We start from the raw sequence: 144,179 nt of genomic DNA on the forward strand, positions 1-144,179 counted from the left end.
GTTGGGTTATTGCCAATATAAAAACATGATTTGCCAATATAAAAACGATGATTTGTTGTAATTACCACTAGATTGATACACTGAATAGTATATATGGACATATGTCCAGGGAATATAACACTTTTTAACAATTTTTTAACATTTTTAATGAATTTGTATCTTTTGTATCCAATGTATGTTACATTGTAATTGATGTCCCCGCCCATCACTCCCCTGACCTTCCCCGCCCCCACTGATCACTATTTAACACAGAGTAACGAGTGTAACCACATGCTTGATAAAGAGTCCTGTGTGACTCGAAACGTCGCATTATTTTGTCTACTGCAAATGAGCCAATAAATCACAAAGAAAATTTACTGAAACAGCGTGTCAGTGTGCTGCGGTCTGTTGGAAATTCCTATGACAATGTCATATTTTTGAAGGTCTGATACACTGTTAGTCACAGAGTGACACCTACAGGAAAGTTGATTGAGAACATGTCTATATCATGGCTATGGCACAATAGAAGATTAATTTCCCATGATAAAGCTGCACTGCTGCGGGCAGATAATCTAAAATAATGTAAATCCTTGGTGAGAAAACATACCCGGAAGTTGCCTTGTAAGGGCAATGGCACCCCGCTTCTCTGGGCAACTAATCTCCTGCAATCTCAAGTAAAAGCTTTCCCATAGACAATATTGTGAATCGCTGGTGGTAAAACCCATGTGTCATTTCAGTCTCCCAAAATCACTTGAAGTTGTTACCAGAGGAAACTTCAAGCGATTTTGGGAGACTAAGTGACACATGGGTTTTACCACCACCGATTCACATTATTGCTTATGGGAAAGCTTTTACTGGAGATTACAGGAGATTAATCGCCTGCAGAAGCAGAGATTTATCACTAGCAATTAATCTCCTGGTGTGTCATTGCCCTAAAGAAACTTTGCAAAGGTGATGCAACACGTATGTTTTCAAATCAGTGATTTACATAATTGCCAGTGGGAAAGCATTTGCTTGTGGTAGTGCATATTCATCATGGGCAACTAATCTCCTAGTGTGCCATCAGCCTTATAGGTTTCAACAGAAAGTATGAATTGATATTGTTATTTTTGTTGTTGGGTAATAGTATAGCAATCATATTGCAGCAAGGCAACTTCGGGCTATTTCGGAAATAAACTAAGCACTGCATATGTTTTCCCACTGGCAATTTATATTTATTGGTGGTAGGACAGCATTTGCAGAAGCTCAGTTGCCCTGATAGCGCATATTTATAGTGGGTGATTAATCTTCTGGTGTGCCATTGTTCTTATTCATGATACATGATTGAATAAAATAAATAGGTATAAGGCTTCAGGAACATGGAGTGTTTTGAATGTCATAGATATCTCAGGGAGAACTGTAGCAGTCAATACGCACAACTTTATGCTTCCTTTTACTTTAATGGGAAACATGCTGCCGTGATAGTTAATATCAAAGACAGGCAAGTATTGTTCAAGAGCAGTGGTCTTTCTCCCTCATTGCATTGAACCTGTATAAAATATTATCTGAGCATTATTGCTTTAGTTCATTATTTTTAAAGGAATTGTTCACTGTAAAAATAAAAAATAGATAAACAGATACCTAGTGCAAAATAAAAAAATGTTTCTAATATAGTTAGTTAGCCAAAAATGTAATGTATAAAGGCTGGAGTGACTGGATGTCTACTATAATAGCCAGAACACTTCTTCCTGCTTTTCAGCGCTCTTGGTTTCCACTGATTGGTTACCAGGCAGTTACCAATCAGTGACTTGAGGGGTCGCCATATGGGTCATAACTGTTTCCTTTTGTATCTGAGCTGAATGCTAATTGCAAACTCACTGAACAGTTTTGTCCCATATGCCCCCCCCATTCAAGTCGCTGACTAACTCAGAGTTATAGAGCTGAAAAGCAGGACGTTGTGTTCTGTTATGTTATGTTACACACCCAGGGCCGCCATCAGGGGGGGACAGGGGGGACAAGCGTACCGGGCCCGGGCATGAAGGGGGGCCCGGCAGCGCTGCATTTTTTTGAAGATCCGGGCCCCCCTTACGAGCGCCCGAGCCGTACGTCTTGCCTCTTCAGTGCCGAATGCGGAAGTGCCGAAAAGCCGAAGCCGATGCGACGAAAAGACCCGAAGTCACGGAAAAAGCCGAAGTCCCGAAGTCACGAAGCGCCGAAAAGACCCGAAGTCACGAAAACAGCCGAAGCCGAAGTCCTGAAGCAGCGCAAAGACCCGAAGTCACGAAAACAGCCGAAGCCGAAGTCCTGAAGCGGTGAAAAGACCCGAAGTCACGAAAGGAGGCGAAGTTGAAGTACTGAAGCCATGAGTTCAATTCTACTGAACACCAGTTTGTGTTTTTTTTTTTTTTTAATCCCCTGGCCACCAATGTATTATTTTAATATTCTATAGGCCCCTGCCACCAATCTTTTTTTTAAAACTTTTGTTTTTGGGGCCCCAATTTTTTTTTTAACTCGTAAGGGGCCCCTTGCCACCATTGGTTTTTTTGGGGTTTTTTTTAAAAAAAAATTAATTTTCTTTTTGGTGGCCCCAAATTTTTTTAACTTGTAAGGGGGCCCCTGCCACCAGTTTTTTTTTTTTTTCAAAAAAAAATTATTTTTTTTTTAAATTTTTTTTGGGGCCCCAATTTGTTTTTAACTTGTAAGGGGGCCCCTGCCACCATTTTTTTTTTTTCAAAAAATTTTTTTTTTCTCCAAATTTTTTTTTTGGGGCCCCAATTTGTTTTTAACTTATAAGGGGGCCCCTGCCGCCAATGTTTTTTTTTTTTTTTCAAAAAAAAATTAATTTTTTTTCAAATTTTTTTTTGGGGCCCCAATTTGTTTTTAACTTAGAAGGGGGCCCCTGCCACCAATGTTTGTTTATTTTTTAGTTTTTTTTACATTTTTTTTTGTTGGGGCCCCAAGTTTTTTTTAACAGGGGGCCCCTGCCACCAATGTTTTTAAAAAAAAAAATTTTAATTTTTTTTTTTGGGGCCCCAATTTTTTTTATAAGGGGGCCCTGACCATCAATAGCTTTTTACAACTTGTGTGGGGGGGGGGTTACTTTTTTAGCGCTGATGTCTGTGTGGTCTTTTAACTGCGATGTGGGCGGGATATGGGGCGGAGCTTGGTCGTCAGTGTGGGCGGGGCCCAGGGGGCCCCAAAAATTTTGTTGTACGGGGCCCCGTGATTTCTAATGGCGGCCCTGTACACACCCACTCACTCCAGCCTTTATACATTACATTTTTTCCTAACTAACTATATTTGAAACACTTTTTATTTTGCACAGCCTATCTATTTACCTAGTTTTTATTTTTAAACTGAACTGTTCCTTGAAAGGGACTACCTGTTTCAGTCTCAATAATTAGTTAGTGAACTGGTCTGTTGAAGGTCACCATATAGTACACAAACTAACCCCTGTAGTATGGCCTGTTGTCCGTAATAAGCTTTGAAGCTGTGGCTACAATTATTAAGCATTTTTCACTGTTTCTAGAAGTTGACATACATGAAATACATGCATATTTATTTTTGGAATTTCCAATGTTGTTTATGCACATTTTTTACATAAGACCAACTGAATGAGTGTTTGTCAAAGAATAGGGGTATAAAAATGTATAATCATGGGGGGTTTGTGCCAAAATATTAAGATCCCCTTAATACTGATTATAATTGATTACCTGATACCCCAGGCTGGTGCTCCTGGTTGCTACAAACTGCACTGACCAGGGGTATTACTGTAGAAGCTCATTGTCGCCATCTTCTTTGGCTTCTTCTGTCTTTGCATTATTCCTGTCCTGGAAGGTACATTCTTAATAGACTAAAAGCCAAACTTAGATAAAAAAGGCAGCTTTTTTTCTGTCTGCCTGCTGCATATACATCTGCCTGGATATACAGTTTTATATTAACAGGAGCACCTCCCAGTGATTTTAACTCTAGTTCTTCTTTAAGGAAAGTAGTGTGAAAGATATCACTGCTATGTATAAAAATAGAATAGAGAGAGAATGCTTTATACAGATACGGAATGCAATATGTGTTCTATCATTGTATTTCCAAATGCAGCTAACTCCGTTATGTGTTTTTTATAGTTGCTTCTACCTCGCTTCAGCTATTTGACACTGGTGACTGACAAAGTCAAAAAGCATTTTCAGAAAGTCATGAGGACAGAAGACATAAATGAAATTTGGTTTGAATTTGAAGGGATTCCTCTGAAATGGTAAGTGGGAAAAGTTGGAATATTTCCATACTGCTTCAACTGTGGAACTCAAGGTGGCATTGTGAAACGCCATGAAAAATCCCTAAATGCAAGCCTTTTTTGCTTGGAACACTTTTCTGTTATTTGGATTGCTGTTCTATTGATTAGAACTCCAAATGTAAATAAAGGGGAAACAAAAAGACAAAAAAAATCATGGCTTTTGTCACATTGATAGTTAAAAGAATGGCCAGATTGATAAGGCTTGAAAATTGCGCTTAAGGGCTAGTCCACACGGGGAGATAGCGACGCGTTTGCGGCGACAAAGCGCCGCGACAGTCGCCGCGACCGGCGCAGGCGACAGTTTTGTATGGGCGCCTATGTAAAAACGCCTGTGCTAACCACACGAGGCGATGCGCTTTTCAACAGTCGCCTGAAAAAGCCTGGCGAGGCATTTTCAGGCGACTGTTGAAAAGCGCATCGCCTCGTGTGGTTAGCACAGGCGTTTTTACATAGGCGCCCATACAAAACTGTCGCCTGCGCCGGTCGCGGCGACTGTCGCGGCGCTTTGTCGCCGCGACCGCAAACGCGTCGCTATCTCCCCGTGTGGACTAGCCCTCAGTTTTCTGTAAATGTCTGGCTGTTTTCATACCCATGCAAAATCAGATGATTCTCCAACCTCTATTTATTTACTGTCCATAGTCTGTAAATATGTGTAGTGTATTCCTGTCCACAGTTTTATGCTTCTGCATTTTCACCGTATGTGCACAGTGACATGCTGATATCATTCATGCAAATCCTTTCTTACATGAGATGGTTTAGTGTTTTTCAGCTGGCTGTTTTTAGCCTGTGTAAAAAATGGTGCCTGTGACATATGCTAATCTGCCTGAAACACAAACTCTTTCCACTAAACTCTCCAAACAGTGGCTTATGCCAAGCCATTTCTCAACCACTGCACCACAATGATGTAAGCTGAACAATATTTGTTTTTGAATTATTTACCAGTAGTGATGGGCGAATTTGAAACGGCGCCCGTTTTTTCGACGCCAGCGCCCGTTTTTGACGCCGGCGCCCGTTTTTGGCGCCGGCATCCGTTTTTTCGAAAAAAATGTTTTTGACGCCGGCAAATTTTTGCCGCGAATTTTCGCGGGCGTTTCGCGAATTTATTCGATGGCGGCGAAACGCACAAATTCGCCGCGAATTCGCGCCTGGCGAATAAATTCGCCCATCACTATTTACCAGGAATGAAAACCACATTGCCTTTTACGATGGTACAGTAATAAGTAATTTGCTCAATCGATTACTCTCTCAGATTAACCCTTTGCCTGCCAAGCACGTACGCTGTACGTTCTGGCAGGCAAGGGCTTTAACTGCCAAGCACGTACATTGTACGTTCTTGCAGTTTAACATGCTGTACTCTGCATCAGCGGCTTTAGCCGCCTCTGCAGAGACTTAGCAGTGCTGACAGCCCCCTGGGCAACAAGGCTGGGGGGCTGTCATGTCGGTCCTGCAACAGGATTGTTGCAGGATCGACCTAAAATCGCAAAAAGAAGCAACTTACCAGCTCCTCCGTCTTCCTTCTGCTCTCTGCTGCTCTGGCGACGCCCACGCACTTCCTGACTGCAGTGACTCAGCACACACGCTGCTGAAAGAGGATTAGACTCTCTCCCCTGCTCCAGCAATGGTAAGTGGCCTTTATTTGCTAAATTACACACTACACAAACACTACATACACACTACACTACATTGTATAGATCTGTACACAGTTACACAGTCATTTTAGTAAAGATTTTTTTTTTTTTTTTTTTAAATTTTTTTGGAAAGTTATGTACACTTATTTGCACTTATTTCACACTTATATACACACTGTCACACCACTTTTAGAAGTGTATACACATGTATACACAAAAAACTCACAAAGAGGGATTTTTTTTTTTTACTTTTTCATTTTACTAATTTGTGTTTTTTTACCCCTAAAAACCATTTGTTTTGGCAGCATGACTATTGGGTAATCGATTTTGGCCACTAATTATGCTGTTGGATCAGTAATTTTGTTATTTCATTGATTTACACAATTTTTGTGGTTTTATTGCAATTTTATCCCTGCATTATTTTTCCTTATGTATCTTTAGTATAGTTTTGCTGTTTGGTGCTTTGGTATAGAATGATAGATTTTACTTTGTTTGATCCGTCAGAATATGTACTTTCCAAAAATGTATGCTGTTCTGGGGGCTTTTTACAGTTTGGGGGTCTTACAACACATAACGCAAAGTTGGAGTACTGTTTTCAGCAGCTTAGTTGGCTAGTGTGAAAATTCATATGCATGTTTTTCATTTGGGGTCCGTACACACCACATACTTGGGTAAATCTATGCATATTGGGCATCAAGCTATTCATCAGACCTCTGACGTCCATATTTAGGGTGATTTTTCTTTGTACGTAAAACATTGTGTGCGAAAAATGCGGCAAACTGCAGCATTTTTAGGCAATTTTCAGAAATGTTGTAAAAACCTCTAAGTTTAGAAAAGCTTTGCAGTTTGGTAGTTTGGTGTAGAAAGACGTCTTTATCTTTGTTGGATTCGTCAGAATGTGTACTTTCCAAAAACATATGGTTTTGGGGGGTCTTTGCTGTAAGGAGGGTCTTGAGGCACATAATATGAAGTCAATGGTCTATGTTCACAGAAGGCGAATCGGCAGCGGAGAAAACTCATATGCACTATTTTTATTTGGGGTCTGCACATGCCAGCTGCCTTGGTGTATCTATGCATATTGGGCATCAAACTGTTCAGTCGTCCCTTGGCATAAATATTTATGTTATTTTACAATTGTATGCAAGAAATTGGGTGAGATAAATGTGGCCAATTGCAATATTTTTAGGCGATTTTCAAAAATGTAAATTATCGCCAAATTTAGGAAAGACTTGCGACTTGGTACTTTGGAGTACAAGGACATGTATACCCAATTTAGATTCCTGGGAATGTGTACTTTCCGAAAATATATGGTTTTCTGGGGTGAACTTACTTTTATCTACATTTGCCCCCTTCAAAACAATATAAATGTGTTGATTTTGCAGTATCTGAAATGACAGACCATATGGGGGTCTTCTTTTGGGGCCCCTATATGCCACATGCTTAGGTACACCTATACATATTGGGCATCAAACTGTTCAGAGGACCCTAAGCTTTCATATTTGGGGTGATTTCTCTTGATACCTAAAAGCATGTGGGTAATACGATGCTGCAGGGTAGAAATTTTGAGGTGATTTTTGGAAATGTCACCGAAATCACCACATTTAGGAATGATTTGCAGCTTGGTACTTTGTAGTACAAAGACATGCATACCCAATTTAGATTCGTGGGAATGTGTACTTTCCGAAAATATATGGTTTTCTGGGGTGAATTTACCCTTTTCTACTTTTGCCCCCCCCCAAAACGATGTAAATGTCTTGATTTTGCAGTATCTGAAATGACAGACCAAATGGGGGTCTTCCTTTTGGGGCCCCTATATGCCACGTGCTTGGGTACACCTATACATATTGGGCATCAAACTGTTCAGAGGACCCTAGGCTTTCATATTTGGGGTGATTTCTCTTGATACCTAAAAGTATGTGGGTAATACGATGCTGCAGGGTAGAAATTTTGAGGTGATTTTTGGAAATGTCACCAAAATCACCACATTTAGGAATGATTTGCAGCTTGGTACTTTGTAGAACAAAGACATGCATACCCAATTTAGATTCGTGGGAATGTGTACTTTCCGAAAATATATGGTTTTCTGGGGTGAATTTACCCTTTTCTACTTTTGCCCCCCCCCAAAACGATGTAAATGTCTTGATTTTGCAGTATCTGAAATGGCAGACAATATGGGGGTCTTCTTTTGGGGCCCCTATATGCCACGTGCTTGGGTACACCTATACATATTGGGCATGAAACTGTTCAGAGGACCCTAAGCTTTCATATTTGGGGTGATTTCTCTTGATACCTAAAAGTATGTGGGTAATACGATGCTGCAGGGTAGAAATTTTGAGGTGATTTTTGGAAATGTCACCGAAATCACCACATTTAGGAATGATTTGCAGCTTGGTACGTTGGAGTACAAAGACATGCATACCCAATTTAGATTCGTGGGAATGTGTACTTTCCGAAAATATATGGTTTTCTGGGGTGAACTTACCCTTTTCTACTTTTGCCCCCCCCAAAACGATGTAAATGTCTTGATTTTGCAGTATCTGAAATGACAGACCATATGGGGGTCTTCCTTTTGGGGCCCCTATATGCCACGTGCGTGGGTACACCTATACATATTGGGCATCAAACTGTTCAAAGGACCCTAGGCTTTCATATTTGGGGTGATTTCTCTTGATACCTAAAAGTATGCGGGCAATACGATGCTGCAGGGTAGATATTTTGAGGTGGTTTTTGGAAATGTCGCCAAAATCACCAAATTTAGGAATGGTTTGCGGCTTGGTACTTTGGAGTACAAAGACATGCATACCCAATTTAGATTCGTGGGAATGTGTACTTTCCGAAAATATATGGTTTTCTGGGGTGAACTTACCCTTTTCTACTTTTGCCCCCCCCAAAACAATGTAAATGTCTTGATTTTGCAGTATCTGAAATGACAGACCATATGGGGGTCTTCTTTTTGGGGCCCCTATATGCCACGTGCGTGGGTACACCTATACATATTGGGCATGAAACTGTTCAGAGGACCCTAGGCTTTCATATTTGGGGTGATTTCTCTTGATACCTAAAAGTATGTGGGCAATACGATGCTGCAGGGTAGATATTTTGAGGTGGTTTTTGGAAATGTCGCCAAAATCACCAAATTTAGGAATGGTTTGCGGCTTGGTACTTCAGAGTACAAAGACGTGCATACCCAATTTAGATTCGTGGGAATGTGTACTTTCCGAAAATATATGGTTTTCTGGGGTGAACTTACCCTTTTCTACTTTTGCCCCCCCAAAACAATGTAAATGTCTTGATTTTGCAGTACCTGAAATGACAAACCATATGGGGGGGGGTCTTAATTTTAGGGCCCTTATATGCCACATGCTTTGGTACACCTATACATATTTGGCATCAAACTGTTCAGGGGACCCTAGGCTTTTATATTTGGGGTGATTTCTCTTGATACCTAAAAGTATGTGGGTAATACGATGCTGCAGGGTAGAAATTTTGAGGTGGTTTTTGGAAATGTCGGCATAATACCAAATTTAGGAATGGTTTGCGGCTTGGTACTTTGGAGTACAAAGACATGCATACCCAATTTAGATTCCTGGGAATGTGTACTTTCCGAAAATATATGGTTTTCTGGGGTGAACTTACTTTTTTCTACTTTTGCCCCCCCCCAAAACAATGTAAATGTGTTAATTTTGCAGTACCTGAAATGACAGACCATATGGGGGTCTTCCTTTTGGGGCCCCTGTATGCCACGTGCTTGGGTACACCTATACATATTGGACATCAAACTGTTCAGAGGACCCTAGGCTTTCATATTTGGGGTGATTTCTCTTGATACCTAAAAGTATGTGGGTAATGCGATGCTGCAGGGTAGATATTTTGAGGTGATTTTTGGAAATGTTGCCAAAATCACCAAATTTAGGAATGGTTTGCGGCTTGGTACTTTGGAGTACAAAGACATGCATACCCAATTTAGATTCGTGGGAATGTGTACTTTCCGAAAATATATGGTTTTCTGGGGTGAACTTACCCTTTTCTACTTTTGCCCCCCCCAAAACGATGTAAATGTCTTGATTTTGCAGTATCTGAAATGACAGACCATATGGGGTCTTCCTCTTGGGGCCCCTATATGCCACGTGCGTGGGTACACCTATACATATTGGGCATCAAACTGTTCAGAGGACCCTAGGCTTTCATATTTGGGGTGATTTCTTGTGATACCTAAAAGTATGTGGGCAATACGATGCTGCAGGGTAGATATTTTGAGGTGGTTTTTGGAAATGTCGCCAAAATCACCAAATTTAGGAATGGTTTTCGGCTTGGTACTTTGGAGTACAAAGACATGCATACCCAATTTAGATTCGTGGGAATGTGTACTTTCCGAAAATATATGGTTTTCTGGGGTGAACTTACCCTTTTCTACTTTTGCCCCCCCCCCAAAACGATGTAAATGTCTTGATTTTGCAGTATCTGAAATGACAGACCATATGGGGGTCTTCCTTTTGGGGCCCCTATATGCCACGTGCGTGGGTACACCTATACATATTGGGCATCAAACTGTTCAAAGGACCCTAGGCTTTCATATTTGGGGTGATTTCTCTTGATACCTAAAAGTATGCGGGCAATACGATGCTGCAGGGTAGATATTTTGAGGTGGTTTTTGGAAATGTCGCCAAAATCACCAAATTTAGGAATGGTTTGCGGCTTGGTACTTTGGAGTACAAAGACATGCATACCCAATTTAGATTCGTGGGAATGTGTACTTTCGGAAAATATATGGTTTTCTGGGGTGAACTTACCCTTTTCTACTTTTGCCCCCCCAAAACGATGTAAATGTCTTGATTTTGCAGTATCTGAAATGACAGACCATATGGGGGTCTTCCTTTTGGGGCCCCTATATGCCACGTGCGTGGGTACACCTATACATATTGGGCATCAAACTGTTCAGGGGACCCTAGGCTTTCATATTTGGGGTGATTTCTCTTGATACCTAAAAGTATGCGGGCAATACGATGCTGCAGGGTAGATATTTTGAGGTGGTTTTTGGAAATGTCGCCAAAATCACCAAATTTAGGAATGGTTTGCGGCTTGGTACTTCGGAGTACAAAGACATGCATACCCAATTTAGATTCGTGGGAATGTGTACTTTCGGAAAATATATGGTTTTCTGGGGTGAACTTACCCTTTTCTACTTTTGCCCCCCCCAAAACGATGTAAATGTCTTGATTTTGCAGTATCTGAAATGACAGACCATATGGGGGTCTTCCTTTTGGGGCCCCTATATGCCACGTGCGTGGGTACACCTATACATATTGGGCATCAAACTGTTCAGGGGACCCTAGGCTTTCATATTTGGGGTGATTTCTCTTGATACCTAAAAGTATGCGGGCAATACGATGCTGCAGGGTAGATATTTTGAGGTGGTTTTTGGAAATGTCGCCAAAATCACCAAATTTAGGAATGGTTTGCGGCTTGGTACTTTGGAGTACAAAGACATGCATACCCAATTTAGATTCGTTGGAATGTGTACTTTCGGAAAATATATGGTTTTCTGGGGTGAACTTATTTTTTTCTACTTTTGACCCCCCCAAAACGATGTAAATGTCTTGATTTTGCAGTATCTGAAATGACAGACCATATGGGTGTCTTCCTTTCGGGGCCCCTATATGCCACGTGCTTGGGTACACCTATACATATTGGGCATCAAACTGTTCAGAGGAACCTAGGCTTTCATATTTGGGGCGATTTATCTTGATACCTAAAAGTATGTGGGTAATACGATGCTGCAGGGTAGAAATTTTGAGGTGATTTTTGGAAATGTCGCCAAAATCACCAAATTTAGGAATGGTTTGCGGCTTGGTACTTTGGAGTACAAAGACATTCATACCCAATTTAGATTCGTGGGAATGTGTACTTTCCGAAAATATATGGTTTTCTGGGGTGAACTTACCCGTTTCTACTTTTACCCCCCCAAAACGATGTAAATGTCTTGATTTTGCAGTGTCTGAAATGACAGACCATATGGGGGTCTTCCTTTTGGGGCCCCTATATGCAACGTGCGTGGGTACACCTATACATATTGGGCATCAAACTGTTCAGAGGACCCTAGGCTTTCATATTTGGGGTGATTTCTCTTGATACCTAAAAGTATGTGGGCAATACGATGCTGCAGGGTAGAAATTTTGAGGTGATTTTTGGAAATGTCGCCAAAATCACCATATTTAGGAATGGTTTGCTGCTTGTTATTGTGGAGTACAAAGACATGCATACCCAATTTAGATTCGTGGGAATGTTTACTTTCCGAAAATATATGGATTTCTGGGGTGAACTTACTTTTTTCTACTTTTGACCCCCCCCAAAACGATGTAAATGTGTTGATTTTGCTGTACCTGAAATGACAGACCATATGGGGGTCTTCCTTTTGGGGCCCCTGTATGCCACGTGCTTGAGTACACCTATACATATTGGGCATCAAAGTGTTCGGAGGAGCCTAGGCTTTCATATTTGGGGTGATTTCTCTTGATACCTAAAAGTATGTGGGTAATACGATGCTGCAGGGTAGAAATTTTGAGGTGATTTTTGGAAATGTCACCGAAATCACCACATTTAGGAATGATTTGCAGCTTGGTACTTTGTAGTACAAAGACATGCATACCCAATTTAGATTCGTGGGAATGTGTACTTTCCGAAAATATACGGTTTTCTGGGGTGAACTTACTTTTTTCTACTTTTACCCCCCCCAAAACGATGCAAATGTGTTGATTTTGCAGTATCTGGAATTACAGAACTGATAGCTCAAATGAGGTGTCTATATTTTAGGGCCCCTATATGCCACATGTTTGGGTACACCTATATATATTGGGCATCAAATTGTTCAGCGGACCCCAGGCTTTCATATTTGGGGTGTTTTACATTGATACCTAATGATTTGTGGGAGATATGATTCTGTAGATTGGAAGCTTTGAGGTAATTTTTCAAAAAATTCACCAATTTCTATAAAACATTATAACTTTAGGAAACAATTGCAACTTGGTAGTTTGGAGTACAACGATATATTTACCCATTTTTGATTCACCAGAATCTGTTCTTTCTAATAATGGGTAGTTTTCTAGGGTAAACCTACTGTTAGTGGAATGTTTGGCCTTGAAAGCAGAAGTATGCCGTTTGGGGAGCGGAGCTTTGGAAATTTGGTTGTGTACTGCTTTTAGATTTTGATCTATACAAGTGAGAAATCTCCATAAAACTATATATATTTGGTATTGCCGCGTTCAGGAGACATAGACCTTTCCAAATAGGCTGTGTTCTCATACATAAAGTAAATGATGTTTCTGATATATGTGATTGTTCTTTGTGAAACATGATTTTTTTCATTTTATTGGACACTTAGAAGCCAATATTTTTTTACAGAAGTAGAATTACACCAAAATTCCTGCATATTTTGAAAGTTCAGGTTGTCCTGAAAAAAACAATATATTGTTTTGCTGGGTAAACTAAAAGACCGCCCCAGGAAAGGCCCTTAAAGTGAAAGAGTGCAAAATATCTAAAAACTGCTTGGCAGTAGATGTTCGCATCTAGGACAAAATGGCTGGCAGGTAAAGGGTTAAAGAGATCATAAAAATAATTGAATTCTTAGTTTTTACAGTGCAATATATATATAAATGTACTTTCATTTTGTAAAAGTGTTTCACCTTTCCACCCCTCTAGAATGCAGCCTTCTGTTTACAAGGTTTACACATGCAGCTTTTGGGATCACAAGAATTTGTTATAATTTAGAATTTGCAAGTAGCAGACTATAGGTTATTTGAGACAGTTGGCACAGGTACAGTCACATGTCTCTAATAATTTGGAAACATGGGGGGTGCTCCACACCCAATAATTGAATATAGCTGAAAAATAGAGCACTGGTGTATTATTGGGCACATTAATACCAACACAATATCATTATTAAACAGGTTTGAAGTCCATTTATAGTGTGCCTTTATTTGGCATTACCCAAGCATTCTAAGTAACAGCATATTGAGGGTGCCAATGTGGATGGTGGTGATTTGAGTTGATGTGAGGAACACGTAAGTGCAAGTATCTGAATTTATTCTGTATAAAGTTACAAGTGCAGCATTATCCCTATGGAGAAATTAGTCCAACAGTTGGGGAGAAAGGTGTGTGAGATTGTTATATAATTGTGCACCCAATTCACTAAACATTGTAGATAAGCATGTCACAGAGGATATTTAACCTGGTTGCTATTTAGACACTCAGTGGAGACTCCTCTCTGCCATTCACGTGAACACATTGAGAGGTACTTTGGTCTCTCACCAAATATCACATCATATTATAAACAATGTGCTTGAGTGGATGATAATAAGAACTTAATCACACTGTGAGGTGTACAGTTTAAGAATAATTGTTGGGGGATATTTATCAAATTGTACTGGCATCATAGTGACATAGTAAGTTAGGTTGAAAAAAGTCACACGTCCATCAAGTTCAACCTTTTAACTTTTTTTAACCTGCCTAACTGCCAGTTGATCCAAAAACCATCTGAAGCCTCTCCAATTTGCCTCAGGGGAGAAAAAATTCCTTCCTGACTCGGACTAGTCCCTGGATGAACTTGTACTATGAGCTATATTCCGTAATCCTGCAGACAGGGTTATGGCCCATGGACCCCAAGGCAGCTACAGGCACGTAAAAATCCATGTGTCTTCTGGATCCCCTAGTGTCGCTTATCTCCTGCAGGATCACACAAATCTCTCCAGCCCTTCCTGAACAATCTGCAGCCTCTGCCCCAGGTTAGTGTTACATTTATACACACACACAAACACACACTTATTACACTAATACACACTTACATGCGCACACATTGCATTTACAGGTCTGCAAGGGGGTTGTTTGCTTGTTTCTGTCCATAAAACCTATTTGGCCATGCTAAAATATTCAAATGGTGATTCTGACTGCTGATTACACTAGGCTAAAAAAAAGCATTGGTTTCTGTGGTTTTATTGGATTTTAGTGATTTTATTGCATTTCACATTGCTTGTTCTTTGTTACTTCGTTTTTCCCATGGAAATTTTGTCTGCTATATATACATTTGGGGTATCTGTGTGCCATATAGTTTGGTATATCTATGCATATTGGGCATCAAACTGTCCAGTAGACCCCTGGCATTCATATTTAGAATGTTTTATGTTGAAACGTTATGAAATGTGGGGCATATAATAGGGTAAAATGCAAACTTTGTGACGAGTTTCTAAAATTTGTTAAAAACCACTATATTTAGCTTGGCCTTGCAGTTCGGTAGTTTGCCATCGAAATATGTATTTACCCATTCTTAATTTGTCAGAATGTGTACTTTTCGAAAAAACAGTTAGGCCCATTAATCTTTGGACAGAGACAACCTTTTTCTAATTTTGGTTCTGTACATTACCATAATCAATTTTAAATGAAACAACTCAGATGCAGTTGAACTGCAAACTTTCAGGCTTAATTCAGTGGGTTGAACAAAAAGATTGCATAAAAATGTGATAAACTAAAAGTAGTGGTAATCCGGATCATTCAAACTGCTTTAGAGGATGTGGAGACAGGGGATTTTTCTTGCACACCTGGTGGACTTGTACAATAGCTCAAACATTCTGGAAAATGGTAGCAACTCTGCTCTCTGAGGTTTTACATTGCTCTATACAAGCAACACCACAAACATTCCTATTAGGAATGAAGATTAGAGACATACACTCTTCACAATCTCACAAATTAGCCACTCACATTCTTACAGCAGCAAGGTCTTTATTAGCAGCAAATTGGAAAAAAACAAATATCCCAGGGCGACAAGCATTGATATTGAAGATAAACTGGATCAGAGCAATGGGAGAAGACAGAAGCTACGAGGGGGAGCTAGAGTGGTATCCGTGGGTCCAGCACCTGGATGATTTGCAGGCTAGAGGTACCATTTGTTAAGCATGAGATGTTACAATCTTTTTAGAACCTGATAACTATACCTCTTTCTTTCCCTTTCCTTTTTCTCTTTTCTTAACCTGATTCTTTCTTTTCTCTTTTATTTAAACCCCCCTCCCATAATGACTAATGCCACAAAATATGCTGAATCAAGAATATTGGGACAAATGGAGTTTCACTCCACCATAGATAGATAGCAAAGTATGTATGAATAATATATTTTGATACTGATTGATGTTAAAAACAGAATATTGTTTTGTATATTATACCTAGCAAGTTCGTCCATTGCTCCATATGTTGACAATATACTTTTCTCTGTCTATTTAAAAAAAATTTAATTACAAAAAAAAAAAAGTGAGGAACTAAAGCCTTTTTTTAACACAATCACTTTATTTCAGGGGCTCAAAAGTAATTGGACTATTGACTCAAAAGCTATTTCATGGGCAGGTGTGAGCAATTCCTTCATTATGTCATTATTAATGAAGCAGATAAAAGCCCTGGAGTTGATTTGAGGGGGGTGAAACAAGTCATCCGCAAAAACAGAAAAAAATCCATCCAAAAAATTGCTACAATATGAGGAGTAGCAAAATCTATAGTTTAGGTGTATTAATATCCAAGTCTACCATAAAGAGAAGACTGCATGAAAGTAATTACAGATGTTGCACTGCAAGGTGCAAGACACTCGTAAGCCTCAAGAATAGAAAGGCTTCAGTGGACCCCTGGCATTCATGTTTAGGGTGTTTTTTCCTGGTACCTAATGTTATGTGGGAGATAGGATGCTAGAAATTGGAAGCTTTGAGGCAGTTTTCAGATATTTCATCAAAACTGACAATTTTGGTAAACGTAGACACGTTTACCCATTTTAGATTCGGCTGAATGTGTATTTTCCAAAAATATATGGTTTTTGGTGGTCAGCATATTTCTGTGTTTCTACCCTGCAAAAAATGCAGTAAATGTGTTGATCATTCATTAGCTGATGTGGCTTCCAGGACAATTTTTTATGCCCTGACTTAATTTTGGGGTCTCTAAACACCAGAAACATTGGTAATCCTATGTCCAATGGGCATCAAACTGTTCAGTGTACCCCATGCATTCATATTTAGGATGTTTTGTACATTTTTTACAATGCTATTTCGAGTATTGTGGACTTCAAACCTTTTTAGAATTGAAATTGTGTTGGTATTAGTGTTCCCAGCATTACACTACTTTTCTAATTTCAACTAAGTTGCAGACTATACTATGAGCTTATAATATTAACTTTTATAACATCTTTTTTGTTGTCTTAAAATCACATTTATGCATTTCACTTGTATCATGCTTTGCAAGCATACTGCTTGAGAAGACAGTCACTATATTGTATTGTTTTTAATTCTCTTATGCATTTTATGGATGTATTGATAAAATAATAATGCCTAAAAATGAAAGTAATCTTAATAGAAATTCCACACGGTTCACAGAGTCTGTGGTTTCTCTGATTCAACACCATTTCTAGGGTCAGTCATGAATTTGGGGAGGCAGATCATTAGACAAATCTGATTTACTCCAGATGATGGACCAGCAATTGGATCTCTAGGGGTTTATGCATTTAGGTGTCATGTATGGGCTAATAAACTTCTGACTTTTGTAAAAGTGGTTGTAATTGTTGCAAAACCAGCAGAAATCTCACTTGACTTCTGTGTGTATCAAGGGAAGCTTTGTCTAAACAATGGATTAAACTAATTATTTAGCTGATGCTAAACTCACTGCACTAAAACCAGAATTTTTGCTTAACATAAAACAAAAAAATATTTTACAGCAGGGGAATGGTAGTTGTGGCACAGACATGTGACCATGTGAAATGCTACTTTGTACACAGAGAATGTAAGAATCTTACATTCACCTCGTTAAGGGCAATGGCAGACAGGGTATTTTGTCACCTGTGCAAAATTATCTCCCGGACTGGTGACAAAAGGCATGAAAATAAATTTCCATTTAAGAGCATTAGATTCACTGTATCCATGATGGGCACACATTTATAAAATGTGCACTGCTATATATTCTCATGGTATTTAAATACTGTTGCTGTGAATACTACAATTAGTTTCCTGTGGCACTCGCTCATGCCTAGGTGACTGGTCTTATGCTACACTTATGAGCATTTGCCTGGAAAACAACCAGTACTCTTTTTTTTTTTTCACCAAAGATAAAGCTAGTTACATACATTGGAAACTAGAAATTCATATTCTAAAGGTAAGCCATAATCTGATTCTTCTGTGTTAATTATGCAAACTCATTTATGTAGAAAAGCTAGAATGATGCAATCTATTGAACTGTGTCCTCTTTATTTATTTAACAGTTTCCATTTAAGGGAAACATTTAGCTGTTTTCTTGAAAATGTTTTCATTCTGGTAATGACTATTTTTATTTTTTTTCAGCTTTGGTAAAAATTTCACTTTTAGAAAGTGTAGAACAGCAACTGTTAATGTACAGCGTTTCAGGTTTCATTTGTTATTTAGAATGAACTGATCAGTGGTCTCTGGATGAGTGATTCTGAAAATATTCATGTATTTAGGGTATCTTAGCATCTGAGTATTTTACTTAGAAAAAGTGGCACCCCTGCATAATCCTGCATATTGAGTGGATCTGCACATTATAGTACTAAGCACTATGCAGATTGTTTTGAATTCTAGCAACATAAGTAGAAAAGATAGAGCATTTAATTTCTAATACCCACATCCATTTTTATAATGTCCATTTGGGAAAGCATGATTTCATATCAAAAGCTGTTTGTAAACAGAGCTGGTATAAACATACAGATAGTAATTTATTTAAGACCTCTCTGTCCTCTCCCATTTTGATGTTATTTTTTATCATTATAGGAAAATTCCACTATTTGTGTACTGCATTGGAAAGTATACTGTACCTGTAATGATGCTTTAGCACTTAAGTTAACTTTATGACCATTAAAAACTTGTAATTAATGTATTTTGTCTAATATTTTATATTGGGTAGATGTTCACTTTACTATTAATGTATTAATTCTTATGTAAAAAATTAGTGTATATGTAATGTATTTTGTCTAATATTTTATATTGGGTAGATGTTCACTTTTCTATTAATGAATGAATTCTAATGTAAAAAATTAGTGTATATGGACCTTTAGCTAACATGAACTCTACATGCTGCCTGTTGTGTTTACTTTACTTTACTTACTTTTCCCCTGGAAAAAAATGTTTTATCGTTAAGGGGTAGTTTATCCCTGTTAAATTCAATGAATAGGGTTTGGGAGGAACATGCTTTGCCTTTTGTTTTCATCGCAAAAAAATAAATGTGTTTTTGTTTCTTTGTGAATTAAATAGGACAAACAGGGAATTTGAAGCTACTCCATATTTGGTCCAGCTAGCAGTGTGAATACATATTGGCAAGCCAGGCAAGAGTTCGAATACAACTTTTGGCTTACATTTCCAATACATCTGCCTCTGTCATGATTGCACAACAATGTGCTCAGTCAGGCAGGGGTGGCAGCAAGTATATTAAAAGTGGTTATGAAGAACTGAACTGCAATTGAGGTAGAGAATAAATGAAGCAGTATAGGGCAAAACATGGATAGGAGCAAAAAATGGCACCTGGGGTAAATTGAAGGTAAAACGGATTTGAAGAAGGAAACAGTTTAAGATGAAATAAAAGGGGGAATTGGGCCAGTCTGAATATTCAGCACTCAGGTCAAACAATCTTCCATATAAGGAAACAAGTGCACTATTTGCTGTTGACTAGAGCCAATGTTGTCCTTGTTTTTTTTTTACTTGATATTTGATGTATTGGGAAGACCATCATTTTGGTATAGATAGACCAAGCTTGGTACAGTTGTCTGTCTGTATGTGGGCACCTTCTCAGTATGTGGGCACCTTCAGCCTCCTGAGCTGCCTCATTGCCCACTCTATTGGAGCCTGCAGCTGCCATTTTGGCCCATGCCACTTTTCGGTTCGCCTTGAGCAGTGACCCAAGTGTTACACTACAAATGGGCATATCTCACTGCATTCATGTATTTCCCAAGGGATCCCTTGCAGCTGGTCTGGAATGTGTGCATGCTCAGTAGACTAAAATAATTATTTAAAATAAATAATAATGCAGAACTTTTGCTCTACAGTGTGTATGCTCAGTACCAGAAAGGAAATCCAGAGACAGAAAAGAGCTTGCTTGTCTGGCCTGGTATACCAGGCCTGTGCCAGAAGGGGCAGTGGGAATCAAGGCAAGATCTGGAAGACCATGAGAGCTTGAAAAAAACTGTTTGAATACTGGCTAGAACAGCAAAGACAACACTTAAATGACTTCAAAGGACCTGCAGGAGATTTGGGCTGACGCACATTTGCTGTTGCACCAATCCAAAATGCAGAGTTGCTTGTGTAAGTGTAGGGCCCTATAGGGATACAGGCCCTATAGAGTTAATCTTTTCACCATTTCCTTGGGTTATTGGGTAGAATCCCTGTTACAGAATAACCTTTACAGTGATAGGCTGAGAGATTTGATGACACTGCTCTGATACACTCCTATTTAGTGTGTGCAGGAAGTGGCCACTTCCTCTTTTGCCTCTGGATGTGATTCCAGCTGGATGTGCTCAGGGGGACTGAGTGCAATAGGCCCAGAAGAAGGCATGTGTCCAAGTCAGGGACCAGGTAACCCCGTGAATGAGGAACAGATATACTAGGGCAGACTTGTCATAGTCTCTCTAGGAGAGAAAGGCAGATAGGATAGAGAGAAAGAGCAGCTGAAGCTCCAGCAAGGATTTGCAGAAAGGGAGTAGCTTCCCAGAGGCTCTGTGTGTTGCCTCCAGTCAGGGACCTCAGTGAAGAGGGACTGTAGGGTAGAAGCTGCTTGCCTGACAATTTCCAGGAGGGAAAGGTTGTACTGCATTTGCCTGTGTACTCTCTGTGTGAGCCTGCCTTTGCTCTGTGTGAACTCTCAATATGCTGTTTTCCTCAACTCCTGCGTGAGTACTGAAACCTGTGGTCATTTGCCCTTTTTGGCATAATAAACCGTTCCTGATTGTTAAGAACCTCCTGGCACCCAAGTTGTTTTTGTGTGCACAGTAGCCTGGAGGGATGTAGTTGTACTACACCATAGAGGGAACACTTCCACTTAGCGAAGGCCCTGCCCTGGGTGTAAGTCGTGTGTAACCCATGCTCTAGAGTTCTAGCTGGTGAATTTACCCCGAGTGGCCCAAATAGGTGTTACATAAGTATCAGAAGGAAAGCTTACCTCCAACTTTATCACTCACACATGTCAACATTTGAGGAATGCAAAACAACATCTAGACAAACTAGGGGCCTTTTGCAAACAAGTCCTTGGCCTGATGAAATAAAAATCACTATCACTAAAGATTTATTTTGAGAATAAAAGGAGCATTTCATGAAAAAAAAATATTGCCAACAGTTAAACATGGGGGTGAATGCTTTGTGTGGCAGCCAGTGGCATGGCAAACCAAAGAATGGATTCCACAGCAAATTCTGGATGCCAATATGAAATAGACAAGAAGCTAAAGCTGAAAAGGTGATAGCTCTTACAACAAGGCAATGATCCTAAATATTGTTTTTGTTTGTGTATGTGAGCAATTAAAGAGGAAGCATATTTTTTTCTGTCAACAACATATGCCCAGTAGATGGCAATATTTGATTAAACAAGCAAGAACGAGTATACTGCTTTTCTCTTGAAAAGGACAATGTGCTCATTTACATACTGATTGGTCAAAAAATAATTTCAATCATTATTACTCTACCACACTTTTCTGTGGCACATTACTCAGAGCCATGGTTTTAATAAATGATTATTATATTTGTTCAGTTTTTGAATCACAATCACAAATTCTATTCATACCTGTCAATATATCTATATCTTACAGAACCATTTTTGTGTAAAACAAGGAAACTTTTATTACATTATTCAGTACAAATTAAACCTGATTATGTTTGTGTATTTTAAAGCATGAGAGGGAGCAGACCTGGATGACATGACCAAGTACACACTTATAGAAGAAAGCCACTTCCTAGAATGTACTTTTTTATGCAAACGTCATAAAGGTTTTGTATTGTGGGTTAAAAATGTGGCAATTTTAATCCAGTTTGCACTGTGGCTGAGGTTGTAAATGGGCTGTTATGTCTTTAAATGTCTTTATTTTTCATTTTGAAGAAAACTGCCATCCTTTATTATGCTGCTTTTAGTTCGAATTAAGGCCAAACAGATTTATACAGTATCCCCTCTTGTGAAATATAAGGATATTAGAATTCACTGAGGAGTTCCATTACCATATAAACAGGTCATGGAACTCAGAGGTAACTTCTAATATCTTTATATTTTACAACCACAGGTATATTATTTATTGTAATAAACCGTTTATAAGGATAGAATTTACTGTTTTAAAGTTCATGGCTCTATATATATATATATATATATATATATATATATATATATATATATATATATATATATATATATATATATATATTATAGACAAATACATTATCAATATATTTAAGACATAGACATTTTGTGCATACTGCTACTGAAAAATGCCTTACCCTTTAAACAAAACAGGGATTGTTTGTCCATATATTGCAATATATTGAAGCTAGCCAACTATGTCAAAGTCATCCCATATCTGGCCAGTCCTACGCTCAATTTTCATCTGATTAATTAAGAATTCTATTGCTTCATTGTACATTTTACAAAGGGACTAAGTTTTACCTGAAACTTACTAGCTGCTTTCAAAGTAAACTCCCAAACTTGGCTGCCCTTTTGCTAGACACCAGGGGGATCAACTGACTATAGCTGGGAAGGGTGAGAACTACAACATGGAGCTGGTCACTGCTCCTGTATAACTACAAAATACATATAGACATATACAATTGCATCATTATACATTTTACAAAGGGACTAAGTTTTACCTGCAACTTACTTTCAAGGTTAAAACTCCCAAACTTGGTTGCCCTTTTATTAGCCACCAGTGGCAGAGCCGGGCCAGACCCGCCAGGCACCCTAGGCAACCTGGCTGGTCACAGCGGCGGCTGGGAGTGCACATGCGCAAATCAACGGCAGTGCGCATGCGCAAAGTGACGCTCGCGTGCACCAACATGCGCATGCATGAATTGACGCTCACACGCTTCAACGAGCGCATAGAAGCGCAAACTGGCAAGGAGAGAGGGGACTGGACTAGGGGTAGACGGCAGGTAATGTACGTGCCTGGCGCCCCCTAGCTTTGCACCCATGGCACGCGCCTTCTCTGCCTACCCCTAGTTCCGGCCCTGACCAGTGGGTTCACCTGACTATAGCTGGGAAGGGTGGGAGCTCAGCTACAACATGGAGCTGGCCACTGCTCCTGTATAAACTAAGAAACTATACTGTAAGTATTTGTCTATATGTATTTTGTGGTCACAGCCTCATTGCACATTGCAACTTTCCCTTGTTTTTTATATATCTATCTATCTATATATATATATATATATATATATATATATATTTTCTCATACTTTGACCAAAGGAGTCTCGATATGAGCTTATTTATTTTGTCCATAGCTGTATTTTTTTTGTCTACAATGGTACTCCTATCTTTTTGAAGCCAATTGCTGCTAATGTTTCTTTATGCCTTTAAGGTTGTTTTAAGGTAAGGGAAGCACTGAACAAATATTCACAAAGGGGAACCTGAACCCACAATTCTTGAAAACATCTGGTTGAAAGGTCAAATAATACTGAACCACTTTTTATTCAGTAAGTGTTTAAAATATAAATATAAGTATAAAATATAATATAAATAATAGACCAGTATACACAAACATATTATTTTTGTTGTAAATTACCATGACCCTACTGTCTAATCAAATGAAGGATCTAAATTCTTTCTGTAGATCTTGCCTTTACCAGTGGTATAAAATACCCCAGGGCAGAAGGTTATTAGATTTTACTCATGGGAAGTGCCTAAGAAATTGGAAAAAAAATAATTTTAACTTTTCATGTCGTTTAGGTCATTAGACCACTTTAGGTCCATGATATCAGGATTCCTTGTCACCCATGGAAATCTCCCTCCCTCCTGTAGGCAATAAAGTGAAAATATGCCTGAAAATACCTGCCCCTCTGCAATAATTGGAATGAATGCATGTAAAACATAAGACATGACAATTGTCTCCCATGGGGAATCTGCACTACCAGTGGATAAAAAATCTCCTGAAAACACATCTCTCTTTACTCATGTGAACCACTTTACACTTTTCCCGCGATTTTGAAATTGTTTGTGTGAACCCAAATAATTCAAGTAACTCAATGCTATCTCTACCCCAGTTAACTTTTCAGGACATGTTCTAAAACAGCAAACTTTGTTTGATTATAAGTCTCATCTTACCTGAGGCACAAGTTATGTGACAAATGTACCTAATTATCCTCATGGGCATGTGGGGCTTACACTGTCCCTTGCAAGCTTATTTAGAAAAGGTACATAAATGCTTTCTAAACTGCCAAAAATAAATATATATTTATTTCACAAACACATATTACTCCTTATATTGATAGAAAATAATGAAAATTTGCTTCTCATCTGGCTATCAGTCATTCAAACCCTGTCCCACCTTTTCCACATTGCAACATGAAGCTTAAAGTCCCTCTTAGAGAGAAACTGTGCTGTTCCTGATGTTTGCTCCAGCTAACAGTCTTCTCTGCAAAATTAGGACTATACCTCCTTCTCAACTTGACTTGACCCATGGAGTGTAATGCAGGAATAACCCAACCAATGTCCTCTGTCCTTAACATGCTTAGAACACTTAATAGCAGACCTTTATACACCTTAATCTGATAGTGTGTCTTTATTTTTAAAAATAAATAAATTATTTTTAATTACATTTTTAAATGCTACTGAAACATAGTTATGAGCCTCAGCATTATGCAAACCCTCTAGTAAAACATATGCAGCAAATGCATCTCAATAACCCCTTTTAAACTGAGCTTCAGTGGGCTTCAAAGTAGACAGGAATCTGAAATAATTGTAAAACCTGCCCTCAGATACTGAAGATCGCTAAGTGGCCCAGGGAGAACCCCTTATTTACATAGTGTTTTGGGCATGTGATCCTTCTATGCTTGTTACATTTTGTTCAAAATGTATTTCTGCAATCAATTGTGGGAGCATTTTTTGCTAGATAAAAACCTCGCACATATACCACCGAAAGAGCATGCAAAATAGCATGTAGCTACTTGAAAGGGTACTTTGCATCCTGACTACATAAAGATATTGTTTATAACATTTTCTTTAGAACTAAACTGGTCACATATCTTTGTCTGCAATAAAATTTTTAAGAATAAGGATAGTCACTTGTAGTTTAAAATGATATCCTCAGTCTGTTCAGTCATTGATTATATTTAAAATTCTGATCAATCCCTTGTGAAGAGCATACAGTCCTGTTTTTGTAACACTGTTACAAGTTCATGATTATGATGCTATTGGACACTGAATATTACTTACAGATCTACTAGAAATTAAGTAGAGATACCACCTCCAGGTCACTTTTTAAATCTCTGGTCCCCTCGAAAAAGTCCTCCTATTGAGGTTAATTTAGTTACAGATTTCCACATACTTCCTATTTTTCATAATTTGCGCAAGGTGTATAAGAAACTATGTTTTAAAAACCTAAATGGATCACATGAAATAAAGAGACTTTGTTTTTTTTTATATACCAGTATTTATATGGGTTGGTGGGAAGAGATTGTTCCAGAAACCCCTTTCATGATCAAATCATCCATTATGGTTGGTGTATTATTAATTGATTAGGGACCATGTTAATATGAATATTCTCTGTTTTTATTGTGACTGTGTAGTGCTGTCTATAATTATATCACTTTAAAGAGGAGTGGCTGATGGGGCATTGACAGAGTGATTTATCATAAATGTACAGTTATGGACATACGTTTTTGTCAGTTTCTGTGAATTCAGGAAGGGGCAGATTTATTAAGGGTCGAAGTGAATTATCCAAACTCGATTTGAGTTTTAATTTGAATTTCGAGATTTATCATTCTGGCCCTTTAAGAATTGTAATTCGACTATACGCCACCTAAAAAGTCTAATTCATGTATAAGTCAATGGGAGACGCCCAGGGATCAATTTGGTGATGCTTGTAGCCTTCGAGTTTTTAAAATTGAGTTTTCTGGTCATTTCAATTAGTTTGAGTTTAACAAATTAAATTGTATCAATAAATTTTGACTAGTCGAATTTTGAATGTATGGGACTTTAGGGGAGTTGAATTGCCTCCCTGTGTTGGCCTGATTCCCTATTGATTACATGCAATAGGCATTTTGTTTATAGATATCCTGTGAATTGGTTCCCAGAAATATTAAATTGAGAAAAGACCGGAGAGGCCAGGACTTAAGAAAAAAAGGAGATTTATCTTTCTACAGAGAGTAGTAGAGGGTTCTTAATAAATATTTGCCTAATTTATATAAGGATGCCAAGCCAAAAGATATTTTGGAGTGGAAGTTACAGAGAGACCCTACTTTTGGTCATATATTGTCCCCTGGTGCGTCTTTTACATTTCAGAAACAAAATAAAATGAAATATATGGAATACTTGGCTCAGTATAACTGGTACTTCTTTGGTGTTCGACAATGAGCTTACATATAGAGGATTATTGTGATTTTTTTGTAAATAGACAGACTCGCATTCATTCTGTGCCTTTCTCTTCATGGAAACTTGTCATCCAAACTGGACTAGACAAGTAGTGGGGCAAACTAGAAAAGTCGTTAATTCACAAAAGAAATTACTTCTGCATCTTAAATATTGATTTATGTTATTCTCCAACCAGTGGGCTTTGAGCAACATGTTGCATAAAGGGGAAGTATTGGAAAAATGAAAATGTAATATCAGCTTCAGCATACTGAAATAAGAAACTTTCTTAATACAATCAATTAGAAATTCTGTACTGTTTCTGAAATAATCAAGGTCATCTTCACTATTCCTCTCTCAGCATCTGTTTCTCCTCATTCTGTCTTCATTCAGGAGTTGGGTGTCAGATATTCATTGACCGTTAGATCCAATATATCTTATAGGAGGGGTCCTTTTGCCTAGAAGATGTATTAGAGCTCACTCTAATAAAATCACCAGAAATCCTGTCTCTCTACATGCAGAATTTGTGCAAAAGGCAGTTATTTTGTTAGATTTTGTTTGTACAGGATTCGGTTATTTGAGTGAGCTCTAATACATCTAAGAAAGGGAGCCCCCCCTATAAGATATATTGGATCATTCATCTGACACCCAACTGCTGCATAAAGACAGAATGAAAAGACACAGATGCTGAGAGAGGAATAGTGAATATAAACTCGATTATTTCAGAAACAATGCATTATATATAATTGATTGTATTTAGAAAGTGTCTTATTTCAGTATGAGGAAGTTAATATTATATTTTCATTTTGGCGATAGTTCCCCTCCCGATGTAGTCCACAAAAGCAGTTGATATTTTTTGGTGTACAGTCCAGGAGAGGCTGCAACAGACTGGCAGTCCATATTGGATTGACAGATGCTGAATATAGGCTTTGTTCGGCAGCTTCTGGAAGTTTTTATCATGCTTGTTTGGCTCCCCAACATGTTTTACATTTGAATGTGGTTCACAGTGCAAAAGTTTTAGGATGTCTGCTTTGTTCTCTAATCAGTGCTATTTTCTTTCAGGCATTGTCCCATTGATTTGCTGTTTGATTTACACGCATCAAATACATCTCTGCCTTGGAGCATCACTGTCCATTTTAAGGTAATTAATGAAAATGTTTCCTCTGCATAATAAGAATTTGCAAATAGCAGACTTATGTCAGAATCAGACTTGCAGACCCAGGGGAATTCTTAAGACTTTGAGGAGATTGCAAAATGGTACATTAACATTTCTACTTATAATAAGATTTTGCACAATCAGACTTATTTGCTGTTGTAGGATGCATCTCCTAACTGCTCAGCTCTATTATATAGAAACCTAGTACAAACTATTTTTTATTTGCCCTTTATTCGTCTTGAATTATTAGAAATCATGTTTCGAATATTTCCAGTTTGCAATGGTTCGTGTTCTGCTTGTTTGGATCAAAGAACCACCAACCAAAAACACAAGGACTGTGAGTGTTCAATTTAACTGATTTTTTTTATTGCTAATCATGTTTTCAGGCACTTTGTGTTCATCCTCTGTTATGACTTCCAAACTGCTCTCTGGTTTCTAGGGTGATTATGTGTTAGAGATATTATAACGCTAGTCTTGGATGCCGCTCCAGAACACAGCATACAAACACAGTGACATTCACTATATGCCAGAAAGCCTTCTGCATAGGGAAATTAAAGAGGAATTACACCACCCCATCAATGTTTATGTTTTACCCCCCGTGAACATTATCCCCTGTGCCAAGCCCATCTGAATCACCAAGTTAAAGGTGCCCTGCTGCCAAATTGTCACATGGTGGTCTGCATGATTGCTGTTCACCATGTTTGGAATATTCTGTTTAATGGTTCATCGTAGTGCAGGAACATGTGCACAGGGCCAAGACCATGGGTGAGTTTCAATTATTAAGTAAAACTCATCCATTTAATTATTGAGTCTGGGAACAATTTTTTTTTATCTGTTGCAATCTGTTTTCAGAGTTAGTTTTCATCTTAATAAAACTCAACTGAAGCAGTGACAGCAATAAGGATGGGCTGCAAATAGGTTACCTTTGATTAAAGGGCAAGTCTATCCCAAAATAGAAATGTACCTAATAAAAGAAAACGTAATTCTAAGCAACTTTCCAATATACATTTATTGGAAATTTTAAGAACTTTTGAAGTTATTTGTAAAAACTCATCCATTTAATTATTTAGTCTGGGAACATTTTTTTTTTACCTGTTGCAATCTGTTTTCAGAGTTAGTTTTCATCTCAATAAAACTCAACTGAAGCAGTGACAGCAATAAGGATGGGCTGCAAATAGGTTACCTTTGATTAAAGGGCAAGTCTATCCCAAAATAAAAATGTACCTAATAAAAGAAAACGTAATTCTAAGCAACTTTCCAATATACATTTATTGGAAATTTTAAAAACTTTTGAGGTTATTTGTAAAAACAATTTGTCAGGCTTGGCCACAGGTAAGTGCCTGGTAGTTAGGAGCCTTGGTTCTGTATAACACGAGTACAGCGGGTATTAGAGGTTTTGATAGGCCGGAAACATGTTATGCAGAAGAGTATTTTAATAATAAAAAGTATAGCAATATAACTGATGAACAAAAGATAAATAATATACAGGTAAGTTCTTACACCAGGTTGGTGGTCGAGGGCAGGCAACAATAAAGCAAGTCCGAGAAACAGGCTGAGGTCGGGGGCAGGCTGATGGCAGAGGGTAGTCCAGTAAACAAGCCGAGGTCAATTACCAGGAGATCCAACAGAGAGCAGGTAAGGGGAACTGTAGCAGAGAACAAAGGCACAGGGAACAAGGCAGGAATCTCAGGAACAAAAGCAGGAACAAGGAGTCACAGGAACAAGGAGTATGCAGGATCTAGCTTGGGAGCTTCAATGATCAAGCACCGGGGTATCATTAGTAACAGGCTTATAAAGGCCCTTAATTATCAAATTACCAACACCTGGTAGAGCAAGAAGTAGGAGGAGGAGGTGAGCAAACATAAAAGGTAGAAAGTCTTTAATCATACCAGTAGAATCAGAATCCAAAGGTCTCCATTGGCTCAATGAAATAATGCAGGAGCTTGTAAGTGTAAAGTTCAGAGTTCAATCCCAGGTAGCTCCTGACACAATTGCTGTATAAAGTTTGCATCTCCTGGTTGTTGCAAAAGTTTTACCGGTAGTTCCCTAACAGAGACAGATCTGTTAATCAGCTAGCTTGTCTTTCATTGTATCCCACCAGGGCAGAGAATAGAAAGGGACAGACAAACATTCATTTTAATATCATAACATATACAAATAACTTAAAATATAGAAAAATTGTAATGCATTTACTGTATATTGCAAAGTTGCTTACAATTATTTTTGGTTTTGACATTCCCATTAATGCCTTTTGCCTGTATCCATTATTTTTTCCTATAAATTTATGACTTGAGTGGATATTCCATTTGATTGACATGATTTTTTTATGATTTTAGTTTAGCAGTCAAATTAACACAAACAGATACTTAAAAATTAGCCATTTGGGATATTATATGACCCATTTTATCCTTAATTTTGTTCTAACAGAGTTTTAAACTGCTGACTAAGAACCACTGTGTCAAGCTATGGAAGAATAATAATAAAAACACACCAAGTGCTTTATTTGTAGTTATTGAAATCTCAAAATATGTCATCCAGGGCATGACTTAACATGTTTTTTTGGTTTCTGAAATTACTGAGCGAACTGCGATAACATCCATAACCGTTTATCAAAACCACCGCACATCTAATGCATGCAGAAACATAGCTTCTTTTTCTATACATTAAACTCTTTCTCTAGATCTGAGTCACAAGTTCCATCTTGCTGCACGCACAGAATTTCTTGTATCCTCTCTTCACCAAGCCTAGAAATAATTAGCTTTTTGTTAATGTCTATGAATTATTTTCTTTTGCTTGGCAGCTGATCGTGTGATGCCGTGTGAATTTCAGAAAGTTGGAAAAGCAGGATATGAGTATAAGGTTGTACATTTTCATCCTGTTCACAACTTTGTTTGAAATTTTCATGCTGTTCACAATCTTGTTTGAAAGAGGTGGAAAACTGGAGATTAACATTTTTATCAAATGGGTGATGCAATATTTTCTGTCACTGCCAATGCACTTTCCATAGGCCTCCTTAGTAGAGCACCATTAGTCGTTCTAGTTAAATGATGTATTGAGAAATATGAAAATGGATGTGCCTTGGCATATAGTTATATTTATATTAGCATATATACATATAATTGATACCATGGTCATGTACTGTTGTGCTATAACTCTCTGGTTTAGTCATAAAGAGGTTGTTGAATCCCCAAAATTAATTTATTTTTTCTAGTTCTACATATATTCAAAAACAAATTTTCTACTCAAAAGGATGTGTTATGTTGGTCCAGGTTGATGCAGCTCAAAGTTGGCTTTGCTCTACACCATTTAATGCCCAAAAGTACTGCTGCTATGTTGACATTGCATTAAGGTTTGTTGCCTACCACATGCTGATGTCCATAACACAAACGTGCAGATCAGCTGTAGATAAATGTTATGTAGACGCATGGAATACTATTTACAAAAGACAGTTATATTAGCATAACATGCCCCTAGTATTTTTCTATTTTAAGAGACACAGCTAAAACACTGCTAATATCAAATGCCGGTTATATTAGGGATTATTTATGCACAGCCCATCTTTTACAGTGTAACAGTGAAACAACAAAGTATATAAGAAAAACATTTGCCAAAACACTATGTTCCTTCCCATAGATGCTGTTTTGCATAAACTGTTTGTGAAACTGTGTCTAGAGTTTGTGGTCTCCTTATAATACAAAGGCCACACTAGGTTTGCACAGCAGTTCTGAAGGAAGTATGGTTGGTGCATCTTTGGAATCATATATTTATCAAAGATTGAATTTCTATGGGATTTTTAAAAGAGTAATTATCAATGGGTGAAAGTGAAAGATCATCCTTTGATAAATACGCCTTTCAAAATCCCATAGAGTGGCAGAATTTCACTCTAGAGGAGTATGGCGACCTCTAACTTCACTCTTTGATAAATATACCCCATTGTATGGTACCAGTAGGATCAAGGTTTATGTGGAATAATACTATTCAGGTTCCCTTGCCCCTAAAATCATTCAGACACTTAAAGGGAATGTTAAAAAAATCATTCATACAATGCATTTTGACTAGCCTACAAGATGGTTACTATACTGTATAGGATAGCTTACCCGGATACAGTGACATTTTTACAAGACAATAGTAATTAAAACAGTGTATATAAACCAGTTTTTGGCTTGCAAACTTAATTCACTCACTTAATATGGATCCCCTTTAAAACACCGATTTAGAGGTATACAGATTTTTCTAGAGAAGAACAGGTTAAAGTAGAAGGAAAGGCTGAGTTTACTTGGGGGTGCCAAAAGTTATGGAAGCCCCAAGTGATTGTATTTATTACCTGAAACTCCAGGCCAGTGCTCCTATCAGCAGAAAATTGTACTGTTCCGGGGGTTCTTCCATCGAGCACCACAGAACTATCTCTTCCTTATTCTTCTTCTGGTGTGCATGCACAGTTGGGTGAAAAGCCGAACTTCAACGAAGAAGTCGGCTAATTCATCCTACTGTGCATGCGCCTGCCCTGGAAAATTTGAAGAAGGAAGCCAATAACTCCGCGATGCTCGCTGGAAGAACCCCCAGACCAGTTCAGTTTTCTGTTGATAGGAGCACTGGCCCAGGGTTTCAGTTCAATATATACAAACATTTTGGGGTGTCTAACTTTTTGGCACCCCCAATTCCCCGTTCCCCCCGTTCCTTCTCCTTTAAAGGGATCTATTATGTGGAAATCCTGATAGCTCTGAAATACAGCATTTCCAAACAGAGTCCTATTTTAATACAAAATGTATTTATGTAATTTTTTTTTTAATAAAAAAACAAGTATTGTTGTATTGGTGTTAAGCCAGCACGAATCAATGTTTATGCCTATATAATCAAATTATAAAATATTATTATAAAATAATTTTTTCTTAAAGGGGAACTCCACAAAAACATAACTTTAGGGAGAAATCAACCTGTGGGGAAAAAAAACCCCTGCGCCGAGGGGTAAGTATGGAGTACTTCCCGGGGGGGGGTAGTTAGCCTGGGGGGAGGAGGGAGGGAAGCCTACCTGGGGTGGGGGTACTGTTTTTTCCCCCACAGGTTGATTTCTCCTTTAAGCTTTTTTAAAAGTAAGAAATATGCTGACTTTTCCTCAACCTGCATCCTCCAAACCCCACAGCTCCCTGCAGATGTGATTTCAATAAGGAACGAAACGTCAGTGCAATGTATTGTGGGTTATGTAGTTCCTGCTTGCTATCTGTAAGCTGTGGAGACGGTGTTACAATTTGTAACATCAGTGTTTTAGTCCCTCCTTCCCTGCCTGGATTTCAGCATAGAAAATGGCATTTATTCATACTTTTTGAAGAAACGGGTAACTGTGATGGGTATATTAGGGGTTTCTGTGTTATATGGGCCTCTTTATCAAATTTTGGTTTGAAGCCATAGTTCCCCTTTAATGTTTTTAGAATAATTCACGGTGCTCCACATTACAGAAAGACCACTTATACAGAAAACCGTTAGGTTATAAGCATTGCAGATAATATATTGGATACCTGTCCAAGATAACTGATACTCAATTTGTTGTCCAGAAGTTATGTGCTTGAGAGCACCCATTTCCTTTTCTAAGATCAAGCCCCAAACATTTACCATAACCATCCTTTGGTAGTTTCATACTGAATTCAAACATGCTGGTTTTGTTGGACATGGGTTCATATACAGGAATGTGATCTGTTATCCAGAAACCCTTTATCCAGAAAGCTCTGAATTACGGAAAGGCCATCTCCAATAGACTCAATTTTATACAAATAATCAACATTTTTAAAAATTATTTCCTTTTTCTCTTTTATAATAAAATTGTACATTGTACTTCATCCAAATTAAGATATAGTTAATCCTTAATGGAAAAAAACAGCCTATTGGGTTTATTTAATGTAATTACATGATTTACTAGTAGACTTAAGGTATGAAGATCCAAATTATAGAAAGATCTGTTATCTGAAGTACACCAGGTCCCGAGCATTCTGGATAACAGGTCTTATACCTGTACTGGAAAGTTAGCTGAATATTGTTACATAGTTTCCGATTTTTTTTAATATATTTATGGTGTAACATTTTTTTTTGCAGTGTTGTTTTTAGTGGGGATTTAATTGACTTCCTTGCTTATTACAGAACTTTCCAGCTAAAGACTACATTGCCAGTCTAAAGATGTCATAGAAGCACATTTCATGTCATCTGTTAAGGAAGCTGATGCTTTGAAGCACAAAAGTCAAGTTATTAATGAAATGCAGAAGAAAGACCATAAGCAGTTGTGGATGGGTTTGCAGAGTGGTAAGAAGTTAATTGATCTCTCTCCTTCATACTTAGAGCTACACGTTGAACTCCTTACTAAAAATAAAGCCCTTCACTAGAACACAGCTCTTGAATTATATCAAAACATTGCTGTGTTTATTTTTGCTTACACTGAATCATTGGGGCATAGAAAGTTAGTTACCATTACACTACACTTTTCATAAAAGGTCAATAAATTACACGGGATCTAACACTAAATAATCTGCTCCCATGGATTTGGCTCGAACGGGTGTTAGCATGTAGCCACTTTCATACTCCTAGAAATAACATTTAGGGGCCCATTTACTTAGCTCGAGTGAAGGAATAGAATAAAAAAAACGTCAAATTTCGAATGTTTTTTTTGGCTACTTCGACCATCTAATGGGCTACTTCGACCTTCAACTACGACTTCGAATCGAACGATTCGAACTAAAAATCATTCGACCATTCGATAGTCGACGTACTGTCTCTTTAAAAAAAAACTTTGACCCCCTAGTTCACTACCTAAAACATACCGAAGTCAATGTTAGCCTATGGGGAAGGTCCCCATAGGCTTTGCAATCTTTTTTGGGTCGAAGAAAAATCGTTGGAATCGACCAATTCGAAAAGATTCGAACAAATTGCGGTAAATCCGATATTCGAAGTCGAAGGATTTCAATTTGGCAGTCGATTATCGAGGGTTAATTAATCCTCGATATTCGACCATAAGTAAATTTGCCCCTTAATTTAGTTATTTTTAGTTTAGTTATTTTAATAATTCATTGTTGTAGCACATAAAAACTGGAGCAATAGAGCTTTTATACTATCTACATTTTAGCTAATAATTGTTTGTAAAGCATGTGCATCTTTATTTTATTAAGCAGTGAATTAAGCAGTATCAATGTTGTAATATTTTTTAAAATAATTACATTTGTGCCCTTCAAAACTAATAAACCAATGTGTAGTAGCATTAACTGAAAATTACCCCACTTCCTTCCCTGACCTTTTTGGTCATAAAAATTAATTTAGTGTTTTTTATTTTCCTGCATTGTGCTACCAAGCTTAGGGGCATATTTATCAAGGGTCGAATTTTTAATTGGAAAAACTTCGAAATTCGAATTAGAAAAGACCAACCAAAATTAAGTCAAAGTTTTTTTTTGGCCGAATAGGTCCGTATTCAGCCGAATTAGAATCGTACAAATCAAAGTAATAGCGCATTCCATCGAATTTGAATCTAAGTTTTTCCCAAAAAAACCTTAGCTTATTCAAAGTCCACCAATGGACTCCAAATAGGATCTAGGACAGGGGTTTCCAAGATTTAGATCGGGATCTACCAGTAGACCTTTATCTGGTGATCAGTAGATCTCAAGACACTGTCAACAAACAGTTTGTCTAAATCACCCTCCTATTTCATGCTTTTCATTCATGTATTGATTAGGTTACATAAGAAATAGTTATTTGTTAAATACAGCAAAATACATTTTCTCTAAATTAATATTTATGTAATATTTTCAATTGAACATAATGCTAACAATGCTTTTATGGCTGTAGATCACAATTTGACAACATTACCAAAAGGATGGGCATTCCTGATCTAGGAGGTCCCCCATAGGCTAAAATAGCAATTCTGCAGGTTTTAGAGGGCGAATGGTAGAAGTCGATATTCAAATTTTAGATTTTTTAAAAAAATTCTAATCAAATGTGAATTATTCCCTAGTCGAATTACACAAAAAATAGTTCAAAATTCAAATTTTTTAATTTGAAAATTCACCTCGACCTTTGATAAATCTGCCCCTAAGTGTTATGCGCATAGTATTGCTTTACAACAGTAACATTTGTTACTGCAGAGAATGTAAACATTTGAAGCAATGTGATGTTTACAGGGGTAGTATACATTACCTTAAACCCCCCCCCTGACCTTTAGTCACATCCTCGCTGATTTACTGAAAGTTGAAATAGATGCCTTTGAGTGGGCTAGCCACTTAGTTCCGAGAAGCACCATTCTGCTTTATTGGTGAAAGCACGTGGGTTCAGGATGTTATCTGGCTACTGTACTTCCATCTGCTGATGTATTATGACTCAGATGAATAGTGACCTCCATCTCTCTGTTGCAGTATGACAGAAATTGGCCCAGGTGCAATAAAAAAAGCTTAGTCATATAAATGGTTTTAACCCCTTGAGTGCTCGCAGTGGGTGTACATGTTGCATTTGCATGATATTGCAGTGAAAATGATAAAGATCGAGTATCCAAATAAATAAGATGTATATATTTCAAATTATAGTTGCACATTCTAATTTCGCTCCCCTATTTTTACATTTTAAAACATTTTTGAAAGAAATCATGGAGGAAGACAAGGTACATGTGTATAGTGACTTTCTTTATAAATACAAACTAAAAGGAACACTGCTGTAAAATGTATTTTGTAATTAAGACTTTAGAGCTCATTTACAATGCCCCACACAGTTTGCAAAGTGAAAAAAAGGCCACAATCAAAGCCCAGGGAATCCCAGTCAGCTACACAATGGGTCTGTGTGGGAGTTCCCCATGCCAGATCTTTCTGAGGCCATTACTCATCAGACAAAGGGAAGAAACAGAGAGTTCCAGTCAGAGATAAGTTTTATGGAAGCAGAGAAGGCCAAATAGGTATTTAATACACTTGTTTATGTTCCCCTATTGTTTAACAGTGTGAGTAGGTCTGTATATTGAACCTGTATATGTGCTTACTTATAGTTCCACCAATTACAGACCTATCCGAGTGCCAATTAAAGACCAAATACAGATGCAATTACAAATCCAAGTGCAAATACAAAGATGAATTGCTTACTGCTGCTATAAAGCAAATGCACAGTGCCATACCAAAGTGCTATACCTGAGAGTCAAATACATCCACCATCTTATGTTATCTGACAAGACTGAACTGTTGAACTGCCTTTTATGGTTTTATTCACCACGTGTTTTTACATGGAACATCCGCTGCACAAGCAGCAGTGTTAAATGAAGAAAGTTGAAGTTATTAAAGAAGTTATTTAAAAGGTATTGGTGTGTTCTTTAAACCTACTGCTTCCATAGAACGGCGCTAGAGGAATTACAGAGTAAAAAAGAAAGTCTGATTAGACTAAAGGGACAGAGATTTCATAATTCTTCTAATGCCACAGCGCACAAGGCACTACGTAGTGCTGCGCCTGCCACACACTGGACTTTTCATCAAGCCCCTTAGTTCTCTTGCACTTATACCCCACCACCCCCTGGGGTCAATTGGAAATTATCCCTTTAATGGGGATAACTGGAAACCTATGGAGCCCATCTTAAATATTTTATCTTTTTTGATTTTATTAAAGGGGTGGGTTATCTTTAAGTTAATTTTTGGTATGATTTAGAATGGGCAATTTTGAGCAGCTCTTCAACTGGCCTTCATTTTGTTTGTTATTTTATATATTGAATTAATTGCTTTCTTCTTCTGACTCCATCTTTTAAATGTGGGTGTTACCCCATCTAAAACAAATGCTACATATTTACTGTTATTCCTTCTTTTTATTACTCACCTTACTATTTAGGCCCTCTCCTATTCATAATCCAGTGGTTTATTCAATCATTGCATGGTTCCTAGGGTAATCTGGACCTTGGCAACCAGATGCTGAAATTGCAAACAGGAGAGGTGTTTAATAAAACGATAAATAACTCATAACCACACAGTAAAACATTAAAACCAGTTGCAATCATAATATTACACTGTACTAAAAATTTAAAGAGGACCTGTCACCTTGAGACATGAGTAATATATATATATTTCCCTCCTTAGTTTAACCCTTTAGTGAGCTGTTTTTATCTATACTGTATCTGAAACGGATTAGAAAATATCCTACATGTAAAAAGTTTCATAGGTGCTGTCATCTTGAAACAGGACCCCTTTGTTTTCTGTGTGTGGGCTGTGCCAAACTGTCAATCTCGTTCATGCTTAGTCATAGAGTATGCTCTAAACCACTCATGTCACACCAGGACTTAATATTCTATTTGTATTGTTTGAAACACCTTCTATATTAGCACATTGTGTTGGCTACTACTAAAAATCTCATAAACTATGAAAATACAAAAATGCTAAAAACTACTAAGAATGTGCAGTACTTGGAGCTCAATTATAAAGACTGGGCAAATCTGCACCTGTGCAGTAACCAATGCAATGTTTGCTTTCATCATTCAACCTGCAGCTGCCTATAAAAAGTCAGTCACTGATTGGTTGCTAAGGGTTACTGCCCCCTCTAGCTTAAAGTCAACCCCAAAAAAATAAAAATGTGCCTAATGAAAGAAAACATCATTGCTTTTAAAGTTTTTTGTAAAAGACATTGTTATTTTAGTAGTATTTGCCTGGTGTTGTTTCAACAGTCTGAGCCATCAGGGCAGAGAATAGAAGACGGCAGATAAAAAAAAAAAGGGCAGACAGTATATATACAAATAACATAAAAACCATAGAAAAATTGTAATGAATGTATATTGCAAAGTTGCTTAGAATTATGTTTTCTTTTATTAGGCAAAATATATTTTTTGAATTGACATTCCCTTGTTCATCTTTAACCCACTTGCTGCCAGCAGATTTGGCTGATTTGATACTTTTATTGCCAATTTAAAAAATGGAAAAAAATCATGTTTCACATAGTACAATCACATATATCAGAAAAATAATTTATTTTATGTACAGTCCAAGAAAACAGCCTATTTGGAAAGTTCTATGTCTCCTGAACGTGCCAATGCCAAATATATATAGTTTTGGGGTGATTGCTCCCCAAAATCTCTAAGCAGTACGCTACCAAATTTACAAAGCAACGCTCCGCAAAACGGCATACTTCTGATTTCAAAGCCAAATACTAACAGTAGGTTTACCCTAGAAAACGACCCATTATTAGAAAGAGCAGATTCTCGAGAAAATGGGTAAATATAGCTATGTACTCCAAACTACCAATTATTTCCTAAAGTTATAATTGTTTTATTGAAATTGGTGAATTTTAAGAAAAAACACACATCATTAGGTACCCATGTAAAACGCCATAAATATGATTGCTAATATAAGTCCACTGAACAGTTTCAAACCCAATATGTATAGGTTTGCCTAAGCATGTGGCATATAGGGGCCCCAAAATGTAGATATTTCTTTCAAGCTATCAGTTCTGTAATTCCAGATACTGAAAAATCAGCACATTTACATCATTTTGGGGTGGGCAAAGGTAGAAAAAAGTATGTTCACCCCAGAAAACCATATATTTTCCCCAAATCCAAATTGGGTATGCATGTCTTTCTACTCCAAAGCAAGCCGCAAACCTTTCCTAAATTTGGCGATTTTGGTGACCTTTCCAAAAATCACCTCAAAACTTCCACACTGCAGCATCTTATTTCCCACATACTATTAGGTATCAAGATAAATCAACCCAAATATGAAAGCCTGGGTCCCGCTGAACAGTTTTATGTCCACTATGTATAGGTTGACCTAAGTACGTGGCATCTATGGGCTCCAAAATGAAGACCCCCCCCATATTGTCTGTCATTTCAGGTACTGCAAAATAATTTACATAGTTTTGGTGTGGGCAAAGGTAGAAAAAAGTATGTTCACATCAGAAAACCATATATTTTCGGAAAGTACACATTTCCCCGAATCCAATTGGGTATCCATGTCTTTCTACTTCAAAGCACCAAGCTGCAAACCTTTCCTAAATTTGGCGATTTTGGGCACATTTCCAAAAACCTCTTCACGTTTGTAGAAATAGCCTCTTCAAGATTATTCACCCAAATCTTTATTGCCTTAGAGTTTGAAGTTAGTGCGACAGCCGGCCTATAAGATGCCCCTGCAGAGACAAAGGATTTCTTTAGGTCAAATTCATTGTGTCTTTAAATGGTACTGTATCATAAACTGGTAAAGTAGCCTTCCGAGCCAACGGTACTACTGTTGCATTCACTTTAGGTGGGTTATCCCACAGCTTTGCATTAGCCTCATCCATAGGATACTTTTTCCGTAAATTTCAACTCTCTTTTCCGTTTTCTTCCACTCTGAGTTAAGTAACTCTTTAATCGAGCCATGAACTGGAAAAGTAGATGAACACTTTCTTACAGACGGAAATAACTTATCAGCCAAAGAACTATTTGGCAACTCTTCAGTCAAGCTCAGTATTTTCCTTACTGCTTTAACCAAGCCATCTATAGCTGAAGAATCAAAGGTAAACTCCTGCTCAGAGAAAATTTCTCCTTCCTCTGACATATCAGACTGACCATCTGAAGGGTCATAGAATTCTTCCTCAGAAATTTCTGAGAGTGACTCATAGATCATTTCCCTAGATCTCTTAGGCCTCTTAACTGAGGATAACGCTTCCTTCACCCCTTGGTGCTTTATCAGTGACACTAAATCATCTAGTTGAGGTGATGGGGGAACTTGAGACTCGGCAGCAGAAGATTGTTCAGTCACTGATTGTTTTCTTGATCCCTGACCTTCCCCTTTCTGTGCTTCCACAGAGGCAGAGAGGCTATAATGGAAAAAACACTTATAAGCCTTCCACTCTCTCTCCCATATTAAAACATACACCATGTCTTCAGCTTACCTAGAAACTTTAGGCTGCACTCCTTTCCCAGAGCCACACTGGTCCATCTTGTCTGCAAACTATTCCCAAAATAGGCAATTAAGAAGTATATGAAGAAAACTCATCATCCTCCTTCTATCCGCTCACCAGCAAAATCTACAGCTCCTCGTTTCAACCTAAGACGCGCGCTTGTGACATCAGCACGTCTTTCAAACGACCGATGTAAATAAGGTGAAATCGGAAGAAGCATCACATCCGCGTCCATTGCCTGGCTCAACGTCCGCGTCCATTGCCTGGCTCAGGGAGGATGACTTCCTACGACGCACTTCTGGGTATTGAATCGCATCTGCGCCATTACCCCCCATACTGCAAGTGCGTCCAGAAACTATTGCTAATTGAGGAGCCCCATAATACCACCAAGCAATGGGCAGCTTAGCTATGGGCCAAATAGATGGAATAATCGACCCAGCCACTGGTCCTTCTCCACATCTATCCCCTCCGGGGAGCATTTGGGAGACAGCAGGGAATAGAGGGATAGACTACTACCACTGGAAAAATCGGTAAACCATCCTGCAGTGACCTGGACATGAAAAAGACGAGGGAGCAGTGGAGGGCTGATATTATAGGGTGTTGGTTAACACTTTCCTCTCCAGTGACCTGAGGGGTGGGGAATACTCATGTTGCATCTTATTTCCCACATATTATTAGGTATGAAGATAAATCACAACAAATATGAAAGCCTGTGGTCCTCTGAACAGTTTTATGCCCAATATGCATAGGTTTACCTAAGCAGGTGGCATATAGGGCCCCAAAATGAAGACCACCCATTTGGTCTGTCATTTCAGGTACTGCAAAATCAACCCATTTACATCATTTTGGGTTGGGCAAAGGTAGAAAAAAGTACGATCACCCCAGAAAACCATATATTTTTGGAAAGTTCCCCTTTCCCCAAATCCAAATTGGGTACAAATGTCTTTCTACTCCAAAGCACCAAGCTGCAAACCTTTCCTACATTTGATGATTTTGGTGACATTTCCAAAAATCACCTCAAAACTTCCACCCTGCAGCATCTTATTTCCCACATACTATTAGGTATCAAGATAAGTCACCCCAAATATGAAAGCCTGGGGTCCACAGTTGACCCAATGTACATTTGTTGAAGTACAGGTAAAGACCCCAGAATCTACCTTGGGCATACTAGTTTCATGGCTTACATTTGCACTAATTTATAAACACTGCCAGTTTGATGTAGGATAAAAGGTACTCAAAATTATTGTGACCCCTGAAAACCATATAGCTTTGGAAAGTACATATTCTGAGGAATCCAAATGGTCAATTATGTCTTTCTACTCCAAACTACTCAACTGCAAAGCTACGCTAAAGGTGGCGTTTTTTATGACACTTCTGAAAACCGCCTAAAATTAGTGAACAAAATATGATCAAAGCTCTCTGACTATTATGTGCCACAAGACCGTCCTAACAGTACAAAGACCCCCCCCCCAAAATCATATATTTTAGTAAAGTACACATTCTGTCGAATCCAAAATAGGTAATTATGTCTTTCGACTCCAAACTACGATACTGCAAAGCTATGCTAAAGGCAGCTGTTTTTATGACATTTCTGAAAATCACTTAGAAATATTGCAATTGGCTGCATTTATCACGCCCAATTATCTTACATACAATTGTAAAACACCCTAAATATTGATGCAAATGGTCTACTGAACAGTTTGATGCCCAATATGCATAGATATACCAAAGCAGCTGGCATGTGCGGACCCCAAAAAATAGTGCATATGCATATAATAGTGCATGGCCTTCTGTGAACAAAGCTCCCTGACTGTATTATGTGCCACAAGACCATCCTAACAGCACTAAGACCCCCAAAACCATATATTTTTACAAAGTACACATTCTGATGAATACAAACTTAAAAAAAATGTATTTCTACTCCAAACTATCATACTGCAAAGCTAAGCTAAATAAAACATGACGAACAACAATGCAAGCATAAAACTGCAATAAAATCACAAAAATAGAATCAAAAAAATCAATGAAATAACAAAATAACTGATCCGACATGTGGTTAGTGGTCAGAATGCTTGATCCAATAGTCGCGCTGTGAAATCTACAGTTTTTAGGGGAAAAACAAGAGGCAAAATGATAAAATGAAAATCTAAAAAAAAAAAATTGTGTATTTTGTATGTGTACATGCATGTGTGTGTTTAAATGTGTGTATAAGTGTCAAAAAAGGCCACTTACAGTTATGAAGTCCAAGAGCCATGGGGCGGAGTCCTAAAGCAGAGTTCACGTAGCAGGAAGTCGCAGGGTGGCTGCATAATTGTAGGCCTCCCCCTCAGCTCCCCCTGCTTGTTGCCTAAGGGGTTGGGAGAGCACTGGAGCCCTCTGCAGAAGCGCCTAATGCAGAGAGGAACCTTTTCAAGCCAATAACGTAGGTACTACGTTCTTTGCAGTTGGGGCTTTTCCCTGCAAGAACGTAGTACCTACGTTCTTGGCAGGTAAAGGGTTAAAAAATTTTTTTAGTATGAAGTAGATATTGATATTGATATATTTGATATTGATATATTTTCATTATTATTTGTTTTAGAGTTATTTAGCTGTTTATTCAACAGCCTTTAAACTAAAGACTGGAGCATGGCTAGGAGAGGATCTGAATAGAAAAATGAGTAATAAAATGTAGCAATAACAATACATTTTTAGCCATACAGAGCATTTGATTTTTAGATGCCTTGCGACTCTTTGGAGCAGAAAGGCATGGGTACCCATTTTTTTAAAATGTGGGTGATATGATGCCGGTTTATCCGCGGGTTTCAGGCCGGCCTGCATATCACTAATTGGCAGGCAGAAATGTAAGCATTAAAGTTAGGGCACATTCCACTGACCCCCCAAAAAATAAAAAAGAATAAGAATAATGCAAAAAGTAAATCCTTTTCATATTATAAGGATATTTACTAGAGTTGGACCTACATGTGAGGGTGGCAAAGGTACACCTTCTCTCCCGATCAGCCCTAAGTAATGCTCCACCCTACCCCCCAACACATCACCTAATATCAGACCCATATATTACATATCCCCCCACAAAGAGACAAAATCGCAACGGTAAGCCGGGAGAATTGGTGCACCAGACTTAGAGAAGGTTAATGTAGGTACCCTAAGCACATATTTGTACTGCCTTTCCAGCTCTGATACTATAAACATGTTATGCACTTAAATACAACTGATTTGGAAAGTCTCATGACTCCCAAATGCACCATTAGTACATATGTATAGTTTTATGTAGATTTCTAACTCCCAGCAGTACCTTACTAAATTTTCAAAGTACATCTTGAGAAATGGGCAATAATCAGCTCAGAGCAGGTCCTCTTCTCTCAGCCTTCAAAAATAAACAGTCACATACAGAACAGAGTGGTTTGTTCCTACATAAACGCAGGCTGAGAGATGTGCATCCCCAACCCTGTGTGCTATAAGTCTTAGCAGCTCTAGGTCTGTGGACCTCGTGGAGAAGAGTGGCCTATGAATGAATCCGTGTGAGATTTTCTTGACATTGTAATGTCATAACACAAACAGATAAAGACACTGCTGGGATTTAGGGTTAAATACAAAAATACAAGAGGGAGTGTGTGAAGGGTAAAGTTACCCAATACTTTCCCTTGTCAAGAGTAGAGCAATTGTTTACATAAAGAGCAGAAAGCAGCAGCTCCATGGTTAAACTTTAGCTGCTACTCCTGCTCTGTAATGTCGGCAAATAAACCGAGCTCCTTATCCGAAATCTGCCACCCCCCCTTCCTCTCCTCCATGCTGATAAACCTACAATGTCTGTGCTTCTCTGTTCTGTGCTTTTGTTCTTCCTATAGCTAACTCCTACACTACGATAAAGTTCACATGCCTGCCTGCCCCTCCCCTTGGTTGGCGCAGGTCTATAAATGGAAGGTGTATAGACCGATGTAATTTGCATACATAACATGACTGAGAGTTTGTGGAATGCCCTTACATCTGGCACACTGCAAAATTCCAATGTTTAGGTCAAGAATTGGGCATCCTGGAGATAGTAAAACCTTTTGTGCCTCTAATTTGCATAGATGGGAGGTACTTCATATTTCCTGAGGTAAAATACAATGCAGTCCTTATCCTCCAATAAAAAAAAGTTCACTTTGGGACAGTGGTGTAACTTGGAAGTTCTGCCTTGGGGGAAGGGGTATCCAGTGCACACAGTGCCTTGTAAGGGGCGACATCCCTCCCTGTCAAGCTCAAAATTTAAGGTAAGGGAGGACCAAGTAGTCTGCTGTATTGCAGTTGTGTCACTGCTCCAGAGCATAATTAGATTTCATCTGACTGCAACTGTTTTTGCAAGTCCTCCTCACAGCAAATACCACTGAACAGGATTTGTGTTTCAGTTAAAACAGCAGCTATACTGTTACAACAACTTTGCCTTAGCACCAGTTGTTCCTTTCCTGCTTAAAGGAAACTATACCCCCAAAATGAATACTTAAGCAACAAATAGTTTATATCAAATTAAGTGGAATATAAAAGAATCTTTCCAAACTGTATATATATTTTAATAAATATTGCCCTTTTGCATCTCTTGCCTTGAACCACCATTTCATGATGGACTCTGTGCTGCCTCAGAGATTACCTGACCAGAAATACTACAACTCTAGCTGTAACAGCTTGTGTGACCTAACATATATGCTTTGTTTGTGTGCACCGTAAATTCTAGGATCCCAGGGGGCGGCAATTTTCTGTTTATCAGCCTGACAATGACTGATCATCACAGTGACTGAGTATTATTTTTGCAACTCATCTTTCAAAAATGCAATGGAGAGATTTCCTTCAGCCAAGGAACAGTACCTGAGATGTATTACTTAAATATATTAGGATAGGACCAGCATTCCATTAAAGGAAAACAACTGTTGTTCATTAAAGGTTAAAGGATAAAAGACAGGTGGTGATTATAATGTTGAGGTGTCCCAAGTAGAGGTGGATTGTGAGGCCTCTGCATTTTTGTTTTGCAGCAGTGAACACAAACTAGATCTAATGGTTGCTAAATTTATTGCCTGCAATTTTTTTTATTTAAGTTTGCCTGTTTGATGGTAGTGATGGGAGTTCACCAATAAGATCTTAGCCCTCACCCCACCAGCAGCCCCGTTAGCTAGGAGCACTGGCTATATATATTCTTATATGGCGAGCAAGACTACATTTTACCTTAGAAACACTGTGCACAGAATGTTCTTGAAACCTGCATAAAAGCTTATGAAATATCTTTCGAAAGCTTTCAAAAGCTAATTTAGTTTTAGAAATATTAGTGAAACCAAGAATCACATTATAAAGACACAGAGTACTTTTCAATGCTTTTTTTACTCTTTTTTAATGTAGATTTTCGTTTAGATTTAACGTTTTTTTAACGTCCTAGTGAAACACTATTGACAACCACAAAAAAAGAAAAGAAAGTACCATTTGCGATAGTTGTCTCATGGTATGCATTTGCATCTGCACATTTGTTTCTCTATGAAACCTCAAGGCAGTTTAAGGCAGAGCTGAAACAGAGAAATGCATCACTGTGAAAGCAGTTCTGTTTACAGGTTACAAAACAAATAGAAGCCATTTTAAAGAATTTTATTTTCAAAAGTGTACTTTATATTCAAAAGTTTAGATTTTATTTTTAATGTAAAAACCTGTTATCCATTCACAAAGTGACAAGTGTCCCCAAGTCACTCCAGGCCTAGTAGGGTCCATAATTAGCATAGGGTACTCTTTGTAGGCATTATCATTTATTTACATACTTCATACTGTACTTTTCAAAGCAAAAACAAAAAGAGAGGTCCTTAACATACTCCAATAATACAGTTCCCTTATTTGTATAGGTGTCAGTTATTTCCCGAAGATTCTAAGCCAATAGTAATTTAAGCCTTCATTTCTGTCCATACAACAAATTAAGCAATTACTCCAAATAACTTTAACATTTTTGAATGGATTCTTTTTACCACATTAAGAATGTGTATTTAACCACAAAAATGCTGGCATTAGCTTATCAAGAATATATAATATTCTGCAGATCGCTCTTATTTATTCGCAAATGGGAAGTAGCTACAGTGTATGGTTATGTACCTCACATGCTGTGAACAAAGAAGTATTTTTACATATTTTAGTGGCGTCAGCTCTCTTATTATCTTGTCCAGTCAAATGTTAAGCTAATACTACTACTTCTAAAATCTTGGAGAACATCATTTTCTACTGCTCCCATTCTTGACCTGCTTCTTTGAGGCACTCATACATTTTTACTACGAATTTATAAACCTGACAAACGCTAACTCATTAGGGGATACAATGATTGGCTGTTTGTTCCTTTAACATATTATTTTTGATGTAGGACTAGCCAGAACCACTTTTCCAAGAGGAAGGCCGCTGGTTCCTGAGGTATGGTGACAGTAGCTTAATGTCTAATGATTAACCCACCATCACACCCTTGTCTTTCAAGGAAAATTGGTCCGCAGCTCAGTAAGAGGGGTCAGCACCCTCAAAAGTACAGTACTTGTCTGACGAAGGGGCGTGCCCCCGAAACGTTACCTTGCAATAAACACGCAGGGCTTTCCCGCTTGCATGGACTCCTGAGTGCCGGTATTTTTCTTCCTGACAGTAGTTAATGCCATGGTTAAGGTTTTTTACAATACTACTCTTGTTTGCCCAAGGATGGTGATATTGTGTATGGGATCGGGAAACCTTTTATACAGAAAGCTCAGAATTTCTAAAAAGGCCACATCACATAGCCTCCATTATAATCAAATAAACTTTTTTTTTTTTGTCAATAATGTACCCTGTATTTGATTCCAATTAAAGGTGGCCAAGACGCACCAATATTATCATGCAAAACATCTCTTGTACCATAATCAGTGCAAGCGTGTTGGCAGACAAAACAACATTGTTAAAAAGCCTTGGATTTCTGTCATCTCGTCGATCCTGCAGGATTGAAAATTTTGATTGGTCACATTTGACCTTTCTGAATCATCAGATAGAGAGAGAATTATTTTGTTTTTTTTCCTGCATATCTGATGATTCATATCTGATGATTAGTAGAGTGGATAAAAGATCTTTCGTATGACCAATGGTCATAGGAAAGATCATAATTGTAGCATGTATGGCCATCTATAAATACAATTCATCCTTACTGGAGTCAAAACAATCCTATTGAGTTTTTCTAATATTAGACTTAAGGTATGGAGATCCAAATTCTGGAAAAATCCTATATCCCCAAAACCCCAAGGACCTAAGCATTGTGGATAACAGGTCATATACCTGTACTGAAAAGTATTCACTTTTAAAACCAAAACAACTAAATTTGTTTTTGTACTTGACTTTATCTTAGGTAAAGTTGTATGCTTCCGCTTTAATAAGTATCCCTTTTATTTTAAAGAAACAAAAAAGCATAATGTAGAAATATGTTTTTAGACCGTTTTAGTTCTTGAAATGTGGGTACCGTGAGAACCTTATAGTCTCTGTTTCTGGCATCATCACATTCAACTTTATTTGCATATGTTTTCAGTTTTACAGGATAATATTAATTAATCTGAGAGTCACGGCATTTTGTTAAACAGGTAGTTCTAAGTATTAGTGTTTAGGCTTCTGAAGAGGCATGTTTAAACAGATAACCATGCCCTGGGAAGATCTTTGAATTGTATCTTTGCTGCATAGATATGTGAGATCAGTGTTTCTCTTGGCATTTTGTCATCTGTAAAAACAGCATTGTGAATGTATAACTTTTAGTTTGCTTTTTGTAGTTATGAAGGGGAAAGCATTGTTTATCCTTCATGTATGTTCTCATACTTTTTATGTTTATTTTATTATTTATTTATTTTATGCTTATAGGACACCTGTCACCTGAATTTATGTCCCCCACCAGAGGTGCCGGCTAATAGAGTATGGACTCTGGTTGGGGGAAACAATAGGTTTAATGCACATAATAAGCAAATCTCCCTATTTACTCATTATGTACATGCATCTGACATACAGTAGGTACAGTGGATGCATCTTACAAGCTTACTTAACATGCACACACATAATGAATGAGTTGATGTGTTTGCATATGTCCTCCCACCATGGCCACCCACATCAGGAGCTCCCTATACTAGCTCCCTAATGGGAGCTTTCAAAAAAAAAAAATCTCTATTAGACTGCACCTCTGGTGTGGAAAAAATGTAAACTGACAAGATGGTGTAAGCAAGAAAGTAATATCTGTGCCTGTGCAGGAACTGAGCAGAGTATGCATGGTCGTTTAACCCAAAGTGGGTAATACAGGGGTAAGCAACCCGCAGCTCTGGAGCCTCATGTGGCTCTTCATCCTGCTTGCTGCGGCTCGGTCTTGCTGCTTTGCCTGTAAGTTTTTGCCTGTCACGTTCTTGAGTGTGCGACCGCGGTAAGCTAACGGTTAGCTTACTGCTGTCACATACTCAGGAAGCCACCAGCAGATGCGAGGGCTGTATAGATGTCGCAGAACTGAAAGCAAGACCGAGCCGCTGTAAGATGATTCATCATGGTCCTTACCGCGGTCACACACTCAAGACAAGAGAAGGAAGATCAGCATGGACCTTCAGAAACAAAAGTTACATTAAACAGATGAGAACACTAGCATTTTATAGGGCTATTTAGTGTTTAATTCACATTACTTAAAAGTAGGCCTACACATACACACTGCACTTCTATTTGTTGTGTTCTGTTGTTGTAACAGTTAAAATGAAAAAAAAGGTTACAACTTTTAATAGTTTATAACATTGTGTTATGTTTTGCGGCTCCAGACTATTTTTCTTTAGTGGAAGAGGGGGGCAAAATGGCTCTTTTGATAGTAAAGATTGCTGACCCCTGGGGTAGTACATAAAATGATTCATAGCAAGAGCAACTCCTTAGGTCTTCTATTCTGTACAGAGAGATACCATAAAACATAGAATCAAATTTTATGTAAACTCTCCTCCTCTGAGCACTTTATACTTTACATCATTTTTTAATTTTCATTCAATATCTAACTTCTGTTTTGAGATTGTAATAACGTAGAAACTGTTCTACTAAGACAGTGAATTTTCGAAATTAGTAGAAACTGTTCTACTAAGACGGTGAATTTTCGAAATTAAATGTTTAAGAAAAAATGTGTAGACCCTTAGCAGGTTGTAAGAGAGAATTGATAGAGGTGAGTTGTTAAAAACAAATATATTAAGCCATTTTAAAGGATTTCAGCAGGTAAGCATTTTAAAAAGCAAAAGATAAAGTATAAAATGAAAAATAAAATCTAATAAATCAGTAGAAATGGTGATACATACATGAAATAGCTGTTATGCAGATTTGGAAGGGATTATTTCATTAGAGAAATGCATACTCATACTTGATATCTATCAAATTTTTTGACAATAGGAAATTAAAGGAATACCTTTAAAAATAGGTTTTGTATGTGCATAAAAATAATAATTTCTAAGATTACTCCTTTCTTTTATATAGTATCATTGGTGTCATGCTATAGGCTGAAAATCTTGCTGTTTTTAGGATGATGTATTCACGTTATAGAGTCTGGAGAGTGGCCAGTACAGACCTTGTAATTTGCAGAACCTCTTTGTCTACAGTTTACCATGTTAAGAGAGGTACTTAAAAAATCTCATAATTTAAAATTGCATTTACTAATGCAGCTGTTCATTTACTGGCAAAGTTGGTTAAGATCCATCCAAAACACTGGCTATTAATTGTGCTTCATGTGGTTTGCAAAGGGTGGGGAACCGTAACTTAAATTGGGTTTTTGTTTTCATATACACCTTATACATGTTTGTAGTTGTGAGCCAGATATTGGGTTGGTTACCTGAAGTTGCTTAATGTCATTTAAGGCATGTGTATTATTGTAACCTAGAAGCAATATAGCAAATATCAATTAATTATTTTCATTCACCCAAGGATCTTCATGTATTGTTTGCTATTTATGCAGGATATTTTGACAAGTCCGAAAATCTGAATTTAAGTTGTTCATACAGTGTGCTTGAACATTTGTGAACCCTTTTGAATTTTATATATTTCTGCATAAACATGCAGGGATTAAGGAGGGTGTGGAATCCCTCTTGTTAGAGATTTCCACTGGGCAAAAGGTTACAAAAAAGAATTATCATTGGTATATGCTACAAACCACCTCGTATAAGTGACAAGAATGAAGCCCAGCTACGTTTACAAATAGAACTAGGTCAAGTTATTATTTTGGATGTCTTCACTTATCTAGACATTGACTGGGGTAATGGGGTTGCCAAGTCAGAATAAACTAGCAGGTTTGTAAATATGCTGAATGACAACTTTTTATTTCAGCTTGTTCAAGAACCTACTAGGAATGATTCTCTTTTGAATCTTGTAATTAATAATACCAAACTCATCTCTAGCTTTTGTGTGGGTGAGCATTTAGGGAATAGTGATCATAACATGGTCTCCTTATGAGATTATGTTGCAGAGGCAACTCTATAAGGGAATAACTAAAACACAAAATTTTACACGTGCAAACTTTGACAGTATAAGGACATCTCTGCAACATATTAAGTGGGAAATGCTTTTCATAGGGTTAAACAAAGAACAAAATGGTATGTCTTTCAAATGCTGCTTAATAAATATACATGTCAGCATATTCCCCTTGAAAGCAAGGAACATTGTTGCAATACAAAACCTTTGTGGTTCAATAGAAGTGTTGGAGTTGAGGTAGATAAGAAAATGCATGCTTTTAAGGCTTTCACGTTAGCTGGGACAGCCAAAATGTATATCAGGTACAAGGAGGCTAATAAAGCATGCAAAAAAGCCATCAGACAAGCTAACATTGAGATGGAAAAGGATATTGCATCAAGCAGTAAAAAGAATCTAAAATTATTTTTTAAAAATGTAAACAGTAAAAAAATAAAGCAGGATGCGGTTGGCTCCCTTAACATCAGTGGGAGGTCAGCCGATTGATGAGAACAGAGAACAAGCAGATATTCTGAACTATTTTTTGTCACTCTACACAAATGGGAGACTAGTTAATAAAGGTGTCCAGGCCATGGTATTGTATATCTGTAGAAATAAGTCAAATCAACTGGACTTGCTATGTTTTTTTCACCAGTCATTCAACTGGCTTTCTCAATTCAGAATAATTTGTAAATAGGATCTTTTTTTGGGGAATATATCCTCTGGAATGTTGCTCCAATCAGCATAAACTGTTTATTATAATCTGCAAGGATGTCATGAAGTTAGGTGTTGATTGTATTAGGATGATTGGAGCTTTCAGTTGTTAAACCTGAGCAGAGTTCTTGATTCTGGGATGGCAGTGGATATAATCTACTTAGACTTTGCTAAAGCATATAATACAGTGCCATAACGAAGTTACTGGTTAAATTTAGGAATGTTGGCCTGGAACATAGTATTTGTACCTGGATAGAGAACTGGCTAAAAGATAGACTACAAAGAGTGGTGGTAAATGGAACATTTTCTAATTGGCCAGTGTTGTTAGTGGAGTACCGCAGGGCTCTGTACTTGGTCCTTTGCTTTCCAATTTGTTTATTAATGACCTGGAGGTGGGTATTGAAAAAGTACTGTTTATAGTTTTGCTGATGATACAAAATTGGGCAAAGCTATAGGTTCCTTGCAGGATGCTGCCACATTGCAGAGTGAATAATAATAATAAAAATAATATAAATGCAAGTTATACACTAAATGGCAGTGTCTTGGGAGTTTCCTTAATTGAGAATGATCTATGGGTTTTTGTAAAGTTGTCTATTTCCGGGCAGTGTCATTCTGTGGCGACTAAAGCAAATAAAGTACTGTCTTGCATAAAAAAGGGCATAAACTCAAGGGATGAGAATTTTGCCTCTTTATAGGTCCCTGGTAAGGCCTCACCTGGAGTATACAGTGCAGTTGTGGGCTCCAGTCCTTAAGAGGGATATAAATGAGTTGGAGAAAGTGCAGAGATGTGCAACTAAACTGGTTAGTAGACTTTGCTGGTACAGAATTAATTGTTTGATCCATGATGGCAAGCCATCCTTGTTCAGAGGTAGCAATGCAGGCCCAAACACTAGTGGTAAAAAGCAGAATCGCTGCTCTTTAACTTAAGCAAAGCTTTTGCAGTGTGTTAGTTTGGATTAGAAAGCTATATCTTATTTGATAGAATATGTACTTTCCAAAAATATGTTTTTTGGGGTCATCTTACAGTTGCAGCATTTATGGCCATGTAATCTGAAGTATTCTTTGAAATTGCGGTACTGTTGTGGGGATTTGTGGGGTCTGGAATGGAAGACTTCCATATAAGTTGTATTTGTCCATTTAATAAAATGTGTTTTTGTACATATATTAAAGGAATTGTTCAGTATAAAAATAAAAACTGGGTAAATAGATAGGCTGTGCAATATAAAAAATGTTTCTAATATAGTTAGTTAACCAAAAATGTAATGTATAAAGGCTGGAGTGATTTGATGTATAACATGTCAGTCAGAACACTACGTCCTGCTTTTCAGCTCTCTTTGTTTACACTGACTGATTACCCTGGCTACCAGGCAGTAACCAATCAGAGACTTGAGGGGGGGGCAAATGGATATCTGCTTTTGAATTTGAGCTGAATGCTGAGGATCAATTGCAAACTCACTGAACAGAAATGTCCCATGTGGCCCCCCTTCAAGTCGTTATAGAGCTGAAAAGCAGTTGGATTCTGGCTGTTTTATTAGACATCTGTTGGATATTGGATCTGCTACTGTGGCACTGCTATAGGGAATAGTGAATCCCATTTACGCTGCAATTTTTGCCTTACTGAATATTATTTAAATTCTATGATTTTCTGCCTTTAATCTTGACAAAACATTGTGATCATGCAACTACATCTTGAACTCTCTCTAAAGCTGGTCATAGATGTAAAGATCTTTTAGTTATCTTGAGACCACGATTATATCGAAACGATCGTTTGTATGATTTGTCCATCAACTAACAAGACCATTCAGGCGATATTGCAAGGAAAAAAAAGAGGGTAGCTGCCTGCTTGGTCCTGCAAACAGAGATAGATTGCACTGGGACGATAACATTTTTTTAACCTGGCTGATCAATTTTCTGACAGATGTCGGACGAAAAATCGTAAGATATACGATCGCTCGATTCCCACTAACATCACAATAATTTGACATATTGGTCGGATTCCACTAAAATTGGTCGTTCACCAACGAAAGATCTTTCCGTCTATGGGGACCTTAACGTTTTAGCAATTTTTTCCCCACTTAAAAACATATATCACACTTCGAAAACTTACCAAAAGCTTAGGTTTAAGCTATTTGTGATCTTTATGCCTGTTCTAGTCTGTTTTTGTAACGTTCACAGCGAGGAACCGCCGTAACGGAGGATAGCCACTCCAAGGGGAGTGGATATGGTGGGAGCCCAGGGGTGTAGCCATAGGTGATTGTGGGTAAAGACATGATGATAATGAAAGTAATGGTAGGTTTATTGGCAGTCAGAACACAGAAATCAAAAGGCAGGAACAGGCAAAAGGCTAATCAAGGGATCCAGATGGTGAGGGAAAAATGGGGAACACAGGAACAAAGGTACTCACTCAGGAAACAAGGTAACAAGGTTTTCAGGAACAAGGCATACAAGGTTTACAAGGTTTTCAAGGTTCAGATTCAGATTCGCAGGTCAGGAACAAACAGAATACATTCAATGACTCAGCCCTGAGCAAAGCTCAGGGCGGGGTTTATAAAGGGAAGGTGATTAGGAAATCGGAGACACATGAGGGTAAACGAGGTGGGTGGAAAACACTGTGAACAGGCATATAACAGAACATTAACCACAAGAGTTCAGAACCAGTCCCGAGAGCCCCCAGTGGCTCATGAGGTAAGTGCTGCAAATTGCCAGAACAGCACCACTAGAGTTCAAGTCCCGGGCTGATCCTGACATTACCCTTCCCTTGAGGATTGACCTCTGGGCGACCCCAGGATCAAATGGTCCCCCAGCCTTTTTAATCCAAACACTGGGGAAATGGACAGAAGCCTCACCAGAAATAGAAGTGTGAACAGGAGCTTCACCAGGATGGTAAAACAAAGAAGTCGCTGGGGTCAGGAGCCAGATCAGGAACATTGGCAGAATTAGGAGCCAAGACATCACAGCCAGAGTCGGAAGCCAGGACATGAAGATAGACAAGACCAATACAGGCACCCATTACAGGTGGCGGACCAGGAGCTTGGACACCCATCACGGGTGGCGGACCAGGAGTACAGGCACCCATCACGGGTGGCGGACCAGGAGTACAGGCACCCATCACGGGTGGCGGATCAGGAGCTTGGACACCCATCACAGGTGTCGGACCAAGAGCACAGGCACCCATCACAGGTGGCGGACCAAGAGCACAGGCACCCATCACAGGTGGCGGACCAAGAGCACAGGCACCCATCACAGGTGTCGGACCAGGAGCACAGGCACCCATCACAGGTGTCGGACCAAGAGCACAGGCACCCATCACAGGTGTCGGACCAAGAGCACAGGCACCCATCACAGGTGTCGGACCAAGAGCACAGGCACCCATCACAGGTGGCAGACCAAGAGCACAGGCACCCATCACAGGTGGCGGACCAGGAGCACAGGCACCCATCACAGGTGGCGGACCAGGAGCACAGGCACCCATCACAGGTGGCGGACCAGGAGCACAGGCACCCATCACAGGTGGCGGACCAGGAGCACAGGCACCCGTTAGAAACAGGAAGAGGCAAGCCAGGACAGCAATACCACCACTTACAGCAATAGACCTGATAGAGACAGGATTAACCGCCCTACCAGGTCCAGTAGCAGGGAAAGTGGAACTATCCAGGGCAGGCAGGTCCTCAGGCCCGGAGGCCAGGGCAGGCCGGTCCTCAGGCCCGGAGGCCAGGGCAAACAGGTCCTCAGGCCCGGAGGCCAGGGCAAACAGGTCCTCAGGCCCGGAGGCCAGGGCAAACAGGTCCTCAGGCCCGGAGGCCAGGGCAAACAGGTCCTCAGGCCCGGAGGCCAGGGAAAACAGGTCCTCAGGCCCGGAGGCCAGGGCAAACAGTACAGAAACTGGCTCAGGAAGAAGCAGTCATCTGGGAGCTGGCACGGGAACGGAGTCTGGCTGGGCTGCAGGCACGGAGACTGGAATCGGCTGGGCTGCAGGCACGGAGGCTGGAACCGGCTGGGCTGCAGGCACGGAGGCTGGAACCGGCTGGGCTGCAGGCACGGAGGCTGGAACCGGCTGGGCTGCAGGCACGGAGGCTGGAACCGGCTGGGCTGCAGGCACGGAGGCTGGATCCGGCTGGGCTGCAGGCACGGAGGCTGGATCCGGCTGGGCTGCAGATACAGAGGCTGGAACCGGCTGGGCTGCAGATACAGAGGCTGGATCCGGCTGGGCTGCAGATACAGAGGCTGGATCCGGCTGCCTTGGCATGGTAACGGGCACAGGCAGCTTTCGGGGAGCCGGCACAGGCAGCTTTCGTGGGAGCCGGCACAGGAGCGAGGACTGGCTGGGAAGCCGGCACAGGAGCGAGGACTGGCTGGGAAGCCGGCACAGGAGCTGGAGACTGGAGAGCCGGCACAGGAGCTGGAGACTGGAGAGCCGGCACAGGAGCTGGAGACTGGAGAGCCGGCACAGGAACTGGAGACTGGAGAGCCGGCACAGGAGCAGGAGACTGGAGAGCCGGCACAGGAGCAGGAGACTGGAGAGCCGGCACAGGAGCAGGAGACTGGAGAGCCGGCACAGGAGCAGGTGACTGGAGAGCCGGCACAGGGAGCAGGTGGACTGGAGAGCCGGCACAGGAGCAGGTGACTGGAGAGCCGGCACAGGAGCAGGTGACTGGAGAGCCGGCACAGGAGCAGGTGACTGGAGAGGGTGCTGGGAAACCGTAGAAAAACTAATAAACTGGGGTTCAGGTCTGAGAGAAAAAGAGGGTGACCTGGGTTTGGCAGCTGCCACAGGAGCAGAAGGTTGTGGAGGAGACAAGGGCCCAAAAACTGGAAGTGGCCGATCTGACACAGACCAGATAGCAGTTTGTAGTTCATCTTCATCCGAGTCTAGATCCTCCCAGTCCTCATCGAAGACTGAATCCTCCCAGTCATCATCGGAGACAAAATCCTGCCAGACATCATCAGTGAAATGGATGGCGTCTTCTGCCTTATCCTCTCCATCCCAAGGGAGTTGCAGTTTAACAACAGAGTCAGAAGGCATGGAGGGCTTTCCCAAAAGCTTCTTGCAGTTAGGCTGAGTCATTCTGTAACGTTCACAGCGAGGAACCGCTGTAACGGAGGATAGCCACTCCAAGGGGAGTGGATATGGTGGGAGCCCAGGGGTGTAGCCATAGGTGATTGTAGGCAAAGACATGATGATGATGAAAGTAATGGTAGGTTTATTGGCAGTCAGAACACAGAAATCAAAAGGCAGGAACAGGCAAAAGGATAATCAAGGGATCCAGATGGTGAGGGAAAAATGGGGAACACAGGAACAAAGGTACTCACTCAGGAAACAAGGTAACAAGGTTTTCAGGAACAAGGCACACAAGGTTTTCAAGGTTCAGATTCATGTTCAGATTCAGATTCAGATTCAGATTCAGATTTGCAGGTCAGGAACAAACAGAATACATTCAATGACTCAGCCCTGAGCAAAGCTCAGGGCGGGGTTTATAAAGGGAAGGTGATTAGGAAATGGGAGACACATGAGGGTAAAGAGTTCAGAACCAGTCCCGAGAGCCCCCAGTGGCTCATGAGGTAAGTGCTGCAAATTGCCAGAACAGCACCACTGGAGTTCAAGTCCCGGGCTGATCCTGACAGTTTTATTGCCAAAACCTAAATTGTGGGTCTCCTTTATGGCTTTCTCTCTTCTGCAAGATATGCTAGTTTTCTTAGCAGAGGACACTTCTGTGTTATAAACCAACAGAATATCTTTATCAAAAGGATCTTAAAATATATATATATATATATATATATATATATATATATATATATATATATATATATATATATATATATATATATATATATATATACATACTAAAAAGTTATTTGTGAAATGTTATTTTAGGAGTCAGAGCCAGAAGTGAAGAGAATATAAACAAACATCATTTTTTATAATGCTATTAACATTTTAATAGCATAACATACAGTAATTGATGTATATTGGAAATTTGCTTAGAATAACTTTTGATTTAATTATATAAAAACTGTTTTTTGATTGAAAGACCCCTTTAATTAGCATATTGCTATTATGAAATACAATGCCTTTTTAACTGATATTAACTACATTGGTGGGGGTTACTTTAATGTTAGTAAGCCCCATAACTCCTCCCCTCCATTCCTTTTGTTTTATGTTACCAACTTTTTTCAGTTTTTTTTTGTTTGTTTTATCTGATCTGAGCAGCAGAAAATTGTTTCCTCTGCCTGCATACCTTACGCAGATGTTTCTGTTAACTAGACTCCCACTTTGTGCATCACTGTAAAAATAATTATAAGGCAGTGTTTTGCATATGTGGCATCATTTTCATAACTCATGGTTTTGCCAGGAAACATGCTATTGAGATATTGCTTGAAATCTAGAACATATTTGGTGGTTTTTATCAGATTTATGGGTATGTTTGATATGTAAGGCTGTTAGTAGTTTTCTTTTTTTAATCTTTGCTGTTTACTGCTTTGCCATTTGACTTTGCACTTTCAGGAATGAGAATTTTGTCATGTGGAAAATATCTTGTCTAGAGACAACCAGAAATTCAGTCATAGTTGGATATTTACATAATCCGCTTTTGATGCGGTTGCTTTTTGGGGAAGCATTTGAAATTTAGTTTAAAAGCAGGAGCCAAATGTGGTCTTTGGCTTTAAGTACATTCATGGAGACCTAATGAGTGTTAGTGTGTCTAATGATGTCATACCATCAAGGATTTATTTTTATTGTAATGTGAAAGCTTTCTCCAGAATTAGGGATACATATTTCTTCTTGTGTATCCCCAGTAATTTTCATTGTTGATATATATGCTCACTAAAGAACTTAATTTCATGTAATCTGATTGAGTGATGCTTGCAAAAGCCGAAACTTTCACTGCTTTTGGATTACATTCTCTTCACTGGATGAGTGACATAGTAATGTGAGGACATGCTCCCCTTTTTACTATCTCTATTGATGGTTGTGCTCACTAACCCTGTCAACTCAGCACGCTGTTTGGGGGTAATCTTTGACTCCTCTCTTTCCTTCTCTGATCATATTAATACCACTGTCAAAACCTGTCACTTTTTCTTATGCAATATTGCCAAAATCTGTCCCTTCTTTCACATGCTACGGCCAAGACTCTCATGCATGCTCTCATCCTATCCTGACTAGATTACTGTAACCTTCTACTAACTGGCCTCCCTTACTCCTACTCCCTTCCCTTCTCCCCTCTACAGTCTGTTTAAAACACTGCTGTCAGATTTATCCTCCTCTCATCCAAAAGGGTAAAGGCCCCTCCCCTGCTGAAGTCCTTATCATAGCTTCCTATAAAACAAAGAATAACTTATAAACTCCTCCTCATAACCTTCATAGTCCTTCATTCCTCTGCACCTTATATATCTTATAAGTACATCTTATCTCTTATTTTCGCTATATGTTCCTGGCAGAAAACCTCCGCTCCTCTCAAAGCAACCATTTGGTTGCACCCTCCAACACTACTGCTGTTTCCTGTCTCAAACCCTTCTCTCTTGTGGCTCCTTATATGTGGAATGCTATTCCTCCTTCAATGTTTTTAAAAAGACTACCTCTCGCACCACCTGGATAACACCTGAACTGGGAATTGGCACTTATATGACAGTGTCACCCACTGTAACATACAGCAATTTAATACACCTCTCCAGAATTGTGTCCATAAGTTACTCTCCCATTTAGACTGTAAGCCCCGCAGGGTAGGGTCCTCCATCCTTTTGTCTCCTTTACACTGAGCACTTAATCTGTATTGTAATTATATTTTATATTTATGTGAATTGTATTTCTAATAATGCACTTATTGTTACTTATTAATGCAGTGACCCCTTTTTGTTACTACTAATTTATTGTTTTGCTGTACAGTGCTTTGCCCTCAAGGAGCACTATACAAATAAAAATATACATACATACATATTATAATGACTACGGCAGGTTTAGTATTCAGAAGGGATCTTTATACCTATGTAGCTGTTGTACATAGTATTTGTATTGCTGCAAGATTGAGATCCTTGCAGCTTAATACTTGCCACAAAATATGTGTGTGTTATTGAACAAACAAAAGATATTTGTGAAAAACATATTCTTTTGCCTAATTATGGGATTACCAGCACAACCGTTCGGCACAATAAAAACACACAATTCTTCAAATATTCAGCCGCACACTCAAAACAGCGGGGCCTAAATTAATAAGATAGACCTCAAGGGAGCTCTGTGTTTTACCCATGCAATTGGCTATTTGTAAAGTACAGCACATTCTTTGCACCCATATTCTTTAATTTGTTGACACCTGAGTATCAAGACCTTAGTGACTTAGTCAGTCAGTGGTGGTGCAAGTTGGGTTTCTACCTGAGTTCCCCTGTATAAGCAGCAGCAACTCTGTTTCTTAAGCATTCTAATTGAGAAAGACCTGGAAGTTTGAGAGTCTTTACAACCTAAAATCCATAATTTTAAAAATTGTTATGCCCTGTGCACAGGGACATTCATATACTGTATGCTAAAACAAGTGCATATCATCATATCACATGCAATGCATGATGAAAGCTTATTCTTTTGCCCCATATTTTATCAGTCAGTATTCTGCATGTTTTTACTCACAAATTTACCAACTTAAAATGGTAAGCAATGACACTAATGACTAGAGCCAAGTGTAGAAAGTGTGCACTTCTCATAGGGAAATGGTAACTATTTCACTTTACATTTTTTGTCATGGCTGTGACACATCCATGTAAAGGTGATTATCATCTGTTCCTATAGTGTATATAACTGCTAGGAGAGATTTTTCAAACACAATTCTTATATTTAAACAGATGTTTTAAGAATCTGTTTGTTTTTATAGATAAATTTGAACAGTTTTGGGCCATAAACAGAAAACTTATGGAATTCTCCCCAGAAGATGGTGGATTTCGATATATACCATTTAGAATATATCAGGTAAAGAAAACCATAACTATAAGAGTCAGTTCATCATCTTAAAAGGAATATTAGGTCTTTCAAAAAAATAGCAGTTTCTGCATTCTTCTTTACAAACTCAAACATTCACTGTATAAACTGAAAAATGTTTCAAGATTTTGCTTTCATTTGAATCATGGAACTAATATTTTATTGTATAATGAAATGTGTTTTATGGAATCGACCTTCTGGCACCTGTTACATTCTGCAATTCTTTTGCATTTCTTGGTTTTGCCTCAGAAATAGCATTTTTGATGTCACCCCACAAGTTTTTTTTATTGGATTAAGGTCTGAGGATTGGGCTGGCCACTCCATATGGTCAATCTTGTTGGTCTGGAACCAAGATGTTTCTCGTTTACTGGAGTGTTTGTGGTTGTTGTCTTGTTGAAACATCCATCTCATGGGCATTTCCTCTTCGATATTAGGCAACATGACCTCATCAAGTATTTTGATGTGAAACTGATCCATGACCCCTGGTATGCGATAAATAGACCCAGCACCATAGTATGAGAAACATCCCCATATCATGATGCTTGTGCCACCATGATTCACTGTCTTCACACTGTACTGTGTTTGGGGGTTGTCTGACAAAATGTCTGCTGCCCGTAAACCCAAAAAGAACAAATGGCTATTATTCTATCCATTCGAATGGTAGTTTTCTGTTTTCTTCCACCTCCTTCAGGTTTTGGTTTCCATTTTAAAGCATTTGAGATCATTTAGCTGAGCAGCCTATAATTTACTTCACTTCTTCCTCTTTTATCAACTTTTTATTCTATGTAGGTATGCTGCTCTTCTGAACAATGTCTGGAACGATCCATTTTTCAGAGAGAAATGCACTATAACCAGCATGCACAACATTTGCAGCCTTCCTTCCTTAAATAAAGACTGTAATTGACACCTGTCAATTCACACTGCTATTATTTGGCACAACTATGGTTATTTTGAACACTGCTTTTATTTTGAACAAGCCTATTACTGATTCTACACTACACCTACTAATAAATTATTTGTCATGAAGAAATACAATTTCTACCAAAATCTGTGATTGTTGGTGATGTCGGACTGCTATTATTCTGAATACAACTGTATAACCTTAAATGGATACTGTCATGGGAAAAAAACATTTTTTCAAAATGAATCAGTTAATAGTGCTGCTCCAGCAGAATTCTGCACTGAAATCCATTTCTCAAAAGAGCAAACAGATTTTTTTTATATTCAATTTTGAAATCTGACATGGAGCTAGACATTTTGTCAATTTCCCAGCTGCCCCTGGTCATGTGACTTGTGCCTGCACTTTAGGAGAGAAATGCTTTCTGGCAGGCTGCTGTTTTTCCTTCTCAATTACTGAATGTGTCTCAGTGGGACATGGGTTTTTACTATTAAGTGCTGTTCTTAGATCTACCAGGCAGCTGTTATCTTGTGTTAGGAAGCTGTTATCTGGTTACCTTCCCATTGTTCTTTTGTTTGGCTGCAGGGAGGGGAAAGGAAGGCGTGATATCACTCCAACTTGCAGTACAGCAGTGAAGAGTGATTGATGTTTATGAGAGCACAAGACACATGACTTGGGGCAGCTGGGAAATTGACAATATGTCTAGTCCCATGTCAAATTTCAAAATTGAATATAAAAAAATCTATTTGCTCTTTTGAGAAATGGATTTCAGTGCAGAATTCTGCTGGAGCAGCACTATTAACTGACTCGTTTTTTTTCCCATGACAGTATCCCTTTAAGCATACAGACTACAGAAATATACTGACAGATTTAATATGTGCCCATTTAAATTGTAAATTCTATGGGGTAGGGAACTTTTTTCTGTTTTTTCTTTTTAAGTTAAAAAGATAAAAACAGAAAAAAGTCAGACATCAGCAACAATCACTGATTTAGCTAACAATCCCACATCACCAACAATCACTGATTTTAACAGTGCAACGTAACCTTACATTCAAAATTAAGTGCTAAGTGTTAAAAATTTTAACGCTTAGCACTTAATTTTGATTGTAAGCGTACTTTGCATTTATTTGTATCTATCATTGTATTGACCCCCCTCTTTGTTCTGTTAATATATTGTTCTGCTGTGCAGCTCTGCCAACACAAATAGAGCTATATAAATAAAAATAGAGATACATATAGTGTAATTTTGCAAAAGTTTAATATTTCAGTTAGGGCAATTGCTTAGATATCAAGTTCTTTAGGAACTTTATTATTTAATCTCTTATTTATATAGTTTAGAAAATATATACTCTTTACTTTACTCAACATGCAGAATGCACAGAGCTATGGTGTTAAGTAGACATTTAAAAATGTAAACTATCAGGAACAGTAACAGAAAAAGGAAAAAAGTATGACCCATAGTATTGCACCTACCCACTCTTTTAATCTGAGGTCCCAAAAAGATATAAATAAAACATAACTTTTATTTATTAACCAACTAAAAATGATATGAAACGAAAAAAATGTATATTGAAATATTTAAAAGCAAGGTTAGGTACGGAAGCTGAATAGACACGAGGTCAGCAGCTCATAAACGGTAACCATAAATTGAGATAGTTGAGTGGGTTTGTATTCACAGTTTTAACTGTTTCCCCACTATATTCTCAATTGCAGCAAGGTACTGGTGACCCACGGTATGTGGGCGAACGGGACGGACCGAACGGTATTGCGGGTCAGTATGTGGCCTTTGTATATAATTGGGCCAAAATATGGCAACACACACTTATGCCTATAAGATAGTTATGCATCGATATATAACCACATGGGATTGATTAACATAATAACACCTCAGGTAAGGTTGTAAGGAGAGGGGATTAGCGAACCCAAACTTCAATGCCCTCTCAGGTCGTCCATCGTAACCATGCCCTATGGCGCAACTGTGGGAGAGTGTCGGTGTAACCATAGGGGGATCGACCCCCCGGTATCAAGTATGCTACCCGTTTCCTCCCGCACACCCCTCCTTTGAGGTTAAGCCAAGGCGCCGTGTATAAGTATCCGACTGGTGTGACACTGTTGGCGTGACAAGAGGAGGAGCGACCTTAGTAGAAAGTAGTAAAAGGAGAGCACTCAAAATTGCAGATTTAACTGCTTTTGCTTATTTATTTCATTCTGTGAAACACTAGGCGAGCGACCTGTCGGTACTGTTTGCGCTACCCGTTTCCTTCCCACACCTCCCTTCCTTAAAGTTGAACAGAGGAACTAGGCACAAGTATCCGACTAGCGGAATACATTAAGCCCGTATCTGTATAGCGTAGTTTCCCAAACCACCCTTCCGCCCTTCCGCCCGTTTACCAGTACCAGCTCATTCCCCGTTCCTGCCTAACAGTTAAAAAATTGTTATTAGAAGCGCCTGACGCGCGTTTCGCTCGCCAACCTGCGAGCTTTGTCAAAGGCTATTTTTGGCGCTCAAAAGGTGCAGGTTTAAATAGAGAGGCAAACGCCTCTCAAAATTTGAACTGGCCAATCATGACATTGAGGGCGGAGCACTGTTCCATGCAGTGCAGCGGCCCTATGTTCCTTCAAAGCAAATTGCTGGATAAGTCAAATGGCAACATTAATTAGAAACAAATTTGTAGTGACAGTAAAGTATCCAACTGGGGAATTTTACTATTGAATCCGCAACATTTGATGGAATGGTTGTTGACGTGTTACATAAAGCAACATCATACATAACGTATACACTTGTTACTATTAGATAATGTGGAATAAAAGATATGGCAGTCACAAAGTAAAAAATCATCAAATAAAGATATTGATGGTAATGCTCTCATTGAGACCATGCGGGCTTAAAGTATTCATTAAGAAAATTAATTCGCTTTCTTTGGAGAGAAGTGATGTCTCCAAATCACCACCCCTAATCCCCAGATTAATATTAAATAAACCAGCGGCATGTAGTCCTTTGCTTGAACTATTATGATTTTCCATGAAGTGCCTACTCACTGGGGGGAGTTTTTTATTCGCTTTTACCCAGTCTAGGGCATTATCAATGCTTGATACATGCTCAAGGATTCTTTTCTTGAAAGCGCGATTGGTCTTACCAATGTACATTTTATTGCATGGACAAGTTAGTATATATATTACATTGGTCGTATTGCAAGAAAAATAATGTGTGACCTTATGCGATTTGCCAAATCTATCCACAACTGACGTTTTATTATGTATGTACTTGCATGCTTTGCAATTCCCACATGGAAATGAGCCTGTTCTTATAGGTTTAGTCTTATGTCTTGAGAAATGACTTTTCACTAGGCGATCTCGTAAGTTAGGAGCTCTACGGCTACATAGTTGCGGACGGGAGCCTATTGATGTGGCTAAGACAGGATCAGTGAGTAGTACATGCCAGTGTTTCACTAAAACAGAATTGATGTCTGGCCACTGTCTGCAAAAAGTACTAATGAATCTTGTGGGTTGTTCAGACACATTGCCAGTATTTTTTGTTTTGTTCAATAGATTGATTCTTTGCGTCTTGATTGCTCTATGATAGGCTTTCTGAATTATCGTGTGGGAATAACCCCTCGCCCTGAGTCGCTCTGTAAGTTCACTTGCTCGAAGTTTAAAGGTAGCCAAATCTGAGCAGTTTCGTCGTAACCTGAGGAATTCACCAACTGGAATTCCCCTTTTCGTTGAGATGGGATGATGACTCTGAAAATGCAGTATAGAATTGGTAGCGGTAGATTTTCAGTATAGATCTGTGGATATTGTACCATCACTATCCAGAATTAGTGTGACGTCTAGAAAATCCAGCTTATGATCGCTGATTGTGTGTGTTAATCTAATATTTAGATCATTATTATTCAGTTCCAGCAGGAATTTGTGTAGACATTCACGGCTACCAGTCCATAAAAAAACCAGGTCATCAATATAGCGAAACCAGGTAGCTATATGTTGGGTAAATTGGGACATCAAATCTCCAAACACCCAGGAGGCCTCCCACCAACCCATGAATAGGTTAGCATAGGTGGGTGCGAATGCAGCTCCCATGGCAACCCCTCTCACCTGAAAATAGAACTTGTCATTAAATACAAAAAAATTGTGGTTTAGGCAGGAACGGGGAATGAGCTGGTACTGGTGAACGGGCGGAAGGGTGGTTTGGGAAACTACGCTATACAGATACGGGCTTAATGTATTCCGCTAGTCGGATACTTGTGCCTAGTTCCTCTGTTCAACTTTAAGGAAGGGAGGTGTGGGAAGGAAACGGGTAGCGCAAACAGTACCGACAGGTCGCTCCTCCTCTTGTCACGCCAACAGTGTCACACCAGTCGGATACTTATACACGGCGCCTTGGCTTAACCTCAAAGGAGGGGTGTGCGGGAGGAAACGGGTAGCATACTTGATACCGGGGGGTCGATCCCCCTATGGTTACGCCGACACTCTCCCACAGTTGCGCCATAGGGCATGGTTACGATGGACGACCTGAGAGGGCATTGAAGTTTGGGTTCGCTAATCCCCTCTCCTTACAACCTTACCTGAGGTGTTATTATGTTAATCAATCCCATGTGGTTATATATCGATGCATAACTATTTTATAGGCATAAGTGTGTGTTGCCATATTTTGGCCCAATTATATACAAAGGCCACATACTGACCCGCAATACCGTTCGGTCCGTCCGGTTCGCCCACATACCGTGGGTCACCAGTACCTTGCTGCAATTGAGAATATAGTGGGGAAACAGTTAAAACTGTGAATACAAACCCACTCAACTATCTCAATTTATGGTTACTGTTTATGAGCTGCTGACCTCGTGTCTATTCAGCTTCCGTACCTAACCTTGCTTTTAAATATTTCAATATACATTTTTTTCGTTTCGTATCATTTTTAGTTGGTTAATAAATAAAAGTTATGTTTTATTTATATCTTTTTGGGACCTCAGATTAAAAGAGTGGGTAGGTGCAATACTATGGGTCATACTTTTTTCCTTTTCTGTTTTTCCTTTTCTGTTTAATATATGATTAAACAGAAAAAGGAAAAAAGTATGACCCATATAGTATTGCACCTACCCACTCTTTTAATCTGAGGTCCCAAAAAGATATAAATAAAACATAACTTTTATTTATTAACCAACTAAAAATTATATGAAACGAAAAAAATGTATATTGAAATATTTAAAAGCAAGGTTAAATATCTTATGACCTTGCACACCACTAAATGTTATTTAACCTCTATCAATGGATGGTGCTACCTACCTTTTCTTTGACGTATCAGGAACAGTAACACCAAAAATTTAAAGTGTTTTAAAATAATGCACTTGTAAAATGTATGTGTTTACTTCAGAACTCTACAATAGTTTAAATAAACAAGCTGCTGTGTAGCCATGGGGCAGCCATTCAAAACTGAAAAAGAGAAAAGGTGCAGGACACACAGCAAATAGCAGAAAGATCTATATTATACAATAGGATCCTTCAGTCTTCAGAACTTTTCTGTTATCCACTGTGTAACCTATGCATGAATGGCTGCCCCCATGGCTACACAGCAGCTTGTTTATATAAGCTATAGTAGTGTTTCTGATGTAAATACATCAGTTTTACCATTGGAGGGCAACGGTACATTATGTTGCCATTCCTAAAGGTCTACAGGTAGATCCCGATCTGACTCCTGAAATAATGTTGCTGGATCCAGCTACTTAGCAGACCTGGAGGAGACTGGTACATTGTTTCAAAAGTCAGATACCTCCTGCAACATGTTTGTGACATCTTTCAAAAGGATGACCTGCATGCATATAGCCTTTTAAATGTCCATTACTGAGAGTAAATACAAATGCAACTAAAGTTGAGTGGTAGCAGAAGGCACTGATCACTGTAGTTAAACACTTACAAATTGTAAGTGTTTCTCTAAGCGACAGAACTGGATTCTTTTTTTGTTAGCACGGTTGTATACAACAAGCTTTCATTTAATTTAAAGAAAAATCAGAGGAGAGTTTATGTATAGTATTACTCAGCAGGCTTATTAATTTTCCTATAAAAATGATGAAAGCAGTTTTCTCTTCTCATTGAAGTTGTTAGTATTCTACAGTTTGTAATTGTTACTGATTTGTTTTTGTACACCCAGGTGGCTTCTTGTAACTTTCTCAGTTCTGATGTTACTGTTTTTTCTAGGTTTCATTAACAGTAAAAGGTTCAGATACATGGTTATGTTTACATAAAGTCAGTAACAGAAAAATGAGTTCATGTAGTATTGTTGAAGGAGCCATGTAGCACAATATTGTAAGATATTGAGTCTTTTAATATTTATGCATAATCTCACATTAACTTTAGCAGATATCAGACAGAAACCAAAATATTGTGATTGTATCCCTATATTTTTAAAAAAGGAAAATTACAAAAGCCAAAAGCACAAGATGTTTTACTAAAATCCAGGGTGCAAAAAAAGCTTGAAATTATCCATTTACTCGTATGACGTCTCCTGGAAGCTTGTGGTGCACTAGCTTATTAGGCAGTGTTTATCGGACACTGGACAGTCTATGTTTGTGAGCGATAGTCATATTTACCTATTTGTGTGCCATTGTCATAAGATGCTGTTTGCTCATTATTTTTAGGTTTTGTGTCTTGTCAACCCTACAAACCCTACAAATAATTTACTAGAGGAAAATAAGACTTGTCCTTTGAACTTTACTTTGCATAATAAAACAAACCCCTATGGCAGTGCATTTTGTAGATATGTATCTAATTTCAGGGAACCACAAAAGCACCTTTCATAAATTTAAGAGCTATTTCTTTGCTTACTCTGAAAGGGAGAGTGTACCCATTCTAAGGATATGAAGACCTTTGCATCTCACTTGAATGGGAAGTTATTCAAAGAGCAATGTGTTAAATTGGAAAGTACCTAAAAAAAATCATCTGTCTCAGAATAAATTGTGTACAGATATTAGAAGAATAGAACAATGGAGACATAGGATATGACATCATAGTCTAGGAATACTTCAAATGCATAGGAAGTGTCTATGAGTGTAATCCAGGAGTACAGGAATTGATTAGCAAAGCAATGCCGGCCACATGTTTGGGTTCTATTAGTCTGTAGGAAAGATTTATTTGTCAGATGAGCAAAAAAATTGTTTGTAATCGTAATCACAGACAGAATTGTTCATCCTGGCCATATTTGTGTAGCCTTTTCTCTGTTTTAAAGCAGAACTTTGCAAGTAGTTAGACTGCCTCATACCAAAGGGTGAAAGCAGTGTGGGATTTTGCGGTGAGTAATTGCATGACATAATTCTTGGGAACCCCCTATTAAAGTAGACTTCATTGCATTATATATATATATATAAATATATAAATATATATATATATACAGGGGCGATCCTGGCCCCTCTGCTGTCTGAGGCTGCCCCTGGTACCTAGTGGGGCGCTGCCGCCTGAGGCGACAGCCTCAACTCGCCTCATTGGTGAAGCACCCCAGTATATATATATATATATATAGTTAGTACATAAAACATAAAGTATTACATTGGATAACATTGGATAACCTGAAAATTGTGACTGTGCAAAGCAACATACAGTTGTTGTCTTGTACAAAACAATATACAGTTGAATGCAAAAGTTGGAAACCCTTTATCATTTTTTTTTTAAATTTCACTATTTATTTTATGCACAAAAATACAACTGAATTGGAAAGTCTGTTGTCTCCTGAACACGCCGATAACAAATATGTATGACTCCCAGCTCTAGGCACAAGCTACAACATGGATGGTTTAGGATTTAAATGCCTTTTGTATACTATAAGTTGATATTAACCAAATAACATAGAACCAAGCAGCTGCATCACGTTAAATACTGTGAATAGAAAAGTAGAAAAGAGTTATTCATTTACGTACGTGCTAAGAAAAAGAAAAGATAAAGAAAATATGTACAGTATATAAAGGCGCATTTATATCTGAATTCTCTTTGCTTTTGTGCCATATTATATTTCTCAGAAACATATGTGGGTGAATAATTGAAAACTTCAGTTAGTTTGATGATTCCATTTGGGGAAGTTGATAAATATGAATGATAGTGCTAGGGAAGGAGAAACTGTTTGTTGTTTGGAAATGTACCACGATTGGCAGCTTCCCTGTAAAAATATTACTCATACCCACCAAAACTATGGCGATCCATCTAAAAAAAGATTCCTTCTCCCAGAATAGATCAACTTCCTTATTTATTGCTATTGCTACTTTTTATCAACTTCTGAAGCCGAAATGCATGTGCTTCCTATTCTGTAACATTTTCCTTAGAACTGAATATATGCACAATCTGTATAGCTAAGGTTGTAAGACAGCCTGAGAGAAAGGTTAATATGTAAAGAAGTCCTTCTAAAGGTGGCCATAGACGCAAAGATCTGCTCGTTTGTCGACATTGCCAAACGAGCCGATCTTTCCCCGATATGACACTAACGGGCATGGCTATATCGGGGGTAATCTGAACGTTCTGCCCTATGGCCGAACGATCGGATTACAATGAGAGCACAATGGGCTCCAGCGGGACGGTCGTGACAAAATCAAACCTGTCCGATCGACCAAATGACCGATCTCCACCGGACGAAAAATGACGGGACTTTCCACACACGGTATTGCATGACATAATTCTTGAGAAGCATCATTGACTCACAGCCAAATGAACTCCTTCAACCTCATTCATGTGTCAGGACATAAAATTTAGTGTGTCGTGGGGTTACCAACTAACCTAAAAGTGAATGCACCCGCCTCCCTTTTGTTTGAGGTAGTTTATTTAACCAGCTAAAAAGAGTAAATTGCCAACATTTGGTTATTACTGTGTGTGGACAAATCACACTTCATTTACATGGGCAAAATTTGTGATTTGCAGAGATTTTAGGACCCATATTTTGCAAACACAAACAACTGATTTTATTCTGTTGTAAGCATGAGAAGTCTCCAATACAGTAGCTATCACTTTTGTTGTAGTACACAAAATGGCATTAAAAGGAAAAGCTATAGTTAAGCATACATTATAACCAAGCTGTTGTCCTTTGGGCTTGTGAATTAAGAGCTAACTACGTCTTGTTGTTGGGCTATTTTTGCCCTTTATTATAGGTATAAGGATTTTGGAATGCTTACTGAGTGGCCTCACTAGCTAGACTACATGGTGATAGTTGATAACAGAGATTACTCACTCATACTTTAAGATGTAAAGACTAATAATGCACTCCTTATCCAAAAATACAAAGAAAAAATATGTGCCCAAATAGTTGCACAACCATATAAAATATAAGGCTACAAGTCAAGTCATTTTATAAAGATAAATGAACTCTTAAGATGCCTGCTAATATGCTTCTAATTTAAAGTTAGGTGTTCATTATTTGTTACAGTAAACAAGTCTCAGTGAAGCAAGCAACATTGCTAAGCAATAATTATATCCAATAATATGTTATGGTTCTATTCTACATATATTTCTGATTTTGAAGGTCCTCTTCTTCAGTAAATAATGTTTTATATTTATCCTTAGATGTTTTAATAGAATTGTATGTTTTGCAGAAATAACCAAATTATTCCTTTACAAAGTGAAAGTGTTGTCTCATATTTTTTCAAATTAAATTTTAGCAAACAATAGTTATAGTAATTAATTCATGTTGGAAATGTATAGGATATGTATATGATAACCAAAACCAGATTCACCTTAGGAAACTTTGCCTGGTCTACCCTGTTTCACTCTTTTCTCTATGTAGCTGCTATTTCAAAACTTTTGAATACTTATAGTACATTAAGTACCTCCATGAAGCAGAAATTGAGTACAAATACTTTTTTTGTGATCGGACACATGAATCTATATGTGGCCAACATTATAACTTGATGATATAAGAACGGAAGATGATTGGCAGAAGAGTTAGATAGAAAGGTGTAAGTACTAGCATCAGTTATACTTCTGCATATTAAAGAGATTCTGTCATGATTTGTATAATGTCGTTTTTCTTTCCTGAATTACACTGTAAATTATTCACTCTACAATATAAAATGTAATTCCTGAACCAGCAAGTGTATTTTTTTTAGTTGTGATATTGTTGTATAGGCAGCCATATTGCCTGGTCATGTGCTTTCAGGAAGCACCAGCGCTTTACAATGAAACTTCTTTCTGGCAGGCTGTTGTTTCTCCTACTAAATGTAACTGAATGTGTTGCAGTGGGACCTGGATTTTACTATTGAGTGCTATATTTATATCTACCAGGCAACTGTTATCTTGTGTGAGGGAGCTGCTATCTGTTACCTTCTCATTGTTTTGTTGTTAGGCTGCTGGGGGCAAAGGGAGGGGGTGATATCACTTCAACTTGTAGTACAGCAGTAAAGAGTGACTGAAGTGTATCAGAGCATAAGTCACATGACTGGAGGCAGCTGGGAAATTGATAATATGTAAAGCCCTATGTCAGATTTAAAAATCAAATGTAAAAAAAAACGTTGACGGTATGCCTTTAGTATGCTTTCAACTTTACTTCTCCTTTAATTATACTAGATGTATAGCCAAGTAAAATGTCAAAATCTACAAAATACAGAGGCTTTTTTATCAGCACTGGGAAAATCTGCACCAGTGCAACAACTAATTAAAAACCTGCCCCTATGCAATGCCACATTTGTCCTTTGTGTAAGTATGGTTTATCTTGTGCAGTACTAACCATAACTATAGAATACATATGCATCAGTCAAACTGATATCTTCATGTTTTAGGTAGTAATCAGAAGAAACAGGTTAAGTAAATCTTAGAAAAGCACTGGCAGGGTTAAAATCCTGAATATTGTGGTGCACTAGATTTAGAGAACAGCTAGGTTTTTGGAGACTAATAAAGTGCACAAATGGTTGAAATCAGGAGTATAATAAATGCGCAAGTTCTTTTTGTAGGTCTACTTTAAGTTATGTTTGTGATCTATATCCATAAAAGTATTGTTAGTATTCAGCTCCATGGAAAATATGACTTGAATACTGACTAATAGGAAAATGCATAGTGCTATATTTTACAAACAACTATTTCTTATGTAACCTTAACATTATAGTTATCTAAATAAAAATCATGAAATAGGAGTGTGATTTACAGAAGCTTTTTGTTGACAGTGTATTGAGATCTACCGATCACCAGCTAAAGGTCTACTGGTAGATCCCAATCTACATTTTGGGCACCCCTGCTCTATAGATATAAAATCATGCAACAATTTGCTTTAACTCTTTTTTTCTTCTGTCCACAGTTTTCAAATGTGTGTTCTTTTCCTGTTCCATACAGAATTCTATTAATGTGTCACGTTCATGTATATGCCTGAAGTGTCTATGAGGTTATTCCTGACTAGGTTTTTTTATCTTGGCATTTGTTGTTGTCGAATAGACTGCTTCTCTGTATTAATCAAGTCTGCTAATGACTCAAAAATTCACTGAAAAACATGAAGAATCGGTACAGTTTGTTTTCATTTATTGTCTCTCTGACTGCATACTCACGCCTTTCTGTTATAGGAGCAAGCCACGCAAAAGTGAGACTGTGCCTGTTCCCCATTTTAGACAGACCTGTGGTTGCAGTTCACAGATACAGGCAGCTATATAGCAATACATTAGTCATGTAGTTTTCTCAAAGGCTCGGTAAAATCTATATCATTAAGTTTTTAATGTTTGTTTGTTATTTTTCCTTTATAGAGATGTGAAATTCTTATTTAATTAAAGCATTGTACACTTTTTTTTCAAGTTCTTTTTACAACAAATACCAAGAAGTGGGATGAATCACATAAGTAGGAAAGCAGCAAATTAGTTTATAGGGATCCTTCTGTGTAAGGATGTGAGGAAGACGAGCCATTTCCGAAGTAAAATAAGGAAAATTATCTTAAAAGTTTGAGCTAAAGGCCAGCATGGTGTCTAGACACAACAATTCCTTGCAGTTCTAAACAAAGGAAACAACACAGATGTATACTATCTTAATAGCTATCTTTAAGGAAAAAGATAATTACAATCTATTGATCTTTAGCATAGGCTATCCAATATTGATAAAACAGCAGCATAATAACAATGTTTAAGAGAAATAACAGACCTCTGCCAAACTGAAATATCCTTTAAAAGTTGTATTTAAGTTTGTGGGAAAAAAATAATAAAAATTGGACTTTTACAAAGGTTTTCAACATTAAAGTGGACCTGTCACCCAGACACAAAAATCTGTATAATAAAAGTTCTTTTCAAATTAAACATGAAATACAATTTCTATTTTTTATTAAAGCATTCATAGTTGTTGTATGCTCATTTAAAAATCTCGACTGTCAATCAAATATTGTCTGCCCCTCCTCTATGCCAATGGCATAGAGGTGGGGCAGGCAATTACTTTCACTTTCCATTCAGCACTTCCTAGATGTCACAGCTCTCTACACATTCCACCATTCTTTTTACCGGTTAATTGTGTAGCCAGGGCATAGAAATGGACATCAGGTCCCCCAATCTGGTGCACAAACAACATTCTGAGATGATGCAAGGCTTGCCTTTGTAACAGTGTCCACAAAATGGCTCCTGCCTGCTTGCTATAATTATGAATTCCAAGATTGAAGGAAACAAGATTCAAATAATTGATATAGTGTAATTAAAGTTAATTTTGCTTGACTAATGTGATTTTTTTGGGTGATGGGTCCCCTTTAAGGTGATTTTTTTAAAATTGAAAATGAAACTGTGCATGAACATATCAACAAGTCATTGAATTTTTTACAGTCTAGAAAACTACTTGCAGCTCTGTTACTATGCAAAGAAATGGCAGCACACTCCATGAAGGCTATTTGGATCCTGATTAAATAGATTTTTAGTGTGTTGTTTGAATATCATAGTAACCTTGCATCAGTACCGTTCCTAGAGGGGGACGGGCCCTGGTGCGTGACGCATAGCGGGGCCCGGCCCCCCTCCGTACGGCCCACATTTTCAGTGGCGCGCGGGCTGCCGGGGGGCCCTGAGGGGGCCTGGCTCGCTCGCACCCCCTGCTCCCCTGGTAGTTCCGCCACTGCCTTGCATTTTAAACTCCAGTGGCACAAGGACTGCTGTGAATGATGGACTATTTCTGCATAAATGTGCTAGTACTATATAAAATAGAGGATACTTATATGAATTTACAAAATAAAGAAACTAGAGTTTGCCACAGATGAACTCTACTGGTCTCAGTTGACATGTATCAGATTTTAGATTCTTTACCCCCCATATGTAATAAAAGGCCCTAAGTTTGGCCAGGAGCAGTAACCCATAACAACCGATATGTTTGCTTTTAAACAGGTGACCTAAAAAATGTTTCCAGCTGATAGATTAGGGATGGGTGAATTTTTTCGCCTTGTTTTGCCGCTAAAATGACGCCCATAGACTTGTATGGCGTTGTGCATCAAAAAAAAATTACCCATGTCAAAAAAATGTCGGCGCGCATCAAAAAAATTTGACGCCCATAGATTTTAATGGCATTTCACTGGCGGCAAATTTTTTGGCGAAACAGGTCAAATTTGCCCAAGCCTAGTTACTATGGGTTACTGTACCTGGGCAAGCTTAGTCTTTTATTACATAACTCCAATAAGGTCTTTTAAAGAAACAATTCAGTTTAAAAATAAAACTTCCATCAAATTTAATGGGAAGTTTACAGTACCATATTGCTGGCTTTGGCCTTCATTTGTTGTCTGTTCATGCTACTTAAAATTAAGTCATGACCGACCATTTAAAATTTTATTCATGCAGGGATTTATATTAACATGGTTTACATGTGCTTTGAGTAAAGAAACCAAACCAATGAAATGTGTAAATAACATTTAATAATTTTCAATCACACTATTTTCCTAGTATGTAATAGTCTCAAAAATTAAATGTGCCTAATGAAAGAAGATGCAGTTCTAATTATCTTTTCAATAGACACTGCTTAAAAGTTTCATTGTTTATAGATAAAAATACATTTACCTTTCTCTTCTTGAGCTACTCCGTTTTTGCTTTGGCCTTGAGTTTGGGATTATTGTTTTGCTGAAAGTTGGTTTTTTTCTCCCAAGATACAGGGGTTTTTTTTTTTCGTTTTTTTTTTTAGAAAAAGTGAAACAGGTTCTTTTGTAAAATCTATTCTGCCTGATATGTTGACAAGATGCCTAGACCTTCCGTTTAAAAAGCAGACACATGGCAAATGCTACCTCCCAACAGACTTCACTGTAGGTCTCAGGGTAAATACTTTTGCAGCCAGCAAATTTCAGCTTTAATTTTTGCTTAATTACTATTTTTTCCACAATAACAAATGTATGTATTTATGTACAGTATGTTGTGTAAAAGAAATTGTATTAATCCTAAAAAAGTCAGGTTGTATCGCAACAAATGTGGAAGTCCAAGGAAGTGAATACTTGTGCAAGGCACTGTGATGTCAAAGCTATCATTACAGGAATCTCAGCTACTGCTTTCAATAGCAAATTAATTTACAAGAAAATCTAAAGTATGTGTCTTGGTGAGTTAGCTTTCATTAAGCAGTGGTTCTTTGGCATATAGCCCCATTAACATACTTATATATATTGTTTTTTTTCCCTGAGGAAGATCCCGATGATGTGATCAAAACGTTAGAATTTGTTTGTTTAGTAAAATCAGGTTCTGTAACTGAGCTTGTTGAGTGCGGTACCTTTCTGTTTATATTATATATAATATGCAGTAACTTTTACTACACATGAAATGTACGTGATAATCTTTTTTTATCTATAAAGTATAAGATCAGTTGTACTTTTGTCTCACCACTGAAATTATGTGTGGCCAGAAGAGGCCACTATTGTAGCAGATTATCCTTTTAAATGTCTGATTCTACACTGGTGAATATATCCCAGAAAAATAATTTTCCTATGTCAGTAAAACTTTGCTAAAATAGACATTAAAATGGCAGTTTTGTGATGTTTGTCTAAATGGAATCAACCCACCCCAGAACATATTTCATCAAAACTGCATGTGTACTAGTAAGTATCCCTCGTTGCGTACGGCATGAAAATAAACGTATAAAAGTATAGTTAGAAAGTACCTTACAATGTTTTTACATATGAATGGACATATAGCAGGTATGTCTCCACCCATGTGTCTTTAAAGAAGCATAACTTGTACTCTTTTTGCATGCTACTTGTTGTACCTTTTGTTTTATAGGTGTACAACTCGTTATCTGGTAATCCATTAGCCAGAAAGCTCTATAATGAATGAGTGTGCTGTATTGTACATCAGTGACATTTGCTTGCCATACTACCCTGTGGGTTAGCCCACTTGTCAAACTACAGTTACAGTTTTTCTTATTAAATTAAAGCTAGTATAAAAGACTTTGAACTATTCCAACATAAATAATGCAGTAGCCTAATTAAAAATATATTGTAAAAGGTGCCATATTATACACTCTCTCTTATGCCTATGTAGCTTAATCCTGCAAATCCGTCACATCCTGCCAGTGAGTCAGCTTTTCTGGTAACTCAATAGTCATATACTGAGCTTTACTTCTGCCCCTTTTTACTCTATTAACTGGTGTGAGTTACAGAATGATAGGAGGTTGTTTCTTCCATTTTCTTTTTAATGAACTCTGACAGAGTCCTTTTGTTCTCTGTGACTGGTATAATACTGAGATTAGAGAAGTCATATTATCATTTGTATGACACTTTCTAGATTGACCCATAAAGAAAAACAGTTGAGACAGGTCTTTGTGTAAATAATATCTCTGAAGTAACTATGGAACAGACCAATTTTGGCTGTATGTTTCACTGAATAGGCTTTATAGGCTATTTGTTTTTTTTCTGTATGTAGCTAATGGCAGCAACTTTTAGCACAGCGGTGTCCAAACTTTTTGCAATGAGGACCAGATTTTGGTGAGATCAGCCCGACATTCTTTGAACCATTTACATTAAATTAGAGGAATCGCGTAGCCGTAGCAGTAATATTTGGGCACATTAGTGAAATGATCTTCCATTTACATTAGTGAAATGATCTGCCACTTGGTCTATACTGCTGCCTGTGTGCTGAAGGTGTTAGCAATAGACATGTACTGGCACGTAGTGACACGCCGCTCTCTTTTGTTTACGCAGTACGTCTATTGACACCTTCAGCCCTAAAGAAGTATTCGAGAGCGGTGCTTCACTACGTGCCAGTACGTGTCTTTTGCTAACACCTTATACACAATATACACCATATATATATATATATATATATATATATATATATATATATATATATATATATATATATATATATATATATATATATATATATATATATATATATATATATATATATATACACACACACACACACAATATACACAATATATTGCCTCCGTCTAACTAATAGGCACAGCTTCTTCATAGGTTGGTCAAACCAATCAGAAGTCTGCAATTGCATTTACAAGATTGTAATGACAAACTCATAAAAAGTTAATGCAGCAATGTCCAGTGAATGTCATCAAAATAGACTTCATCGGGGAAGAAAATATTCTCCATAGCATGCATATTTATGTACAGCAGCAACTGACCTCAAATGTCTGAGCAACAAGCGGAGGCGGGGAGGGGGGTTTACCCTGTAAACTGTTATAAATTAATTGATACATTTCTTATATTTGTCCCTGCTGAGCAGAATTCCTGAATTTTATAAAAGACAGCTGTTAGAATTGATACAGTATTTGCTAATAATCCAGAGATGCTGCTGAAAATGTATCAACTAAATGTTGCAAAATTGTAACAGTTTTGAATCTGCACCTGAATTACTGAGCTGCCAGACTGAACAGGAACATATAAACGAAGATTTTGGAAAAACTGTAAAAATTACAAAAATAGAAAATAATTGAAAAAAGTCTTTATTTCTGGGAAACAATCTGAAAACAACTAAACTGAAAAAAAGGTGTTTGGAAGGTGAACAACCCCTTTAATAAACAGTCAACACATTTCATGCCCTGTACTCGAACTGATTGAAACCAAACTGCATGGCAGTCACAATTAAAAATAATGACTGTGTATGTAACTAAAATCTACAATCTACCTTGTGACTGACACTTTACTGATTACAAATAAATATTTATTGACTGAATCCACGAGTCTTTAGTTGAACACTAAGGGCTATTCCACACGGGGAGATAGCCACGCGTTTGCGGTCGCGGCGACAAAGCGCCGCGCCAGTCGCCGCGACCGGCGCAGGCGACAGTTTTGTATGGGCGCCTATGTAAAAACGCCTGTGCTAACCACACGAGGCGATGCGCTTTTCAACAGTCGCCTGAAAAAGCCTGGCGAGGCATTTTCAGGCGACTGTTGAAAAGCGCATTGCCTCGTGTGGTTAGCACAGGCGTTTTTACATAGGCGCCCATACAAAACTGTCGCCTGCGCCGGTCGCGGCGACTGGCGCGGCGCTTTGTCGCCGCGACCGCAAACGCGTGGCTATCTCCCCGTGTGGACTAGCCCTAAAGGAGTTCTTCAGATAACCCTCAGATATATTTATAATCTATATTGAATTATTTGTCATGCTGTTCTTCCCTTTAAAATAGATTTTAAATAAAATATTTTAATATTGTAATAGTAATAATAGTAATAATATATGGTTATATACAGTAATATACCGTTAGAAGAAAACGGCAGGCACTCACAGATCCCACAAACAGGCTTGTAAAAGAAATGAGAACTTTATTTAGGCCACAAAAATGGATAAATATAAGTTTATATAATATACTGGTAGATGATGTAGACATGATGTAGATTTAACCAACCTAGCACTACATATTCCAGTTAAAATTAAACAAGGTAATCCAAGTTTTATACCTAAAAAGGGGCATGGCATACCCAAAAGTGCAGAGGGTTCTGGAATAAATTAGGATAGTGTCTCAGTATAACTAGCATGGCCAGCAACAATATTATTATAAATCAACCATGTGCACGTCATCATCACCTGCAAATTATAACTCTAGAAACAGCCCATTTTGACGTCACCTGTAAGTGAAACATGAAATACTGACAACATCACATGAAAACACAGGTGCCCATGGTGAACCTCTGAGTTTCGATTGGTTGGAGAGTAAGAAGATCTCAAGATGTTTGGCCACTGTCAAAATTTGTGCTACCATGTTCATGGATTTGGCTCTAAAATGTTAAAAACACAAGGCTGCAAGGGATTAAAAAGAACCAGGAATTAAATAATACCCTTCAGTCTAAAATGGCATTGTATAGTAGAAGGGAAACAAGTGGTCATGTATATTAGTATATAGTAGAAAGAAAATATTTTGGAAAATATATGTGTACTTTTTACTATATTCATTTGAATCTACTGCTCTACTTTGCTGGCAGCCTGCCATACTGTTATCACAACATTCATAAATAATTGTTTATAGCTACAGCTGGGAGCATGCCGGTGACAGATATAGCAGTGATTTCTTGGACAGTGAACTGTGTTCCTTTTCACTAATAATTATTTATTATGCTTATCAGTTTTACAGTATAACAAGTTGTCTATTTCCAGGGAGTGTCATTCTGTGGCTACTAAAGCAAATAAAGTTCTGTCTTGCATAAAAAAGGGCATTAACTCAAGGGATGAAAACATAATTATGCCTCTTTATAGGTCCCTGGTAAGGCCTCACCTTGAATATGCTGTGCAGTTTTGGACTCCAGTTCTTAAAGGAACATCAACATCAAAAAATTAAGTGTTTTGATGATTGGATGATTCCTTGGACAAGCATAATATCATAGTCTATGTGATACTAAAATCTACAATTAATATAGATATAGTTTATGTGAGTGTATGGACGGTTGCACTGTGGTTCATTTGGAGGGGCTGAACCCAACTTAACTATGTAGCTATTTGTTTCAGAACACAGTTGGGATGTGATCCCTGTCCCAAAGAGCTTAAAATTGATTATAGAATAGAACAAATTACTCAGGATTTCTTGAATTCCTTCTACCAATGATTGTTTCAGAACATATACTGTAGGAAACATCTGGCAGATATCTGATATAGTTTCTGCCTAATATGCTCTTTCATTGGGGCTTACATTTGCCTGTTTCGGTTATAATGTTGTAGCCATCTTAGCAGCAGACAATTAAGGTCATTGTATTGCAGAATTTACAATAAAACTCATCTGCTCCTTTTGTGAAAACTGCCCTGTGGCTCTCTGTTAAAAACAACCATATGTCTTCATTGAAGCTAGTTGCGTCCGTTTATGAGGAGAGCATAATGCCATTGTATTTATTAATACAAACTATCTCCTGCTGGAATGTAATTATATTTTCCTTGCTTAAGGAAATAGGATGATGTACTGTAACTTGAAAGAAGGTCTGGTATGCACTTGTATATATTCAAAAGTAGAGATTTTGTTATCAGAGTTATACTGGTCTTGAATTAGTGAAATATTAAAGGGAAACTATTATGGTTGTAATCAGAGTTCAAGATGTGCTCCATTAAAAGAAACAGATTTGTTAATATAATTATTTAGATATTCTCAAGTAGCTAACTATTTCAGTATCCTCTATCTGCTTCTCAGCATCAGAAAAATATAATGCAACTGCATTGAGGGCATCTTGATTTGTGCATTGAATAGGGATGTAGCGAACCGCCGAGTATGTGTTCGCGAACGCCGTTCGCGAACACCGGCAAAAAATGCGAACAGTTCGCGATGTTCGCGCGAACAAGTTCGCCGCAGAACAGTTCGCTACATCCCTAGCATTGAAGCACTGGAGTAGGGCTACTTGTGAAGGTAGGGACATGAATATAATGTCTGAGCAGTCACGTGGGGCAGTACTGCTCACTCTCTCACAGAGATTTGTCCATACCTAGCTTCTGGTAGGTATTAAGCTGGCCATGTACATGCACATTTTACATATTCTCATGTACGCTGAACAATCGATCTACCAACCTACAACTAAACATTCAGATTAAATGAACTAGTAAAAATAACAAATCGGACAATGCTGTGCCCATGATTTGACAGACCGCACATACGAAAGTTATGTCTGACCAATAGTAGTGACAGTCACCCGATAATATCATCAGATAGGCAATACATACAGAGAATTTGTTAGCCACAAAACAAACTTCTAACTTCATCAACTAAACGACCCATGGTATGAAAAATGTTGGGACCGTGCGGACACAAAGTCCGTGAGAAGCGCTATTATCTTTGTGTTTATGGCCAGCTTTAGGGGTAGCTCTAAAACAGTAACATGATTAGATTTGTAGATATTTGTTTTAGAGCTGCCCATCAAACTGTGTTTCTTAATATAGGTGAAAAAGAGTTCTCCTTAAAAGTCAAGTTATTCAGAAGTGAAATCTAATGCTCAGTTTTATGGAAATATACAGTAATTGTATAAGACTTGTCTTTCCTATTAGGTATATAGAATTTTTTCCACTATCATTTTATTTCAGTACAATGCTGAAATGAGGAAAGATCTTTTTGTTTGGTGGCCTTGCTATATATTTGTGTATGGAAAGTATTCCAGCGATGGTCATTGGCATTGCAGAAATGCATACCCTTCACAACTGCCACAAAATAAAAAAGGAAATAATGAAGGAGCAAACTTATATACCGTTATATATCATTTATTTCCAAACAATCCATAAAGATTTTTTTTTTTTTTTTTGCAATTGCAAATAATGATGTTGATCCAATTCAAGTACAATCATTATCATTTGTACTCTTCCCTATGTTTCATTTTATTATGTACTTAAGAAGGCCACAGAAGAACTGTGGTTTTCTATTTTAGTTTGTTTGTTTTTTGGGGGTTAAAAAAGATCTGGGATGTGTCACATGATCTTAGTGCTCAGTGTACCTGTCTGTTCTGTTTTGGAGTTATTCTGTTTGCTCTGCGGATTTAGCATGATTACCAAATAGTAACTTCTTGCACCATTTTTTATATACAAAGTATGAGATTAATAGTGCCCTCAGAACAAGAATGTGTAAACACGAAAAACAAAAAGATCATTGAAATCTTTAGAAAGAAATATATCATGATTTAGAAACATATTTGAAATATTAGGTTTTCTACATAGGAAAAGTGCATTTTTTTCAGCAAATGTGTATTTCTGGGTAGATTGAAATGGTGGTGTTTTTTATCACTGTAAAGGTGATGTGTTACCCACTGTATTTTGCTCATCAGGCTTTAAATGTATTTCTTGGTGTAACAGATCCCCTTTAAGGTTACTATAAAAATACAGCATTGTTTTGGCAACAAAGAACTCATAAATATTTGGATTTTTTGTTTTATTGACTAGTATTTTAGTTCACTTGACAAAGTATGTCTAAATTTAAATTGGTAAGTATAATATTTACTTATGCAACCAAAAGGAACGTTTTGCTATGGTTAATGGGAATATCATCGGGTAAAACAGTAGAATCTTGCAATCACAAGAAAATGTCATTGAGGTATTTTCTATGCATTTTTGCCCATGTGGAGTAAATTTTCCTTGTGGCCAATGTAACACATCATGTACCATTACACTTTGACCAGATGAGGAATTTAATGCTAACCAGCCCACCACCACTCTATCAGGACCACTCCATCAGTATGTATCATAAAAAAAAGAATGTTGCTTCTCACCCAATGAAATATATGTATTTTTGTGCCACTCTGTTTGGATCCACATACAGGTATGAGACCCGTTATCCAGAATGCTCGGGACCTGGGGTTTTCCAGATAAGACATCTTTTCATAATATGGATCACCAAACTTGCTACACATGCTAAAAAACATTTAAACATTAAATAAACCCAATACAATTGTTTTTCTCCAATAAGGATTAATTACTGTATATCTTAGTTAGGATCAAGTTCAAGTTTTGAATTATTTGTTTAAAGGAATTATGTGTTTATAGGAAATGGCCTTTCCTTAATTTGGTACTTTCTGGATAACGGGTTTCCAGAAAATTTAACCCATACCTGTATTCATATACTAAATAAAAACTGATCGTACTGATGGTTTATAATCTTAATGAGGTTGTGCACTTACACTCTTTTAAATAGTTAATCACAGGTGCAAATGATCATTTCACAGTAAAGAATTATTATATGGGAAGAAATATGATCAGAGCATGTCAGTAAAAAACAACCTAATTTGTCTTAATGCAAACCATCTCGAAAAAAGGATCCCTTATCCGGAAACCCGATATCCAGAAAGCTCCGAATTATGTAATGGCTGTCTCCCATAGACTCCATTTTATCCAAATAATCCACATTTTTAAAAATTAATTCCTTTTTCTCTGTAATAATAAAACAGTAACTTGTACTTGATCCCAACTAAGATATAATTAATCCTTATTGGAAGCAAAACCAGCCTATTGGGTTTATTTAATGTTATAAATATATTTCTAGTAGACTTAAGGCATGAAGACCCAAATTACAGAAATATCCATTATCCGGAAAACCTCAGGTCCCGAGCATTTTGTATAACAGGTCCCATACCTGTATTTGCACTTTTGATTATGGGAATAACTGCTAGTATCCCCAGACTATCAAATTGTGAAGTTTGACACCCACTAATAAAAGTTAATGAAGTTAATAAATTAAATTAGACAAGTAAAGGTTGTGCCTCTTGGTCACTTCTGGCATTTTGTGAGCTTTTCAGTTTTAGTACAAGTAGGATCAATTATGATCTATTATCCGGAAGCCCGTTATCCAGAAAGGTCAGAATTATGGGAAGGTCATCTCCCATATACTCTAAATTAACAAAATAATTCTAAATTATAAACCACATTTCCTTTTTCACTGTAATAATAAAACAGTACATTGTACTTGACCCAATTAAGATATAATTAATGTTAATGATTTTTAATAGACTTAAAGGGATACTGTCATGGGAAAAAATTTTTTTTCCAAAATGAATCCGTTAATAATGCTGCTCCAGCAGAATTCTGCACTGAAATCCATTTCTCAAAAGAGCAAACTGATTTTTTATATTCAATTTTGAAATCTGACAATGGGCTAGACATATTGTCAATTTCCCAGCTGCCCTAAGTCATGTGACTTGTGCTCTGATAAACTTCAATCACTCTTTACTACTGTACTGCAAGATGGAGTGATATCACCCCCTCCCTTTTCCCCCCCCAGCAGCCAAACAAAAGAACAATGGGAAGGTAACCAGATAGCAGCTCCATAACACAAGATAACAGCTGCCTGGTAGATCAAAGAACAATACTCAATAGTAAAAACCCATGTCCCACTGAGACACATTCAGTTACATTGAGAAGAAAAAACAGCAGCCTGCCAAAAAGCATTTCTCTCCTAAAGTGCAGGCACAAGTCACATGACCAGGGGCAGCTGGGAAATTGACAAAATGTCTAGCCCCATGTCATATTTCAAAATTTAATATAAAAAAATCTGTTTGCTCTTTTGAGAAATGGATTTCAGTGCAGAATTCTGCTGGAGCAGCACTATTAACTGATTCATTTTGAAAAATTGTTTTTTTCCCATGACAGTATCCCTTTAAAATATGGTGATCCAGATCACAGAAAGACCCCTAATCCGGAATACCCCAGGTCCCAGGCTTTCTGGATAACAGGTCCCATACATGTATAATAATAGCAAAGTTAGTGCCCACTCAGCAATCAAAGGTTTGGTAGCTATAACTCCTTGTAGTCCTACCATCCATATACAAATGTATCTTGCATCCAGCGCATACAATAAGATTACCCTATCTTCAATATAATTTCTACAGGCAAAGTGAGAGATTGGGGGGACTGGGTGGGAACTGACACTTATATGGTAGTGTCGCCTACTGTAACATAGAGCACTTAAATATCTGCATATTTGTTACCCTCCCATTTAGATTGTTAGCTCTAAAGTACAAGGACCTCCATCCTTTTGTTTCCTTGACACTAAAGCACTTATGGGAGAAAGTCACAAAGAGCAAAACAATTTTCACAAATAAGAATAAAAATTCTCATGTACTTTACAACATTTGCTAGATTTACATAGTTTGTCCCCTATAGTCATGCCCCTTCTGTAGACAAGCATGGGTATTTCTGCAAATAATTTACCAAACACTTTATCCTGATGAATAATGGGCCAGTATCTTTTTGCAATTTCTTCAATTTCTTTCTCTCTTGGCTGGCTTCTCTTGGCCAGACAGGCCCATTAATAACAGTTTCATTTGTTTGGGTGTGTTGGTAAATAACTGTTTTCCTTTTGTCCTTTTTTCTGTGCTGTATTTTCATAAAATAAAGAGTTTGCATCTTGGTTAAAAAGAAATACACATTGATTTTGCACATTATTAGAATGCAATCCAAAACATGGCTTTATTATGGTAGTGCCCTATTAGAAGAAGTAAAAGAAATAAAGAAAACAGTGAATGTTAGGCTTTGATTGTTATGTCCAGACTCCATGAGTAGGAGTATAAGAGTACAGGCATGGGATCCGTTATCTGGAAACCAGTTACTGAGAAAGCTCTGAATTATGGAAAGGCCATCTCCCATAGACTCCATTAAATCCAAATAATCTGAATTTTTAAAACGTATTTCCTTTTTGTCTGTAATACTTAAACAGTAGCTTGTACTTGATCCAAACTAAGATATAATTCATCCTAATTGGAAGCAACCCCAGTCTATTCGTTTATTTCAAGTTTACATGATGTTCTATTAGACATAAGGTATGAAGATCCAAATTACGGAAAGATCCATTATCTGGAAAGCCCCAGGTCCCAAGCATTCTGGTTAACAGGTCTGTACATACTGTATAGGATGCAGTTGTATGGCTAAAAGAGCATAGGGATCAGTGGCCAAACTTGCAATTTGATGCACATAATACATTATTTTCTCTTTTTACTGGCTTGGCTACCTGATATCCAAGGAAGAGATCATAGGGGTTTTGTACTGAAGGAGTACAAAATACTATGTTGATTCCCCAATTTCTTTCCAAGAATTGCAGCATATTTGTGCCTGGTGCAGTCAGGTGCAACCCAACTGTTCCCCAGTGAGATATACGTATATAGAAAAAAGTATGATTTTTAAATTAACCATATGGTAAATATTAATTGAGATATGGGAATTTTTTGATTTTAAGAGACTTTTCTGAAGGTGGACATCAAACAGTAACATTTTTTGTTTAGATTGACTTTATTTAAAATTATTGTATCATTGTTTCTGGTGCTAATACCAGTCTATCTTTCAACAGGCAGTCAATGAAAGACCCTTTATTCAAAAGTTATTTCGACCTGTGGCCAATAATGGGAGGCCTCATACACTTGGTGATCTAGTAAGAGAAGTCTGTCCTGCAGCAGTTCCTACAGAAGGTACACCTTTATTTAGTACAGGTATGAGACCTGTTATCCAGAGTGCTTGGGACCTGGGGTTTTCTGGATAACAGATCTTTCCATAATTTGGATCGTCATCCAATAAAGATTAATTATATCTTAGTCTGGATCAAATACAAGGTACTGTTTCATTATTACTGAGAAAGGGGAAATGCTTTTTAAAAATTGGCATATTTGGATAAAATGGAGACTAGGGTAGATGGTCTTTCTGTAATTCAGAGCTTTCTGGATAACGAGTTTCTGGATAACAAATCCCATACCTGTATTCCAAGTAATATTATGCGACTGCCATAATTGTAGATTTTTGCCCATTTTCTTATATGCTTTCTGAGACTATTGTTTCTCTCTCTACAGTAATTGACAAACAAAATGACATGACTATGAGAATATATAGTAAAACATATATTATAATCTGCATATAGTATAATATGCATGTTCCATGATTTGCATTTGCCACTCATCTGCATTTGTCCCTATAGTGACTGTTATTGTATCATTGCCACTTTCTGCAGCATAGAAAATAAGAAAATTAAAAGGAGAGACACCTGGTTTGGGCAATATGTGATCAAACCCACAGACAGCTAAGAATCTCTGAAGCCTACATTAAATCTTACAGAAGAAAGCACTGTGGTGGGGATCAGTCATGGGTTTTCTTGTCAATAATTGACAGGCTATAGGGGTGGAGCAATAGGGAACTAAAAACCACAGATGTTACCTGCAGATTCACATGTATAAAAAGGCTGCTATTATAGTATTCCCTTTGAAGATGTGAAACAGGTAAGATATTCTACCTTGGCAGATGAAAGAAGTCTTTTATTATGTTCTCTGTTTGATGATCTGAATATTATCACCTCCTTTAATTTCTTGGCAAGATATTCCCATCTTCCCATGTTTTTATTTCATTATTAAATCTTGTGTGTTGCTTTCTTTGGGCTAAAACGTGCTAGGTGGGTACAAGTGTAATTTGGTGAGAAAGTACATTAAGAAGAAACTTTGCTGCAGGCTTTTGTTTTTACCCCTCTTCTTGGACTATAATTATGATAGATTAGCCATGGTATAAAGCATTGCTCTGTAACAGTTAAAAGTATAACATCAAGGCTTTTTTTGCTTTAGTAATATCAATAGAAAACTTTCATTTCTGGTCCTGCAACTGAATATCAAAATGACTGGAATAATACTTATAAATCTTACATTGCGTTGGTCTGGGTGCTCAAAGCATGGTAAGGGCTATTACATATTGGGAATTGTCTCTGCTGTAGTGCATAGCTAGTAGAGAATTATCTTAATACATCCCATTGACTTTTAATTGAAACCACTGGTTCAGGTGGTCTCTGAGAACAAAAATGCACATACAAGCTGTTTTATATTTAAAAATGCCTGTGCGAGTGATGTCGGATAGCTTCAAACCTATAAGGAAAAAACGCCACTGCTTTTGAGCATTTTATGAAAACAGATTCCATTTTGAAATATAAAAAAAATAAAATAGAATAATTAAAAAAAAAAAAAAAAGATTTTGTTGGTGACGGTAATTCTTTAATACATATTAACATTATGATCAAAGCCAATTTGCTTTAAATCAGGGAGGTTTTATTATTGAAATTTGGCTATCCGTGGGTGTGGTCAAATTTACACATTTTCTGTATCAATCAGTCATTGTTTCAGGATACCTCAAAAATGGTTCTATATGGCCTTTAATTTTCTTACTTTTATCTTGGTAATTTTTTAAATTTTCCTTCAAATTTCTCGTTATTCATTCTCTAAAGTCTTAATATCATTCTAAAACTGGCCATACCATATACAAATGGAATTTGGCTGCTTTTGACATTACCGTCTATCTTTGTATGTAGGAGTGCCTAACTATGGTAGTTTGGATTGTCCTGCAATCAGTCTGTCCAGATGGAAAATTTGATCGGTGGTGCATACTTTTACCACAAGTGAAAGGCAACAGCAGATATGACAATGAGACCAACTGCTATTTCCTCTTCTGTCTGCAAATATGGACCACAGACCAAATTAATGTATAAGTGTAATTTGGATTAAACTAGCAAGTGTTACATAATTACATCAAAGTATGTACTGTTACAAAGTCTTTATACGTCTTCTCCATTAAGGACATTGTATCTAGTATAATCCTTATTATGGCTTTAATTTACCTTTAAAAATGAGGGTGAGGTAAAAAGAAAAAAAGAAAAAAAGGGAAGAGAAAGGGTAAAACAATATTCTATCCATAGAAGGTGAAATTTATAGACAATGTTTTGTAAGGCATATTTGTATTTTATGTATTATCTGTATTCATACCCTTAACTATACTTTATTATTTTACATTATTGTGACTACAATTTCACCTACAGATCGTTAAAAATTGTTTTTCTAGAGAAGGATAAGGTAATGCATTGTTACTCATCTATAGCTTTGTGGAGACCTCAGGCAACTAATTATATGGCTAAATACAACACCTTGTCAAGAACCTAACTGTTGGGCACATATCCAGCCTACACACCTTGAAGATTTGCCATACTGTACTCCCAACAATCTGACAGATTACTCTCTGTTCTTAATACTTGTGCTTGAGTCCCGTGCATAATTATAGAACAGCACACTACATTAATAGGTTTTCAGACGTTTAATTCCCTTACCAAGGTACAAGAAAATATGCATTTACAGACTGTTACCGCATCTTCAGTTTGTGGATCAAAGGGTGGTTAACCTTTAAATTAACTTTTAGTATGTTATAGAATGGCCAACTTTTCAGTCGGTCTACTTTTTCTCTTTTGTATCGTTTTTGAATTATTTGCCTTCTTCTTCTGACTCTTTCCAACATTCACATGGGGGTCACTGACCAAATCTAAAATCAAATTCTCTGAAAGGCTACACATTTATTGCTATTGCTACTTTTTATTACTCATCTTTCTATTTAGGCCCTCTCCTATTCATATTCCAGTCTTTTATTCAAAACAGTACATGGTTTGAACCCTCGCCACCAGATTGCTGAAATTGCATAATAAAAAGCTCGGACATGTAATGATGTAAATCAGGGCTGTCCAACTGGCGGCCCGCAGGCCTCATGCAGCCCGTGGCCCCCCACATGAAAGTCTGCCTTCTGTGTCTGTTTACCGTGTATAAAATTTAAAAGGTATCACTACAGAGATTAACTGGCCCCTGCATAGTTTAAACCTCAAATTCAAACTAATCCCTGTAGTGTTCACACATGTAATCCCCCTGTATTGTTCACACTAGTGACACCTCTATTGTTTACACCGTAAAGACCTATAACTGTTCACACCTGAGACCCAGTCTGAAACTGCCCACATTGTTCACCTATTACACCTTTTCAAACTGCTGAAGCACCAGCACTGTGTAACTGTATGTAGTCCATTTTAGAGTGGTCCTGATAGGTTTCACAGTCTCCTGCTCTGTTTTGCCTTCCCTATGCTCCCTGTGTGTGCCATACTCTGCCAGCCCTATGCTCCCTGTGTGGGCCCTGCTCTGCCTGTGGAACATAAGCCTGGTATTTGTTCTGGGGGTTTGTTAGCATTTGAAAATTATTGTTAGGGGCCCCTAAGGTGTTTAATCATGTGCTGGGGTACTGTATTATACACAGGGGAGGAGGAGGCATACATATATGTCTTAATATGACCTAACTTTTTTTCACATATGAGTGATAAGTTAAATCCCTGCAGTGAGCACCAATCATTTGGTTTTTTGGTGTGCTGCCACCTTTAATGTGGACATGGTCTTGTAACATGGGTGTGGTTTAAGTGGGTGTGGTTTAAAAACAGGGAGTAGGTAACACTGGCTTCCATTATCGGCCCTCCACCATGTAGCCCAGAAAAATTCCGGCCCTCTGTACCACAGAAGTTGGAGAGCGCTGATGTAAATGATGTATAACTTCTGTGAAATGCTGCAGAATATGTCTGTGCTATACACATTAAAACAGTTGATCTCTCAACCTTGAAAATTATGTCAGTGGGTGCAGTGGCGTAACTAGACTCCTAAGGGCCCTGGTATGTAAATGTACAACTAGGCCCCCCTGCGCGACCCCGCCCCCCCCGTGCATTGGATTGGAACACAGTCTCCCATAGACTCCATTATAATCAAATAATTCAGCTTTTTAAAAACAATTTCCTTTTTCTGTGTAATAATAAAACAGAAGATTGTACTTGATCCCAACTAAGATATAATTAATCCTTATTGGAAGCAAAACCAGCCTATTGAATTTATTTAATGTATATGTGATTTTCTAGTAGACTTAAGGTATGAAGATTGAAATTACGGAAATCCATTATCTGGAAACCCCCAGGTCCTGAGTATTCTGGATAGCAGGTCCCATACCTGTACTCAAAGGATATAAGCAAAGGAGTCTGAAATACATTTTTTTCTGTGTTAATGACAAGGGTTAATCAGTGCAGCATTAAAGGGGTTGTTCACCTTTACATTAACTTTAATATGGTGCACAGAGGGATTTTCTTAGAAAATTTGCAATTGGTTTTTTAATGTTTTTTATTTGCGGTTTGCGTTATCTAGCTTTTTATTCAGCAGCTGTCCAGTTTGCAATTTCAGCAGTCTGGTTGCTAGGGACCAAATTACCCTAGCAACTATGAATTGATTTGAATGAAATATTACAATATGAATTGCAGAGAGCCAGAATAAAAAAAAAAACAAGTACCAATAACAATAAATGTATAGCCTTACAAGTCATTGTTGTTCAGATGGGGTCAAAAATCCCTCATATTGGCCCCAGTAATCTGTGTACCTGTGCCAGCAGCAGCAGCAGCCAAGGTATTGCCCCAAAATCTGTACCTGCACCAGCAACAACCAATCCATATTGCCCCAAATCTGTACCTGTGCCAGCAGCCACCATATTGCCCCAATGTGCCTGTGCCAGCAGCCACCATATTGCCCCAATGTGCCTGTGCCAGCAGCCACCATATTGTCCCAAAGTGCCTGTGCCAGCAGCCACCATATTGACCCAATATACCTGTGCCAGCAGCCACCATATTGCCCCAATGTGCCTGTGCCAGCAGCCATTATATTGCCCCAATGTACCTGTGCCAGCAGCCACCATATTGCCCCAATGTGCCTGTGCCAGCAGCCACTATATTGCCCCAATATACCTGTGCCAGCAGCCACCATATTGCCCCAATGTACCTGTGCCAGCAGCCATTATATTGCCCCAATGTACCTGTGCCAGCAGCCACCATATTGCCCCAATGCGCCTGTGCCAGCAGCCATTATATTGCCCCAATGTACCTGTGCCTGCAGCCACCATATTGCCCCAATATACCTGTGCCAGCAGCCACCATATTGCCCCAATGTGCCTGTGCCAGCAGTCATATTGCCCCAATGTACCTGTGCCAGCAGCCACCATATTGCCCCAATGTGCCTGTGCCAGCAGCCACCATATTGCCCCAATATACCTGTGCCAGCAGTCATTATATTGCCCCAATATACCTGTGCCAGCAGCCACCATATTACCCCAATGTACCTGTGCCAGCAGCCACCATATTGTCCCAATGTACCTGTGCCAGCAGCCATTATATTGCCCCAATGTACCTGTGCCAGCAAGCCCAACAGCTATAATATTGCCCCCTGTACTTGTGCCAACAAGCCCATAGTGACCCTAATCTTTACCTGTGCCAGCAGCAGCCCAAAATACATCAGATCATATTGCCCCCAATATGTACATTTGCCTTCAGTAGCAGCATAAAATATACAGTATCCCCCAGCCAGATCTGTACCTGTGCCAGCAGGAAGCATCATAGAACAAGCCCTGTTCAAATGTCTTTGGTGCGAGGCACACTAACGCGCCAGAACTCTGCCTCTCTCTGCCTTGCAGCCATGTAAATGACGTCATTGACGCATGCACGCACGCAAAGCCGCATCGTGTTGGGGCAGTTAGATTATTAGATACTATTTAAGGCATGGCCCCTGGCCCCCCCTTCCTCTCTACGATGCAGTTCAAAAGCTCTGCGATAAGAGCCAGGCCAGAGCTGCCAGAGAGCCGAGGGGGAAGGGCAGGGGCTGCCAAAACCAAGATGAATATTGGCGCCGCAACCCTGCGCCGCCGGTGACGTCACACATAGTGCGCCACTGGAGGAGCGTGCATTTGAAAATCTGGAAACAATTTTATCCCTCTGTTGGGTTGCGGGCCCCATCGGGGGTGCAGGGGCCAGGGCCCTGGTACCGCCGCACCCTCTGCACCCCCGGTAGTTCCGCCACTGAGTGGGTGATGTTTGAAGCAGTTGTCCACACTGGAATAGAAAGGGATGGAATTTGAAGGCTGTTTTATCAGATTATTGCAATTCTGCTTTTTATCATTAAAGGGATATTGTCATGGGGGAAAAAGTCTTTTTTCCAAAATGCATCAATTAATACTGCTGCTCATTTTTCAAAAGAGCAAAATTATTTTTTTACATTTAATTTTGAAATCTGACATAGGGCTAGACATAGTCAGTTTCTCAGATGGCCTGACTTGTGCTCTTATAAACTTCAGTCACTCTTTACTGCTGAAATGCAAGTTGGAGTGATATCACTCCCCTCCCTTACCCCCCCCCCCCCAGCAGCCCAGCAGCCGAACAATGGGAAGGTAACCAGATAACAGCTCCCTGGCAGATATGAGAACAGCCCTCAGTAGTAAAAATCCATGTCCCCCTGCGATTGAGTAGGAGGAACAATAGCCTGTCAGAAAGCAGCACTGGCTCTTTCTGAAAGAACATGACCAGGAAAAATGACCTGAGATGGCTGCCTACACACGCCATATTTAAAGCACGCTGTGTATTTACGTAAAGTGTGGTTTTAAACTTGCAGATCCCATAGAGTCTATTGATTTGGTAGTTTCTTGACATATTGGCATTTCTGCTAAAAAAAAAAACAATACTGGTGTCCCTTGGCGGATTTTAGCATGCAAGCGCCCTGTGAGAATTGCCATAGTGCGTTTTCCATTAGTTTCAGTGGTATTGCAGTTTATGCGTATTTACGCCCGACTGAGCTTTTTTTAAAAACCAAAGTAAAAACGCCCCGTCTGGCCTGGCCCTTAGGGGAATCACATGGTTACATAGTGACATAGTTAATTTGGGTTGAAAAAAGACAAGTCCATCAAGTTCAACCCCTCCAAATGAAAACCCAGCATCCATACACATACACCCCTCCCTACTTTTACATACATTCTATATACCCATACCTATACTAACTATAGAGCTTAGTATCACAGTAGCCTCTGCTATTATGTCTGTCCAAAAAATCATCCAAGCCATTCCTAAAGGCATAAACTGAATCAGCCATCACAACATCACCATGTCTGCCACCAACCTTTAAGGTGTTCCCCATTTCATAGACGTGGAAGAGGTTGATGATCCCCCACTTCTAGGTGAACAGAGACGAGAACTTTGGGTAGGCACCAGTAACGTATCTATAAGCTATATAGTTATATAAGAACCCCCCCATCCCAAGACAATTTTCACTGCTGTTTGGTGCTCATGCAAAACTGCTGGCAGGCCCTGGTGTAGTTGCCCCCCCGGTAGTTCTGACTAGGCACTGATTTTAATCCTTTATGGCAAGAAAAGCTAATTTTGTTGGTATTCCATTCTTAAATGTACAGCAAGAAAATGGTTAAGGGGCACATATCACATCAAAATTATAAAAAATATGGTCCGGCAACATTCCTACATCACACACATCTGCATAATGAAGCAAGCTGGCTAGCATTATGTGCACGTGCCTCAACATGGCTGCTGGTGCAGGGGGCACAGTGCTCACAAAGGGGGTTTTCTTGAAGAAATTCTGTTGTTTCCCCCAAATATAGTGCGGTCTTTGTAAGCCTGCCTCTTGTTGGGGAAACTGTTTTGATGTGATAGGTGCCCTTTAAGGATCATTTAGGATTAATTTTATTACAGTTTAAAGCAGAGGCCAGAAATGCTGAATTTCTGATAAATTATGAATTTTACTTACAGTAAATAATTTTGTAACAAAATGAAAGTTTCCAGGGGAAAGTCTTATAAAAACCACAAGAAAGTGAAGAAAGGAGAAGTTGTATCATGAAACAATCAGTATTTCTAATACAACATGATCATAATTTTTTTGAACATTTTAATAGTGACTTAGAGGTTCTTGAATGTCATTTTGCTTTTTCATTCTGAAACACCATTCCATCCTCTATTTGGGGTTTCCTATTTGCATTTTTATTCTGACTCTTTCCAGTTTTCAAATGGGGTCAATAACCCCATCAGTGAGGCTGCAAACGTATTGTTATAGCTACATTGTATTACTCATATTTCTATTCAGGCCCTCTCCTATTCATATTCCAGTCTCTTATTCAAATCTGTGCATGGTTGATAGGGTAATTTGGACCTACCTACTGTAGTTACCTACAGGTCTCTTCCTCTTTGGCCTTCATCTTCTCACCAGGGTGGTAGTCTGCTGTGGAGTCTGGGACAACAAGGCCCTGCTGAGAAATAGAGTATAAATGCAATAGATAAGAAGCCACTCAGGTACTGAAAGAAAAACAGAAAACACTGACTGAGGCAGAAGAGAATTTTATTAAAAATGTAGGACCAGATACACTCCATACCTTTAGGGCTGCACAAATCACGCTAGAAGAAACTAGAGTTAAAATGACTCAAAAGAGATTGCTGTATGCTTCCCAAAGAACATTTGATAAAGGGGAGAAGAATGGGACAATTCTAGCATATCTCTCTAAATCCCCAACTCCATCCAACACTATCCCAAAAATTGCCTCCCCTTCAGGCAACATAGTAACTTACTACCAAACTTTGTATGCCACCAAAGTCAACTACTCATCAGAACAATTAACAAACTATCTTGATGATATCTGATTCCCCAAACTGTCACCACATGCAAATACCCTCCTTAATGTCCCTATTACCTTAGTAGAAGTGCAAGATGCAATAGCCTCCCTTCAATCCAACAAAACAACCGGTCCTGATGGCCTTCCATCTGACTGGTACAAAACCTCCAGTGAAATCCTCTCCCCCTGGTTACACAAGACTATAATACATGCCACTGAGGAAGACAACTTTCCTCCTTCAATGAGGCAGTGATCGTGGTCATCCAGACAGAAGGGAAGGACCCTCTTAAATGCGAGTCCTACTGACCTATCTCCCTGCTGAACACAGATGCCAAGGTGTTTGCTAAGGTCCTGGCCAACAGAGTGAAGCAAACTATGGAGGAAATAGTGGAACCAGACCAAACTGGATTTATGCCCAATAGATCTACCAATGTAAATATCCAAAGGCTATTTACAAATTTACATGTAACTCATAGTAATCATGGCTCACGTGTAGTAGTGTCACTGGATGCGGCTAAGGCGTTTGACTCTATAGAATGGCCATACCTTTGGGAAATCTTGAGGAGATTTGGCTTGGGGGACCAATTCATTAAATGGGTGAAACTATTATACCAACAACTGGTAGCGAGAGTCAGCGCTAATGGCTGCCTATCAGCTGTATTTAACCTTTATAGGGGCACCCAACAGGGATGCCCATTATCACCATTCCTTTTTGCCTTGGCAGCGGAGCCTCTGGCAGTCCTGGTCCGCCAGGCAAACAACATCACAGGACTCTGCCTGTGGAGAGTGGAAGAACACATCTCTCTATATGCTGACGACATACTGTTGTATCTGGATAACCCAGGTGACTCCCTTCAGGCGGTCCTGAGTGTAGTGGATCACTTTGGACAATATTCAGGGCTAAAAATCAATTGGGAAAAATCAAGCATACTCTCTATCGATACCAACATCGACCCCGACCTATTCCCTCCCACCCCTCTGATCTGGGTGGACTCGTTCAAATACCTTGGCATTGTGGTACATAGGAATTTAGACGCCTAAAGATACCTTCTAATCTTGAGCCAATCCTCTCCACTATGAAAGACAAACTGAAAGTATGGGCTAATCTGCCCATTTCCATCTGGGGCAGGACCAATCTTCTAAAAATGATATTTCTCCCCAAGTTCCTTTACATATTCCACAATTCCCCTGTTCCCATCCCCCGTTCCTTCTTTACCTCTATTGATATGGCCCAAACAGTGTTTCTCTGGGCTAACAAGCCCCCCTGGTTTGCTAGAGCCAAACTGTGGGCTCCTGTTAGCGAAGGGGGATTGGGCCTCCCACATTGGTACTTTTACTCACTAGCAACCCAGATTTACTATATACATTGGTGGCTTAATCCAGATTCATATAATCCGAATTTCCCACTACAGGCCACTTTGGCAAACTCAATAGAGTCACTCTCATATATCCCATTTCGCAAATCCCCCGATTTTTACACAACCCAACCAGTTATAATCACTCCATACAAAGCGTGGGTGGCAGCACTTAAAGTTTGCGATCTAGCACTACCCCTCCTGTCGCCTCATCTACCCCTATGGGGAAATTCCTTCCTCCCACATCTGCAACATATAGCAGAGTACAAAATATGGCCACAATGGGGCCTACATACACTAGGGGACTTCGTTAAGGATGGAATGATACGCCCCAGGACCGAAATTAAACATGTCCATAAACAGGAATCTCTCCCCTGGTTCTCCTATTTCCAGCTTAGACAGGCCACCAATTCTCAATTTCAAGGGAACGCTATGAACCTTACAACATCTGAGATAGAATCAGCCCTGAGAGCCCCTACCACCAAGAAACTTGTTACCAGGATATACTCACTTCTCCTAGCTACTATTAAGCCTCCATTTAACGCAGCGGGTGCAGCCTGGAGCAGGGACATCCCAGGGTTGGAGGATGGGGATTGGGAGGAGGCAACTGACAGGGCCTATGACTATCTCGTGTCGACCAGAGATAGATTGATTCAGTTCAAGATCCTACATAGACTCCACTTAACTCCAAATAGGCTGTTTTGTATGAACAGACTCGACTCACCACAGTGTCCTAAGTGTAGGGCCTCAGAGGCGTCATACCTACACCTCATCTGGTCATGCCCCCGAATCCAAGCCTTCTGGTCTCAGGTTCTCAACTGTATTCAGGATAAAACGGCACTACCCAACCTGATAACCCCTCAGGTGTGCATTCTTGGTGTAATAGATGAGGTAACCCCAAGGGCGGCCATGAGAATTATTTTTCGTACATTACTGTTCTATGCCAGGAAATGTATTCTCCTGAATTGGATGTCCCCCCAACCACCCACTTTTAATGGCTGGTTGAACTTGCTAAAAACAACTCACCTGTACTGCAAGACGATGTCCTCAGAAATATGATCTGGTGTGCCGGGCCTGGCTGGAGGCCACAGAGGAGCCTTAATGTTAGAGATGGCAAGATAACAATGGGATATATAGCTACAGTATATCACCTACTTAAGTGCCCTAGGGGCAATAGATCCAGAATTATACTTGAATTAAAGTATATATAATGTACAGGATTCAAATATTTCAAGTGCTGATATACTGTGTGATATATTTACAATAAGATGGAACCATGCATAATACAATATTTGTTTGTTTGTTTGTATTGTTTGAAAAGATTTTCATTCCATCTAAGAGGGAGAACCCACATTTTCCATTTTTCAGGGGAAAAACAGGCATAGTCTTGTTTTATAAACAATATGTTTCCTTTAATGTAGAGAACACATTTTGTTGTAGCTACCTTATATAAGAAACACGGCAGCTCAAACCACCAACAATCTGGTTTGATCCTAACCTAAGACTAGCTGGGCCAGTTCTTATTTCTGTGTGCTTGTTTTTAGAAGCTATCCATCTTGTCAACCTGTTTTTCTAATGCATTTTAAAGAGAGACGTGTTTCTATGGATGGACAACACCTATGTCCCCTTTTGCTTTCTTTCAGTTGTAAGATATTTATTTTTACCTCACGTACATTGAGTCAATGTATAAAGAATAAAAAAATACATTTGTGAAATGGAATTCTGGCTATACAGGAATATCTGGTGTAAAATCCCTCTGAATACAATGCTTGAGTCATCTTGAAACTTTTCCAAATAATGCCAAAGCCTAGAATTTCCTGTTAAGTTTGAGAAACGTTTTTGTGGAGATTCTCTGCATTTAAGGGTGAGATTTTCTTAAGGTTTTTTTTTTTTTTTTTAAACGAATGAACATCGCAGGGAGCGATAGGGGAGGTTGGACAACGCCAGATACTTTAGGAAAGTTTAGTTCTCCTTTAAAGGATATGTCAACCCAAAAAAACTTTTTTTTGCCTAATAAAAGAAAACATTCTAAGCAACTTTGCTATATACATTCATTACAAATTGTCTATGATTTTTAAGTCATTTGTATATATATTGCTATTGAAAGCAGTGTTTGTCTGTCTCTTGCTATTCTCTGCCCAGATGGCTCAGACTGTTGAAACAATGCAAGACAAAGCAGCTGATTAACAGACCTGTCTTTGCTGGGAAACTAAGACTTTTGCAGCACTGTTTAAAAAGTAACAAAATGTTACTTTCAATAGCAATTGTTTTTTACTAATAACTTTAAAAGCACTGAAACTTTTTTTATAAATGTATATTAGAAAGCTGCTAAGAATTATGTTTTCTTTCATTAGGCAATTTTTTGTTGTAGGGTTAACTTGTCCTTTAAGTCATTAAGGTGACAATCACCTTTTGCAAAGTCCTACCAAAGTGGTAAAACTTTACAAAAGAAGCTCTTTGCCATATATTTTATTGAAAAAATATAGAGCTCAACCTTAGTGCTTCTCCCTCTGAAGGGAGAAGGTTTTCCCTTCCCGTGTGAATGCAGAGATCAGCTTTGGGTAAGAATCTTCAGGAAGGCTATTGCCGGCTTTAAACATTACTGCATGTGCAGTAGCAAATAACATTGCGCTGTTTGCACACACTACATCTTCTTGTCATCCGGAGATTGTGTAAGCATTGCCTTTGGGTATTAAAATTACATAAAATGAGTGACTTCAGTAATCAGTTGACAGGTGTAAAATACTATTGGCAATCTAGCAGTCCTTTGTGGCAAGTTAAAGGAGGCATATAGCATAAGTAACCCCCCCTCCCCAATCTTATAGGTAATCATGAATGGTATAGGTATCAACTTTCACTCAGGGCTAAGGCTAGTGCCACATATAGTGGATCTCAGTGTGTGAGGCCGAAATCCAATGCAGTGGTTCTGGGTGCAGGTTTTGGGGGAATTTTTCAAAAAAGTAACCCAAAACATATTTTCTAAGCACAATACTTCTATATTTAAAAGAGCATAATGCACAGGCAGGACCGCCATCAGAAATTGCAGGGCCCCATATGACAAAATTTCCTGGGCCCCCTGGGCTGCACCCACTGCAAGTCCCACCTACAGGTCCGCCCCCCTTCTCACAGTAAAAACAAAAAAAAATATTGGTGGCTAGGGTTCCCACATTTTAATAAAAAGAAAAAGATATTGGTGGTCAGGACCCCCCATAAAAAAACATTTGTTGCCAGGGTCCCCCCCCATTAAAAATATTGGTGGCTAGGACCCCACATGAGAAAAAAAAACTGGTGGCCAAAATTGGTGGCCGTGCCCCCCCCCCACATTATGAGAAAATTGGTGGCCAGGGCCCCTTAAATGTTCATGCCTTCCCGAAGTCAGCAGCTCTCTGAAAGATGGGGGGCCCGGCTAATCAAGTAAGTGTGGTGTAGCCAGGCCCCCCTTACCCTCAGGGCCCCCTACAACTCTCCCTCCTGTCCCCCCCCTGATTGCTGCCGGCACAGGCATAGTCTTGTTTTATAAACAATATGTTTCCTTTAATGTAGAGAACACATTTTGTTGTAGCTACCTTATATAAGGAACACGGCAGCTCAAACCACCAACAATCTGGTTTGATCCTAACCTAAGACTAGCTGGGCCAGTTCTTATTTCTGTGTGCTTGTTTTTAGAAGCTATCCATTTTGCCAACCTGTTTTTCTAATGCATTTTAAAGAGAGACATGGACGGACAACAACCATGTCCCTTTTGCTTTCTTTCAGCTGTAAGATATTTATTTTTACCTCACGTGCATTGAGTCAATGTATAAAGGAATAAAAAAAATCCATTTGTAAAATGGAATTCTGGCTATACAGGAATATCTGGTGTAAAATCCCTCTGAATACAATGCTTGAGTCATCTTGAAACTTTTCCAAATAATACCAAAGCCTAGAATTTCCTGTTAAGTATGAGAATCATCTTCGTGGAGATTGTTACTAATGAGCATGATATATAGTTACATGTTAATAGAACAGAAAGAAAATCCAATCCATTCTAATGAGCATGTTATAAAGTTACATGTTAATGAAAGAGAAAGGAAATAATCCATGTTAAATAAAAATTCCCACATATCAGCTTTGCAACAGTGATAATGAAGCTGTCCTAGTCGACCAGCTTTCTGCCCACTCTTCTCTTCTTCCCTTTCCCATTTTGTAGTTTAGGCCACTGTTCCCAAAATGTGATACCAAGCTTGCTTTCTGAGGCACCGTATACATCTCAACAGCTCATTCTACATTGCTATAAAGCCTGTGTTTATTCTGTTAACTCAATGATTTACATTGGAATGGCAAGCCGCAACATATTCCTTTGGGTGCAAACCAATTTTTCTGGGTAGGATAGGATGTGCCAAATATGAATTTTCATTCAGCCTGGGAAATGACTATGAGAAACATGTATGGCTCTAACCTACCTCTCTTTCCACACTCTGTAGGTGACTAAATATAGTGATCATTTGATACTGGATTCATTGTGGTCAGGTATGGACAGGAAAGGTAGGTGGAGCAATCAAGGAGAGAGAGGCGGAAAAAAGAGTAAGCGCACACACAAGTTGGTAAATAGAACATAGCAGAGAGGGGAGAAAAAAGAGGTACCTTGGGAAGAGAAAGTGGTAGGGATGCACCGAATCCAGGATTCGGTTTGGGATTCGACCAGGATTTGGCCTTTTTCAGCAGGATTTGGATTAGGCGAATCCTTCTGCCCGGCCGACCGAATCCAAATCTTAATTTGCATAACCCAATTAGGGGCAGGGAGGGAAATCTCGTGACTTTTTGACACAAAACAAGGAAGTAAAAAATGTTTTCCCCTTCCCACCCCTAATTTGCCTATGCAAATTCAGTTCGGTATTCAGCTAAATATTTTGCAAAAGATTTGGGGGTTCGGCCCAATCCAAAATAGTGGTTTCAGTGCATCCCTAGAAAATAGTAAAAACAGTTCACAGAAGGGAAAGAATGGGTTGGAGTAAAAGGGAGTCTGGGGTGAGAGAACTGTTGGGAATTGGGTGTCGGTTTTTCTGTTGTTGATGGGCAAGTTGTTGGCTTTATATTACTTCTACCTATGTTGCATTTTAAGCATTACATTTACATCTTGTGTGGTCATTACAGGCTGAAGGTAATGTGTGGTACAATAGTTTGACTCAAAAAAGAAAAGCAATGAAACAAGCACAATCATTTGTACTTCCTCTTGTGGATTGTTCACACTATTTTGAAGTATGCCCTTGTATTTTGTGACCTAAAGCTGGCCACATAGGCGTGTAGATTTTATTATTTGTGTGGCGAACGCTCCTTCGTTTCAGTCAAACGATCTACCATTAACCATTCCGTTTAAAATAAGTAGGATAAATAACATATCAGACAATGTTCTGCCCATTAATTGACAGACAACAATCATAGCAAAGTTATCTCTGACAGATTGTAGTGACAGTCACCCACTGATATCATCAGATAGGCAATACATGCAGAGATCTTATCGTTAGCCAATATAAATCTTTTAACCTGTCCGATTGATTGACTGAACGACCAATTGCCATGGTGCAAAAAATGTTGGGGCACTCACACACAATCTGAAAATCTGTGAATCTTCGTTCCGTACGACTCTATCTTTATGTCTATGGCCAGCCTAAGTGTTTCTCAAATGCACACAGACACACACTAGGAAAAGTAATAGCAATAATCTAAATGAGACTTGTTACATTTTCATTTTGGATTCTTATCAGTAAGTTTATGTGTAGAACTGCTAATTTGTTTTCAACTGTCTCTGCAAACAATCCTGATAAAGTAGCTTTCTTTTTTTTCTAGCTCCATCCACAAACAGTAGGAAAGCCTGGGTAATGTAGGTGTCATGACACTGGATAATCCCGGCATTTGTCTTTTATAAAACATGTGCACAAACAAGTCAATGATTAAATGAACTAGCTAAACTGATTGCTTTTGTGAAGCAAAGGAAGATACAGACATTTCTTTCTGACATCCATATCTGTTATCTATTTAAGATGTATTCAAGTTTTAGGGGCAGATTTATCAAGTGTCAAAGTGAAAATTCGAAATAAAAAAATTAGAATTTCAAACTATTTTTGTGTATGTGTATCGAATAGGCGAAAATTTGATTAAAATTTGAAAAGATTTAAATATTAGAATATCGAAATTTATCATGTACTGTCTCTTTAAATCTTTGACTTCGACCATTCGCCATCTAAAACCTGCCGAATTGCGGTTTTAGCCTATGGGAGACCTCCTAGACCCTATTTGGAGTCATTCGGTCAATTTACGTTTTTTGGGGCAAATACTTTGATTCGAATTAGATGAAATGCGCTAAAACTTTGATTCGAACAATTCGAATACAGCCTATTCACCCAAAGTTAAAAACTTAAATTTTTTTTTTTTAATAATAAATTTCGATTGGTCTTTTTTATTTGAATTTCAAAGTTATGGGAGTTAAAAAAAACTCTGATTACTTCTAAATTCGACCCTGGATAAATCTGCCCCTTAATGTCACATGCGGCGCTTCATTTTCCAAAGTCGCCCGAAGTTTCCTTATGAGGCAACTTCGGAAAACGAAGCGACGTGTGTGCATTGCTGCAGGCGATTTTCATTTTAGCTGGCAGGGGGAAGGCAGTTCGGGGAGATTGTCCCCCCCCAAAGAAGAGGCGATTTGTTGCTGGGGCGACTAATCTCCAAGAATCTGCTCGTGTGGCCTGACTATTAAACTTGCCAAGTTTTTTTAAAAACCTGATTGTGGGAGTAAAAACTCCCTGTGCCTGATAATTCATCTGCCCTGTTCGTTTTAAGGTAACAACAGTTTACAGAGGTTGTTCACCTTCAAAACATTTTTTTCTCTATTCAGCTGAGAACGTTCAACAGAACAGCTTTATTTAGTTGCTTTTTATGTTTGACCGTATAAAACATTTTGACCGTATAAAACTTTATTGTTCTCTCTAGTGTTTTTGACTAGTAACTCACTAAATCAATCTGTGGACTGATAGCAAATACTGTATCAATATAACAATAACCTTTGGGGATTATACTATTTATTCACTAATGTATCAAATTAGAACAGTTTAAAGGGGCCGTTCACCTTCCAGGGATCAATTGGGAGATGTTTGCAGAGATGTTTGAACGAATTCTAATAGAATTTGATTTGAGTTTTCGGGTCATTTAAATTCGTCCGAGTTTTAATAATTTGATTTTATTAATAAATTTCGCCATGTCGAATTTTGAATTCATTCGAATTTAAGGGAGTTAAAAAATAACTCAAATCAATTCGAAATTCGACCCTTGATAACTGTGCCGCTAAATGCATCAATTTAGAACAGTTAAAGAGTCGGCGACTGCCCCCCCTCCCAGAGCTGCTTTAGAAGTTGAAAAACAAAACTTAACACTTCAATATTAGATAAACATCACATATAGAAAATAGAAAGTAAAAGTCTTTATTTATGGTGAATAATCTGAAACCATCTGAACTGAAAAAAAGTGTTTGAAGTTGAACAACCCCTTAAAGAGCATTTAAGAGAACACAAATACTCATGAGCCCTTCTATGTAGCAGCTTTTCAAACATGTTTGGGAAACACTGTACTTGAATGACATTGAGTTGCATTGCCCAAAGTCATATAGAAATAATATATAGTCAAACATAACCCCATTCTTCCTTACTGGCCACTTATTCAGTAAAAAGGACCAAATCATCGCATGTAGTACCTGACAATATAACTTCTGTTAATCATTTACAACACATCTGAATCTTGGCTAAAATATTCACTGAAGTCTAAAATTACCCAAATATTTGTTTCTCAGTTCTGAATTGTTTAGTCTGTACAAAGGCCTCATAAAAGATCTGTGTGTGTAGCTATTTCTACCGCACTGTGTTTATCTGCCTGTATGAGTCACATAATATGTAAGACTTCATATGAAAACTTTTCATTACTTTCCTATCACAATTTCTTATTTTCATAATACATCAATACATATTCCCCATATTAGCCCAGTCTTTGCTAAGGGAATTTTAATTTATCTTTAAAAAAAACACATGTTGATACATGCTGCCTTATAAAAATTATTTTGGATGATTTGTATTTTTTATAGATATAGGTATGAGATTCACAATGAGTGCTGTCTTTTTACATTCCTTTTAAAGAACATTATGTACAGATTGCTGACCTTATTGCTAGCAGGTACAAGCAACCCATTCAAATTTGTTTAAATATTAAACTGTGGGAATAAGTGGTGCCATATTTTGGAATTCTCCTTATAAAAGGTTTCTGGATAATAGATCCAGGTGCATTCTGGTAATGTCAAATCATTTTTTAAAAAGAGAAACTATCCTCTTTTTGGACACCACTGCTATTCTTCACTAGCAATGCTGAGGATGGACTGGCATGGTGACTGCAGAAGGCCACTGAATAGACCCAGCACCTTACTACTATATATGTTTACATATCTGGAAAAAAAACCTTGATGTTTTATATCACATAGCTTTTTGACAAAGATGATTGAATGATTTCTGCAGAGAAAGCAAAGCACCTCATTAATATCAGAAAGTCAACTTGTATTTACATTCTAACAGATATTATTTGTAGCATTGCATTCCAGCACCTGAACATTTTGGGGCAGATTTATCAAAATGTGAGATTCAAACTCACCACAGAAAACTCACCCATGTTGTATTCATTCCTATGGGATTTTTAGAATCGTATTTATCAATCACCATTTGATAAATATACTTTTAAAAATCCCATAAATTCATTTACTTTGATAAATTTGCCCCTAGATATGGTGGATATTCTGCTTCTTCCTTTTTTTTTCATTTGGAAAGAGTTGTTCATAGCAAACACTCTTGTTATTCATGAGATCAGGGAAACAGAAAGACATGTCACTGTATTATAGTAGTGCCAATAGTTTTGATGGTTTGCACTAACCTATAAGCCAGTGTTTCTCCTGCTAGAAATTCAACCCTAAAGCTTCCCTAGTTTTTGTGTTTATATTCTGATACATTATGTTATGCTCTTAGAATTAAAACCTCATACCTTACAAAGTATTTTGTGAAAGATGAATTGCCCTTTTAAAATTAACCTTGGATGCATGTTCCTCTGGTTACAGCCTGACTTTGTTTAATTATCTTGACCTAACCTTGCTGTCTATTATTGCCAGGCCAAGAGAGAAATCCTTTAGCTTGATGTATATGGTACAGACCCTAGGTTATGGTTTTGCTCAGCCATGAGTTTAGTTAAGTGCTTTTTACTTATTACAGACTTAGTTAAAATTGCCTTTGACAAATTCCACTTTTCTTATCTTTTGTAACCTATGCAGAAAGGAAATAAATAAATATATATATATATATATATATATATATATATATATATATATATATATATATATATATATATACAGTATATATAATGACAATATGCATTATATATAGATATAACTACAAAAGAGTTTTTTTCAAGCTGTGTTTATTTCCTCTCATAGGGACACATTTACTAAGGGTCGAAGTGAATTTTTCGAATTAAAAAATTTCGAAGTATTTTTTGGGTACTTCGACCATCGAATAGGCAAAATTCGACTTCGATTCGAATTGAAAATACTTTGAATATTCGACCATTCGAAAATCGAAGTACTGTCTCTTTAAAAAACTTTGACTTCGACACTTCACCACTTTAAACCTGCCGAATTGCTATGTTAGCCTATGGGGACCTCTTAGAACCTAGAGCCAAAATTTGGCTAAGTTTTAAAAAGTTGAAGTTTTTTTTTTTTTGAAAATCGTTTGATCGATTAAATCGTTCTATTCGAACAATTTCTATGATCGATCGAACGATTTTTCTTTGACCAAAAAAGATCAAAAAAATCAAAAAGAAAAGTTAGACTATCGAATTTGGCCAATTCAATGGTCGAATTTTGAAGTTTTTTAACATTAATCTGCCCCATAATGTTTGATACTGTTTTTAAAACATCCGCACAGTACTATGTGACTCAACTTTCTTTTGCTTCCCAACCTGAACTTATTCCCCTCCCATAGAATAAACCTATTTTGCTACCTCTAATGTTTGTGTCATATCTAAATTGAAACTGGGATGTTTTTTCCATTGTTTTGAAATGATAAAATATGAATAGAAGATATTTTTGTTCACTTTTTATTTAAATTATACTTATCAGGAATAATGTCACTCGGGATGAAAAATTATTTGTTTTACAGGTATGGCATTGGTTATCTGGAAACCTGTTATCCAGAAAGCTCTGAATTATGAAAAGGGCATTACCCATAGACTCCATTTTATCAAAAATAATAAAAAAAATTTAAAAGTCATTTCCTTTTTCTCTGTAATAATAAGACATCAAGATAAGTGCATTGTAATTGACCCAAACTAAGATATGATTTATCTATAGTCAAAGCAAAAACCAGCCTAATGGGTTTATTTTCTGGTAGACAAGGTATGACAAGGTATGAAGATCCAAATTATAGAAAGATCTGTCATCATCGGGACTGGAGCAATGGGGATTTGCACACGTGAAATTTAAATATCTATTGAATCTCCTGTGCATCCCCAATGTGGGTGTGGTTGGGCAGCATGCCGCCTCCTAAAATCCTGCCCAGGCCTTGGTGGCCTTTCCACAAATCCGGGCCTGTTTGTTATCCGGAACATCCCAGGTCCCGAGCATTCTGGATATAAGGTCCCATACCTGTATATAAACCTAGTACTTCCCTTTAGACTAAATATCCACAGTTATTTACAAACAGCAGCTGTAAATATTGGGACCTGCCTTTTACAATCACTCTCAAACACATGCTAGCACAATTATGGTTGTAATGAGTTTTAAACCTTAACTCATATAGGGCATGGTTTTACAGCAGTTAGCATACCCACCCTGCACTACTGGGGTCATGAGTTTGGTTCCGACTAGGACTATGTCTGAAAAGTGTCCCTTACTATTATAGGTTTCCCTACTATGCCAAGCAACAAACATAACTATGCTGAGAGGATTTCATAGGTTTCTTACTGATTTCATCCACATGTTTTTTCTAAGAGAGACAGATTTCATTATCTTTATCCTTGGTTTCATGCTTTTTTTTCTACATATTGAGCATGAGGAATACATCCACGTCAGCATGAAATGATGCTATAAAACTGGTTTGCAAGTTAAACATCCTTATGAACTAATGTTTTCCCAGTTATTCACCTCGATTTATTCAGTAAGAGAGCACATGCCAGAGGGGAGACATTCTGGCCTCTTTGGTTAAAAGGCCTTCACATTGAAGCTGAGTCACTCTGTCTGCCCAAACTGCATGGAATGTTTCTCTTAAGGAGACATTTCACACACAGTATATACTAACTTCATAAATCACCTTCACTTTTGGGAAAAGTAACTTTTGCTTTAGTTTTCATGTAATTAAACATTGATACTAAAAACCTTAATGTACACACACCAGCATTTAACCTCCCCCAATAATGTATAATGCACATTCCATGGTGCAGACAGCTTGTGTACCATATTTACAAATATGTCTCGGTGACTTAAAATTCATTATCTTTAAATCTGCTGTGGTTTCTCGCAAGCACAGTCGGACTCTATATGTTTTATTTTTACCCCTCTAAAGCCTATAGGGACAATAGAATATTACTCAGCATTTAATAGAAATTGTGTGGGCATAAACATTAGTCATTGTACTTTCTTTACTTAAAAGGATTAAATTTGCTTTTATTTATTTTCCTAAGCCTTTATGTAGCTAATGTTGTGTTTGGTGAAAGATGCCTGTACAGAGATAAATGGCTCCTACACTACACCCCCTTTCAGATAATAATCTTACTTCTTATCACTAAAGCTAAATGTTTAATATTAAGAAATAATAAAATGTACAATTTCCTGCAAAATCAAATGGGTTTAACCCTATAAACTGATGGCTATACAGGTATGGGACCTGGTATACAGAGTGCTTGGAACTTGTGGTTTTGGCTCTTCATACTTTACGTCTACTAGAAAATAATTTAAACATTAAGTAAACCCAGTAGGCTGGTTTTGCTTCCAATAAGGATTAATTATATCTTAGTCAGGATCAAGTAAAAGCTATTGTTTTATTATTACAGAGAAAAAGGATATCCTCAAAATCAATCAAGTTAATTATTTGATTTAAGTCTTTGGGAGATTGCCTTTCTGTAATTCCGAACTTTCTGGATAACAACATCTGATACCTGTGTATGTGAAAAATTGTAATGACATTATTTTATAAAATTATAGTGTTGGAGCCTTTGGGCATGATGAAAGTTAAATATGGTCTGACAGTATTTTTTAGGGAATTAAGCAGTTTTTTCCTTTATTTATGGATAATTGCAAAAACAGTGTTAGTTGTGGTAGTGTTATATTTTTTATGATTTGAAATAAACAAGATTCATAGTGAGATTAAAATGTTGCTTCTGCAAGCTTTATGTAACACTAAAGGAAAAAATTCCAGTTTTTGATATGGTTAAATGTTTCATGTGCAAACAATGTTTATTTTGGTCTCTCTTTAACTTGTTCTCTTTTTTTTATCATTTGCATTTTGGAATTCATACATATGGGAATGTGTTTATTTGGATAGTGCTGATGAAATTTGTGGTATTTTACACACTTCTGTACATATGTTATTTTATAAACCTTGTTATTCATTAACCATAACCTAGCTATGCCTATAATTGTTTAATTTCTTTGTAGATGAAGAGAAGAAGTATCAGGTGATGATACATGGCATAGAACCAATGCTGGAGACTCCAGTGCAGTGGTTAAGTGAACATCTCATCTACCCTGACAACTTTCTGCACATAAGTATAATTCCCCGGCCTACTGACTAAAAGGCTCTTCCATGTTCATGCGTGTGCATCAGGTCCTCTTTTGTAGCATGTGCACGAGATTTAAGAATGATGCAAAACTTGCCCTGATGACAACTGATACATAATAGCTTCTTTTTTTTTTTTTGCTATGTTTGGACCGTTGATTCAGAAAAAATAAGGTTGAACTCATTTATATGGTATTAGTAATGACATTTTTGCATACTTAAGACAGAAGAGGAATTGGACTTACCTTCATAGGGTGTCAGGGACCCTTTAATAGAAATACTTGGTTAGTGTTTGATCAGAGGATAAGTGTCCTTAAGGCTATGTGCCCTTTATTAATGTATAGCGTTATGTTATATGCACTCTTAAACCTGCCCCACATTTTTAATTGAAATACCTGACCAACACCTCTCATGTAGGTCCCATTGACTGATTTCTTACTAAAATCCAATTCCAGAAGAGATTAGTGTAGATTACACAAGATGATAATAATAGCAGTATCTATTTCTTGTTGTCAGAGAGCTCATGGAGCAGTTAATTTCCAAGGAAAGTGGCCTGTATGTGGTCACCTTTATTTTGCACTTGTAAAACTCCCTCACAAGATCTCTCTTTTTCTATAGCAATATGTAAACTAGGAATTTAGAAGTATTAAAGATTTTGGCTATGATTATTTTCATGGAAAAAATTCCCTATTGATTGCTTGATTTCTCTTAGTATAAAGGCCAGTTGAATTGGGCGTTTTTTCTGTTGCTGCCTTCCTGCGGAAAGCAAAGTCAACCAAGAAAGCCCAGTCCACCGGTCACTGCTTCTAGTACTATTGAACATAAAGTGCAAATGGTCCGTTTACATTCTGTGGTATTAGAGGTGCTGATGGATGTCTGAGACACTGCTGTTTACCACCAGAATGCCATTGGTCAGAGTATTACCGAATTCTCTATATTGCACTTACAATTACCATCATTTTGGCCATATATTTTTAAATATATGATTTGTCACTGATTTATCCGTAGTTAGTAGATATTGGTGCCTTAAGTATAAACCACTGTTAGAAGCTGCACTATTTTATCAGTTTTTTTTTTTTTTTGAACTTTTTTTTTTAATAATCTTTATTTATTTTCAAGATTAAAGGGAGGGGGAGGATACAGAAAGGAAGAAAGGGGGGGAAGGGATCAGAGCATTCTGTACTTACATACAGTTTAGATGACAATCGAACATGTATGTATAAACATAGTAAGGAAGCAAATGTAAGTATCAGCAGTAAATAACAACATCAGCAATATTGTTAGAGTGAACTGGACATATATATACAAAGGGAGAAAGCAAATAGCAACCATTCTACAGAATCGCTAGTAGTTACCTAGCCTAATCAGCTGCATCTATCTAGGTAGGTGGACGGGCAGATGGATAGGGCTAAACCTTATGTACCTATAAGAGGGGGACTATATGAAGGTGTGGTATTAGTTGTTATTCAAATTACTGGTGACCAAAAATATAATCCACTGTATTCGAAAGTTCAACAATCCTTCTCCGTTAAAGTAAAATCTAGCCATGGCTTCCATATAGACCAATAATGTGCACTCTCTTTTCTCAAGAGGTATGCAATTTCCTCAAGTTTTCTTATTTCCTCTACCCTCTTTATCCAGTCTAAAAAAGTAGGAGGTATAGAGGATTTCCATTTGTACGGGATCAGTGCTTTGGCAGCCTGTATAAGATGAAGAAATAATTCATCCTGCACCACCCTATTAGAACTAACATCTAGGTGAAATAAAATAAGAAAAGGGTTGTCAGTACCAATTCTGACATTGGTGAGTCGCCGAATGACCTTGGATATCAACGTCCAATACTCTCCTAATATAGGGCAATCAATCCACAAGTGGCGGTAAGTGCCTTCAGAAATATTGCATCTCCAACATAAATTAGAGCAGGTGGAGTATATTTGATGTAACCGAACTGGTGTATAATACCATCTAGTTATTAGCTTATACATCGTCTCCTTTGTCCTGGAAGCCATGGAACTTTGTGCATAGATTTAAATACAGCATTCCAAGTCCCTATAGGAAGATTTGTCCCTAATTCTTTTTCCCAATTGGTAATACAAGGTGATTGGAGTAGATTTTGTGCTTGAATTAGTAGCTTATAGGTAAAAGATAAAGGTTTCTTTATCGGAGGTTGACCTTCCATAATATTCTCCCAAATTGTGTTATCTCGGTCCCAGCCATCAAGGGTAAGTGTCTTCAGATAATGGGCTAATTGATTATAACACCACAGATCCCGTGGGTGACTCCCCCATTTCCTCTGAATATGAGCCAGAGATAGTCGAGTCCCTTTCCTAAAAAAATCTTTAAGCTTAGTAGGGGTGGCCGTAACAGTCTTCCAATTAGTAAAAGTGCCACGATCTAGACTAGGTGGGAACTCTGGGTTCATATGTAGCGGTTGTAATGTATGAGGTTTAGGAGAAAGGTGAAGCACCTCTCTATATCGGAACCAAATATCTAGTGTCGGATTTATAGTCGGATGATTCCGAATATAACCCATAGCCGTATCCCTGTTAACCCACAAAAAATTCTCTAATGGAACGTTTACATTAGCTTTTTCAATCTCTATCCAAGGTTTAGGGTCTTTTGAACTATGCCAATCTAAAACCCGCACCAAATGTATTGCTTTATAATATGTGAATGGATCAGGAATGGCCAGGCCGCCTCTTTCCTTGGGACAAACTAAGTTATTATATTTAAGCCTAGGACTCTTATCTAGCCATATAAATCTAGAGATCATAGATTTGAGTGAGGAAAAGAAAGCTCTCGGAATGTGAATAGGCAGCACTTGTAATGGGTATATTACTTTTGGCATTAATATCATCTTTATGGCCTGTATCCTGCCAAACCATGACAACCTCAATTTCCTCCAATTATTGAGTTTATGTTCCAAAACCTTCAACAGTGGAATGAAGTTCTCCTGGTAAAGCATATACAACTTGGATGGTATTTTAACTCCTAAGTATTTAACAGCTGTATCGGCCCATCGAAAGGGGAAATTCTGTTCCAAGAGGTGTTGAGTTTTGGTAGCAAGATTAATATTCAAAGCCTCAGACTTACTAAAATTTATTTTAAAATAAGAAAGTTTCCCGTATTGATTGAACAGCGACATAACATTTGGTAGAGTGATAATAGGCTTGGTGATAAACAATAATAGATCATCGGCAAAAGCTGATATTTTGTATTTTATCAGTTTTTTGTTAGCATCAAGTGGCTGCTCTGATTCTTTCCAAAGAATATATACTGTGTCATGCTTAAAACACAATTTTGAGTTCTCAGCACAAATTTTACCCTTTACATATGCAGGTGAGGGAGCTCATAAAATTGAGCTGATTGCTGAGGATCAATTGCAAACTCACTGAACAGTTATGTCCCATGTGGCTGAAAGCTGAAAAGGGGGAAATAGTATTCTGTTCTATTATGTTAGACATCCAGTCGCTCCAGTCTCTATAGATTACATTTTTGGCTAACTAACTATATTAGAAACATTTTATTTTTTGCATAGACCATCTATTTGTGCAGTTTTTATTTTGACACTGAACTGTTCCTTTAAGGCTACAGAGTCCAAAGAGCAGTTTAGGGAAGACACTCTCCTGTTTCAGCACAATAATACTTTGAATGCACAAAGAAAGGTTTATATAGAATGTGTTTGCTGAGATCATACTGGAAGAACTTGAATGTTTTTTCAGAGCCATGTCCTTATAAATGTATACGTTGGGAACTGAAACACATACATCTAGCACCAGACATTGGTAGTAGCTTTGTGTACCTAATATAACTTAATAATAAGTTAAAATATTGTCTGTAACTAAGCAAACCAAATTGTCTAATGATGTCTTCCTTTTTTGAAGATTGCTAACCTTTCTGTTAAGTAAAACTGTTTGCAGATATGAAACATACCTTGTGTTGGCCACACACCTTTACTAAATGATTTTTGCATGCTGGGAATAACAGAAGTCTAGGTTTTCATCAATAACTCCCCTAAATATTTACTTTCTCATAATAGGGAAGCACTGCCTGTTATTTTGCCAGTGCAATTTTATTTACAATTATTTCAGTGAAAACATAATGTTTGCCATAAGCCTTCAAGGGTAGCTGAACTTCTGAACAGTAATAGATGATTTATAACCCTTCAATAGAACTGGTCTAAAGTTACATCACAAACAGTTCCTGCTTGTTTCTGTGGAAAGACTCTCCACCCAAGTCTATTAGCATGCAGCTATTCACAAGAGCACATTGCCTTAAAGGAGAATTCAACCCTAATGTTAAAAATCCCTACGCCCCTACCCTACATAGACCCCCCTCCTTCCTCTCCTCATCCTAAGTGTTCCCCCGGGCAAATGCTCTTAAAGGAATTGTTCAGTGTAAAAATAAAAACTGGGAAAATAGATAGGCTGTGCAAAATAAAAAATGTTTCTAATATAGTTAGTTAGCCAAAAATGTAATATATAAAGGCTGGAGTGATTTGATGTATAACTTGTCAGTCAGAACCCAACTTCCTGCTTTTCAGCTCTTTTGGTTTACACTGACTGGTTACCAGGCAGTAACCAATCAGAGACTTGAGGGGGGCCCACATGGGTCATACCTGTTGCTTTTGAATCTGTGCTGACTGCTGAGGATCAATTGCAAACTCACTGAACAGAAATGTACCATGTGGCCCCCCTTCAAGTCGCTGACTAACTTAAGCTGGCCATAGATGCAAAGATCCGATCGTACGAATCATCGTACGATCAGACTTTCCCATCTCCCGACCCGCCACTAAGCATTCAGATCAAAGTCTTACCAGTCAGATTAGTTAAAGAACAGATCAGCAATGTTCTGCCCCTGACAGCAATCGTACGATATCTATGTCCAACCAAAGCTAGTGACAGTCTCCCACTGAAAATCGTACGATCGGCAATACACGCAGAGATATTATCGGCAGCCGACAGAAATTTTCTAACCTGTCCGATCGACCAAACGACCGATCTCCGCTGGACGAAAAATGTCGGGACTCTCCACACACGGTCCGAATATCGTACGAATCCTCGATTCGTACGATCAGATCTTTGCGTCTATGGCCAGCTTTAGAGTTATAGAGCTGAAAATCAGGAAGTTGGATTCTGGCTGTTTTATTAGACATCTGTTCACTCCAGCCTTTATATATTACATTTTTGGCTAACTATATTAGAAACATTTTTTATTTTGCACAGCCTATCTATTTACACAGTTTTTATTTTCACACTGAACTATTCCTTTAATGTTTTCTTACCCCCCTTCAGCCGATTCGGTAATCTTCGGAATGAGACCGGCTCTTCAGCAATTTTCTTGAGTTTCGGCGCATGAGCAGTTGTCATGATGCAGAAAATTGCTCCAACTGCGCATACCCCGCCACGCAGGTATCATTCCGAAGATTTCCAAACAGAATTTTATGATAATAAATACATAAATGTTTTCTAAAATTCTTGAAAATTTGTGACAGCAATGTTATACATGACCTCATCAAATACATATAATTTTAAACATCTGATCCAACTGTTTCCTTCTTCTGTAATATAAAGTATACAGAATGGGCACATTTTAACAGTTGATTAATGGTGCATATAAATTACCAAATTTAGCAAGTAAATCTGTACCTAGAGCCATTAACATACTACAGTTGCAAAATAGCACATATGTTAGTACATAAGTACTAATAGCCACCATAAACTCCATTTTTACATTCTGCTTTCGACTTTATTCAACAAGTAAATACACCTTATACACAACTTAATTTAAGCTACTTGTATAATTAGATAAGGACCAGTCATTTTCCTACAGCTGTATTAAAATGGTCATATTAACACCACATATTTGTTTTTCTGGCCTGTTTTTAGAATTATGCAATGATTTAAAAAAATATGTTCATCTTATCGCTTCGGCAATGAACACCCCACTATCAGTTTTCCTGTTTAACTGTATAAACCTTTGCAGATGTTGAACTAGGAAGAAAATCTTGCTAGCCAAGCATGGTAGTGGCACTCTTCCAATAATCAGTCAGCCCCCCCTTTGCATGTGTTACTTTTGAAACTTGTTCATAGCATTGATGGCAAAAAAGTATTATGTTGTACAAAACAATGAAATTAACCCAACCATCATGCCCAGAGTATCACTGAACCTGCCATTATTTTACAAAGGGATAGAGGTAGTGTAATTAAATATTACTTGAATAATTCTAAGTGGCTGGTTTGCTTATTTACAAATGTTTTCATCTTGGAAGTTGCCTCATGCATTTTGGATATGTATTCTGATTGTTTAAGAATGAAATATTTTTCTATCTCTCTTTGGCTGGAATTTTTATTAATAAGATACATTAAAATGCTGTTTTTTTTTAAAATGGCACATGTAACTGTTAACATTTCCAAATGATATTAATTGAGACAGTGGTAAGCAGGTTGTGGTGTTTTGCTGCTATTTATGCAAAAAAAAGTACAGTTCTTAAAATATAACATAACTGCAGTGTATGGAAGAAAGCTAAGCTTAGTAGACACCTGAAATAATACTTTTTGTAATTAAGACCACTTTCCTGCTTTTATGTCAATTCTAAATACTCTCAAATGAACAATGTACTCTGTTTTTACAGGTCTGTAACATAGTTATTATATCTTACAAAGAATAGAAGAGGGCTTTAAAATAACAATTACAATTTGACCAAATGAAAAACAGAATGACAAATTCCTGTTATACTGTAGCTATAAAAATAAAATAATATGGTTAGATGATAAGGCTTAGATGGCCACGGGTTAAATGGTAATTTAAGTGTGAACTTACCCTTTTGGTTAATGTCTGCTGCTACCATCACAAAGTTTGACGTTACTGCCACCAAAAACATAAACTCTGACAAAGCATGCAAAACAAACAAGTCCATTAATTAAATTATGTGTAATAAAGTGGAATGGCACTGTCAGGCCTCACCTGTCCAGAGTCCAGATGTGAGGAGAGCGAAGTCCAGCAGAAGTGTCACCAGCTGTAGCAGACAAGTAATCAGAGGGAGTAGGCAGAAGAATAGTCGGAAGGCAGGCCGTGGGCGGTGCAGGCGGAGTTCAGTCGTAATCGGGAAAGCAAGCCGAGGTCAGATGCAGGCAGAGTTCAGTTGTAACGGATAAGCAGGCAGGGGTCAAATGCAGGCGGAGTTCAGTTGAAAGTCGATATCCAAAGCCGAGTCAAAACCAGAATCAAGAAGTCAGGGTTCAAAAGTTCAGGAGCAGGTTAAATTATCAACAAGCACAGAGCCTTTCCCTGAGCGTCCTTTTAAAGGGGTACTTTGGCGCCAAGCGTAATGACGCCTGCGTCCCGCGTCATCACGCCGCGCACGTTCACGTTAGCGGGCGTTTTTGCGCCCGCGTCCGTTCCGGCGCGCGACATGACGCACGCGCGTTTGCACCGCCGTTCGTCTTGGCGTGCACGTTCATGCGCGCTGAATCCTCACAGGCACAGGGAGTAAGATGACTATGAAGATTTTCATTCATCTAAGTTATGGTATATCTAATATAATACTTATACAGTATTAGATACACAGGGAGTACGTTTTGAACAAATGAAGAAAAGGAGGTGCAAAAGGCATGGAAAGCCAAGAAACCTGGTGGAATTATATTTAGAAAGCAATCCTGCCTCCTATCAGTGTATTTTAATATCAGTTGGTTTAGTCCAAATTAATGGCCTATAAAAAAGGTTTCTCATTACCAAGGTATACAAGAATCATCTCATGATAAAAGCAAAGAGCTCTCTCTAGAGCTTTGCAACCTTATTGTTGCAAAACATAATTATGGCATTGGTTACAAATGTATTTCTAAACTTCTGAATGTTCCAGTGAGGACTGTTAAACCAGCCATGACCAGGTGCACCTTGCAAGATTTCTGACAGAGGAGTCAGGAGAATAATCAGATGTCCAAGAGCCATGGATGAATCGCGGACAGCTTCAGACAGACCTTGAATTAGCAGGTATAATTGTTTCCAGAGTACTGGACTCAATGCACGCTCTTCACGCACAACATTTGGACAAGCTAATGAAATTCGGAGAAAATATAGTCTGGTCAGATGAGAACAAAATCGAACCTTGGATGTCATTGCACACACCATTTTTGGAGGAGAAATGGCACTACACATCACCCAAAAGCACCATACCAACATTAAAGTTTGGAGGTGGGAACATCATGGTGTGGGACTGTATTCCAGCATATGGTACTGCCAGACTAAATATAATTGAAGGAAGGATGAATGGAAAAATGTACCAGGACATTCTTGATAAGAATACATATTTTCACTGCTGTATATTTTTTATTATGTTTTAGGTTAATGAAAAATAACATTAATTTGATGGAAAGCCCACTGTTACAATAGCGAATACATCAATGGAACATGTTGTTTTCTTTAGATTTAGGTTACAAAATGGTATAGAGAAGCTACTGAAGGTATTACTGCTGTATAGAGATAACTATAAAAGGTAAGCAAGCTAAGAAAGAATCTCCATAGACTAAAGCTAATAAAGTATTAATTTTGTGTTAACTTATGTGAATTGAAAACTCTTTCATCTCTTTCTCTCTCCTTAGATTACAATCCACAGTACCTAAATTTAAAGGACCATTTTTCACAAGGAACAAATTAAATGTCAACATTACTGGGATTGTATGACATTTACAGTAGAAGGGTAAAGTGATACTTACATTTGTATTGAGAGAACACAATTTTCCATATAATTGCAGTAATCATAAAAATAGGAATTTGGTTTAATTTCTGTATTTTGTAATGTAATACAATGCATCAGTGACTGATTCTTTTTCACTTGAATATCAGAATGAGTATATTTTCCATGTGTGTCACCCATGACACTTACCAATGTATAATTTTAAAAGCAGTGGTGAGGGATGTTTTGTCACCATTGTTGAACGGAGGCTAGAAACCTCCAAACAGTACATATGTCAGAAACCTTGGTTTGCAATGTCAGCAGCACAAATCACAGCAGCAAAAAAAAAAAAAGCATTTCAGATTGAGGGACTCGCAAATAAAAAACCCCATTAAAACCACTAAGAAAAAATGTAAAATATTTCTTATGATTTTGAGGATTGAGGAAGGAATTTTGTTAAGCTGTGTATCTACAGTTTTGATATGTTTTGATACAGGTATGGGATCCGTTATCCGGCAACCCATTATCCAAAAAGCTCTGAATTATAGAAAGGCCATCTCCCATAGACTCCATTTTATCGAAATAATCCAAATGTTTAAAATTGATTTCCCTTTTCTCTGTAATAAAACAGTAGCTTGTACTCGATTCAAACTAAGATATGATTAATCCTTATTGGAGGCACAACCAGCCTATTGGGTTTATGTAAGGTTTACATGATTTTCTAGTAGACTAAAGGTGTGAAGATCCAAATTACAGAAATAGCCATTATGCAGAAAACCCCAGGTCCCGAGCATTTTGGATAACAGGTCCCATACCTGTATTTGTGTTTCATAAGATGTGGAAGATTGCTGATTTGACTATATTCATTTTAAATAGATTTTACTAGAAAAATGTTTTTAAAGAAGTATTTTTAAAAAGTATTTTAATTTGAGATAAGCAATTTGTGAAGTCTATTTTTTTCCCCAAATATCCTGAAATATCGTTCAGACTTTGAAAATGCCATAAGGGTAACTTCTAAAGACTTGTTAGAATGCTCTTTAACATGTGGTCTATTTAGCTTTGGAAAAGTTTTCAGTCCATACAGGATATGAAGAACTGTGGCACCTAGTAGGAAATAGAGACAACCCCATAATACATTGCTGGACAGACTAGGAAATATTGTTAATACGTTCAAGCCTTCTTATTTAAAATAGTCTTTATTGTGATCTGAGAAAAGTGAGGATGAAAATATTAGATATAACATAATTGTCTTGTTTTATACTAAGCTGAACAACATCATGCTGTGTTAGAAAGTCCTACATTGCAGCCAGTGTGTTTCCTGCATAAAAGTTTTAAATAACCAATTTAAAACTGTGTAATGTACTGCCAAAACAGCTGAAAAACATTTCTAAATAAAAGGAAACACTGACATGTAACTTCTCTAGGCCTTTTTTTGAAGTGCTAGTGAAAGCTTTTGCATCTGGACCACAATTGTTTTGACATTATGCAGCGCATTTTAAACCAGTTTATAGTGCTCTTTCCAACGTACTTCCACATAAGGGGAGAGAATCAATAGAGTAGACTTTATTATCACTTATAAAAGAAATGTAGCCACAAATTGTCTGCTGGAGGCATTCTCTGAAATATCTTTTCTATTAACTTTTTTGTCTTTTTGGTGTAGCCACACATAGGCAGAAACTGTACTTGAGTGCAGATATAGGAAGCCTCTCATTTCAGTGGATATGCTTCTTTCCGATTCAGTAATATGCCTCAGGTGGAGAGAACATTCAATCCTCTAGTGTGCCCTTGCCCTTACTGGATTTTTAGAGTGTCCCATAGCGGGTGGGGGGGTACCAGCCACATAGTCTAGCACCCATTGCTGATAAGATTTATTGACACAGGAACTTTGTTCTTTAGATATTATGTATGTGTTCTTGGAACATGCTGAACACCTCAAAACAAAAATGATCAATTCTGTATACATGAGCGTTTGTAACTTGCTTATGTAGAAATCTATTACTGTGCCTATTCATGCATGTAGAAAATACTGCAATATTCCATCTATGTAGAATATACTGTAATATTCCATGTTTCATATTTTAGAAATAGGAAAAAACACAGAGCAAAAAGCAAACTTGGAAAAAAACCCATAACTAACAGAAGAATAATCAGCATAAAAAAACCCCACATGATATATTATTCCTTAAGGCCACAGAAAAGCAGAAAACAAACTGCCTTAGAAAATGAATTAGATGGTAGGATTTGTACTCTGCATATGCATACATAGAAAGTAATTTTTTACAGGGAAAAATAGGTTAATAGGTAACATATATATATTTATAATATGTCCCATTCCACATGAATTTTTTTTTGTATTTAAATTTAATTTTTCTAGCAGTCAATATAGTGGAAAACAGCTTGTTTTGGAAGACAGAAATCCCCTTACATAACGTTACTAGCAGTTCTGCAGAACAGTATGATCAACGGAAGCCAAAAGAGACGAGGGGGTGGTGTAGGAAGCTTAATGCCAGGAATGAAGATGCTTTATTAAAAAAAATTCCATAAATGTTGAAAAACAGTACATTAATTAATTGCCAGTTTACTGTACTTGTTGTTTTGTTGCTATTGCACATTCAATCATTCAAGCAGTTAAGCTTTAATTTCTTTGCCTTTCATTTTGTTGCAATGATAATAAAAATAGATACCAAAATAGGCGTCAGCTAGTTACTTACAAGTCTTAATATTTTTCCCTTACCTTTTACAATTTTTATGAAAGATTCCTCAGGAGACATCTTTATCATATATATATATATATATATATATATATATATATATATATATATATATATATATATATATATATATATATATATATATATATGTATATCTCTCATATGCTTGCTGCCTTACTTGCCGTATGCAGTAGATTCCCTGGCCATACAAAAATTATGACCCACTATCAACCATTGCTTTATTCCTATATTCCTTTATTCTCCCTCAGAGATCACCTGACCAGGAATAACTCAACTAACTGGAACACGAAGAAATTTGGCAGTAAAGAAATGTATCCATTAATTGGCTCATGTGACCTCACCTACATACATAGTATATATATATATATATATATATATATCACATACATCACATAGCGACGTTTCGGACAGACTGTGTGCCCTTTATCAAGCACAGGTAAGACATATTTAAGGCAGTGAAAAGAAAATTACCTCATAGCTTGCATCACAATTACTTCCAATCAATTGATATATATGCATTCATAATACAAAAAGAGGTCATAATCCTTATTTAAACCTAATGGGTGTAAATATTTGAGTTTGTTAATCCACCAAACCCCCCTTTTATTTAATTTAAGTTCTCTATCTCCCCCTCTTTTTAGTGGAGGTATTGTTTCCAGTATCATAAATTTTAGTTGATCTGCAGTGTGTCCTTTATCTATAAAATGTTTTGATACAGGTAATGTAGTATTGCCTAGATCAGTGATCCCCAACCAAGTTGCTCTCCAACCCCTTGGATTTTGCTTCCAGTGGCCTCAAAGCAGGTGCTTAGTTTTTAATTCCAGGCTTGTTGGCAACCGAAACTCACTCTCAGGTGCTGTACCCCACTATCAGTCCCTCCCATGGACAGGGACATTGTAGTGGATCCCATATTCTTGCCGTCAGGCCCTGCCGGTCACCGGCCTGCCGAATAGGGCAGTCCAATCTCCACCAACTGAGTTTGAGGCAGAACCAGTGTGTAACACCGTTGTGACTTACTTTGCCGTGTGTTTCACCACAGAGTCTAAAGGCTCACGGCACCAGGTGCTGTAGGGCCAGCCGACAGCCTGTGCTCACTCATCCAATGCACCAGCATATATGAACCGTTTTTTTTGCAGTGTTGTGTTCACTTTGAAAAAGGCTGGTGTTCCAGTCAGTTTCTGTGCCCACACTTTATAAATTTTTTTTTGATGAGTTGTAAGACCTGTGAGTGCTCCTTTTTGGGGATATATATATATTGCAGTATAAATATGTACCACCCAGTTGTATGTTCAAGGCAAAAAAATAATAACAACAAGCAGCGTATACACTTGCCAGCAATGAGAATAACACCAAGGTTTTGGCGTAATAGCCTTTGTCAAGGGGAATCCAAACAAAGCTACCAGTCATTTGTCTCAAGCCAAATCTTATGTAATATCCATGCATGTGGATGAATTTCAAACTGAATTATATATTCTGCTGTACTAATAAGGTTTTCCATTTGTTCACTCTTGACTTGCTGATATTTTTATACCAGTGCATAGCTTGTGTGCCCCTTCATGTGCTCTTCTTTCTCATGACATTTGTACATAGAGTAGGGATGCACCGAATCCACTATTTTGGGATTCTGCCGAATCATTTGTGAAAGATTTGGCCAAATTTCAAACCAAATCTAAACCCTAACTTGCATATGCAAAAGAAGTCCATGAAATGTGTAAAGAGAATTGCAGGCAGATTGTGCAGTTAAAACCTTTCACACTTTCTTGTTTTTTGTGACAAAAATTCACAAGATTTTAAAGGAGAAAGAAACCCTGTAGAAAAAAAACCCTTTACCCCTCACCCCACAAAGGCCGATTCAATTGAATGAGCAAAAATTATCTCCTGGTTTAACAAGTTAAAACTCGAGATTCAATTTGAGGAGAAAAACTTTTCTCCAAATAAATTTCCTTTTCCCCCATAGACTTCAATAGCATGTTCACGTGAAAAACTGTGAGATATGTTTTTCTGATTTGAAGTGCATCTCAATTTGAATCTTGTCCATGACTTTACACATGATGATCCTTTTTCTCACTGAATTGAATCTGGCCCAATATATTAACTGAAAGGGAATCAATATATTATACATGTTGAGGGAATCCTTTGCTTTATTTTATTTCATGCAGGACTTCATTCATCTTTGATGTTTGATGTTGTTCATCAAACACAAAGCATAAGCCCTTGGGTGCTGTTTAGTGCAAGATTTTTTCAAACTCTGTTTGCCCACATGTGCTATTGTATAAAATATGATTCAAATGTATGATAAATATAAATGCTAATAGAGCCCACACTCTAGTTGGCTGGCTACACACCAATATAGCAACTTAAAAAAAATACACTTGCTGGTTCAGGAATGAAATTTTATATGGTAGAGTGAATTATTTGCAGTGTAAACTGTGTAATTTAGAAATAAAAACAACACCATAAAAATCATGACAGAGTCCTTTTAAGTCAAACTGATGCTGTACTTCAAATGTTTTGTTTTCACAAGCTGGGATGTGGGGAGATCTTTCAGAGTTCTGGAACTTCCTGAATGCAGTTATGAATCGCATTACGTTTTTTAGACAGGACAGGATTTTGTTGTTTAGCAATATTTATCTTTTTTATTGTGGTATTTGCTTTTGAACAAAATCATATATTGTAATGTTTTAATTTTTTAGTGAATTGAGTGGAGTTCTATGTAAATTTCTGTCTCTTTTTGCAGTTCTGCGCCCAAATCTAGGCAGTGACATTCTTCCTCTCAGCGAGCAAGATCAGTGGTTTAAGTACTTGACATGGTGGCACAAAGGTTAGAAAGTGCTCCATGGCAGTGTTAAGTTGGCCATACACATTAAAATCTGCTTGTTTGGTGAGGTTGCTGATTTGTTTTGTGTGTAGGTGGTCTCATGGGCCATTGATCAGATCATAAAAGAGGCCTATGCAGGCTCACTGGAACACACAAAGGGGATTTTTAAACCTACCCAATAAATATCTGACTGATTTTCATCCAGATATCTGTCTGGGAGCCAATCAGGAAGGGCCCATGCTTGGACTGAGAATTTGCAGCATCTAAAATCTGCCACTGTATGGCCAACTATAGATTTGATGCTGGGTTTGATGCTGCCCATGTTATTCCTAAATCTGTTTTGGTCTCATTTGGGTGCACTGCACCCTCTCCTACTACATAATTGTACAGACAGCTTTATTTGCACCTGATAAAATAGGCTGTAGTGTGGTTCACGTTTAGTTCATAGATTGATTTGTAATTGCTGTATAGCATGTTGTTAAAGGTATAGGATGCATTATCTGGAAACCCCTTATCCAGAAAGCTCCAGATTATGGGAAGGCCATCTCCTATAGACTACATTATAATAAAATAATTAAATTTTTGTTTTTGAATTATTTCTTTTTTCTCTAATAATAATAAAACAATACCTGGTGCAGATTAATATATAATTAATACTTATTGGTCGCACAACAATCCTATTGTGTTTATTTAATGTTTAAATTATTTGTTTTAGTAGACTTATGGTATGGAGATCCAAACTATGAAAAAATCTGTTATCCGGATAACTGATGCCATACCTGTATATATAAATAAAATAATACTTGTAGCCATTGTGCATGTCAGAACACCACGTCTGGCTATCAGTTATTCATGTCACTCACTGTTAATTCAGGTCAGCACTACTGATTCTAACAGAATCCATCCTGTGGGCAGAGAGATCTGGGAGCTGTAGTCCAGCAACATCAGGGAAAGATCCGCTAAACAATAAAACTTTCCCCCGTGGGCCTGTTTCCCAACTGATGTCATGGGATCCTTTGATGAGCATCTTGCCTGCTCCATTTACACTTGCGTCTCTGTTTTTCATTAATACAATCATCACCAGAGGCATTAAACATGTTTTTTCTAGCACTGAACTCCTACACAGCACTGTGCCTGCCCTTCTGATGTTTGGCAATACTGGCAAGCAACAATTGCACCGTGATCTCTCTCTCTGTCTATTTCTAAGGGGTTGATTTACTTAATCCCAATTTCTATTTTTTTCATGAATCATATTAGTTGTCTAAAAATTCAAGGTTTTCTTTTGTTTCTTTATAACTCTAAAAATGTGAGATTCATTAACTGTAAAAACCACGAAAAACTCTAAAAAAAACTTCTCCAAGTAAAAGTAGTTCCCTTAAAAGTCAGTGGGAGCTGTGCTGCTCTCATTGGACCTTTTTTTAATCATTCAGACTTTTAAAGGTTTTCAGATTTTTTTCTTGCATAGTAATTATCCGAATAAATTTTTTTAGAGGCTTTAGAGATAATCGTATTTTTTACAGATCATTTAGCGATTTTTTTCCATTCGTACTTTTTATAATAGGATACTTTAAGGACTTTCATGGCAATAATACATATAGGGGAATGTAGTTAAAAATTGCAAGTGATGTTTAAAATTGTGTTTTTGTGAATGTTTAGCACTGCTCACAATGTAAAATAATTCGCTGGCAAATATTACATCGCTAAGGTTAGCATTACCTGTTTTTGCGAATATTCGCAAAAACAATTTGGTCCCAAACGAGAAAGTTGTTGAGGTCTGTAATAGGTCAAATAGGATGCAAACATAGTCACTAACATTCACAATGGTCTTTACAAATGTTTTTGTGCTAATGAAACATATTACAACAAACACAAAGTAGTTCTACACAAACCGCTCTTTGCAGCGCCGGATGCCGTCTGTGACTCTGTCTGCCCAGGTCTGATTCATGTAAACGAAAATACTTCAGCAGCACTCCGATTATGGTGAAAAAAATTGTTGCTTTATTCGTGCCTCAAGCTAAGCCACGTTTCGAGCTTTTTCAGCCCTTTATCAAGCTTGATAAACCACTACAATTTAACAATTCAATAAATGGGCAATAATAAATAAATTTTTAGCTGAACCCAACCGTTCATAAATAACAATACAATACTTAGGGGCAGATTCACTAAGGGTCGAATTTCGAAGTAAAAAATACTTCGAAATTCGACCCTCGAATTGAAATCCTTCGACTTCGAATATCGAAGTCGAAGGATTTAGCGCTAATCCTGCGATCGAACTCATATTATGAAGAATCCATAATATTTTATTTTAATGTTCTATATTTTTTTTATCTCATATTATGAAGAATCTAAATTTTAAAATCTGTTCCTGAATTTTAGGGGCCGATTCATCAAGGGTCGAATATCGAGGGTTAATTAACCCTCGATATTCGACTAGGAATTGAAATCCTTCGACTTCGAATATCGAAGTCGAAGGATTTAGCTCAAATTCTGCGATCGTACGATCGAAGGATTATTCCTTCGATCAAATAATTAAATCCTTCGAATCGAACGATTCAAAGGATTTTAATCCAACGATCGAACGAAAATCCTTCGATCAAAAAAAGGTTAGCAAGCCTATGGGGACCTTCCCCATAGGCTAACATTGACTTCGGTAGCTTTTAGCTGCCGAAGTAGGGGGTCGAAGTTTTTTTAAAAGGGCAAGTACTTCGACTATCGAATGGTCGAATAGTCGAACGATTTTTACTTCGAATCGTTCGATTTCGTTCGATTTCGATCGAATTCGAACGAATTTAACCAATTCGATGGTCGAAGTACCCAAAAAATACTTCGAAATTCGAAGTATTTTTCATTCGAATCCTTCACTCGAGCTTAGTGAATCTGCCCCTTAATATATCTAAATCATTAATCATATGGAATGTATATGTCGTTAAAACCAACTCACTCCTTTAAAAAGTCATGATATATAAAATGTAGCTGTAAAATGTCGTGCTTATTAAACTGAACATGTATGGATTATACTCTTACAGAAAAATCAAGGAACAAAATACAAAAAGGCGTAGGTGCTGTGAATATTTTAGTCAGACAATATTTTTTTAGATGGTTTAAAAAAAACACACAACAAAACACACCCCAGAGTGTTCCGTGGTTATACAATACTAGTCTGAAATCAGGAATGTCTGACTGCACGGTCCTTATGCAGATGACACCCTCAGTGAAGAAGCAGGTTCATCTGGAGGAACGGCTTCCCTGCCAACTGAATGACTGGACTAATTAACCAGGAATGTTCAGTGTCCATTCTATCCTATTATGAATACAGCAGCTCATGAAATAAGGAAATCATTTACACTGAGTTTCAAACATGTGAAAATGAATTGCAAGGAAGTTATGTATGAAATAAAGAATATTCATTAAACTACAGTTGCCTTTTTAACTATGATTAATAAAACAATGTATCATGCCAATAATGGATAGAGCCAGTAGTCCCAATGGACTGTAAACCAGTACATATTTCAATTATATTCTTTGGCATCTGATCTAGAGTATATAGATCTGATCTATATAGCTTTGTATATATAGATTCAGATAGATAATATAAGCTTTATTCTTTGCTTTATATCTCAGTCTTCATGACAAATGGAGCAAGCGGAGCGACTACTATAAATCCTGCTTCTGCTCTGTATCCTAGTCTGTTGCTAACATGTTTCACTTTTCAGCACAACCCCACCTGTAGATTTACAGACACATTTTATAAAATAGTGAAATATTAATAATTTACTTTTTAATTCATGGTATTTGCTGAGTTGTTATTAAAGTATCTCCTCCACCTCAGGCTTGTTGTGCTGTCACAGTTTCATTTATCAGAATAAACGTTTATCATTAGCAGTATAACCAGTGGGTCTCATGGTTTTCTATTGTTAGCTCAGTCTCTGTGAGAGGGTTGCATTACATCTTCAAGTCAGAATGACCATTACTTAGACCTCTGGGATACTAGCGAAACTCTGGTTGTGATTTTGAACTTGGTCACCTCCTTTGTTACAGTCATATAATATTTTGAAAATCTGTTTGATTTCAAAGTGCATGCAGTTTTGCAATATATGAGACCCCACATTTTTTTTGTTTACACATAAGGCCCTTGATATTGCTGTCTGTATATTGTGTTCCTTAGAGAAGCTGTTTGTACCCTAATTTGCCAGAGCATTTTACCTACCACCCATCCTGTGATATCAACCACAGCTACCGCCCATGAACCACAGAAAGAGAAACATAAAACCCTTTGCATGTCACTGGATTCATTTTTATTGTCCTCTGGCACACTAATTATATAAGGTTTTCTACAAGATCAGCCCTTTGTTGCTTCCAAATGACATATGTCTGATTCTTGTTTACAAAGAATGTTTTTGAGACAAACCCCAACTCTTTTTGCTTTGCTTCAAAATGGTCTTAGGACTGAAGCTATTTCTCTCCAATTAATATAATGTGAGACTAAAGAAGGATATAAAACTGAAATGCTCCCATTTGTTCCCTTTAGCAATCTCTGGTAGGACATTCAAATGTAATAGACCACTGTAACTGCTATTTCATACAATGTAAGGGGTTTAGGATACTCAATCAAAAGTTTCCTGCATTATACTAATAAGTATTCTAGGGTAGCACAAAGTTTGTACATCCAAGTACTATTAAGTTTACTGTTCATGAGAAAGAAGACAAAAATGCTTGCCCTGTTAGTGGAAGAGTAATCTAGTAAGCCAGCAATTAAGTTACAATTAAGTAGATACAGAGTGCTTTGGAATTTTTTCAGATCTCCAATTAGTTAATCAAAACTTTGCCAACTTGTTTGGCTTGCCATTTCATATGGAGATGTATTCAGATCTTTCCACTTTAGCCATTCCTTTTTCGAACAACTTTAGAGGCCATAATGGTTTATTCAGTGATTACAAGGAGAGGAGATACCTAAAAATCGTGCCCCCCCACATTATGACAAATCTTTATTGCACAATAACCCGATGATATGATATTCTTTTTGGTTACATATTATTTCTAACACTGTACCTGAGGCCCCAAAGAGGATCCCACTGCATGTGATTCAGATCACTCCATTTAATTAATAAAGAGTAATAACATATTTTCCAAGCACTTTAGTTTAGCACTTTTAGATGGAATTTATGACCAGCAAAACCACTGATTTATATGTGATGGTTGTATTCGAATCTGTCAATCTCATAGACTAATACAAGTTGTAGGTTCAGACATAGGGAACATCTACGAGGAAAAGAACCCCTTCCTTTCAACAATTACAAGACATAATCCCATTGGGGGGTGTTGGGGTTTTTATTTTACAACTGTGACATGTAATTACAGAGAGGCAGGGGCACTTTGGCTCTCTTTGAAATATATTTTAAAGAAATAAACAAAATGCAAATATTAGGATACTAAGTTTAGAACACTTGTGGAGAGGCTTATGTTTTCATGTAAAACACTAATAGTGGCACAATGTCGTAACAGAAAAGTACCATTATAAATATATATTATGTCAGCAGTGGTAAAAATAGTAAGGGATACTCCCATATAATTACACCTTTGTCATATACAAGGCTTTATATAGGAATTCCTTTGGAGGCAACATATGAGCAATATACTTTCGTCTATGAAACATGATTCATATGCTGAGCAGAGAAACTCCTGCCCAGCTCATCACATATGCAGCATCAAGGCAATACTAGCAAACCTGTTATTGGTGTTTTTTTGTTTATGCGATAATGATACTGGCACAGTATTGGCAGAGAGTGAAAGAATTAAACAGAGACAAAGAAATACTACAAGTAAAATCGACTATATACTATGAAAGTGTATTGCCCTAAAGGAAATGGTAAACATTCATGCTGAGCTGCCATACAGTGTGAAACTAAATTAATTACTCACCTTGTATCATGACTTGATACTTTAGTTTTAGTTTCCCAGAATTGGCTGTTTTTTTGTGGTCCCATACAGACAACCGGCGGTGGCTTTTTTCCACCAGATTTTACATTGTCATGGATTTTATGCTGTTTTGACGCCTGTCCCTTTGGAAACATAAAGTCTACTTGTATAGGTAATTCTAAAACAAAAATCTTCAATGATAACTCAGCAAGTTCAGTATAGTTTTTGTTTTAGAATTACCTATACTAGATATACCATAAAATCTGCTTAATTTTTAAGCTTTAGGTCTCCTCTAAAGGGACAATAATGAATAATTGGGAAATATGTCCACTTTGGTTCTAATGGATTTTTCAGGGCAAAGTTGGAAAAGTCCAAACTCGCACAGCATTCTGTATATAAAGTATGTAAAAGTAAGCTTGTTTAGAGACACGAGTTTAGTAATGCAGCCGGACTTCTCTGTGTCATACAGTGAATACTGAGATAGTATCCTTCTGTAATGTGCAATAGAATAGCCTTGTGTGGGAAAATGCAGGCAATTTAGAATCTCAATACTGTTCTTGCACGTGGCTATTTTGGTTTGAAGGACTTGACGGAGACCTGTGAAAAATGAAGCAAAAGATATGTATCTATTGTTCATCCCTTTTTTGTTAAGAAAACAAAAAAACAATTGAGAGTGAAGCTGAAAAGAAAACATTAGGTTATTTCGTGACAGATAAAATGGAGAGGGTTACCATTAAGGAATTCACTAAAACAAAGTGGCTTGTGATTTTAAACCAGTGCACGAATGAGGTGCAGCAAGTGTATTGTCTCGTTCTTCAGCCCACACGCACTTCAAAAGCATAAGAAAACAATTGACAGTGCTGTGCTCGAGAAAACATGCTGCATACTGGGAGGAAACTGGAACATGCAGGGAGATTGGAAACATTTAGAAAAGCCCTCTTCAAAGTGTTGTGCTATATATCAGCCCAAGGCAACCCTTCATACTGTACATTTATGTTTATCTGCTTTCCATGCTGCTGCCACATTAGTAGGACAGATTAAATCCATTACCATACATGTTATACTGACTTGAGAATCAAGTCCATAGTCACATAGAAAACAGTAGTACTTATTAATAAACATCCATGTTATACAGTCTGAAACTTAGAGGCATATTTATTAAAGGTCACATTTTAGTGAGTTGAGAGGATTTTGAAACCACAATTAAGCTCTATTTCCATGAATGCAATGAAAATTATTAAAACATCCGAATAAAAAAAGTACAATTGAAAAAAAAAACACTGAACCATTCACATGATAATAAATCCTTTAATAAATCTCCAATTTTTAGAGTTTTAAAGAAATGTAGAAAAAAACACAAATTTTTATAGAAAAAGAGAAATTTAAATGTTAGCAAATAGGCCCCATAATGTGGCAAAATGTATGATTGAAAATGCATGTATTTGTCATTGAACCATTTGAACAAATTTCATCCAAAAACTTTCCAAAAAAAAAAAAACTTAGGTTAACTTTAACTATTCTTATAAATAATTCATTTATGGTTGATGTTTAAAAATGTGAACTACATTCTTACTTTTATATATGTGTGTGTGTGTGTGTGTGTGTGTGTGTGTGTGTGTGTGTGTGTGTGTGTGTGTGTGTGTGTGTGTGTGTGTGTGTGTGTGTGTGTGTGATTGACATTCAACCGCTTCGCAGATTATCATCAGATATATTTAGAACAAGGCCATATTAAATCTCAGCTGCAGGCACCATTGCTTCTGTCATGTTGTTACACCATGTTACAGCTGTCTTGGTCATAGAAAGTCTGACAATAAGCCAAAGCTTTATGCCAGTTATAAAACCATTATAATTAATAAATTGATAAAATAAATCTAGCCACAGCAACAAAGTACAGGTAAGGGATCTATTATCCGGAAACCCATTATCCAGAAATTTACAAATTACGGAAAGGCCATCTGCCATAGACTCCATTTTATCCGAATATTCCAATTTTAAAAATGATTTTGCTACCACTATGCTAATTCATTAAAATGTGAAGTTATGTTTCGGCAGCCGAATGCTGGCAAAGTTTCACTAGCATTAATTTGTCAGCGTGAGCATTTCATAGCGAACTTTCGCTAATATTAATTTCTGCCTAGCAAAACTTCGTTAATACACTTAGCTTAGGTCAATTTGAATAGGAGAGGTACATATAGGTCGTATAGAAGTCTTTATTAGTGATGTTAGTGCAAATGCTTGAAGTGGCCATTTATTATTACACATGTCCAAGGAGGCAAAATAAAGACAAAAGAGATCCTCTAATGCCCTAGACATGAGCCCACCCTAAAACAAATCCAACAAGCTCCTCAAATGGTTGGAAAAAAATGTTAACACAAAAATCTTTAATAGTTTTGAAGGCAATCCCGCTTTAAAATAGGAAAAAACGCCAGCGTTTTTTAGAACTTTTATGACTTTTTGGCATACAGTCGCTGACATAAGATTGAGGAGGATGTAGCTTCTTCTTATCAGTTTGCCAGGTGTAAGGTGGCAAAGGAAACTCTGGCGAAAGAGGTAACGTTCTGTAAAATTCACAGTTTGCGGTGTAACGATTGTTCCTGAGTGAAAATTTGCCTGACGATAGAGCACAAAACTACGCTAACGACAGTCTCTTTCACTAGCAAATTGTCCTCTATGCCTGTTAGTAAACTGGCGATGTCCTGCGGATGGGCTTTCTGGTCGAATTTTTGCTAGCGAATTCGCCATTTAGCAAATCTGCCCCTAAGAGACATATTGACATTCTTTTGAGGTCATCTAAGTAAAATTATGACAGCTCTTAACTATGTAATCATATATCCCATGAATTTACCAAACCCATCTTTTTTAAACTATGTAATAAAATAGATAAATAGCGCAGGCTTTATGTAGCCAAAGAATAAGTTAAGTATTTGCTTTATTAGTGAAAGTTGGTTTTATGCTGGTTTTTATTTCCACAGTTTCATCTCATGGTTTCTCATGTGAAAAACTCAATTGAAGTCTGTAAAAATCTGGAATTGAATTAGAAGATATGATTTTCTCATCATATTGAGTAGCCTTCGTATGACTATAAAAAGCAGTTCTTCCTTTAGGTTTTGGTTACTACAAAACAAACAAAAAATATTGATATTTCTCATTTTAAAATGTTAATTATTTGCAGCCCATATCCTATTCATTAAACAGGGGAGTATACTACCACTTTAAATATATTTTTCTAGTATAAACTCTCTGCACATTGGGATGCTGTGAATTATGATGCTTATATAATCTTGGAGAACCCTAATTTTAGGAATTCGCTAAAAGGACAAGGAAAGTCAGAGATAAGAAAACACTTGTTTTGCAAGAGTGCCCTACCTTGACCCCAGTATCTTGCTCATTATGTCTGCAGTCCTTTTCTTGAAATAATTAGTCTTACAAGGTTGCACTCAAGTCCCTGACAACATAAACTGACCGTGTAGCCCTGTACTGTCGATAGGCACATTATTGTCTCTAATGGGCATTGCATGTGCATTAGCAAAGGTTTGGGTATATTAGGGTAATAACTGGTGGTGGTGGTGGGACCGATCATCACTCAAATGTTGCTGCTATTTAAGGCAGATGTTGTGAGGTTGTGCACACCCTTCCTCTAGCAGAAGTACTAGCCTATGTGTCATAGTTTTGCTAAAACTTTCTGTATAAATACTTGCTAGAAAGAACTTACCTTTCTCAGTAAAATCTTGTCTCTAGGGGTTTAATGTAATTGTTCTTTTCTACTGCTGATTTTTTTGAAAACCACAGGCAGAGAGGTATTTCCTTGCTAAGATTTACAGAAAACCATTTTTGAATGAATAGACATACTTAGACATTTTTCAATGAAGAGACTTAACAAAGTATTGTTTTCTATTGCTGGCTGGTTGATTTAGCAGAAGGACGGATAACCTTTCTAACCATGACTTTCTCAGGGCACAAACTTTAAATACAAAAAACTCCCATGAACTCGAAATTCAACAACTGCAATTTATTAAAAAAATCGAATATCAGGTGAATAGGATCGACCCAATTAGAGGTTTTTTTCTGAAAAAACTTGAATGTCAAGAAGGCTGCAAACAACTCGAAATTGAATTTTGAAAATTGAATTAGAATTTTAAAAAAAACTGGAATCGAATTTTAACAATTCCCTAGCTGAATTTGACAGTTTTGAAAAAAACTCAAAAATTCGAAATTTGAATTTTCACTTCGACCCTTGATAAATCTGCACCCAAGTATGAAGAACATCATCTATTTTGTTTAAATATATGTATTTATACAGTAGAGCTCCCATTGTCAGTTTTGTAGGGGACCAGAAAAAATAGTGTAAAATCCAGGAAAATGTAAAATCAGGGAAATGTATTATGCATTTTATACTGGTGGGATGACAAAAATGTGGAGCAAAATGGCAGCTTAAAATCAGGGGACATAACATTGAGGTTTCACTGTAGCTGATTTTTAAATCTTTTCAGCTCCCTACATACAGGCAGCCATGCCAGGTTTCAATTTGATTGAATCCGAGGAATATCAGTTTAAATAGATATATGTTTTTCCAAGAGATATGAAAATATATTAATAGTATTGACGTACTTTCAACCTATGTTTTTTATTAAACATTTTTTAAAGGGGAGGTGAAAGATAGAAGGAAACTACATTGTATTGTCCTAAGCCCAACTTCCATTCCTTATATATTTTTTAGTATAATGAAATAGTATTAAATAGTGTTATAGTGAAAATGTAAGAATCTGTGTGCTTCACAGTTGTGCATTACCAAGCAAACGTAACTTTTTTTTTCTGGTGAAATCAGTCTGGAAAACAAGTTTTCCTTGACGACTTTAAGACAACATTTTTTTCCACTGGTTTCAAGTCACAGTAATTGAAGTATGTTTGTGGTATTTTATTTTTTTTGGTTTCCATTTAAGTAGTGAGATTAAATTTGGATGCATTAAAAAAATGATCGCCAAAACTGACTGCAAAGCTAGGGTGTTCCTTTTCTTTTTTAGTTGAAATTCTCTAGAGTTATGGGAGATTAAACACAGGCTTAACGCTCAGTGCTACATCATAATAAAGATTGCCTTGTGCTTTATGGCTAGACATAGTATTATTAATGTTGACTTATGAAGTGATTACAAAGGTAAACTTTGTAAGCATGAAGTGAAATGTTATGCAATCTCAATCCAGGCAAATATCACCTTACTAAGTAGGGAAAGTGTGACTTAAAAGCGGATGTCCTACTCATGCTAAGGCTGTTTGAATATATCACAGTCTATAGAGAATGTAAAGCATGGATCTTTTTGTTACAAAAACAGAACCTCATTGGAGACTCATAGAAGGAGGATCAGCAAACACATTGTTTTGGTTAAGGTAGTTATCTCTCACAAAATCTGTTAAAACCTGTGGATGTCAGGCAAATGCAGCTTTCTCAGTCAACCATGGATGTTGTTTTTCAGTAAGGCTAATGTCAAACAAGGAGGTTTATATCCACTTCTTTTAAAGAGAAGTTGTGGCGACAATACCTTGAATGCTCCCATTGCAAAGTATGGGAAAAGATTTCCATGACTTAAAAACTGAAACCAATATATTTTCTGTTTGCAAGTAGTAATAGTCCTGCATCCCTTATTACTATGTCTAAAGCTGGCCATACATGAAGAGATCCGCTTGTCTGGCGACATCGACAAACGAGCGGATCTTTCACCGATATGCCCACCAACGGCAGGGCTATATCGGGTAATCCGAACATTCGGCGCTAGGGCTGAACGATCAGATTACAATGAGGTGTAATGGGCTCCGATGGGTCGGTCGGCAGAAAAATTAAACCTTCCTGATCCATATCGTGACCAGATATAGATCGGGAAGACCCTGTCGGAAGCCCCCATACATGGACAGATAAATTTCCGAATTGGTCTAAAGGACTGTTATCGGCAGCTTTATCTGCCCGTGTATGGCCACCTTAACCTTAAAGCTACATGAATTAAAACAACACAAAAAGAATAAAAAAATTGTCAATGTCAACAATCTCACACAACATAGGATTTTGTTAGGTAAACACATAATTCGTTACTTTTTTTCAAGGTAAACTATGGAAATCACAGAAAAAAAATGGTAAGATCAAAATTAACATCCCAGATACTTAACATGTTACCTAACATATAGAAATCCTGTAAGTCCTTGTGTATTTTTGCAGAAATTGATGGCTGCTAGACACTGCTGAAGATAAAGTTCTTGAGGAGTATTTGCTATATCTCAGGTTCACATAAAGCTACCAAACCAAGGAGGCACTAACCTAAACCTTAAAGGGATACTGTCATGGGGAAAAAAGTGTTTTTTTTTTCAAGGAGCATCAGTTAAAAGTGCTGCTCCAGCAGAATGCTGCACTGAAATCTGTTTCTCAAAAGAGCAAACAGATTTTTTGAAATCTGACATGCTGCCCCAAGTCATGTAACTTGTGCTCTGATAAACTTCCGTCACTCTTTACAGCTGTAATGCAAGTTGGAGTGATATCATCCCCCTCTCTTCCCCCCCCCCAGCCACCTAACAACAGACCAATGGAAAGGTAACCAGATAACAGCTCCCTAAAGCTGGCCATAGACGCAAAGATCTGATCGTACGAATCGAGGATTCGTACGATTTTTGGACCGTGTGTGGAGAGTCCCGACATTTTTCGTCTGGCGGAGATCGGTCGTTTGGTCGATCGGACAGGTTAGAAAATTTCTGTTGGCTGCCGATAATATCTCTGCGTGTATTGCCGATCGTATGATTTTCAGTGGGAGACTGTCACTAGCTTTGGTTGGACATAGATATCGTACGATTGCTGTCAGGGGCAGAACATTGCTGATCTGTTCTTTAACTAATCTGACTGGTAAGACTTTGATCTGAATGGTTAGTGGCGGGTCGGGAGATGGGAAAATCCGATCGTACGATGATTCGTACGATCGGATCTTTGCATCTATGGCCAGCTTAACACAAGATAACAGCTACCTGGAAGATTAAAGCACTCAATAGTAAAATCCAGGTCCCACTGCAACATATTCAGTTACATTGAGTAGGAGAAACAACAGCCTGCCAGAAAGCACAGGCTAAAAAAACAACTTTTCTAATCCTGAGATCTAAAAATTATAAGGTGAAGAGTTTTAGATAATTAAAAACATTAGTTTATTATGGAAGTAGTTCATACTGACCCCTAAACACATTATATAAAGAAAAGCAATGGAAACAGGCACCACCAGCATACTGTAAAGAGATAGACAGTGTGGACTGGCACCAAGCTACTTTATACAATAAATGACAGTTGGTACTGGAAACCTAAACTAATTATACATGTTGAAAGGCATAGGATACTGACACCCTAAGTTAATTATATACAGTGAAAGGCAATGAGTACTGGTTACTGCCAAACAGTTTGTCAAATAAGAGACAATAGCTACCACACACAGTTTATACATTAGAATCAATTGGTTCTACATATAGAAGGTAAAGAAGATGTTAGAAAAAATACTTAACCCGTGATCACGGATGTTTATTGTAGCCAGGCAGCACAGTATCTGTCATATTATAGGTGTCTCTGACACAAGCAGCTGTCTGTAACATCCCTTGCCCCCAGATGGAGATGGACTACACCAGTAGGTGTATCCACTAGGAGCAGATATTTTGGGGAGGCTTAAGCTGGCTATAGACACAAAGATTTGATCGTACTAATCGAGTATTCGTCTGATTTTCGGACTGTGTGTGAAGACTCCCGACATTTTTCGTCCCGCTGAGATCGGTCGTTTGTTCAATCGGACAAGTTAAAACATTTCTGTCGGGTGCCGATAACTTTTCTGCATGTATTGCCGATCGTACGATATTCAGTGGGAGACTGTCACCAGCTTTGTCGGACATAACTATCGTACGATTGCTGTCAGGGGCAGAACATCGGCTGATCTGTTCTTTTACAACTTTATTTGATCTGAATGATTAGTGGCAGGCCGGGAGATGGGGAAGTCCGATCGTTCGAGGATTCTAATATGCAAAGTTGTGTCTCAGCAGCCAAGTGCTGGCAAAGTTTGGCTAGCATTAATTGGTTAGCACGAGCATTTGTTAGCAATCTTTTGCTATCGTTCAATTCTGCCTAGTGAAACTTCGTTAGTACTCTTATGCTTAGGTCAATTTGATAAGGGCGGGTACATATAGGTCGTATAGACATATTTATTAGAGATGTTGGTTAAAATGCTTGAAGTGGCCACTTATTATTACATTTGTCCAAGGAACCAAAATAAAGAGATCCTCTAATGCCCTAGACATAAGCCCACCCTAAAACAAATGTGGCATGCCCTTCAAATTGGTTACAAAAAATTGTTAACACAAAAATCTTTTATAGTTAGGACTTTTGAAGACAATCCCGCTTTAAAAAATGAAAAAAAATACCAGCGTTTTTTTACAACTTTTATGAGTTTCCGGCGTACAGGATATGATGTCACTGAGAGTTTACCTGGTCTAAGCTGGTGAAGAAAACTTTGGAGAAAGAGGTAATGTTCTGTAAAATTGGCACTTTAGTGAATTTGCAGAGTAATGATTGTTCGCCTGAGCAATAGGGTGCATAACTCTGCTAGTTACGGTCTGTTTCACTAGCGAATTGTCGTCTATGTCTGTTAGTAAATTGTCCCTGCGGATGAGATTTCAGCTAGCGACGGCCAATTCGCCCATTAGTAAATCTGCTCCATAGTGTGCTGAGTACCCTGGTGGCATTTTTACTAATGCAGGAGTAGAGGAATTTCTCCCTAAAGAGCCCCAGTACAAAGCTACAAGCCTGTGTGAACTGCTGTATCAACAAGAGCCAGTAATGGTTATGTAGCCAAGAAACATTAGCTTTTGCAAAGATCATAACCAGGTTAGTACCCTGCAAGCACAGTCATTAGTGCAGGCATAGGGTCTGAAGCTATTCCCCATAAGTGTCCCAGAACTTACTTGGCATTCCCTACATTTGCATTGATCACACTTCTTTTGACTAATATACTCTGTAAATGTGTTTTATTTTTGTACTGCCTTCTTCATGATGGAAATTGGCCTAAAGTCCTTATTGGGCCTTTGGGTAAGGTTACCAGAGCACATGAAAAAGCGACTTGCATTTAATAAAAGTGCCCCTGATAGCTTGAATGTTATCTGGTATTCATACCTTTGACCTAAAGCATATCAAAAGGAATAAACATTTATTGGCAAATTGTGCATACAACTTACAGATAATTGCCTACTATGTAACCTAATTATGGCCTACTACTGCAATAAGTGAAACTACATGTATTTCCTCTTTTTAGTAATCGGAAAAGCAAACAAACACTTCTTTGTACCCATGGTTATACAGTATGTAAATGAGTAATGTTATGTAGGCCATAAAATATCAGAGATGTTATCACTTTCAGAGAAAGATATTTTGCACCAATGACTTTTGTTTTATAGATTTAATCAATTAGCCATGTTGCTAAATGTTTTTATTTTTTACCATTTGTCTATCTGGAAACAATGAGCTATTTCCTGTCTTTGGAGTATGTTTAATGTGTTTTGGGTTAAAACAGCTGGTAGCTTCTTGAAGCCTGGTGAGGCTGCGAGCACATTTAAAAATGTGTTTTAATGCACTTGATTTCTTCTTTGCAAGAAGCATTTTGTAAGGCTCAGTGAAGTCCCTAAGATATAGCTTTTCTGCAAAAAGTAATGAGCTTGGCCAAGCAACACCTTATGATTTATGATGTGAACTTTTTATTCCAAGTCTTTTTATGAAGTTTTTACTGCAATTGGTTTAAATATTGGAAACAAGTACAGGCCATTTGGCACGTTTGTGACACCAAAAGCCCTGGCTTACTTAACTCCATACTTGTATGCAGGCAATGCTTCAGACTGTGGACAGATGTTTTAATTCATCTAAAGAAGACAGGGAAGGAGTTTCAATGCTCATAGTGAGACAAAATCATTTGCAGGTAGGCAGGGCCACCATCAGGGGGGTACAGGGGGGACTGTTGTCCCGGGCCCTGGTGGTTTGGGGAGTTAAGGGGGGCCCGGCCGTGCTGCATTTACTTGCACTTACTTGCATTTACTTGCACAGCCGGGCCCCTGCATCAGAGCTCCGATGACTAGCTTCTTGTGTTCTGATTCGCCATGAAATGTAAGTACCGGTAAAGCCACATGCGGATTGGTTGGGAGAAGTTTGAACCTCCCCTCTACTTTAACCAATCACCATGCGGGTTTACCGGGACTTACATTTCACTGGCGAATCAGAGCACAAGAAACTGAAGATACCGGCATCTGAACTCCCTGGCTAAGGTACGTGCAGTTTTTTTTTCTTTTAACTTGTGGGGGCCCTGACCAATTGTTTGTTTATTTTTTTTAAATGTATGGGGGCCCTGGCTAATAGTTTTTTTTAAATGTGTGGGGGCCCTTTGCTAATTTATTTATTTTTTTAAATGTGTGGGGGCCCTGGCTAATTGGTTTTTTTTTTAAATGTGTGGGGGCCTTGGCTAATTGTTGTTTTTTAAAAAATGTGTGGGGGCCCTGGCTCATTGTTTATTTTTAAAATGTTTGGGGGCCCTGGCTAATTGTTTTTTTTAAAAAATCTGTGGGGGCCCTGGCTAATTGTTTTTTTTAAAATGTGTGGGGGCCCTTTGCTAGTTTTTTTAAAGATGCGTGGGGGCCCTGGCTAATTGTTGTTTTTTTAAAAAAAGTGTGGTGGCCCTGGCTAATTTTTTTTTTTTTTTTTTAAATGTGTGGGGCCCTGGCTCATTGTTTATTTTTAAAATGTGTGGGGGCCTGGCTAATTGTTTTTTTTTTTAAATGTGTGTGGGCCCTGGCTCATTGTTTATTTTTTAAATGTGTGGGGGCCCTGGCTAATTGGTTTTTTTTAAATGTGTGGGGGCCCTGGCTAATTGTTTTTTTTTAAATGTGTGTGGGCCCTGGCTCATTGTTTATTTTTAAAATGTGTGGGGGCCCTGGCTAATTGGTTTTTTTTAAATGTGTGGGGGCCCTGGCTAATTGTTTTTTTTTAAATGTGTGGGGGCCCTGGCTAATTGGTTTTTTTTAAATGTGTGGGGGCCCTGGCTCATTGTTTATTTTTTAAATATGTGGGGGCCTGGCCACAAATGTTTTTTTTCTTTAAACACCACCTGACACCAAAAAATGTTTTAACTTGTAGGGGGGCACTTAATGTTTTAATGCCTGTGTCTTGTGTGGCCTTCATACTGAGGGAAGGGTGGCGAGGGGGGCCAGAAAATTTTGTTGTGCGGGGCCCCGTGATTTCTGATGGCAGCCCTGCAGGTAGGTGTGTATTCAAGAGGGTTAAAAAGATTGTCCTCTGAATGCCAAATACCTTTTATGAAGGTCTACTGTAGAGTTATTGGTGCACAGTAAATGCTTGCTGAATGTCCTGAACTGGTGTTCTTAACAAAGAGAAATACGTTAATGGTATGCAGCAAATAAAGACTACTACATTATTGCATGCTACTGTATGCTTAATCATACACCAAGAATGTTCCAACAGTTCCGCAGATGCTGGGCACTGTTAGCATTGTGAATACATTATACAAATATAGACACACTTACACCTCTCTTGTATGTTAAAAGATCTCTAGGTGGGGAAACACATGGGCAACAGATTTTGTAGGCATTATTTCAAAAAGAACCTAAAAAGCTTGTGCTTATTTGCTTCCCAGATAGACACATATCATACACTTTTATATTTCGAAGCACACTTTTATTACAATGACCTGTGAAAAAAAAAAATCTTTTGAGGGCAAAAAACAAATGATACTTGATGCCCACACGTACATAAAGGGTCTCCCAGGTGTATTATTCAAAGAAAAAACAGTTCAAAACAGATAAGGCATGTATTTTTGCAACATTTCATTTATGATTTCGATGGAAGTTGTTGCATCACCTCTGATTTTTTCTAAGAATGGAACGCTAGTAGAAAACGTTCAGCTGATTAAGATGACCGAGCTACTATTATTCTAAATGCTGCTAGTATTGTAGCACATTCGACCAAAAACCTCCAGGTCTCTTTTTCCATAAACTACTATTAGATTTATATATGTTTCAGTGCATCCAAAAATGAATTAAAAACAGATGAAAATACAACCAAAAAATGATTGTCTCACCCCACCAATTTCATTTCATTTGAAATATGAATAGCTAGCAGCTGCATAGCATATTTTCTATATTAAATATGCTTGAGTGTAGTCTATAAAAAAAAGAGCATCAAAATGCCAAGGGGAAGATTGTCTTTATAACTTGATCATCTACTTTAATGAATGATACTATGTATCCTGTGATCTCTAGCTCTCCTGTCTGAGAAAATACCCATTCTAGTTTAATATGAGCTCAATGAATAGTGTTTGTGTTGACCATATTTTGCCTTTTGTTTTGAAAATCTATTGATTGTTTTATTAGTTATGCACAGATAATCCCCTTTCTTAATAGACTCCTGCTAAAAAAAATAAAGTCACTGCAAAGAGAACAGGAAGGGGTTTGTATACAGGTAAACTAATTGTCCACCTCGCAAGAACCAAACTTATAATACCTTCAGTCTCCCTGTTTGCCCCTGTTCTCAATCTTTATACATAAAAAACCCATTTTAATAATTAGGCAAAAAGTATGCTCAGCACAAGCACTATTCATTGAACACATGTTGAACAATGAGGTATTCTGTCCCTTTAAATGTAGTGGGTTGTGAAAATTAATTTTTTTCTAAAGTCAGATGTTGTGAAGAGTTTTTATGAAAATTTAATATTGCAGTTGGCTCTTCCAAACATTGGCCAGCCATGGTGTTCACCCATGTGTAAATATATTAGCCACAAATACACACACTTAGGGGCAACTTTATCAAGGGAAAATTCAAATTTTCGATTTCGAATTCTCGAGTTTTTATGGCCAAAACTGTCAAATTCGGCTAGGGAATTGTTAAAATTGGATTTCAGTTTTTCAATTTCTAAATTTATCATGTACTGGCTCTTTAAGAATTCAAATTCGACTATTCACTACCTTAGACCTACCGAATTGCTGTTTCAGCCTATGGGGGACGTCATGGGTTCAATTTGGAGTTTTCTTGCAGTCTTCTTGAAAATCTAGTTTTTTTCTGAGAAAAAACTCGAATTGAATTTGATTCAAGTTTGCGGGTCAATCCAATTCACCCAAGTTTGAAAAACCTGATTTCATAATAAATTGCAGTTGGACGAATTTTAGTCAAATTTCGAGTTCATGGGAGTTTGTGGGAATTTTTCAAAACTCCCATTAACTCTAAATTTGAACCTTGATAAACACCCACACACATATGGATTCTGATTCAGATCTTTAACATTCGTGCTTCCATATGCTTCCCCACTGTGGATTTGCATCAGAAATACCCTTTTTCCTAACCCATATCTCAGTGACTTGAATCCTGACACAATCAAAAATAACATAAGACAGATGTATAAAGAAATGCACATTTAGATTTAATTTACATTTTTTGACAATTTGCACATAAATAACATTGTAAACCAATATGTAAACATAATTTTTGTTGTTCTAGCAATGTAAAAAGCCTGTTAAACTTTGGTCAGAATTTTCTTCTTAAGAAGTAAAAATAAAAAGAGAGAGAGAAACCACTGTTTGCTACATTCACATGTAATAAAATTCTAGTGAAGTCTTAAAAAGTTGATACATTAAAAAAGTCTTTGAAGTGAATACAGAAAAGCACTACTGGCAACAAGTAAGGGGAGCAAGTGTCCAGTCACATTAGTGATACTTTGGTATATATTACATTAATACTTTAGATCTTGCTACATAAAGTCAGACCATGGCCTGCGTGTGGACTACATGGATCTTTTAAAGCTGTAAAGTTTGTACCTTTCCTGGTTATTTCGGCATGGGTTTAGAGGAAGGCATCAGAGAATCCATTTCTTAGGTTTTATATATACTTTGAATTCTGCTTTGCCATGATCTATAGCTAACAGAATATCTTTGGAGTGAAACATAAAAAGCGAAGTAGTAGTATAAAGTGTATGCAGTTTTCAGTCTGCACATATTTGGTTTTTTTGTGAAATCACAAAATTGTAGTTGAAACAACTTGTTTCCTGCACCACTGGACACAAGCATTGAGGTAAATTGTCGAATGCCCTTTTCATATTCTTTTAAGTTAAACACATCAAATAAATGTACAAAACACTAAATACTGAAGGAAATGACTCAGCGAGAGACAAAGAGAAAAGAAAGGAGAAATACAGAGAAGGGGAGGGGAGATAAGTATGCCAGTAACATACAAATTACCCGTGTCTTCAACTGGAATATTATCCATAACTGGAGGTGGCTCTCATGGGATTGGGCTGCATTTTCACGTTCCCTCCCTTT

At 37.8% G+C, this 144,179-nt stretch overlaps 1 protein-coding gene and 1 pseudogene across 3 annotated transcripts in view; one reads left to right on the forward strand and one right to left on the reverse strand.

Annotated features, from left to right (window-relative positions):
- The first annotated feature begins 1,337 nt into the window (after positions 1–1,337).
- Positions 1,338–110,083, forward strand: LOC108717952 (annotated as a pseudogene).
- A 33,178-nt stretch (positions 110,084–143,261) lies between these two features.
- prdm1.S (PR domain 1 S homeolog) overlaps positions 143,262–144,179 on the reverse strand; it is a 16,779-nt gene continuing 15,861 nt past the window's right edge. For all 3 annotated transcript variants that reach the window (NM_001087104.1, XM_018264247.2, XM_018264248.2), the window contains 1 exon segment: positions 143,262–144,179. This exon segment is cut by the window's right edge and continues 1,382 nt beyond it. The gene's annotated coding sequence lies outside the window, so the exon portion shown is untranslated.

The sequence above is a fragment of the Xenopus laevis genome, chromosome 5S (assembly GCF_017654675.1).
Source record: "Xenopus laevis strain J_2021 chromosome 5S, Xenopus_laevis_v10.1, whole genome shotgun sequence".
Classification (NCBI taxonomy): domain Eukaryota; kingdom Metazoa; phylum Chordata; class Amphibia; order Anura; family Pipidae; genus Xenopus; species Xenopus laevis.